Genomic DNA, 144,179 nt, shown 5'->3' on the forward strand with positions numbered 1-144,179 from the left:
AAGTATCAGCAGTGTTGATTTCTTGTGAGGCCTGTGAGAGAGAATATGTTCCATTTCTTGCCTGGCTCACTGCAGCCTCGACCTCCTGGGCTCAAGCGATCCGCCAAGCTCAGCCCCCTGAATAGCTGGGAACACAGGTGCATGCCACCATGCCCAGCTAATTTTTAAATTTTGGTTTTTTTTTTTGAGATGGAGTCTTGCTCTGTCGCCCAGGCTGGAGTGCAGTGGCGCCATCTCAGCTCACTGCAAGCTCCGTCTCCCAGGTTCACGCCATTCTTCTGCCTCAGCCTCCTGAGTAGCTGGGACTACAGGCGCCTGCCACCATGCTCGACTAATTTTTTTGTATTTTTTTAGTAGAGACGGGATTTCACCGTGTTAGCCAGGATGGTCTCGATCTCCTGACCTCGTGATCCGCCCGCCTCGGCCTCCCAAAGTGCTGGGGTTACAGGCGTGAGCCACTGTGCCTGGCCAATTTTTAAATTTTTTTTGGTAGAGATAAGGTTTCCCTAGGTTGCCCAGGCTCATCCCAAACTCCTGGGCTCAAGTGATCCTCCAGCCTCAGCCTCCCAAAGTGCTGTGATTACAGGCGTGAGCCACCATGCCTGGCCAGATTTTTTCCTCTTTTTCGTGTGTGTGTGTGATGGAGTCTTGCTCTGTTGCCCAGGCTGCAGTGCAGTGGCGTGATCTCGGCTCACTTCAACCTCTGCCTCCCGGGTTCAAGTGATTCTCCTGCCTCAGCCTCCTGAGTAGCTGGGAATAAAAGCGTGCACCACCATGCCTGGCTAATTTTTGTATTTTTAGTAGACATAGGTTTTCACCATGTTGGCCATGCTGTTCTCAAACTTCTGACCTCAGGTGATCAATCGGCCTCAGCCTCCCAAGGTGCTGGGATTATAGACGTGAACCACACCACCCAGCCCAGATTTCCTCTTCTCATAGGGACGCCAGTCATACTGGATTAAGGCCCATCCTGATGACCTCACTTTAACTTGATTACCTCTGTTGAGGGCCCTATCTCCAAACAAAGTCACATTCTGAGGTACTAGGGATTAGAACTCCCAATATCTTTTTGGGGGGGCAGGGGCACAATTCAGCTAATAACACATCTCCCTCTTTTCTTACTAACAGAACCCTGGTTTCTTTTTGCCTGGCCACATAGCCCACTAGATAACCAGTTCCCAGCCTCCTTTGCAGCTAGGTATGGCCACATGTCACAGTTCTGGCCAAAGAGATATGAGCAGGTGCTTGCCAGGGATTTCCAGGGAAACTTTGCTTTCCTGTAAAGAGGCCCACCCTTTCCTCTGGTTGCTTCCTCCTCCTCTGTCCATGGCTGGCATGTGGGAGGGAGGCTATAGCACTGGCATGGATGCCTTGGCATTCCAAATGCTCTGGAGAACAGTGTCCTGCAGCTACCACACCAGCTCAGGCTACTTACCTCATGACTTTGCTGAGAAAAATAATCCCCACTGTTCAGGGGATTTGGGTACCTGTAGATGAATGCAATTCTAACTGGAAGAACACTTGAGGTGAAATATGGAAGAGACTTGGGGACATTGGGACTAAAACTTTTGGATGACGATTGCACTATCCCTGTTTAGGGATTGCCCTTGTGGTCAGGGAGCGATTTGGGGCCCACTCACTGCCCCGGCACATCAGTCCTTCAAGGAGAACTTGCTGGGAGAGCCTGAGTTAGTGCCTTTCTACCAGCCTTTAAACCTGCCCCAGGGGACAACACCCTTTTAGGGACTTAGTGAAAAATGGGTGCACCATGCAGATGTCATTCCTAGGCAACACCCTAGGAGTGGCAGAGCAACCAAAGAGAAGGAACTGGGGTCCCAGATGCTGTGCTGCTACCATCACAGCCCCAGACAGTTATGCTTGGACCAGTAAGTGAGTCAAGTAGAAGACTTCCATCTTGTTTGAGCCAATGTTATTTGGGCTTAACTAATACCTCATCTAAGTTATCCTAGAAAAGTACATCTAGCTTCAAATTGTTAAAATTTGTCAGTCTGTGAGAAAATTGATGGTATACAATTTTACTACTGTATGAAAATATATGTGTTAAGTCTATTATGGAACTGGTATACGTTAGGGATCTCGTCTAGCTCATTTAAGAGGAAAGGGACTGGCCGGGCGCAGTGGCTCACGCCTGTAATCCCAGCACTTTGGGAGGCTGAGGCGGGCGGATCACGAGGTCAGGAGTTCGAGACCAGCCTGGCCAATATGGTGAAACTCCGTCTCTACTAAAAATACAAAAATTAGCTGGGCTAATTAGTGGTAGTGCACGCCTGTAGTCCTAGCTACTCGGGAGGCTGAGGCAGAAGAATCACTTGAACCTGGGAGGTGGAGGTTGCAGTGAGCCAAGACCCCACCACTGTACTCCAGCCTGGGTGACAGAGCGAGACTCTGTCTCAAAAAAAAAAAAAAAAAAAAAAAAAAGAAGAAGAAAGAGAGTTAGAGAATTTGGGGTAGCTTATGTTATTTTTAGGAGGACCTGGGCCCAAAATTTGGGTGCTACAAAGACAGGAACAATAGTAGCCAAGATAAATGCCCAGATGTTGTAGTAGAAAGTCCACTGTCACCACTATCTCTCCTTAGCACCTGTGACACTCAGGACTGGCCACAAAATGTCCCCAAAGCTGTCCCAGAAGTACTGAAATCTTCCAACATCACACTGGAAAGAAAGGCCATTCTCCCTGTGACCCTCTCGCTGCTCACTTCCTAGAACTGAAGCTGCAAATATATCTTGGGAATGACAGGTTTTATCATCCCAGGCTCTGCAGCAGGAAAGCACACTAGAAGAGGATGGAGAGGCGTCGAGTAAGCCAGTCAGCATCTGCTGCAGAAAGTGATACTACGCCTCTGAAGCTCTTCACTGGGAAACACAGCATACTGCTATTTTCATGCATTTCTGAAGTACTTCTAAAGTGTGAACTAAAAAATCCTTGCTAATTTGGTGATTTGTTATATTTTCATAAACTCCTTATGCAAATGTAAGATTAGTAATCGTTGCCTACTTCTGAGAGTGTATTCTTCCATTGTACATCCAAAGGCGCTATGGAGCACACATTTTTTAATTCTGAAAACATTGGGAACTTAATCACGTAGGATAAGGTGTATGACCAGCTAGACAGGGAGCCACTCCCTGAGCCTTTTTCTTCCATCCTCTTCTGGCTGAACACCCTTTCCTTTACGACGTTCTCACCTTCAGAGGCACTTGATTCCTGAACCCATGTTTAGAGCCTCAGCTTTACCTCTGAATTCCTGAATTGGCTGCTGCATGTGGGCCATTTTTCTTTTGCAGTATCTGTGGACCACTCAAACATGTAATTTAAAATGTATAAATGGTGGGGCACAGTGGCTCACACTTGTAATCCCAGCACTTTGGGAGGCTGAGGTGGGAGGATCACTTGAGCGCAGGAGTTTGAGACCAGCCCAGGCAATAAAGAGAGACACCATCTCTACAAAAAATTTAAAAATCAGCTGACTGTGGTGGTCTGTACCTGTGGTCCCAGCTACTCAGGAGGCTGAGGTGGGAGGATCGCTTGAGCCCAGGAGATTGAGGCTGCAGTGAGCCGTGATCATTCCACTGTACTCCAGCCTGGGCAACAGTGAGACTCAGTCTCAAAAAAATAAAAATAAAAAATAAAATAAAATGTATAAACTCAATCTTCCTCGTTAAATTTATTTTTCTTCCTGTGTTTCCTCAAAACCTCCAGCTTCTGTTGAGGCTTCCCTTTCCCCAACTCCCACATCTAGTCTCCTACCTGGATCTATCACTTCCGCTGCCTTTGACCCTTGCTTCTGTCCTCTCTTGCTGAGAGGCAGAGGACGCCGCGCTTAAACTGCGGAGTGAGACCACAAAGAAGCTGAATCCCAGATGTTCTTTTTTTTTTTTTTGAAATGGAGATTTGCCCAGGCTGGAGTGCAGTGGTGCAATCTTGGGTCACTGCAACCTCCACCTCCTGGGTTCAAGTGATTCTCCTGCCTCAGCCTCCTGAATAGCTGGGATTACAGGCATGTGCCACCACGTCCAGCTATTTTTTTGTATTTTTAGTAGAGACGGGGTTTCATCATGTTGGCCAGGCTAGTCTCGAACTCCTGACCTTAGGTGATCCGCCCTCCTTGGCCTCCCAAAGTGCAGGGATTACAGGCGTGAGCCACCGTGCCTGGCCCAGATGTTCTTTTTTAAACAAATTATTTTATTTTTTATTTTTTAAGAGACAGTCTTGCTCTGTTGCCCAGGCTTGAGTGCAGTGGCATGATCTTGGCTCGCTGCAACCTCTGCCTCCCAGGTTCAAGCAATTCTGCCTCAGCCTCCCAAGTAGCTGGGATTACAGGAGTGTACCACCACACCCAGCTGATTTTTGTATTTTTAGTAGAGATGGGTTTTTGCCATGTTGGCCAGGTTGGTCTTGAACTACTGATTTAATGTGATGCGCCTGTCTCAGCCTCCCAAAGTGCTGGGATTACAGGCATGAGTCACTGTGCCCAGCCTGAATCCTAGATGTTCTAACAGTCAAACCTCTCCATGCTTCAATTTCCTCATTTTAAAAAAGGGCTGACACTAACCCATGGGGTTATTGTGAGAATGAAATAATATGTGTAGTATCTAGTGTTGTGTAACAAGCTTCCCCAAAACTGAGTAGATAAGACCACAATTATTGGTTGTCTCGCTGCTGTGGCAAGGCAGGAGTGTGCAGGCAGTGCAGGCTGGAGGTCTCTCCTGAGGTTGCAGTCTTCCGAAGGCCAGGTGAGGACGCAGCAGCTGGGGCAGAGCAGCCGGCACTCCTCGGGCATCTCTCTCTCTCTCTTTCTCTGTGCTGCTCCGTATGGCAGCCTCAAGGTAGCAGGACTTCTTACATGGTGGCTGCAAGCACCCAGAGTAAGTGGCCCAAGATAAACCTGCAAAAGCCCTGGGACGTTTTCTAATTTAGCTCGAAGGTCACTCTGTATCCATGCAGAACAGCAATCGCAAAATCTTGCTTGGTTTTAAGGGGAGGAGATGTAAATTCTGTAAATGAGAAGCCCATCAGAAAACCTGTGGACCTTTCTACAAACTATCGGAGGTGACTATGAAGATGTTTTGTACTATTTGGATGGTCCACTGTTTATCTCATGATGGAGTAATTAAAAGACTTACTAAACTGAAAAAATGTGCTACACATTTTTTTCCCGCAGATAACCGATCCAAATTGTTGACCATTTCTTTCTTTCTTTTTTTTTTTTGAGGCAGAGTCTCGCTCTGTCTCCCAGGCTGGAGTGCAGTGGTGCAATCTCTGCTCACTGCAAGCTCTGCCTCCCGGGTTCACACCATTCTCCTGCCTCAGCCTCTCGAGTAGCTGGGACTACAGGCACCCACCACCACGCCCAACTAATTTTTTTGTATTTTTAGTAGAGACGGGGTTTCACCGTGTTAGCCAGGATGGCTAGTGTTTGAAATATATTTCATGCTAAGGAATATGCTACCTTAATAGTTATTTTTAGATAAACAATCTATCTCTTCCTAGTGGATGTTTGGAAATGTTTTCATCTGATGTGTTTTTTTTTTCTAGTCTGTGACACCTATAAAAATTCTCCTACTCAAGCATTTTAAGAGTTAGAATTTTCCATCCTGTTTAAAATTCTTCCAAACTAAGACTAGGCGTTGGATCTTTTTGTTAAAAATATAAATATAATGCTTAATTGGTTTGCAAGAGCAATTTGGGGAGATGGCAATCTAGCAAGTGAATTCCAGTATAAACTTCTGCATAACTTTATACTGAAGTTAAACTTCAGTATAAACATACCACCTTCTGCATAGCTGGTAGGTGGAATTGAAAACTCTGGATCAGAGTTTAACAAGCCTGGCTGATGATGCTTTTGTTCGTTTTGGATCTGAGGATCTTTGTAAGGTCATTTGTTTTCACCATTGATAGTTATTAAATGCAAGCATCAACATAAACTGCATTTAGAAACAACCTTCACCTTGCTTCATCATGAAGTAGTAAATCAGAACTTTCAAAATAATGAAGCATATTTAATTTCAAAAAATGACTTTGAAAAATATTATTGGATGGGTGCAGGTGTGCAGTGGCTCATGCCTGTCATCCCAGCACTGTGGGAGGCTGAGGTGGGAGGACCACCTGAGGTCTGGAGTTCAAGACCAGCCTGGCCAACATGGTGAAAACCCGTCTCTACTAAAAATACAAAAATTAGCCAGGCATGATGGCGCACGCCTGTAATTCCAGCTACTTGGGAGGCTGAGGCAGGAGAATCGCTTGAACCCGGGAAGCAGAGGTTGCAGTGAGCTGAGATAGTGCCACTGCACTCCAGCCTGGGCAACAGAGTGAGACTCTGTCTCAAAAAAAAAAGAAAAGAAAAAGAAAATATTATCAACAAAATAGGCTGGTGTATCTGTGAATAAACAGGTTTTTTTTTTGACTGGTAAGTGAAAAGAAATACAAATTATTTTAAAAATTTATTTCATCCTCATCCTTTTAAATTTCTATTTTGTAAATGTTTCTTAATCTACTAGCTCATACGGTTTGTGATTATAATTTTAGGTGAACCAATGAACATGCATTGGAAGTGCTTGCTGAAACACTTTTTCTGACAAGGGTGTGATCTAAAGAGTGTCAGTGGTCTGTACAACAGCCCTTTACAGAGGGACAGTTGTGTCTTCTTCAGCTTTGTGGCTCCATGGCTTCATGGCCTCTTTGCTGCGTGGGAAGAGGCTGAGACAGGAGCCACTGCTTGAGGATTTATATAATACTAAGCATCTTCCCTTTGCTCCAGTCCCCCTAGAGTATTCTTGTGGGGAAAAGGAGCACCTAGCCTTGTTAATTCTGCTTATAGTAGCCTTCATTAGGTTGAATAGTCTCCACATCTTTGTGGTCAGTATCTTGTAACTGAATGTCACTTGTTTCCTACACAATAATTCTCTTCCCCAAAGTGTTTTCCATCTGAAAATCACTCATATCCTGAAGTGTTCCTCTTGATTCTTTAACAACTTGGCTCCAAGAGGTTCACAAGAGGAAAATGTTCCTGATATGATGGGTGAGTCATGATTTGTGAAAATGAGCAATTTATGCCTAGCATAGTGCTATGGCCAAATTGCACTAAGACTTTGCCTAGAATATGTGTCTTCTGAGAGTTTTGTCATATGATAGTAAAAAATTAAAAGTCACTTTGGGCCAGGCGCGGTGGCTCACGCCTGTAATCCCAGCACTTTGGGAGGCCGAGGCAGGTGGATCACGAGGTCGGGAGATTGAGACCACGGTGAAACCCCGTCTCTACTAAAAATACAAAAAAATTAGCTGGGTGCAGTGGCGGGCGCCTGTAGTCCCAGCTACTTGGGAGGCTGAGGCAGGAGAATGGCGTGAACCCAGGAGGCGGAGCTTGCAGTGAGCCAAGATCGTGCCACTGCACTCCAGCCTGGGCGACAGAGTGAGACTCCGTCTCAAAAAAAAAAAAAAAAAAAAAAAAATTTAAAGTCACTTTGCTTGTAATGTCTCTGCTAAGCTTAAGAAAACAAAGCTGCATTTGAGAGGCTGAGGCAGGCGGATCACGAGGTCAGGAGATTGAGACCATCCTGGCCAACATGGTGAAACCTCATCTCTACTAAAAACACAAAAATTAGTTGGGTGTGGTGGTGCATGCCTGTAATCCCAGCTACTTGGGAGGCTGAGGCAGGAGAATAGCTTGAACCAGGGAGTCAGTCAGAGGTTGCAGTGAGCTGAGATTGTGCCTCTGCATTCCAGCCTGGGTGACAGAGTGAGACTCTGTCTCAAAAAAAAAAAAAAAAAAAAAAAAAAGAAAAAGAAAATAAATCTGCATTTCTGAATTTAAAAAATACAATGATCTTAAAATACTGAATTCCTCATCTCTTCTCTTGTATCATGATAGCAAACAAGATCCAGTTCTGCCAGCTGCATCTCAGCCAAGACTCCTACAAACAGCTGAAGCTCTCTCTCAGCCTCAGTTTTTCACCTGCAAAGTGGGGATGGTAACAAAACCTGCTCCCTTTTAAGCCTTAAGACACTTAACTTATTATCAGATTGACTTATACCAATTAAATCCTCTTAGAAACATAAGGAGGACTTCATTCTGCAACTGACAAACTAGTTTCTGATACAAACTTCTGTACTTCCTATTGTATTTTGTGTTATCTCTCATTATCCCCAATTTACTGCAGCCAGAACCTTATACGGCCTTGAATGATTTCTAATTAAATACCCTCAATTTCAGATATACTCCTTAGCAAAAACAAAATAAAAGTCAGCAGATTCTCCAAACGATGTGCCTCAATCTGGAGTTTCTGACCAGTTTTGCTCAGAAGATGTCCTGTTACCTTCTCAAAGATGATTTCCACCATGAGTGACACATTAAAAAGCTACACAGGCAGAAAAGCGATGTCTCCCAGAAACCGCTTTCACCTTTCTCTCTTTCTTCCCCTCTGAGCCTCAGGACTTCTCATTGCCGTCCAGTTTTTAGAACTTGAACCACAGAAGCTGCCTTAGTGGGGAGAAAGTGCTGGGCTTAAGTCAGTTTCTATTTCAGACGCCATGCACTGAAAGCTATCTCCTGTCCTCGGCAAGGCCTCTACAGGCAGCTTCTGTACCATGCCTAGGACAAAGGAGCTTTCAGATGGCCTATAAAAATTTTTGAGACCTGAAAAAAAAAAAAAGAATTGACCCCAAAATATGAAAATAAAAATGAATAAAACAGAATTAAAGAGCATTTAATTAAATGTCTGCAAACTAAAAATTAATGCTAACATTAGTAGTTGATAAAATGTTAGTATTCATAAAAATATAATGTAATTATATTTGAAAACAATTAGTGGATTATTTTCCTTCAAAAGAGTTCCCAAGCATGTACTATGCTTGCTAAGAAACTATAACTGATTGCAAATTAAGTGGTTTGATTGTAGCTAAATTATTTCAGAAGTAAAATTATCTTTTAAAAAATTTTCTGAAAAACCTTAGGGTACCATGGGTGCATTTCAATATAATTGATATGATTATGACCTCTAAAAGAAGGAGTACTTGGAAATTTGAATACTGGCTGCATGTTAGATGGTATTAGGGAATGATCGTCAATTGTCTTACTTGTGATAACAGTATTGAGGTTAAGTGGGAGAATCTTAGGAGATACATATGGAAGTATTTAGGGATGAAGTGTCCTGATGTCAACAATCTGCTTTTAGATGTTCTGCAAAATAACAGTAACTATACGGTGAGTGGGAACTAATTTCCTTAATTCTGCTCACAGTAGCCTTGAATATTTATAATAATCTCCACCTCTTCACAGTCAGTATGCTCTATTTGAATGTTATTTGTTTTCTACATAATCATCCTTTTCCCCAAAGAGTTCGCCATCTGAAAATCACTTAGTATGTCAGCTACCTACTTTCAAAAGGTTCTGCAAAATAATAATAACAAATGTGTGTGAATGCTTATGTGTACATATACTATACTACACACACACACACACACACACAGAGAGTAAATGTAGCAAAATGTTAACAAGTGCTTTGAAAATGATAATAAAGCAGGTAACAGGCTACAGAATGTTGGAGGCTGAAGGGCATTATTTGGATATTATGGTCAGAAAAAGCCTCTTAGTAGGGTAACAACTGAACCAGATCTGAATGAAGTGAAGGAACAAGCCCCACTAAGATTTAAAGGTAGAGTATTCCAGCTCAGGGAGGCAGCATGTGCAAAGGTCCTGAGGCAGGACTTCACAACACTTGATATTATCCAACTAAATGATGTTTTGTTAATCTGGTGTGAGTAAAATGGATTCTAATGATTTTAGTTTGTATTTTTCTGTTTACTAATGAGCAACTTTTCATTTATTTGTTAAATTCTGGTAATGTCTTTGTTTTCTTGAATTTCTTGTCAGGTCTTTTATTTTTCTGTTGGGTTCTTTGTCTTTTTCATACTGATTTGTAAAAGTTCTATATGTTCTGGATATGATGCCTTTGCCAATCATATGTGAGGCAAATATCTTCTCTCTGTTTATAGATTGTCTCTTCACTCTTTTTACAGTGTCTTTCAAAGAACAGATTTTTTTTTTTTTTTTTTTGAGATGGAGTCTCACTCTGTTGCTCAGGCTGAAGTGCAGTGATGTGATCTTGGCTCACTGCAACCTCCGCCTCCTGGGCTCAAGTGATTCTCCCGCCTCAGCCTCTCAAGTAGCTGGGATTACAGATGCCCACCACCATACCTACATAGTTTTTGTATTTTTAGTAGAGATGGGGTTTCTCCATGTTGGCCAGGCTGGTGTCGAACTCCTGACCTCAGGTGATCCACCTGCCTCGGCCTCCCAAAGTGCTGGGATTACAGGTGTGAGCCACCATAACTGGCCAGAACAGATGTTCTTAATTTTAATACAACTGAATTTATTGATAATTTCATTTATGGTGTGTGCTTTTGTGTCTTGTTTAATAACATTTTTCTTACTCTGAAGTAAAAAAACTGTTCCATCTATATGTTATTCTAAATGTTCTATGGCTGTATTTTTCACATTAAAAAATGAAGTCTTTAATCCACCTACAATTGATTTTTATATAGTATGAATTGAGGATCTAATTTTATATTTTTTACATGAATATCTAATTGTCCTGACACTATTTATTAAGTCACCCACTCTTTCCCTATTGAACGATAGTGACCACTCTATCATCAATGAAGGCTCCATATATGCCTGGGTCTGTTTCTGGGCTTTTTCATTTAATTGGCCTATTTGTCTGTTTCTGGGCCAGTACTACACGTCCTTAATTCCTAAAGCTTTCTATCTTGATATTTGATAGGTCAAGTCCCACATCTTGCTCTTCATCCACAGTTTTGGTAATTCTTGGGCCTTTGTTATTTACCTAAATTTTAGATTTAACTCATCAAATAAAAAACAATGTTGGGATTTTGACTGGAATGCTTTGAATTTATCAGTCCACTTAGGAGAATCAATATCTTAACAATGTTGAGTTTTCCTGGCCAAGAATATGGTAAATCTTTCCATTTATTTACATTTTCTTTAAGTCTTTCTTTCTTTTTGAGACAGGGTCTCACTCTGTCGAGTGCAGGGGCCTAATCATAGTTTATTGCAGACTTGAACTCCTGGGCTCAAGTAATCTTCCTGGCTTAGCATTCCAAGTAGCTGAGACTATCAGTACATCCCACCATGACTGGCTATTTTTTTTTTTTTTTACTTTTTGTAGAAACAGGGTCTTGGTATATTGCCCAGGCTGGCTGCAAACTCCTGGGCTCAAACAATCCTCCCACCTCTGCCTCCCAAAGTGTTGGGGTTAGAGGTATGAGCCACCATCCCCTGCCTCTTTAATGTCTTTCAGTGAAGTTTTATAATTTTCTTCTTAAAGGGTTTGATTGACTGAATTCTTTCTTTTTTGAGACAGTCTCGCTCTGTCGCCCAGGCTGGAGTACAGTGGTGTGATCTTATCTCATCTCACTACAACCTCTGCAGTGTTCAGGCGATTCTTGTGCCTCAGCCTCCCGAGTAGCTGAGATTACAGGTGTGTGCCAGCATGCCCGGCTGATTTTTGTGTTTTTAGTAGAGACAGGGTTTCACCATGTTGGCCAGGCTGGTCTGGAACTCCTGGCCTCAAGCGATTCTCTTGTCTTGTCTTCCCAAAGTGCTGGGATTACAGGTGTGAGCCACTGTGCCTGGCCAATTTTTATATATTAATTTTGTATTGAAGAACCAAGTGAAACATTTATTAATCCTAATTATTGGAGATTCTTTTTGGTGTTCTACAAAAATTATATCACCTTCAAATAAAAATAATTTTTTTCATTCTTTCCACCTCCTATAAAGTTTTTACATTTCTCTTGTTTTATTGCACTGGGCAAGATGTCCAGCATGTTATTAAACAAGAGAGGTGACAGCTGACATCCATGTCTTGTTCGTTATCTAAAGTAGAATGCTTTTGACATTTCACCATTAAATATGATGTCTCCTGTAGGTTTTTAACAAATACTGTTTTTTTCTGCTTTTTCTTATTAACCACCCCTCTCCTCCCCAGCCTCACCCTGCTTGTTTGGAAGTTATATAACTTTATTACTCTGCTCCATACTGGGGCAGGGGCTTAATATAGTATCTCATTTAATCTTCACAATAACCTTTATGAGACAGGTATTATTGCTTCTCTTAGAGAAGTTAACTTTACTAAAATAATATTGCTAAAAGAAATAGAACAATGGAATACAGCAAGAATTTAAAGCCAGGCTTGTCTGATTCTGCAGCCTCTGCTCCTCTCAGAAACCTTTGCTGCCTAATGCTTGGGTTAAAATTTATCCAATACAGGGAACCTCAAAGGAGATGAATTGTAGCAGGCGGAGGTGGAATAGAGAAGGTGGGTAAAGAAAGGAAGTGAAAAGAAATGGAAATTCATATGGACAATGAGAGCCACCTCACCCCTGGCATGTGATTTTGAATTTGCAGGAAGCAGGTATGTCACCTTGACTAGGCCGCCTTCTCCTCCACATGCCTTCTTCCAAGACCTCCTGAGGTGTCTGTAGCTGTGGCAATCCAAATTGCTATTGGTTGATAATGCAGACACAGCATTTTCCGCTACTTTCTGCTCTCATCCAATCACAATTGCCCCCTTCCCTCCCTCCCTCCCTCTTTCTTTCTTTCCTTCTTTCTCTTTCTTTCTTTCTTCTTTCTTTCTTTCTTTCTTTCTTTCTTTCTTTCTTTCTTTCTTTCTTTCTTTCTTTCTTTCTTTCTTCTTTCTTTCTTTCTTTCTTTTTCTTTCCTTCCTTCCTTCCTTCCTTTTTTCTTTCTTTTCTTTTTTACCACCAAATTGGCTCCTCTGATTGCTTTTTCCTGGAAGTCATCCACCCATCATGCAAATCCTGTGTTAACACTTGTTATTCCCATTATGCACTCATGTTTAGCCTTGCATTTCCTTTGATGAAGAGGAATAAATAGGAGATGGAGATTCATAGGGAAAGTTCATTCTATTTTATAAATATTAAACAAGCATCCCTTATGTTTCAGGCACTGTGTAAGGGACTAAGGATGTAGCAATAAACAAGACAGGCAAAGCTGTTCCCCAGTGATGCTTATATTACAGTGTTAGAAGACAGACGAATAACGAATACACAAAATAACTATGGATTAGGGATAACAATGAAACAATCTGGGTGGTAAGACAGCAGGTAAGTCAAGGAGGCCTTCTGAGACATGAGGGTCGAGGAGGGCAACTCTGATGAGGGCAGTGTGAATCAAGGGCTGAAGGGTGACAGAGAGAAGCTATGCAAAGAGCTAGAGGCAAACAGGCAGAGGAATCAGCAGGTATAAAGGCCTGGAGCCAGGAAAACACTTGGCAAGTTTGAGGAACAGAAGGTCTGGCTGGAGTACAGTGGGTTGGGGAGAACGGACTGAATGATACTGGAGAGGGAGCAGGAGACAGTCCATTGTAAATAGCTTGGCTTTTATTCTAGCTGCAATGGAAAGCCATTGAAGTGTTTCAGCAGGGTGATGGCAAGATGTGCTTTACTATTTTTTTTTGAGACAGGGTCTCACTCTGTTGCCTAAGGCTGGAATGCAGTGGCACAATCACAGCTCACTGCAGCCTTGCCTTTCTGTGCTTAAGTGATCCTCTCACCTCAGCATCCCGAGTAGCTGGGACTACCGGCATGTGCCACCAGGCCTGGCTACTTTTTGTATTTTTTGTAGAGACAGGATTTTGCTATGTTGCCCAGGCTGGTCTCGAACTCCTGGGCTCAAATGATCCACCCATCTTGGTCTCCCAGAGTGCTGAAATTACAGGTGTGAGCCACTGTGGCTGGCTGCTTTACTGTTTTACATTACTTTGGTTGCTTTGGGAAAAGTGACTTGGAGGGTAAGCAATGAAGGCAGCATGCCAATGGACTCTATTTCTTATACATAACTTTTCTGGAGGCTCACTCAGTGACTGCCTGCCTCCCTTGCCTGACCTCTCGTTGGCCAAAACTGAATCTGGTGGCCAGCCTTAGCTGCAAGAGATCCTTGGAATGTAACTATTTTAGGCACAGGAAGACAAGGGGAACATGGCTTGTGAATGTCTTTTGGGTAGGCAATCCACAGTATCTGCCACTAGGGTCATCTGCACTGTATCTGAAACAAGGCTGTGAAATAGACGAGGCAATTCTTATTTGATTAATTTATAAAGGGGGAAGATGATTAAAGAGCACAAAGATCATAGGTAATAGAGCAAGGGCTTGAGTCCAGATCTTTTCATCTCAAATTGAATGTACTCTCTCACTACCTTTCATTACTCTAGGCCCTGCGATGCCTGCAATGAACTGATCCTGGTCACACATGTCCTGCTGTGTCTACTGGTGAACCATTCTTTCAACTCTGTCTTCAATATCCAGCATACCTGAGCAATTATTATGACTAAACAGGCACTGGGAGGATGCTAGGTTATTGAACCTAACTTTAGAATAGACAGGAGCCTTCTAAAATATGGGAGGAAAAAATAAATCAATAAACAGTGTCTTTTGTTACACTAGGAAATATTGTTCCAACAAGCACAATGATAAAGTGTAGAGCATGTACCCCAGGGGATATGAAAGACACTCCACTGGAGTATGGGAAAAGTATTAGAATTCTGTGTTTGTAAGGCCAGAGATGATATCAACATAGACACAGAAGTTCAGTATTATTAATGTCTCATACATAAATTGATACTGGATGTTGGACAGGCACATGCCTTATGCCTATGGAATTCAGGAATTCTGATTCTACAGCATGGAGTGGTTAGCAGCATCCTCGAGGTTCACTCACTTTCATGGATTATGATGATATGAGTTTATAAAGAGCTTGGTTAAGTGGATTTACTATAATATTATCTTAAGTAGGAAACTATAATTCTTTTTAATGAGCTGGGGAATGCACATGAAATTCTACGTAGAAAAACAATGTTTAATCGTGAGAGATATATATGTAAACATTATATATAATGGCACTATAGCCAGAATATGACATTATAGATTACAAGCAGTAAGTATTTAAAGTGGACATATTTTTCCAGATTAATGCACAATCTCTTTTGTTCATTCTTTTGTACGTTTTTCCTTTAACCAGTTTGGATGGAAATCTCTCCAAGTAATATCATTTCTACTGTGAAAATTAAATGAATTAACTAATGAAAAGTACCCAGTTCAGTGCTTGCTGCAGAGTAAGTCATTCAATAAATTACAGCTATTGTTTCTCCAGAAATTCAAGGAAGGCAACCACAAGCTGATGGGGTGTTTATTCACCTGGCTGTCTTCTTTTAGAGGTTACATCAGAACACATTCGTTACCTTGGAAAATTTTCCTCGGCAATCAGAGAATTGCTTAGTGAGTAGGAAATCAGAACCAGGGGCAGTGTTAGTCCACTTCCACACTGCCTTAAAGATACTACCGGAGACTGAGTAATTTATAAAGGAAAGAGGCTTAATTGACTCACAGTTCTGCATGGCTGGGGAGGCCTCAGGAGACTTACAATCATGGCAAAAGGCAAAGAGGAAGCAGGCACCTTCTTCACAAGGCGGCAGGAGAAAGAGAGCAGGGGAAACTGCCACTTTTAAACTATCAGGTCTCATGAGAACTCCCTCACTATCATGAGAACAGCATGGGGGAAAACACCCCTATGACCCGGTTACCTCCCATCAGATCCCTCCCACCACATATGGGGATTACAATTCAAGATGAGATTTGGGTGGGGACACAGATCCAAACCATATCAGGGAGTTTTCAGTTATATAAATGTAATGTTTAATGATCTCTGATATATCCACTTTATAATAGGGATTAGTTGCCAGTGGGGCCAGAAAATTCAAGAAGGGTGATTGCTTGGGCAGAGTTAGGTAATGTTTGCCTCTGTGACACTGTTTTTTGGTACGTTTATACCTAATAACCTGGGTTTAAAGCTTTTTTGTAATTTTTTATTGTGGAGATTTCAAAAACATATAAAAACACACATATAAGATCATGAACTCGTACTCATCACCCAGCTGAAATCCTTACCAGCATGTGGCCAGCCTGGTTTTATCTACACCCACACTTCACTTCCCTTATCGCCCATATTAGCCTGAAGAAAATTCCTAATATCCTGATTGTTTTAAAAGATATTTTATCTAATCAAGTCCTGCTGGTTTGAGGGTCTTTTTCCCCGCTCTGGTGACTTTATTTATTGATTTCTCCCGCGGGACTTATTAGGTATCTCTTTTCAGATCTTAAAATGGCTCCCAGAGTGCGATTTTGAGTTCTTCAGGGAAGCCTATGTTCTGACAATTGCCATTATCGTTAGGCAAAGCACACTCCATTCGCTTTTATCTTTTCTTAATTACTCAGGAACATCATTATGAGCATCAGCCCTTGGGCTGCACTGTAAAGAGGAATGCCAGCTTTTCTGTGTTCTACCCAGGGCGCTTGATCCAGGTGTGGGATCTTTGGGAGTGGAGCCCCAAATCTGCATCTTTTACACATTCCCAGGTGATTCTTCTGGCCACTGAAATTGGAGAAGCAACAGGCTGAGAACGTTTTCAGAGATTATTAAGGCACATAGATCTCAAGCCATGGTGTTGAAAAGCCAGAAAGGAGACTTTTAGAAACTCAGCTGCATTTTTCTAAATCTTCTCCATCCTCTGTCTTTTGCTGGCTCTGACTTTTCACTGGGTCAGAGGCTCTAAGGCTGGAACCTGATGTTCCACAGGGACTGTGTTATGGTTGTTCTTCTACAGAGTAAAGTGCATGAACTGAAATAGCTATTGACTGCTCAGAAGTCACTCAGTCTCAGGTTTCTGGCTGTGTTCCACATAGCTGTAGGTTCTGTAAATCTTACCTAGATAAGTTGTGTTCCTGTACACACACACACACACACACACACACACGAGTCCGAGTGCTATAATAATTCTGATATGTAAAGAAATTTCAGAGGCCAAGCACAGTGGCTTACGCCTGTAATGCCCAGCCAGTACTAACGATCTTATAACCCATGTTTTACAGATAACTGTGCTCTAGGCAGAGAGAGATTTTAAAGAGCTGTATGACACAGAAATGTTTCTGTTTGTTTTAAAAGATAAATCAGTTTTGTTCAACTTTGTTTATTGTAGGTGCCAGAAGTGCTATTAGCCCTCTTGAAATTTGGGCTCATTTAAAAATAAAGTCCGGGTGCGGTGGCTCACGCCTGTAATCCCAGCACTTTGGGAGGCCGAGTGGGCGAATCACCCGAGGTTGGGAGTTCCAGACCAGCCTGACTAACATAGTGAAACCCTGTCTCTACTAAAAATACAAAAATTAGACGGGCATGGTGGCAGGCGCCTGTAATCCCAGCTACTCGGGAGGCTGAGGTAGGAGAATCGCTTAAACACGGGAGGCGGAGGTTGCAGTGAACCGAGATTGCGCCATTACTAAACTCCAGCATGGGCAACAAGAGCGCAACTCCGTCTCAAAAAAAAAATAAAATAAAATAAAAAATAAAAAATACAAAAAATTTAAAAAGCCCTGGAAGTGGTGTCTTAATTTAGCTAATCAAAGTTCAATCTGATGATAGGAAAGAACATCAACCGAGTTTTCATGGTTTTTTTTTTTTTTTAGATGAAGTCTCTCTCTTGTCTCCCAGGCTGGAGTGCAGTGGCGCAATCTTGGCTCACTGCAACCTGCAACCTCCGCCTCCCAGGTTCAAGCGATTCTCCTGCCTCAGCCTCCCGAGTAGCTGGGATTACAGGCGGCGCCTGCCACCACGCCCGGGTAATTTTTGTATTTTTAGTAGAGACGGGTTTTCACCATGTTGGCCAGGCTGGTCTTGAACTCCTGAGCTCAGGTGACCCACCCGCCTCGGCCTCCCAAAGTGCTGGGATTTTTAAAATGTGTTAAATCATCCTTTCCCTAGAGATGTTTGTTTTACAGCATGTCAGAAACAGTATGAGAATAAATCCTCACCACAAGAGGGAGCTGGACCATGAAGAAATTAATGGGTTGTTTTGGAAATAGAAATAAAAACTGGGGAAGTGCAGGAGATTTACGGTAAGACCATCAGTATCATCAGTGGTGACCGTTATTTGCACTAAGTGATTACTTCATTCTTTCAGTTGCTCAGATCAAAAACTGCGGAGTTCATCCCTGATTCCTTACTTCCTATTATATTAAAGCATGTCTTTTAATGCTGACGCTTTGACATCTAGGGCCTTGCGGGCTCTGGAGGGACTGCCCCTCCCAGGGCTAGCTGATTCCTAGAGATAGCAAAGGCCTGGCACCTTTCACATGCAACCCAACCAAATCAGCCTCTGTGCCTGCAACCACTTCCTTCCTAGGCCTCTTCCACTCCAAGCCACCATCACCCCAGGGTCAGGTACCAGACAACTAAAGACAGCCGGTACACCCCAGAATCTACTGAAGTTATTCAAGCTAGCCAATCCCAGGCCTGCTGACTGCCTCTCCATTTCTTCCGGCAGACACCACAATACAGGCTCTTGCCCACATTTTCTCTTCACTCCGTCTACCTCTTACTTGATCCTGGTGCTTCCCCATGTGGCCCCTGTAACATGGTGTGCCCCCTCCTCTTGGGAACTGTGAATAACAAACTATTGTTGGGGTTCAGAAAACAATATCCGAAAATGAAGGCCTCAGAGGCAGCCTCAGGAGCAAAGATTTTTCTCTGACTTTCTCCTGCCCTTCTGTCTCTGAGTCCCGTCCTTCCCAGAGGCTGCCTATAGACCCCAAGGCAGATCCTGGCAACCAGAACCATTTTTCCCCAAAGCCAGCCATAAAACCTAAAAATATCACTCTAACTTTCCCTCTGCCTTTCTGTGTAAAATCTGACCATAAAGAAATTATCTCATGCCTGTAATCCCAGCACTTTGGGAGGCCAAGGTGGGTGGATCTCTTGAGGCCAGGAGTTGGAGACCAGCATGGCCAACATGGTGAAATCCTGTCTCTACTACAAATACAAACATTAGGCATAAGAATTGTTTAAACCCAGGAGGCAGAGGTTGCAGTGAGCCGAGATTGCACCACTGCACCTCCGCCTGAGCAACAAAGCGAGACTCTGTCTCAAAAAGAAAAAGAAATTTTCTGACCTACCTTATTTGACTGTAGTCAGAAGACCCCCATTCCAGAAAGGGCCCTAAAGCTGCCTTTGCAAAATTATAGTCAGGGAAATCTGACATAACTGACTATCTTGCTCCTACCAGGCTAACTTGCTTTTCCTCATTCTTGTATGGAGGCCATAATAGTCCTTTCCTTGAACTGGTCCCCTCCTTGTTCAAAAATGGAAATCGAATTTGTAAAGACTAACAAGAGGACACGAGTTTAGAATTATGGTAGTGGCTTGAACTTTGCTAAAGAATAGGCTGAGTTAAACAATGACCTGCCATTGCCAAACTTGTTTTTCTGTAAGTTGCTTTCTGCCCCAGAGTCACAAGATTTATAACTTCCCCAACTACTCTTGTAGATAACATTACTACTGCGAAACCTGAAGAATCAGTCTTTGAGATATTTTTCAGATTTAGCATTTCAGCAGACCCAGAGATGACACCTGGTCCCAAGACCCCCCCTCCCAGGAACTGATTCAGCTGCATGAAGACAGTTTAGACACCCCTGTGATTTTATCCACAGCCAATCAATACTTTCAGTTTCCCAACCCCCTTCCCACCAAAGTACCCTTAAAAATCCCAGCCTCTAAATTCTCGGGAAGGCAGATTTGAGAAATTTCTCCTGTCCTCCTGCTTGGCTGGCCCTGTGATCATTAAATTCTTTCTTCGCTGCAACATCTGCTGTTCTCGGTGCACTGTTGTTTTTTTTTTCAGGGCAGTGGGCAAGAAGAACCCACTGGGTTCTGACAACCCTGCCCCGTGCCTGGAAGAAAGGAATTCATGCTCAGAGAGGCCAAGAAGAATCTAGACAGAGAGGTTTTGCTAGGTTTCCCCACTCAGCCTGTTAGCATTAGATCATGCCCTTTTTGTCCAAACATATTTCATACTACATTGAACCTAAGCATAAAAATGGCCAATTTCCCCTATATCTTTGGATCATCATTCTAAAGGCTCTTGCGTATACACATTAAATAAATGTATGTGCTTTTTCTCCAATTAATTTGCCTTTTGATTTTGAGTTGATTTTTCAGCAAATTTTTGAGAGTGGCATTTGTCTTCTGATCTGTTGGCCTCACCATTCCTGAATAATCAGTGAAATGCCTAATGCCATATCTCAGCACATTCTACTGTTTCTTCCTATGATGCACCCCAATTCAACCACTTCTCCTCACCATGGCCCCTCTGTCCTGCCCACCATCATCATGAACCCCCTGCTTCCACCTTGGTCCCTACTCCCACTCCAGCCTATTCTCAGTACAACAGCCTGAGTGATCCTTTTACACGTGGGAGGAAGATCTTGCCATTCTTCTGTTGAGATCCCTCCAATGAAAGGGCCAACAGCAATTACAATTTCAAAAGCATTTTCAGAACCTGTAGTAAACTAAGTTTAAGAAAGCTGGTGGTTTTTGTTTGTTTGTTTTGTTTTTTTTGAGATGGAGTCTTGCTCTGTCGTCCAGGCTGGAGTGCCGTGGTGCCATCTTGGCTCACTGCAACCTCCACCTCCTGGGTTCAAGTGATTCTCCTGCCTCAGCCTCCTGAGTAGATGGGATTACAGGCACGCACCACCACGCCCGGGTAATTTTTGTATTTTCAGTGGAGACGGGGTTTCGCCATGTTGGCAAGGTTGGGTCTCAAACTCCTGACCTCAGGTGATCTGCCCGCCTCGGCCTCCCAAAGTGCTGGGATTACAGGCGTGAGCCACCTGCCTGGCTGCACCACTGCACCTCACACTCTGAGTTTAAAACAAAGTCCTTAAAATGGTTTTCAGGGCCCCTGTAGAATTTGATTCTCTTCTCTCCCCACTGGCCGCTCCCCTGGCCTCCTGAGCTTCCCTGAGCATTCCCACCTCAGGTCGTGGCTCTCTGCGGCCCCCCTCAGCCTGAAATGTTTCCCCTGGGATCCCCATAATTTGTTCTCTCCCTCAGGAAATGAGGTCTTCCCTGACCTTCCCCCACAAAAAAATAGCACCCCTCTTGGACCTGCACACCTCCTCACCCTCTTTATTCCCCTCTCTTTGTCCCATACCACTTACCCAGGCACATACAGTCATTTACTTGCTTCTTATCAGTTTCCCTCACTAAAATGCAAGCTCCACAAAGGCAAGGATTTTGTTTTTATTCACTGCTGATTTGCTAATGGCCCAGAAGAGGGACTGCTATGCGGTAAAGCTTAAGAAATTCTTGCTGAACTTGGATAAAGCTGGAGGCCATTATTCTAAGTGAAGTAACCAAGGAATGAAAAACCAAAACCCATTATGTTTTCACTTATAAGTGGGAGCTAAGCTGTGAGTACACAGAGGCATTCAGAGTGACAAAACGGACTTCAGAGACTCAGAACGGGGAGGGTGGGAGGGAGCTAGGGATAAAAATCTACATATTAGGTACAATGTACATTACTCAGGTGATAGGTGCACTAAAATTTCAGAATTCACCACTGGATAATTCCTCCATGTAACAAAAAACCACTTGTACCTCAAAAGCTATTGAAATTTTTTTTTAAAAGGTACACAAAAAAACCCTAAATAAATAAATAAATAAAAGTACTCTAGCTCAATCATTCCCACATGTGCTTTGTGCACATCCAGGAAGATATGCCTAGTGATCCCCGCAAAGCCTGTCATCTAAGGGAGAGGCCAGCTAGAAGCTTCACTCATTAAACAATCGAGAACACACAATAATGGTCTGGCAGTGTCCATCCACGTGTGGCAGGGCAGCGGAGACAGGGCAGGTCCCGAAGAGTCAGGCCAGGCTTCCTGGGGCAGGGGCTCTTCACGGGGGACTGTTTGGAAGGAGGCAGGCTGTGGCTATGCCTGGAAAGGTGGCATCCCAGAGCAGGCGGAGCAAAGTTAGTGAGCTCAATCCATGGGTCAAAACTCAATCTTTTTTTCCCCCAGTTATCATTATAGTTTAATTTTACAAATAGAAAAAACTGAGGCACAAAGAAGTTATGTCATACAGCTAGAAATTGCAAGGCTGGGATTTCAACCTAAGACGATTACCTAATTCTCCTAATCATTACAATCTCTCATTCATGCATTCACTCTGCAAGTATTTACTGAGTGCTTACTGTGTATCAAATGTTAAGGATATGTTAGTGAATAAAACAAACTAAAATCCCTGTCTATTATAGAGGGAGGAGAAAGATAATAAACAATCAACATAATATAACTAAGTTCTACGGTATGCTAGAAGGTAATGAGAAGCATGGTGAAAAATAAAGGAGTGTAAACTGGCCTGGGAATGCTGGGGGAGGAGAATGTTGCAGTTTAAGTGGGGTGGTCAATGAAGTCCTCATGCAGCAAAGACTTGAAGGGCACAAGGGCAGAGCCTGTGGCTCTCTGGGAGAAAGACATGCCCAAGAGCGGGGCAAGCCCAGCTCTCCTGGACTGTAAGGGGGTGGGCGTGGTTGGAGTGCAGAAAGGAAGAGGGAGAGAGGATATGCAAACAGTCTTCTGAACCCCACAGCAAATCCTTATTTGCCAGAGAGTAGTCGAAAGCCCAACTTCACAGGGACAGTGGCAAAGCCAGGTGAAAACAGTCTGACTCCAGATCCCAAGTCCTTTCCACCACACAACCCTCCCTCTGCCACAGCAGAGAGGCAGGAAGAGAGAAGCAGAGGCGGGAAGAGGGAAACCCCATCACGGAGGATGCTTCACGTGGTAGAGGCAAAGAATGAGAACTAAGATGGGATGGAGAAGCTATGCTGGAAACCCAGGCAGAGGAGGTGGAAGTTCGGGATCAGCATAGAAATTAGCTGAGAATAAAATTATAAGAAGCTGGTCTTGCCGGGGGCGGTGGCTCACGCCTGTAATCCTAACATTTTGGGAGACCTAGGCGGGCAGATCGCATGAGCTCAGGAGTTCGAGACCAGCCTGGGCAACGTGGTGAAACCCCGTCTCTACCAAAATACGAAAAATTAGCCGGGCGTGGTGGCATGCTCCTGTAATCCCAGATGCTTGGGAGTCTGAGGCAGGAGAATTGCTTGAACCTGGAAGGTGGAGGTTGCAGTGAGCTGAGATCGTGCCACTGCACTCCAATCTGGGCGACAGAGTGAGATTCCGTCTCAGAAAAAAAAAAAAAAAAAAAAAGAAGAAGAAGCTGGTCTGTGTGTTGCATGGATTGGATCAAAGAGGGACCCAGTCAGAGAGATCAGTTGATTGGTAGGCTTAAGTTGATGATGATCAAGGGAAAGGAAGACACAGGATATTAAAGGTTGGCCTTAACCCATGGAGAGCAAGAGGAGAGAAGGGCAGGAGAGAGAGCTCCCATAAGTATGGTTAGGAGAGCAGCCAGGAGCCCAGCTGCCCAGCTTCAGACTCTGCCTCTATGGCTTTCTAGTTCTGCGACCATGTACCTTAACCTCTCTATGCCTCAGTTTTTCTTTCTGTAAAACGGTGTGGTAACACTACCTATATCATATGATTGTTGAAAAGATTAAATGAATAATCTAAAACACTTAAAACTGCCTGATAAACTCTAGATAAATATATCTTTGTAAACACTCCTCCACAGCCCCTGCTGAGAAATTCTCTAAATTGATTTGAATTATTTTTAAAAATCCGTGTATTTAATTTATTTGAAGAGACTAACCTCCCTTCTTCTCTGAGGAAAATAAGTAAACAAAACTCATGATGCAGATGAGGCAGACACTGTGAGTGGTCAACCCAACTATCATTTCCCTTTCCTACTTGCTGGGAGAGACCCAAACTGGTTCAGGCCACAGCCATATGCTTCACTCAGATAATCATAGTGCCCCTGTAGCCATTGCCAGTGATTGGCTTAGGTTTCCTCAGTGATAGAGGCCATAGAAGAGACTTTTCTTTTCATCTATTGGATGGGGCCAAATTGGCTGTGATGGCTGGAACCTGGGCAGCCATATTGTGGCTGTGAGGTGAGCTAGCCCCTGAAGGCAAAGCAGACAAGCTGAGAATGGCAGAGCAGAAAGATGGGAAGAACTTGGTGGAGCTGCTGAATTAACTGTAGGGCCACTCAGCACTTCTTGTTATGTGAGATAGTAAACCCTCTTTATTACTTAGGCCATATTGAGTTGGGCTTTGATGTTTCTTGAAGCTGGAAGCATTCTGATACTTACAGAAGTAAAAATTTGGTAGCAATCTAGATGGATCCATTAATCTTTTTCTATGTACATTATAAGAAGTGAAGCTCTAAATTCAAAACCCTGGCTTTTGGTTTTTGTAAATAAAACTTAAGGAAAAACACATTTACCAAGCATACCACTATGTTGTGGGGGAATTACCATGATCGATCAATCTATTATCTATCTATCTATCTATCTATCTATCTATCTATCTATCTATCTATCATCTATCTATCATCATCATCTATCTATCATCTATCTATCTATCTATCATCTATCTATCATCTATCATCTATCTATCTATCTAATCTATCTATCTATCATCATCATCTATCTCTGCAAGATAACAGTCATTTTCTGAAATACTTTTGGAGCAGAAACCCCTTTTCTGTTTTTTCTTTTTTTTTCAGCTTCAAGAAGAGGAACAGAATTTCTTCTTCTTCCTCTTATTTTTCAACTAGAGCCTTCTTATTGAACAATCCCAAATCAGTGAGATGCTGAGTTGAAACTAAATGAAACTACAGCATAAAGTCCTTCAATAGCTGTTACCTAGTTCTAGAGATGACTGCTGAAATAATTTCACATTTAATATAAACTGGTAGTCTGAATGATTCCGAACATTTAAACCCAAAGGCAGATATTGGTAACCATCCCATTAGTATAGATGGGATGGTTGCTAATTTGGTCTAACATAATTTTGTCTTTTCATATTACCTCATTCTACAACACTTGGGCCCAAATCAATCATCTTAACCCATGAAAGTTGCCCAATCTTTAACTTTCAAGGTTAGCTTCTTAAGCTTACCTCAGTTTGTATTAAATTTCTAATCCTGTATTCCCCTTTCCCACAAGGAGGAAGAATATTAATATTGTGATTTGACCCATGTGTGTTAGAGGGTGAAGCCCTGCCTGAAAGATCTAGCATGTGAACGTGTCTGTGTAGGTGGAAAAGCTGATCCAACATCAGTTTGGACCCAGTCATCTCACTTGTTTCTGTTTCCTTCTTTCCACGGATAAAATCAAGGATTGGGCAACTGGGGGAGGTAAAATAAAGCAGGAGATCTCACGGCCTGCTTCAGTTTGAGGCCTAACTGTGCCTCATGTAGCCCTGCCAAACTTCCTAGAATTCACTTCTTTGGGGTCCTGGGCAGAAGGCCCAGCTAATAATGAGGTACTATGTTGACTCCCTTTGTCACTGGCTTTTGTGCTTTAGAAATGTTGACTGGCTGGGATGGTGACTCATGCCGGTAATCCCAGCACTTTGGGAGGCCAAGGCAGGCAGATCACTTGAGGTCAGGAGTTCAAGACCAGCCTGGCCAACATGGTGAAACCCCGTCTTCACTAAATATACAAAAATGAGCTGAGTGTGGTGGTAAGCGCCTGTAATCCCAGCTACTTGGGAGGCTGAGGCAGGAGAATCGCTTGAATCCCGGAGGTGGAGGTTGCAGTGAGCCAAGATTGCACCACTACACTCCAGCCTGGGTGACAGAGTGAGACTTCATCTCAGATTAAAAAAAAAAGGAAATGTTGACTGTGATTAGGGCAGGAATAAGGGATTGCTAGGGTTCTCAGCTCAGACTCATCCTCAGAATGCCAAAATCTACCACAACGTCTAACAAAATTTCTATATTTTCTTTAAATAGTGAATTGAAGTTTCCTGTCTTTCAGCTATTTGCCCTGATCATCTCATTTGCATTCCATACCCTTACCATGTATATATTCAATCCGACACTTTCTGTTGGTGTGGCTAATCCTTCTGGATTTATGGGTGTATGTGGAATCATATCAAATCCTCAGCTCTTACTAGAATGCTCTGAAAATGATGAATGGCTAATAATATTTTAAAACAACTTAAAATGTAAAGTTCACTTAGTAATTTAAATATACAGGTAGACACATTATAAGAAAACCATTATTGCTTTTCTAACCTAGATGACCAAAGGAAGACAACGACAGATGATTGTATATTTTGTTTAATACTTGCATTGTTTCTATAGCGCAATTATAGCAATCTTTAAATTTACTTTCATTACAAATATTTGTCAAGTTTTGTTTCAGAAACATTTTTCCTACTCTCTTGCATCATGCACCCAGACACACTACAAAACACTCATTCATAACACAGTAAGGGCAAACATTATTCATGTAAACATCTTTCATTAATTTCCCATAATTTAAAAAAATCATAGAATTATAGATATTGAATAAGGCTCATAGATTTAGTTCAAATTCCACAAGAGACCAAAGATGCTCGTTAACTGGGATGGGGCTAACTTTTGGTTGCAATAAATGCTGAAAGCATACCCCTGGCTTCTACTTCTTAAACATACCTCACAACCTAATAAATGTATTTCAGGATAAAGAGAGAACATAGAAAACCCAGGAGGAAACTTTTGAAGAAGGGAGCTCAGAATCATGGACATAATTTTCCTATGTGATAAGCAGGCATTACATAGTCCCTGCAGTTTCCCAGTACATGAATCAAGGTTAATTATCGTAACTCAAAATGTAACCAAGTAGATATGTTGATACATTGGCATGTGTGTTCGTATTGCTACTATACACAGTGAAAATTTATCCTAATATGTATCATTTCATTATATCCAGGACCAAAGTGGAAAAAAAAAAACCCACTCAAGTTGAATATCATCATAAAGGAGTTTTTGTTTGTTTGTTTTTTCAATAACATAAGAGTCAGGAGAGTTGGGAGGTATGTCCTAGGGATGTGATTGGTCTTGATATTTAACAACTTTGAACAACTGTGTGTAAAGTGACAGACAGAGGAAGCAAGGATTTTTGTTATTGGAGGACGTCTCTCTCTCTGGTTGGAAGTTTGGTGCTTGGGTGCATAGTCTTCCAGAGCTGAGACAGGAAATGTACTGTGCTGAGAAATGGGCCCCTTGCCAGATGCTCCCTTCTCCTTCCTCTCTGCGAGGCGGAAGTCCGAAGGTAGAGATTGCTGGCAAAACTGTGAAGTCCCACCCTGGGGTCTGAACCCCAACTCCACTGAGGGCAGCCTCCCTGACGTGTGTGACTAGGCAGTAAGGGTGGCGGTTGATGGCGGCCGGGAAACCGAGTTTCGAGGTTCACATGGCCAAGTCTGGCTTCTGATTCTGCTGCCCTGCAAAGAAATTGTGCTCCAGATAACTGCACCGGTGTCTCTAATGCCTCTGATTCACTCTCAGGCCCCTCAAAGGCCTGCAGTGATATCACTAAAAGGTGAACACACCTCCATTAGCACCTAACTTCCACCAGGAAGCGGCTGAGGCACTGGGGAAGCCTACGAGCTCTCTCCACGTCAGGTGCAACAACGCCGAGGAAGTTGCTGAGAGTCAGAGTTATTGTAGGCTTTTGATTTTTAAAAATCAAAATTGATCTGCATTACATCTCAATAGACTCAGATAATTCTCACCAAAATTTTTGTAATGTGTTTAAGTAGCACTGGAATAATTCAACTTCATTTAAATATATTCATTCTATCATGAAAATATTTCATACAAACATCTATTTACATACAAACACATTAAAATTTGTGAAAAGGGTTCCCACCCCTGTGGTTGTATGGCTTGAAATAGTTTCATTGCTTTGAATATGTATGCACACATTTGGCAAAAGAAAACTATTACAATTTAGTATTTTTAAAATTAAAAAAAGTGACAACGAGTTTCCAAATTCCTGAAGGGAAAGATAAAAGAAAAACAATAATCATCTATCAAGGTACCCCAAGTAGATGTAAATTTGATATACTTTGTGAACCTTTGATCTGTGGCAAATAAACGTTACAACTGTCAGTCTTGCAACATAGTTTTGCTTGTTTTTCTAAAACAAAAAATATCTGGATTCTAAGTCACTACTCTTAGGACAGAAGCTTGAGGCAACTGTTTTAAAACAAAGCAAAACAGAAAATGATACCTCTACCTTCTTGGAAGATTTTAAATGCATGTTGCAGTGAGTGATTTAAATTTTTATATATTAAATGAAATTTACTAAAAGTGCCACATACTGTCTCCCGGAGAAGACAACCCTTTAATTCACTGTTCACAATTAATGCAATTTTAATAGTTATATTTAAATGTTAAAAATGGTTATTACATTTGGCCTCATTGGCCTTTCTGGGTGGGTCGTTGGTGATAAGGAAATAGTTTTTCGAGTGTGAAGAACCCCTGTAGGGCAGATAGGTTTAACTACAGTCCTAGACAGGTTCAAAGAGCTCTTGGAAAACTAATTTCCTTCTTAGTGTCTCAGGTAGATCAAGGATGAAGCAAGTTAAAATAAGAATAGGTACTACAAGACTCAAGAACTCCTCACTGCTTTCTTTTTGATCTCATCATTCCTTTGTGTCGGAAATTCAATCTTTCCAGTTGTTTTTGTTAGTCCATTCAAATGTCCATTTGGGGACATGCTCCTACAGGTTAGTTCCTATTCCTAACTCTAACACAAGATAATATTTCATCACAGAAAAGATGCTAAGGGAAGATCTGGTCATGCAGGAGTTGGACTGAGACAGCTCTGAGTGAATCTCCTTGAGATTACAGTGTCACACACACACACATAGGCTCCCGCTGTTTTTCAGGAGAGCATAAAGTTATTTCTTTATTCCCCACCACATGGAATCTTCCATGTCTGCTGTGATTCCGATGCTGATGAAATGACCAGATGCAGCGGCTTCCTGACATATTTCCTTCCCCAGCAGATGTAAAGTAGAAAAATACATTCTGAGTATTCTTTTCCACTTGCGTTTAGGTTCAAACAGGAAACAAACCCTTCCACCCTCAGCTGTTAATTCCTTATAGAACCTCCACTCCCTTGACTTCTTTCCCTACCTACAGAACTCAGTGAATCTCAAGCCCCACTCTGATTCCAACCTGCGACGGAGCCTTACATTTGGGAGTATGTGTGTGTGTGAGGGGAGGGGTGGGGAAGACAGAGCCAGAGACATAAGCAAACGGAGAGGCACACACAGAGGAAAAGCCAGACGAGGAGGGTCCCAAAGACATGCACAGAGCCAGAGAGACTCAAGAAAGAACAGTGCAGAGGACTCGGAACAGGGAACGGGAGAGGGCAGCTGGGGCTGCTGTTACCCAGGACGCCCAGGCGTTCTCACATATGCAGAGAGAAGAGGAAAGAGAACCGGCAGGAGAAAGAAGAGCTGGAAAACACAGAGAGTATGAAGACAGTTGGGAGGAAGACACAGTGAGGCTCAGCGTGGGTGCATTGCTTCCTCTGATTTGCGTGGAGGTCACAGACACTGCTGAGTTTTAAGCTCAGAGTGTTACCATTCAATATCTCATCTGAAGAACTGATTAGCAGACTAATCACTACTTACAACTCTTCAATTCCTTTTATCCAATTTTGAAAAAAATTCCATTTGAATGGGATAATTAGAGTAGCCCCCGCTTAGGACGTAAATTGTACCCCACTGCAGCCAGGACCAGAATGCTATCACTCTCAGGAATGAAATCATTCGGAGCATAGCTGCATCGGGGGCATGACCAGCACTATCCTCTCCCTGACCGCATTCCCTGACCTGGCTGCACAACCCACCTGAGCGAGGTTAATGCAAGCCATCTTTCTCCTGAAGACAGTCACTCCCTTTGGGCACATTTAAATTAAAGCACCTATCAGAATGCAAGTCCAGAGGCCCTGGCCCATCTGTCACAGTGTATAGAACGGTCTCTTTCTACAGAGTAAGAGTGACCCTATCCTGGTGCCTTTAAATCTAAAAACTCTATTCAGTTCCTTTGGTGGGCAATCTTCCTGGAAGCACTGAAAACTTCCTCTCATGGGTGAACCATTGGCTTAAGCTTTCAAGCAGGGATCCAACTGGATCTCCCTGAAACCACTGCCACCCAGCTGCAAAGCATGCAACCAGGTGCTCTAGGAAGCCTGGCCTTGCAAAGAAGGGAAGGGCAACTCTGTCAATGTGCCCAGGGGCCACCTGAAATAAAGTCATGAGCAGCCTGGGATTAAGCACTTTAGTTGTAGTCTTCATAAAGCAATGTGCAACTGACAAGAAATAGCAAACTTCCTTCTGCCTATGTCCTCACTCTTCTTCCACTGAAGCCTTCTCTCATCAGCTGGAGCTCACTATCTGCTACAGCTTGGAGGGCCTTAGCTTTCCAGACCAAACTGACTCAGGTGACAGGAATCACAGCTGACAGCTGCAGATCAGCACAACAGCTGCTCTCCAGTCCTTCCAGCCGCTGCATCGAGGTGTCTAAAAGAGACAGAGCTATGGCATGTGGTGAGGGTGCTTATAAAAAACAAAACTCTCAGAATTCATTCAGAGCAATCCCTGTGATGTTACAGATCTAATTAGCTAAACTAAAAAAAAAGGGGTTTTCTCCTTATTTCTGCAGTTGTGATTACACATGGCTGGCAAAATGGCTGAAATGCTATTGATAGTGTTGCTTTTAAACTATACAGGTGTTCAGTCTTAGTTTACAATGTTTTGAAGCAGGTAAATGCTTTGAAATTACAATGATGAAGAGTTTTAGCATCAAGGCTGGATTTGTACTTAGTAATCAGTATGTCTGCCTTAGTAGTACTGACTAAAAAAAATTTTTTTTTTGAATTCTGTTAGAATTCAAATTTGCTATTTGACTTTTGAATTCAATGCACTGTGCCACAAGCCTGACCGCGCTATGTTATGTACATTTAATGTGTACTCAAGGAGGAAAAAACTACTAGCACTATTGAAAATATTGCAAAATTGCCATAGTTACCGCTTAGAAATACTAGTTTTCTTCTCTTCTTTCTTAAAGTATATATTACAACTCTTCCATAACTTAATGCAAACAAAGTAAATTCATTTCTTCTCACATCTTAAAGCAAAGATATCTTTGTTTACATGCGAGAATAATATTCTATAATAATACCCTGGCCCTATGAGCCAGTACTTTATATTAGGACATAATAATAAAATGATGATATAGAAAGAACCAGAGAGACCTACACACTGCTATTGATGCAAAAATCCATTTGGAAGTTTTCTCTTGTAAAGGGTATCTAAGAAAGAGAATAGAGCTGAGGGGTGAAATGACTTTAGAAGTGGGCTTCTATTCACTAGGTAAAAAACAAAGCCATTCTATTGCAAGATACAGATCAAAGGTTAAAAGGCAAATTATACTATATTTAGAGAATAAAGATGTAGTAATTGTCAACCCTTAATACGGCACATATGCAAATGTGGTAACACAATTTGCACTGGCCATAGGAAAAAAGCACTATGGAAAAACCACTGACTAAAAACGACTGAAAAACCCCGTTTCCCTGTTTCAGTCTAATCATTTGGCATCTCTGAATGTGGTACAGATTTAGACTTGAACCACCAAAGAACATCACGCTGTCTTATGTCAAATGCTCGACAATACCTCTCAGTAGGACGTTGTTGCAAGGCTAGCTAATTTTAAATCTGGTATGAGTAATACAGTCAAACCTAGTTAGTATGCGAGAAAGTCGTTGCTAACGTATGGTGAGAGGATGTGACGTCACAGCATGAGCAGTCCCTGGTTGTCCCATTGTCAGATAAACGTAGTGCATAGATCCAAGTTTCTATTCCAGGTCTCTGAACCCCAAAGCCAGGCCTTTCACTTTTGCTGGGTGGCCTGGAAGGCCTTCAGCTCCACCTGGTACCACTCAGGGGCTTCAGGCCCACTCTTCCCGGGGGGGCTGTGGTCATAGCCATAGGCAACGGTGAGCTCTTCATCGGCCTCCACTGCTCTCAAGGTGCGGATGCATTTGATGGGCCCAAAACGGGGGTGGACAAACCTAAACATCAAGATGCACACAGTCATTCCCGGGCCAGACCAGGAGGTTGGAAGCAAAGGCTAGGGAGGGGCTGATACAGGAATCACCCCCAGGCGCTCTTCCCTGGGTACGCCTGGCATGTGCCCAAAGTATGGTCACCCAGCATCAGTTTCACCCGAGAGCTTATTAGACATGGAGCATCTTGGCCCCATCCCAAACCTGCTGGATTGGAATCTGCATTTTAGCGACACCCCCAGGTGATCCACTGGTGTATTAAAGTTTGAAAAGCACTGCTCTGTTTTTTAAAGCATATTTGGCACCTTGCATTTATAAACCAACAATCATGATTAACATCAAAAATCTGTCATTAATGAGAAATCAGATCCAGTGCAGCCCGCCAGCATTTGAGCTTGTCTGGCTAGCAGCATCAGATTACCTGGCTGTATCTCAGGGAGAAGGCTTCACCAGAGTGCTTTTGGAGTTGTAAGAAAGAGCCCTGTGGATTTTCAAAGGCAAAAACTCTGTATTCCACCCTATACATAGAGAGGAAATATTATTTTCTAGCATGAAAGTAGATGAAGATTTCTTCCCAAGAGGGAAGTCTAGACCTCTCTGCCAACTTGCTTATTTAGTACTTCCCTGTGAAGCATCCTATGAAGGGAGCAGTATCTCCTTCCTACAACAAGTCCTCTTGGGACCAGAAATGAGGTTAACACTATGGCTATGTTCATTTGCCAAAGGCTCCCAATCCTGTTCATCTGCACAGCTCCCTGCAGAACAGGCAGATAAATAAGCAATAAATAGACTTAGCTCACCTAACAGCTGCTGAAATGGATATATGTAAGGCATGGCCAGGAAGAAATCAGCTTTATTTTTATATGCATCTGGTCAAATCAATCTCATTCATTTTAAGTCTTTTTTTTTTCTTATTCTTTTTTTTTTTTTGAGACAGAGTCTTGCTCTGTTGCCCAGGCTGGAGTGCAGTGGCATGATCTCGGCTCACTGCAACCTCCACCTTCCAGGTTCCAGCAATTCTCATGTCTCAGCCTCCCGAGCAACTGGGATTACAGGTGTGCGCTACCATGGCCAGCTGATTTTTTGTATTTTTAGTACAGACAGGGTTTTGCTATGTTGGCCAGGATGGTCTTGAACTCCTGGCCTCAAATGATTGGCCCACCTTGGCCTCCTAAAGTGCTGGGATTACAGGTGTGAGCCACTGCACCCAGTTTATAGTCATATTTTGAACAAAGGGTTGGTGAGACAGCAAAGGAGAAGGTTCCAGGCCCTAAGTTAGATTGGTGCTTGGCAGCTGGACACAGTGGCTCACGTCTGTAATCTCAGCACTTTGGGAGGCTGAGGTGGGTGGATCACTCGAGGTCAGGAGTTGGAGACCAGCCTGGCCAACATGGGGAAACCCCGTCTCTACTAAAAATACAAAAATTAGCTGGGTGTGGTGGCCCACACCTGTAATCCCAGCTACTCAGGAGGCTTAGGCATGAGAATCACTTGGACCCAAGAGGTGGAGATTGCGGTGAGCTGAGATTGCTCCACTGCACTCCAGCCTGGATGACAGAGTGAGACTTTGTCTCAAAAAAAAAAAAAAAAAAAAAAAAAAAGATTGGTGCTTGGGGCATGATAGTAAGTACTTGGCTGGTTCCTTCTATCAGTGGTGGAGGAATGGGCATGTCTGTAGCTTTGGGACTTCTTTTATGTGGAGTAAAAAGGAACAACCTTTACCTCACACCAAAGGGGCCTCTATGTCCACCCTTTTGGGTATCATATCATGTTTTGTGGAATGGACACTTGGTGTCAGAAGACTTTGGTGTGAGTCCTGATTCAACACATTTTTACTGCGTCCTCTTGGAAAGTCCACCTCATATCTCTGAATCTCACTTTCCTCATCTGTAAAATCCTGATAATACTAGTAATACTTATCCCATAGGGTCTTTGTCATGACAAAAAGGGGTCACATATAGAAAGCACCTTATACAGTGCCTGGCACAAAGTAGGATTCAACTATTCAACTAATATTGGTTACTGCCTGCCTGTGAGCATGCATGTGTGAACACACAAGTGAACAGAATTATCAGCCTGTACTCCACCACAAAGGAGATGCCTAGACTGTGGATTCAGGAATTCCTTATGAAAATCACAACTCTTTGCTTAAATTAAAATATTTCACTTGGTTGGGTGCAGTGGCCCATGCCTGTAATCCCACCACTTTGGGAGGCTGAGGCGGGTAGATCACCTGAGCTCGGGAGTTCGAGACTAGCCTGGGCAACATGGTAAAACCCCACCTCTACTAAAAATACAAAAAATTAGCCAGAGGTGGTGGTGCACACCTATTGGTACCAGCTACTTGGGAGGCTGAGGTGGGAGGATCGCTTGAGACTGGGAGGCAGAGGTTGCAGTGAGCCGACATTATGCCACTGCACTCCAGCTTGGATGACAGAGACCCCATCTCTGAAAAAAAAATTAAAGTAAATTAACATATTTCACTAAAAAAAATGTTCCTGAAATAGAGGTTGGTTAACCTCTGGTACACTGAAAAAAACAAAAAACAGACCCTGTGTTGAATTTCCAGGCCTAGAGCTTCTCTTATAATCCTCTTTTATTTTCATTTTCCTGTTCATTATCGTCATCATTTTCAGAGTGTGGATAACGGACAGACTGAAAAGAAAGAATTCAATTTCAGGTGTTGATTGTTGAAGATGACCCGAAGGCACAGTGGTTAAGAGCCTTAACTGCTCTGCCTTGGAGACCTGCTTTTCCTTTCTGTAATCTTGAAGGTGATAGTAGTGGCCTCACTGAGTTACTGGGAGGACCGAATGAGACAACGTATGAAGAGCATCTAGCACAGCACCAGCCCGGAGTGCGTGGTCTATAAACATGAGCTACATGATTAGCAGTCAAACCAAACCTCTGTGCCAAGTGTCTTAGCCTCTTGTCTACAGGTTGTCTAGGAAAGCAGCTTTTATCTATTTGTCCACTTGGCATTTCAAACAGCTTATGGAAGTGTTTTGTTTAGGTTAAAGTGTACATATCAGGGCCAGGCGTGGTGGCTCAACCCTGTAATCCCAGTTCTTCGGGAGGCTGAGGCAGGTGGATCACCTGAGGTCAGGAGTTTGAGACTACCCTTACCAACATGGCAAAAACTCGTCTCTACTAAAAATACAAAAATTAGCCAGGCGTGGTGGCACATGCCTGTAATCCCAGCTACTTGGGAGGCTGAGGCAGGATAACCACTGGAACCTGGGAGGCAGAGGTTACAGTGAGCTGAGATCACACCATTGTACCTCTAGCCTGGGCAACAAGAGCGAAACTCCATCTCAAAAAAAAAAAAAAAAAAAAAAAAGAGTACATGTCAATACCAATGATTTTTGAAACAAATGAATACCATGAATTGGTACCTGAATTTCATATGTGGTTATTATTCAAGTAGTCTTCTCATTACCCCAAATAACTAAGATTTGGTCACCCTGGGCTTGCTTGCAAACAAACTAACAAACAACAATAAACAAAATGAAAACCTGCAGAGTACAGGGACTTGGTTTTGTACAAATGAAACCTCTTATCTCCTGTGCGTTCTTCCTTTTGGTGAGAAAAATCATGTCCTTGCAATGAAATCAACAACCTGGTTTGTTTTAAAGGAGTAGTCTTAAGTAGCATTTATGATTGTTTGTTACCACCCCTTTAAAGAGTTGTCGTTAAGCTGTGTGCAGCTTGAAATGACGCTTTGGCCTAATTCACCCTGGCCATGAAAGCCTTGGAGTTAATCATAGTGTCAGTTTCATTTCACATGACACATGTCCTTTGCCATTTCTACCCGTCCTTTAAACAGAAGTTGTAGCTTCAGTGCTTGTTACGGTCTGCCAAGGAGAGCAAGTCGTTGCCAGGAAAATTTTTAAGCCATTTCAAGGATGCAGGGATGGACATTCTTGAGGAACCTCCAAATCCTGGCAATTTTCCTACAGATTAAATACACATGATCTGATTCTGCTTATGCTAACAAGCAAGATGACTGAGGGACTGCAAGCTATAACTGAACAGTAAAGTTTGCAGGCAGCTCACTGGCTCCCAAGAAGAACTGGCATTCTCAGGCCAAGCTAAGGAGAGCAACGATGATGGCACAAAGAATCCCAATTATATCCTCTAGAGAACAGTCAGAGATGTTTGGCTTTGGGAAGAACACGTTCAGGGGTCATATAAAAACTACTAAAGTGTTTGTAGGGCTACCATGTAAAAGAGTCTGACATGGGACACAGGAAAAAAAGGGAGACAATTAGGACCAAGGGCTGAATATTTCAGGGAAACTCATTTGGGCTCATTATAAAGAACCTTCTAGGCCGGGGCAGTGGCTCACACCTGTAATCCTAGCACTTTGGGGGGCCGAGGCGGGCGGATCCCCTGAGGTCAGGAGTTCAAGATCAGCCTGGACAACATGGTGAAACTCCATCTCTACAAAAATACAACAATTAGTCATGCATGATGGCAGGTGCCTGTAATCCCAGCTATTCGGGAGGCTGAGGTGGGAGAATTGCTTGAACCTGGGAGGCAGAGGTTGCAGTGAGCCGAGATCTCGCCATTGCACTCCAGCTTGGGAGACTGAGCAAGACTCCGTCTCAAAAAAAAAAAAAAAAAAAAACAACGAAAAAGAACTTTCTAGTCATCGGAGCCCGGAAGCTAATTTTGTAATGTCTACTTCATTTGTCTATTTGTCTGGACCTTTGTGGATAATGTAAGCTCCACACCAATGGAGGTTTCCAAGAAGAGGTTCAATGAGCAGATGGAAGAGAAGGCTCAAACTCTAAGAGGATTATTTGATTTTTTTTTTAAAAAAACAGCTTTGTTAATATATAATTTATATACAGAGTGTAAATATATGTACTCCTTTATATATATTTACCTTTTGAAGTAGATAATTCAGTGGCCTTTCAACCACTGAATATCACAAATACACACAAAATTCAGCAACCATCTCCATCATCTAATTTTAGAACACCCGCCTTAGAACATTTTAATCAGCCCAAAATGAGACCGCAATGAGATCCCATACCTATTAGCACACACTCCTCATCCCCCTACCCCAGCCCTAGGGAACCACTAATCTACTTTCTATCTCTGTGGATTTCCTACATTTTGGATATTTCATATAAATGGAGTCATACATTCTTTCACTTAGCATATTGTCTACAATTCTCATCCATGTTGTAGCATATGTCAGTACTTCATTTCTTTTTATTATCAAATAATAGGGACTCTGATTTTATAGGTCTTTTCCAACGCCGAGATGTCATGCCCTAGGCTTAGGACTTTATTTGCCTTCTTCCTTTCACATCATAAAAGGGCTCCCGGCTGGGCGCGGTGGCTCACGCCTGTAATCCCAACACTTTGGGAGGCCGAGGCGGGTGGATCACCTGAGGTCAGAAGTTCGACATCAGCCTGACTGACATGGTGAAAACCCATCCTACTAAAAATACAAAAAAATGAGCCGGGTGTGGTGGCACATGCCTGTAATCTCAGCTACTTGGGAGGCTGAGGCAGAAGAATCGCTTGAACCCAGGAGGCAGGGGTTGAAGTGAGCTGAGATCTCGCCATTGCACTCCAGCCTGGGCATCAAGAGGGAAAATTCATCTCAAAAAGAAAAAAAAAAAAAAAAAAAGGGCTCCTTCATCTTCTCCACTGTGCAGAATAATTTAAATTTTTACTATTATTTCAAATAATGCTATCTTTAATTGTCCAGAACGAGAAACTGAAGGACGAAAAAAGGAGCTATAAAACAGCAACCCCGCCTGCCTGCCTGCCTGCCTGCCTGCCTGCCTGCCTTCCTTCCTTCCTTCCTTCCTTCCTTCCTTCCTTCCTTCCTTTCTTCCTTTCTTTCTTTCTTTTCTTCTCTGGCCCAGGCTACAATCTACTCCGCTTGCTGCTGCCCGCGCCGCGGACTGCCTGGGACTGCCGGCGCGCGCGACCACTCCCTGCCTTTTCTCCTTTCGCTGCACGCACGCGTTCGCCATCTTGGCCACGCTGGTCGCCAGCTCCTGATGCCGAGTGCTCTGCCCGCCTCAGCCTCCCGAGGTACTGGGACTACAGACGGAGTCTCGCTCACCCAGTGCTCGGTGTTGCCCAGGCTGGAGTGCGGTGGCGTGGTCTGGCCTCGCGGCAGCCTCTGCCCCCCAGCCGCCTGCCTTGGCCTACCAGGGTGCTGGGATTGCAGCCCCTGCCCGGCCGCCGCCCCATCTGGGAGGTGGGGAGCGCCTCTGCCCGGCCGCCCCGTCTGGGAAGTGAGGAGCGCCTCTGCCCGGCCACCCACCGTCTGGGAAGTGAGGAGCGCCTCTGCCCGGCCACCCACCGTCTGGGAAGTGAGGAGCGCCTCTGCCCGGCCACCCACCGTCTGGGAAGTGAGGAGCGCCTCTGCCCGGCCGCCCCGTCTGGGAAGTGAGGAGCACCTCTGCCCGGCCACCCATCGTCTGGGAAGTGAGGAGCGCCTCTGCCCGGCCACCCATCATCTGGGAAGGGAGGAGCGCCTCTGCCCGGCCACCCATCATCTGGGAAGGGAGGAGCGCCTCTGCCCAGCCGCCCCGTCTGGGAAGTGAGGAGCGCCTCTGCCCGGCCACCCATCGTCTGGGAAGTGAGGAGCGCCTCTGCCCGGCCTCCCATCGTCTGGGAGGTGAGGAGCGCCTCTGCCCGGCCGCCCCGTCCAGGAGAAAGTGAGGAGTGCCTCTGCCCGGCCGCCCCGTCCGGGAAGAAGTGAGGAGCGCCTCTGCCCGGCCGTCCCGTCTGGGAAGTGAGGAGCGCCTCTGCCCGGCCGCCCCGTCCGGGAAGAAGTGAGGAGCGCCTCTGCCCGGCCACCCATCGTCTGGGAAGTGAGGAGCGCCTCTGCCCGGCCACCTATCGTCTGGGAAGAAGTGAGGAGCGTCTCTGCCTGGCCGCCCCGTCTGGGAAGTGAGGAGCTCCTCTGCCTGGCCGCCCTGTGTCTGGGTAGAAGTGAGGAGCTCCTCTGCCTGGCCGCTCCGTCTGGGAGGTCTACCACGGAGGCCAGAAGCAATGTGGGGGCTGGACGTGGTGGCTCACGCCTGTGGTCCCGGCACTCTGGGGGGCGAGGCGGGTTGATCACTTCGGGCTAGGAGTTCAAGACCAGTCTGGCCAACTTGGCGAAACATGAAGAATACAACAGACAAACCAACCAACTAACTCAGTGACAACAAAACAGGTCTACCCTGGAGTCATACTCTAATTTTTTCTATTTTCCTCCCTTTCTGATCCTTTATCCCACTTTCTTTTTCTTCCTCTTCCTTCTCCCTCTTCTTTGTCAAATAGAGGATTGAGTTATTATCACTGATCCATATAAAGTCCCTCTCTCATTTATTTTAACTCCCACCCCCCATTTCTATTCCCCAACTTCCCATGTGCAACCTTCCTAATATGTTTGATACGCATCTTTTTGTTTGTATGTATTTTTAGAAAATGTTTATTGTTTTTGTATGCAAAAAAAAGTAATAAAAAAAAGAAAATAAATAAATAAATAAATAAATAAAACAGCAACCCCTCGGTATGGTATACTATTTCCATACCATTTCTCCTCTTCAAAGCACTTTCCATTTCTTAGACTGCCAAAGCCACAGAGTGAGGCTGTTTAGATTTTGAGTTTCAAGTCATAACCCTGAGGCCGATGGCAGAGGACCCATGGTCATTCGGATGAAGCAGCCTTTATCTGAGGCAGAATAACACCTTTTACTGCTCTCCTCCGTCCCAGGGCCCTGAGGCATAGATCTGCCCCAGCAGCTCCGGGTAATACTTACATATCGTAGATGCAGTTTGGAGTGAAGGAGTGATTTGCCTTGTGTCCCAAGGAGGCACAGTACTTGGATACGTGATTATAGGGCTCAGGCACATCAATGACCGTTTCTTCATCGAGGGAGAGGGTGTTCCCATTAAGGGCCCAGTCCCTGCTGTCAACCTGCAGAAAACAAGAAAGCGAGCCTTAGAGAGGACCTTTCTCCCCAAAGTTCAAAGGACATCAGAGATATTAACTCATTTATCTTATTATTATTTTTGTTTTTGAGACAGGGTCTCACTCTGTCACCTAGGCTGGAGTGCAAGCGGCGTGATCTTGGCTCACCACAACCTCTGCCTCCCAGGTTCAAGCAACTTTTGTGCCTCAGCCTCCTGAGTAGCTGGAATTACAGGTGTGCACCACGACACCTGGCTAGTTTTTGTATTTTTTGTAGAGACGGGGTTTCACTATGTTGGCCAGGCTGGTCTCAAACTCCTGACCTCAGGTGATTTGCCCACCTCAGCCTCCCAAAGTGTTGGGATTACAGGTGTGATCCACCACACTCAGCCAAAACTTCAAGGTTGGAGCACTACAAAATGAAATGAAATAAAACAAAACAAAAGGCATGTCTCCACATACTGAGAGTGCAAATGACATGTGTGGTCAGTGCCAGGCAGCTCAACTTATTATTTATTCATTTTTCCTTGTTCTATATGAAAAAAAAAGATTTAAAGTCCCTGATGAATACACACACAAATATAACTAGATAACTTGAATTAAAAGTAGATAAAGAAGAGGAGGCAAAAGAAAAAAAACAAAATAAGAACACAAATGGAACCAGAAAGGTAAGGGATGCAAGAATGTACTCTAGGAAAGTCCTCCACCTTTGTTACAGGTGGGAAATCATTGTGACCAGGAGGCAGCCATCGATTACCAGCATGCCTTCTTATCTACAGCAGTGTAACCATCAGGCTTCTCTTCTCCAAACCACTCCTGACCAACTCACCCCAGGAGCTGGTGATGACAGCAGCCCAGCCTTTTGAAGCCAACAGGATGACACTTTCATACAAAACTGTTGACTCTCAAGGTATACCATTTCCCCCACTGTTAAATTGTAATTGTGCTTTTATTCATATGTGATAGTCCCTCAACTGATGTTTACTAAGTGGTACCATGTGCCAGGCACTGTTCTAGGTGCAGGGGATACAGCAGTGATCAAAAGTGGAAAAAAAGCCTTATGGACCTTAATATTCAAAACCATTCATGTGATACCAATATGTGGCACTTGGTAACATCTACCTTATGCTGCCATTAGTTGTGTATTTTTCTTATCTCCCCACAGAATCTAAATTTCATCAGGGCAAGAAGGGCGTCACATTCATTTATACAATAGAGCATATTGAGGTTCAGCACAAAGCCAGATTCTGCAGTTTGAAATCCTACTTGAACTCTGCTATTTGCTGTATTTTTGACTTTAAGCAAGTTGTGTAATCTCTCTAGGCTCCCATTTCCCTATCTGTAAAATGGGTAAGTAAATAATATATCAATATCCCAAAGTCACCTTTTGTATGCTGAATTTCTCTGGATTGCTGACAGAAGTCTGGCCTTTGCATGGGACGTAGTCTGACAGACCACAGTGCAGTTTGAATACGTCGCCCTCTTTTGCCTGTGCAACTGCTTTGAAAGTGTAATAACTTTATTATTTCACAGCATTTTCTCTCTTACTGTTCCATAGGAATAAATGCAAAGGTGAACATAAATGTGGAATATTAGCCATAAGCTTAAGGTCCCATACATGTAATATAAGTCAGACAAGGAAGGAGCGCATAAGCTGTGCTAAAAACATCGAACTTTTGCCCTTAGGCAGACACTTAGGGAAATTAACTGTAAAGTGAAGAAACAAAAACAGAAAACATATATGAAGCCTTTGAAATATATCAAAGATTGTATCTTAAAGGCAAGAGGTGATTCAACTCTTTAACATTTTGTTTTTAATTTTTTTGACAAAAGAACTCTTCCTGACAAAATGTAGGCTATAGTATGGCATGGCTTTTGCACAAGAAGATGTAGGGGGCCTTCCTATAAAGCACCCCACCCAAGGTCTTTAGTTAGTTATTTACAGAGTCTGATTGGACCTCAATTTTTAAGACATTGGTATAGTCTAATATACCAATTACTGTCTTATTGACAGCATCACCTCAATCTCTATAAAATAGCTGTGGAACTTTAAAAAAAAATCGTATTAAGGCTTAAAATAAAGAGGAGGAAAATGTCCAATCAATTTTACAAAAAAGCCAATCTGTTTCTTTAACTTTCTAGTGAGTACTAAGGTAAAGGGATTTTGTTTGAAGCAAAGCCTTTTAACCAACAAAGTTGATTTTCCACTGTCAGCCCCACTCACCTCTTGGTGTGTAATTCGAACTCCATTATAAAAAGACATAACAGTATTAGGTCCCACAGCTACCTTTGAAAAAAGTCCTTCTCCAGCACTGGAAATGAGAGATTCAGCAACATAAACCCTAAATTGAAAAAAGAGTTCAACAGTGACCTTTTCAGCTTAATATGTCATTCCTTACATCAACTGCCAAAATATCATTAAGGCTACTGAATCCAAAATGTCAATTCATAACTCAACTAAGAAGGGAGGGAGGAAGAAAAAGTTAAACCACAATATTTTGGCACTGGAAATTAAACAAATGGTAGTTACGTCTCTTTTAAGAGTGGTGTTTAAAATTTGCTTTCTAATATAGAAATTATCATTATATTTTCATAAAGATGCTCAGTGCTTGATATGAGGTATTTTTTGGAAGAATTTTATGTTTTTAGTTGATGACAATTTTCACTGTCTTACTGGACAAGTAAACATTTTTTCAAAGTTAATTAAAGCTATATCTAAGTTTGTCAGTGTTAGATGGGAGGGAAAGGAGGCTGTTTTAGTTTAGCCTCAAGATGTATCTTCTTTATGAAACAGTGACAAACAATTAATAAGATATATCCAATAAGCATTTCCCAGCAAAAGGGTTCATAACAGGGGTCAGTTAACTATGGCCTGAGGGTCCAATCTGGCTGCTGCTCATTTTTGTAAGTAAAGTTTTACTGGGACACAGCCATACCCATTTGCTTAGTATTGCCTGTGACTGCTTTAGCTCTACAAAGGCAGAATTGAGTAGTTGCAACAGATATTATATGGCTTGCAAAGCCTAAAATATTTACTATGTGGCCCTTTACAGAAAAAGTTTGCCAACCACTGGTTTATAAGTAAACAGCTGGTTGGGCGTGGTAGCTCATGCCTGTAATGCCAGCACTTTGAGAGGCTGAGGCGGGTGGATCACCTGAGGTCAGGAGTTCAAGAGCACCATGGCCAACATGGTGAAACCCCATCTCTACTAAAAATACAAAAATTAGCTGGGTGTGGTGGCGGGTGCCTGTAATCCCAGTTACTCAGGAGGCTGAGGCAGGAGAATTGCTTGAACCCAGGCAGCGGAGATTGCAGTGAGCTGAAATCGCACCATCGCACTCCAGCCTGGACAAGAGCAAGACTCTGTCTTAAAAAAAAATAAAGAAAAAAGTGCTCATAATTATGGAACTGGATTTAATCAGACACTGGGATGGAATGACCCTACAGGAACTGATCATCTGTAATTTTAGTTACATGGCTCTTATGCTTATTCATGAACTGGAAAACTGATTTATTGCTTTCAACTCCTTACTTCTTCCCTGTGATAGAATTATATACATCCTGCCACTTTGCCACGTGACCTTGTAGTGCCTCCCTAAGGGTGGGTGGAGAATACATCCTGCCCCACTGACTTCTTGCTTGGCCATCTGATCTGTTTTGCTGGTAGAACATGGGCAGAAGTGGCTGCAGGCAAGTCTCAGGTGTGAAGGGCTGGGGCAAATTTCTGCTGGCCTCCTCCAGACTTTTCACTGTCTCCACTAGAAGAATATGCCCTAGGGGGCTGTTGCTCCCTGTTTCTCTTGTAAAGAAAACATGTGAAACAGACTTGAACCCAACTTGAAACCTGGAGTCCAGCCTAGGCCAGCTGAGCTTAGCTGATTCCAGTTAAAAGTGGCTGAACCTCAGCCAACCTACAGAACTATGGTGTAAAACAAAATGTTTGACTCTGTAAACCACTGAAAGTTCTGAGGGCATCATTATGCAGCCTCATCACAACAATAATAACAGATAAGACTAACACGTATGGCTACGGTCTTGTGTTTTGGAGCTAACAAAGAAGCTAAACCCCTCCCTTTGTAACTGGGCCAGAGCCTCATGTCAAAAAAGAGTCCATTCATCATTGTGACATTGTGGGGTCAGCCCTGTCAGTTGAATGGAGGAAGAGGCCTATTTCTCAGACGGGAACAGAAAGTGAATGGGAGGTAAGCCATGCTTACAAAACACAAGGCAAAGAGAAAATCAATTTCAGATAGTATGCTTATTCATAAACAGATCTGCTGCTAAGGAATAAGAAGAATCCCAGAGAGCGTACCAGAAAAAGCCATACTAAGACTCAAGAGCTAGAGTTTAGCCATCCTCACAAATAAGACATGAAGTGGAACAGGATGTGACCCTCTGGGAATGGGCTTACAAACCAGAAACTTGTCATTTATAAGCTAGAATGTTTTTATGCCTCTTATACTTTCTTTGTTTCACTCTTGTCTTCTGTTTGTGAAAAAAGAAATTGTCTTGTGTTCCAGAACACCTCAGCTGGACTAAGATGAAATGGAGGCATCCTGTGTGCACAGGCTAGAGCTTTAAAGAGCATGAAATGTTCCCCTAGAGGGCCAGCATGTGACTGCAGCACGGACCCTAAGAAAGGGAATGCTCAGCCACGACACAGCTGGCTGCCTGGCCCAGCTGCTCTTTTTTTTTCTTTTTAGATGGAGTCTCGCTCTGTTGCCCAGGCTGGAGTGCAGTGGTGTGATCTCGGCTCACCGTAACCTCTGCCTCCCAGATTGAAGCAATTCTTGTTCCTCAGCCTCCCGAGTAGCTGGGATTACAGGCATATGCCATGACACCCAGCTAATTTTTGTATTTTTAGTAGAGATGGGGTTTCACCACGTTGGCCAGGCTGGTCTTGAACTCCTGATCTCAAGTGATCCACCCGCCTTGGCCTCCCAAAGTGCTGGGATTACAGGCATGAGCCACCATGCCCGGCCTCAACTGCTCTTTCTACCTGGAGGTTTTACTCTAGGACAGACACACAAGCTGTTCTGTGATTTATGGGTGAGGAAACTCTCTTACAGGGTCAGATTCTATATAAGAATAAAAACAGTCTTCCTCAGAATATAGAAATATTTATTTGAGGGTTTGCAAAGGAAAATGACACTTTAATGAGGAGCTTGGTCTGAGCTGGAACCCAGCCTGGGCAGAGAGCCACAGAGGCACATAAGTTCCTACCACTAGTCTTATTTAACCTCACATAAACACTGCAATTAAAACCACAAGGAGGAAATTACCTTTCTGATTCATAAGGATCTGGAAGAAGAGCATTGGTAGAAATGCAAGATGAAGTCGACTTATCAAAGTGGTACACTGAATCTGAAAAGCAAACAAAAATATCAGTACAGGTGCAGAGTTAGGGAAGAGCATTTATAACATTTCTCTCTATTCATGGGACAACAAAGAGTTAAAAAACCAAAAATCATAATCAAGTTATACCAACTAGAATGAAGTTCTTCAATTTAAATGGATACATTTTAGATTTACTCTTCAGTTTTATTTTCAGGCCTTCATGAACAGCCATCAGATGCATCTCTTAACGTTCCAATTCACTCTTGAATTTTCCTTATTAAAATGACTTAAAGGATGCTTGGGAATCAATAAAATGCTTTGTCATGAAATTCTGAGATCTCTTGGCTCAGATCAAATTGGAGGATGGTTTTAAATTTTTCTGGTCGTTTTCTTCATTACAGATACAGTCTACAGAATCCAACAACTGAACCCTGGCAGTTGTCTCCTTCACTAAGAATAAAATTCTGCCTCACCAGAATTAAGGAGAACAGCACTGCTTTTGATAAAGCATTAACAAAATAATCTCCTTTCTATTACGGTGGTTCAGAAGCCAATTAGTAATTTAGTCTAGAAATCAAGGCACACAACCACCCTAGAATGAACACTGGCTCTCTGTGAAGGATTAGCCTTAGAGAATCCTCATAGAGAGCACTGAAGATAGATGCTCTGAAGACTGATAGGTAAAGAAACAAGATTTAGAATCAGAGGGCTTACTCCTGCAAAGCAAATGATTATATACACTAAGGGAAAACTCACAATCCCATTAAGCAATGCTTCAGTAGTTACCAATGGTTACTAGGTCCTCTTTCTGTTTGTTTGTTTGTGAGTGGCTTTTTTTGTACAACCAAAACCCCAATGAATACCTCAAACTAAAAGTCAGAAACCAATCCAAATCAGTCAGTGTCTGCAACAGAAACAGACCATTTGAGTGTTTCAAAGAGAATTCAGTTCAGGGAATTGGTCATACAGGGGATGGAATGCTGACAAGCCAGATGGAGCCGTGAAAAGCCCAGACACTGGCAAGAGCAGGAAGCTGCCACTGGAGGCCAGAGGGACAGAGGGCACAGTGGTACTCCTGGATCTCTGGAGCTGGGGTAGTTGGAACTAGCCTGGGCCTCCTTCATGGGAGATGGAATCAGGAGGTGATGGGGCCACTGCTGGAGATGCTGGTTGACACAAAGAGGGTGTCTTCCTGCTGCCTTCTCCTGCTTTGTCCCCAGCCAGCCAGTGGCCTCCCTTTGGCCAAACTCAGACAGAAGTCAGATGCACAGGAGCCTGAAAAATACAGGCCGCAAGGGGCAGCAGCCTCTTGCAATAATAGCAGGCAGTGAAAGAATGATGAATGGATTGGATATGAGAGCAAAGTGGTAACAGACCACCAAGCAATCCATGAAAAGAATTTAAACCACCCTCCCACTTTTTTTTTCCTTTGAGACAGTCTTGCTCTGTCACTCAGGCTGGAGGGCAATGGCGTGATCTCAGCTCACTGCAATCTCCGCCTCCCGGGTTCAAGTGATTCCCCTGCCTTAGCCTCCCAAGCAGCTGGGATTACAGGTGCCTGTCACCATGCCTGGCTAATTTTTGTATTTTCAGTAGAGATGGGGTTTCGCACTCTTGGCCAGGCTGGTCTCAAACTCCTGACCTCTAGTGATCCACCAGGCTCAGCCTCCCAAAGTGCGGGTATTATAGGCGTGAGCTGCTGTGCCCAGCTGCCACTTCCTATAAATAACCAAAATTGTGCATGGAATATATGTTCTATTGAGTGGAAATTTTCCTATGAACTTCCATCTAGCTCCTTAGACTAAAATTTTTATGACAAATTTACTGAGTGCCAACTACATGTACAACACTAGGGACTGTGTAGATACAAAAAGGATTAACCTCTGTTGCTGCTTTCAGGGAGTGCACACTATCTCTTCCGATGCCTACTGTCCCTTCTTCTGCTCCCTTAGACATGCCCAGGCTGCAGGCACATCCTTTACTTTTACAGATTTTACATATCCTTTACTTTCCCTCCTTTCCTCTATAGTATGCTATGCCCTTTGACTAGAATTCATTTATTCAATGGACAAACATTCATTATAAAAAGTGAGTTAAGCCTTAAAGATTGAGTAGGAATTAGCCAAGGAAAAGCAGTTACTATGTGGAGTAGGGCTGACCAGGTGAGAAGCAGTGGCATAGCTGAGAAACTCCACAGGAAGTAAGTAGAGAACTAGAAGTAGTTTGTGGTTACAAAAGCACACAGAGAAAGGGAGAAGCTGGTGAGGCGACAGGTCAAGGAGTGTTTTACGTGAGATATTTGCATTAATTTCTCTCCTTCCCCAACCACTGGACCCTACAGTCACAGGACCCTGTACCCCCTAACCCAGTGGCTAGTCAGCAGGTCAATAATTATAACTGGAAGGGGCAGAGGAGAGACACAAACATGGCAGAACATTAGACTAAAGATCTGTCCATGGGATCTTCAGAGTGCCAGAGCAGCCACAGTTCCTGGCCCTTTTGAGGCTCAAACTATTCAACATTTCAAAACACCTGAGGTCTGCAGGAATCTTGCCAATAAATCCCCCCTTTCTTTTCTGCCTTAAGTTAATTTGAAGTGAATGTTTATTTGCAACCAGAAGTTTTGTTGTTGTTGTTGTTGCTTTTTTTTTTTTTTTGAGACAGAGTCTCTGTGTCACCCAGGTTGGAGTGCAGTGGTGCTATCTTGGCTCACTGCAACCTCCACTTCCCGGGTTCAAGCGGTTCTTGTGCCTCAGCCTCCTGAGTAGCTGGGACTGCAGGCACACACCACCACACCCAGCTAAAGCAACCAGAAATTCTAAAAAAATAATAATTGCCTTTAGAATTCTCACTTTCAACAATTTTTTTTTTTTTTAAAGACACGGTCTCACTCCTGTTGCCCAGGCTGGAGTGCAGTGCACTCAACTCACTGCAGGTGATCCTCCCACCTCAGTCTCCCAAGTAGCTGAGATTACAGACACATGCTACCATGCCCAGCTAATTTTTTTTTTTTTTGTATTTTTAGTAGAGACAGGATCTCACCATGCTGCCTAGGCTGATCTTGAACTTCTGGGCTCAAGTGATCCACCTGGCTCAGCCACCCAAAGTGCTAGGATTACAGCTGTGAGCCATCAGGCCTGGCCTACTGTTTCTTATTTATAGCAAGAAGAATGTAATAACAACAACTTTCATTACGGTGTTTTATGGTAGGTGCTAATATCCACATTTGGTAATGAGGAAACAGGTTCTGAAAAAATAAATAACTTGCCCAAGGACAATATAGTAAATGTTAGAGATAGGTCTCAAATTAGGTGATTCTTAAGTTCAGGCACCTGCCACTAAAAATGCTACTACTTCTGAAGTTTTAAAATTGGCATCACCAATTGGGATCCTCCCTTGTTTTGAGCCTCCTCATTTCTAAATATTATGATAGTGTCTCCTTTCAGAACACAGATCAAGGGCATAGATATCAGAGTTTGTAGTTCAAAGATTACTGCTTCCTTTTTTTTTTAATAAACTTTTCATTTTGGAGTAATTTCAAATATACGACATGCATCACTTAATGAAGGGGATACATTCTGAGAAATGTGTCGTGAGGTGAGTTGGTCATTATGCAAACATCAGAGAGTGTACTCACACAAACCTAGAAGGTATAGCCAACTACACATCTAGGCTATTAATAAATGGTAGAGCCTATTGCTCCTAGGCTCCAAACCTGTACAGCATGTTACTGTGGGGAATACCATAGACAACAGTAACCTAATGGGAAGGATTTGTGTATCTAAACATATCTATACATAGAAAAGATGCAGTAAAAATATGATATAATCTTAGCTGGGTGCAGTAGTTTATGTCTGTAATCCCAGCACTATGAGAGTCTGAGGCAGGAAGATTGCTTGAGGCCAGGAGTTTGAGACCAGCCTGAGCAATAGAGCAAGACCCTGTTTCTACAAAAAATTTAAAAGTATTTAGCTGGGCATTGTGGTGCATGCCTGTAGTCTTAGCTACTGCGGAGGCTGAGGCAGGAGGATTGCTTGAGCCCAGGAGCTCAAGGCTGCAGTGGGCTATGATAACACCAGTCCACTCCAGTCTGGGCAAGAGTGAAATCCCGTCCTTTAAAAAATAAAATGAAATAAAAACAAAAATATGGCATAATCTTATGGTACCACAGTTGTTATGGGCCCATGACTGTATATAGAAAAGTCGCAAAGAAAGCACAGAGCATCTTCACTGTTTCTCCTAATGTTAACTTCTTACAGTGCATGGTACATTTGTCAAAATTAAGAAACCAACACAGATACATTACTATGTACAAAACTCTAGACTTTATTTAGATTTCACCAGTTTTTCCACTAATGTCCTTTTTCTCTTCCAGGATCCAATCCAGAATCCCACATTGCATTTAGACTGTCTCCATTTTTAACTTAAAAAAACAAAAAAGACATTTAAAGCAACCCAAATTGGACCTAAATATAAATGCTAAATTTTCCACTTTTGGACAAGCTTCCTTTGGAGACTCTTTTTCAGATCACAAATAACTAAATACTATTTAAGCCTATTAATGCCTAGATTTATTGTCTTTTCTATTTTTTTTTCTCCCTATAACCAAACCTGGATCAGAAATACATGCATATACTGTTTTCAGGGAATCAGACCAATTCAAATAGCTTTCTTAAGCTGTGCCACTCAAAATGCAATCTGGTAATCCAACACTTTGCCTCTTTCCTATACTCTTGATTTTTCTTTGTATATTTTCCAGATTTTCTACACTTAGTAATTTTATACTCAGAAAAAATGTTTAGTGTGACATGTGTACTTCTAAAAGGAAAATAATACTTTTTTCAAATATGGATTCCATTGGGTTCACTCATACATTGTGCTCCACGCAAGATGTTGGGCTCGAGATGCCAATATGCATTTATATTTTCCAGTCACAGCTCAGGCTCAATCACTTTACAGTTTAGAGATCTACTTGATTTGGTTCTTTATTACCATAGCACAGTTTTTTGGAGAGATAACCATTTGAAATCAATTGAATTACTGCTGTCGCCTGGGCGCGGTGGCTCACGCTTGTAATCCCAGCACTTTGGGAGGCCGAGGCAGGCGGATCACGAGGTCAGGAGATCGAGACCACGGTGAAACCCCGTCTCTACTAAAAATACAACAAATTAGCCGGGCGTGGTGGCGGGCGCCTGTAGTCCCAGCTACTCGGAGAGGCTGAGGCAGGAGAATGGCGTGAACCCGGGAGGCGGAGGTTGCAGTGAGCCGAGATCGCGCCACTGCACTCCAGCCTGGGTGACAGAGTGAGACTCCGTCTCAAAATAAAAAAAAAACAAACGAATTACTGCTGTCATTTCTTTATTCCCTCCCTATATGAGAATTATATACCTAGGCCCTTTGTCACATGACTTTTCAGTATCTCCCACTAATGTGTACGGTGTAATTTCCCTGTCTCACTGATGTCTAGCTTGGCCATGTGACTTGCTTTGACCAGTGAAAAGTGAGTGAAAGTGCCACCATGTCAGTTCCAAGGTGAGGTTTCAAAAGGCATCACAGGTATCTGCTTATGCTCTGACACTTCTGTGATCCACTGTGGGAAAATCTTGCCCCACACTGCCATTGTCCCTTCAGATTAGGCCCCAGAATTAAGACAAAGAGAGCTGACTCAAACCTGACCAGAAGCCTCAAGTCTGGCCTGGCCCCCTTAGCCCAGCCTCAGCCAGCTGGAGCACAGCTGCTCGGCAGAGCTGTGGTGGCTGTTGTAAACCACTGGGGAGGTGCAGTGTCTGTTACGCAATAAAACCTGACTAATACACGATTGAAGAGAACTACACAGAGAGGAAGAGAAAAGAAGCTTCTCTCAAATCAGCCCTAACAACCTGCTTTGGAATTGGAGCAACCCATCTGAAGCAGATTCAACTTACTTCCAGGCATCAGTTCAAAGTGAGGCCTCCCTTCTTCAGTGGACATAAGGGTGGCCAGTTTGCCTTCTATCATCTCTCCATCAATAAATTTCCCATAAAGTGCGGTCCTCTCATCAGGGTACACATAGGCTATCTTCTCTCCAGTCATCTCCCCATCTTCATTTACTTCTCCTACAAGGCTTCCTCCATCCTGATGGGAGAAACCAAAAACCAGAAAATATTATATATAGTATGTCTAGGACATGAGTTCCAAGAAATTTCTCCTCTGCACTCCCATTATTAATATAGCACCAGTAGGGATAATAACAGTTTAGGAACCCAGAGCTTTTCACCTGGGTAAGAAAAACATGATGCATAGCTCCTCATCCAGCTCCATACAAATACACTGCTAGAAAGTCATACACATTTGGGGCATGTATGCCTGATTTAGAGAGTGGGAGACTCCGTTGCAGTTTGTAATCCGGGACAAGTTACTCATACTCTATCTTGGTTTACTATCTAATAAATAAATAATGTTTCTTTGATATTTGTAACATCAATTACCAATATTTAAAGGAAATGTAACTAAGTGTTATTTTTGGCCAAAATCAAATATGATGACGATCTTTAGCAAGACACTCCTACCCACTATTCATATGATCTCCCTTCTCAGTATTAAAATTTGGATTTCTGGTGTGTTAGGAAAATATTCAGTTCAAACGTACTTAAGAATTAATTTAGTGTACACAAGTAAAGAGAGCTATCTTCACTTCTTCAGAGGCAAACAAAAGGATGTCTGGACACTGCCTTTCTGAGACTCCTATACCATCACCTTTTTTGGAATTAGAAGAAAAAGTGAAAAAAGATCAACTAAATTCTACTCCCATCTCAATTCTTTCTTCCCACTCTATTTCCTGCTCCCTCTTGCCTCCTTTTAGCAGAGGAGCCCACTTAGCTTCATGCTTAACTCTTTCATTTACTTCATTCCTAAGGGTCATTGAGTACTTTAGGGCAGAGGCTATCATATAATTCTATATCTTGATAAGTGGTAGGGACACAGTAGGTGATTCATAAATGCTTTTTAAATTGAACAGGGTTACCAAAAAGTAATGAATAATTTAAGCTAGGGTGCCAGAGATGTTTCTTGCTTTTTTTTTTTTTCCATCCAGAAGGTCCTCATAGTATAACTTTGAAAATTTAAGATCTTAGGGAGTTTGATTTAACAATAGTAATGCCATGACATCTTTTAAAAGCTTGGTTAATTTCTCCAACTTGAGGATCTAGGAACAGCTAGCTACTCAAAGTCAGTGATATAGGATGACTTTTGAGTGATCCCAAATGCTGCCTTTTTTTTTTTTTTTTTTTTTTTTTTGCCTTCTAGGAAAAGGGCTGTAAATTTAAAAATGAATCATGGCACTTACATAGAAAGAAAAATACTTAGAAGCATTTTTAATGGATAGAAAGTGCACTAGGGATATAGTCATTGCTCTTTCTTCTCTTCAAGTTAATTCTTAATAATTGAGCATAAATGGAGATGATACTTCCTGCAAATCTGCCTTCAGGCTTTTAGTGATGATTATTGAATGGAAGGGTATAAGAGCATTTGTGCTTCTTATACTCCATGACTAACGTAAGCCAACATTACTATTTATTTAAAACAGAAGTCTGTCTTTCCAGGGCCTCACACCTTTCCCCTTAAATGTTTAAATTTCTGGTTTCAGAGGGAGTGAATTTATTTGTCCAGAATGATAAAGTAGAACTTCTTTCATTTCCAAAAGGAGTTATACATTTTTAATTAAAAACCTTATATGAAAAACTTTTTCAAGGTAAATTTTTGAAAGAAATACTCTTTCCTTAGAGTGAGCTTACAAATATGGACTGTAGGGAAAATCACTTTTTTCTCCCCTTGTTCCTGCTTTGGCCCGTTACAGAAATTTCCTCCTCTGCTGTATCAGGTACCAGGGAGTGTGGGGGAAGAAACGGCTGCTTTCTCTCCTCTGCTCACTGGCTCCTCCTCGTGGGGGGAGAAATCGTTCATTTGACTGGTGAGCAGCCAGGGTCTGACACCTACTGACACCCATTTCTCTACTGGGTGGGGATTAAGAGGACAAAGGCTGCTTTTTTGCTCACCAACCCTCCTTCCTAAGGCAGAGTCTTCTTTGAGATTTAATAAGATAATTAAGGCTAAAGGTTAAAATGTAGCTATATTTTTGGTTTTCAAAACGCAACCACATTGAGCGAGGCCAATCCATTCACCAATCTTGGCGCATCTTTGATCCCATCTAGGGACTTTAATTGACAATGTCACAAGTAAAATGACAGGTTGTAGGAGAATCTGGTAATCCAATACTCATCTCTATGTAGAGAGTTCCACTTCCCCTGACTTCAAGATGCACTGTCACATCAGCAGCGCCCCAGCACTGGGCAGCAAGATGCCCACCCTGGCTATTCACGGGCCAGGTTTCAGTCCTCCTACCCTGGGCAGCACCTCCACCGCTTCTGATCTTTCTGCTTCTCTTCTCCTAAGCAGTACATGTTACAACTTTTGATCTATCACAGATCCTACCAAGAGGATATTTAAACGCTTTAGCAATTCTTAGAAAACGTTTTACAACATTCTTTTCTTATGCCCTATTCCTAGATTATAACTTATTTTTTAAGAACAATGATGTGTAAGTGGATTTAGCTGGGATTGCTTTTCTTGTTATATATGTAACTGATCATTTCTTTTTATTAGCACTTTTTAATCATAAGGTTTCAGAGTAAAAAATGTATTTTCAGCTTGGCGCAGTGGCTCACACCTGTAATCCCAGCACTTTGGGAGGCCGAGGCAAGGAAATCACCTGAGGTCGGGAGTTTGAGCCCAGTGCCTGGCCAACATGGTGAAACCCCATCTTTAGTAAAAATACAAAACATTAGCCGGGCGTGGTGGCGTGTGCCTGTAATCCCAGCTACTTGGGAGGCTGAGGCAGAAGAATCGCTTGAACTCAGGAGGCGGAGGTTGCAGTAAGCCGAGATGGCACCACTGCACTCCATCCTGGGCAACAGAGTGAGACTCTGTCTCAAAACAAAAAAAAAGTATTTTGACTTAAGTTATGAACAAAATAAAATATTAAGCAAAATATTTTCTGGCCAGGCACAGTGGTTCATGCCTGTAATTTCAGCATTTCAGGAGGCCAAGGCAGGTGGATTGCTTGAGCCCAGGAGTTCAAGAGTAGGTTTTAGAGAAACCCTGTCTCTAAAAAGAAAACATAAAAATATTAGCCAGATGTGGTGGCATATGCCTGTAATCCCAGCTACTAAGGAGGCTGAGGTGGGAAGATGACTTGAGTCTGGGAGGCGGAGGTTGTAGTGAGCCAAGATTGTGCCACTGCACTCCAGCCTGGGCAACAGAGCAAGACCCTGTCTCGATAAATAAAAAATAAAATAAAATAAAAATAGAGTGTTTTCTAAGGTGTATTCTCTGAAACATTTTCTGGAAATTCACTAACAACAGATGGGACATTTGAAATGCAAACAAAGATTAGAGCATTAATTTCCAACCATGGGTTCTGCCATATCTTTTTACTTTAATAGACTCCAGAAATATCATAAAATGCTATCAAATACTCAAAGGTAAGTTAATTTTAATCACCTTAATTTAAACAATATAAACCATAAAACACCTTAAAAAGCAGTTAGTGGAATTGTAAAATCAAGTAACAACAGTGCAGTAAGCTCCCCCAAATTAAAAATTGCTGGACTGGTTTTTACATATGAGAAACAGGGAATAAAACTAATAGCAACAATGAAATTTTCCACTATTTCCCTCTGAGTGCCAAAAGAATTAAAAGCAATATATTTTGCCTTTATTAGTGATACAATAAAACCAATTTGTCTCAATTTGTTTTAATCATGATTAATTACTCCTTTCCAAAACAACGCTGAAAAATAATTAATAATGGATTCAAGGGCCAACAATCTAAGCCAATAGTGAGTAACAGTGAGAGGGCATGCCTCATAAACTCTTGGCGTCAGCTGTGGTGACTCTCAGGTTTCACAGCTCCCAAGTTCTAACACAGAATACATTTTACTCTTCATTGTGAAGAGTCACAGTATGTTACTTTCCAGCAGAGTGAACAGTCACAGGGCTTACTGGGTAATATATCCAGCACACTCCATGCCGAATGTTATCTTTATACTGCCCCTTGAAGATCAGTCTCCCATCTGTGTCGTATTCCTGGGCTGGACCATTCAGCTCTCCGTCTACATACGTGCCCTGGAGAACTCCCCCATCTTCATAAGTGTAAACTCCCTGGCCCTGCAAGGCATCATCCACATAATACCCCTCCAGGGTGCTGTGAGGAAAGGAAAAACAAAAAGGAATAGTCAGACTCTCTTAGAAGAAAGGATCATATCCAAGGAACTGCATGCCCAGCTGTGTCAGCCCTGACATGGATTCAGCGCAGCCTCCTAAATTATCATCGACTGCTAGGAAGAGATGCTTCAGGGACGTGGGTAAGACTGAGAAGAAAGACGGAGAGTTAATACCTAATTTCATGGTTCCTGGGAATCCTTTTACTCTGCTGGAGAAAATGGAGAAGAAAAAAGCTACTGATGGAAACTGAGAACAAACTCACTTGAGTATGTTTCCAGGCGATAGAAATTCTGGTGTTACCTGTTCCACACGCAAACCATTCACGTCTAATTTCCCTCAAGAGTGCTCCAGAATTCACTGGTAGTTCTCAAGGGTCTTTCAGATGGCTTGTATATAGCAATCTCTAATGACACAAATGTGGCTTAAAGTGTGTCAATGTCTACACATTTGTTTCAAGTCACTAATGTATTATTTATCAGCGATAGCCATAATTGGTATCCAGTCAAATTAAATCCCTTCCATCTCCTTGGAAGACATATGGGGATTTATTTAAGTATATCTATATATCTATGTATGTATGTATATCTATGTATATACATGTGTATGTGTGTGTGTATACATATACATACATCCATGATCATGGCCAGTAGGGGCAAGTAAGGAAGACTGCAGGCTCCACCCTGCTAATATCATTAGCATCCTGATAGTTTGAGACCCATGGTCCTACACCAGAAGAAAGCTCACAGGGATGCTCATGCGATTTTACCAGCACTTCTCCATCTCTCTCCTTGTAATACATATTTGCAAGTTCAGGAACATGTTTTCATTGTTATCCTCTGAAAGGCCCTATGCAATGAAACTACCCAAAATTCCCTTTAAGTACTAAAATTTGAAATAGGGAAAGACCAACTCAAATTATTTTTAAAATTTAAAATGTAAGAAAATTTTGAAAGAAAGACAGCTTGATTATTTTAACATAGGCAGATAGCATTTATTCATTAATTCAACTAGTAAATTTTTTTTCGAGACAGGATCTTGCTCTATTGCCCAGGCTGGAGTGCAGTGGCATGATCATGGCTCACTGCAGCCTCGACCTCCTGGGGCTCAAGCCACCCTCCCACCTCAGCCTCCCAAGTAGCTGGGACCACAGGTATGTGCCACCACACTTGGTTAATTTTTGTATTTTTTGTAGAGATGAGGTTTTGTCATGTTACGTAGGCTGGTCTCGAACTCCTGGGCTCAAGGGATCCACCCAACTCGGCCTCTCAGCCACAACTAGTCAACATTTACAGTGTGTCTTCTCAGTAGTAAGCATTGTGTGAGGCTCTAGAGGGGATGAGGAACAAAACAAACACAATGGTATAGGAGAGACTGGCAAGACACACTGTGAACTGGAGCAGATGGGACGCAAAGCGGGCCATGAGGACTTAGGTGGCTGCACCTGACTCTGTCTGATGAAGTCTTGACTTATTTCAATGAACAACTGTGAATGGTCTATAATTATTAAACGAAAAGCACATTCTAAATAACGATAGCTTCTGGTTAAAAGGTAATTATACTATTTGTAGTCTCCCAAGGAGATAGTTTTCTTTCAGTTTTATTTGTACTATCAATGACAAATAGGCTTCCTAAATTCATGAAGAGAATAAAGTGCACTTTAGCATAGCTCTTGCATAAATAATCAAAATTCTAAAACAGTGAGGTTGGAAGTAATGAGATTCAACTGTCATTAGACTCTCAGAATTAAAAAAAAAATCCTTGGTGAAGGGTACTAATCAAGTGACATAATGATGTAATTTACGTAGTGCAAGAAACTATTTATTCATTTATCTTCATTTTTAGGATTGCCAGGTATAATACAGGATTCCCAGCTAAGTTTGAATTTCAGATAAACAACAAATAATTTTTTAGTTTATGAATGTCCCAAATAGTGAATGGGATATAATTATACTACATTTTTTTGTTGAGCAAATTCCAATTTAACTGGGTGTCCTGGATTTAACTAGATTTTTATTTGCTCATCCTGGCAACCCTATTGACTTTGGATTCTCAGCAGCATTCAAAATGTTCCTGTGTGAGTTTGGGTAGAATATTACTCCCTGACAGACTAGTCTGCCAATATTTCTCAGGGTTATGATCAAATCTACAAGACATAGGTCTTGCAAATCAGACAAAAAATAATATGGACTTGCAGACATTTCCCCCGACTGTATTCAGTGGCTTGTCCTAACCTCCCTTACCTGTGGAGCCCATCGTCCCATCTATCAGAGTACAAAGAACAAACTGCTATTTCCCTCCTAGCCCAACTGACTCAAGGTACACAAATGCAAATTCTTAAGGCATTGGAAAGCAAATCTTACTGAGTTATTTTTTCAGCCATCTGCTTGAGGCCACAGCTTAGCTTTCTTGGCAACTTTTAAGTTAGATGAAATCTGATGACAAAAGGGGGCATATTATACACATAAACTGGGTTCTCCAGGGTGATAAAAATGATGTTTTTAAAATCCTCTGTCATTGAAGAAATAAAATATACATTTCTTAGATTGGCATTCAAGGCACTACCCTTCTCTCTAACTGTTCTTTCCAGAGGAGGCTGGCAAACTATGGCCTGCCGACTGTTTTTGTAAATAAAGTTTTACTGGAAGAAAGCCATGCATGTTCCTTTCTACATCATCTATGGCTGCTTTCATACTACAACAGCAGTGTTGAATTGCTGCAGCAGAGACCGTATGTGGCCCACAGAGCCTCGATTTTACTCTCACCACATACAGAAAAAGTTTGCTAATCCCTGCTCTAAAAAGCTCTGCTCATATTGAAAGTTTACTCACTGACCTTTATTTAGCTTAGCTTCCACACTATATTTTTCCTTGCTTTCCATAAAACATATGTGAGCAAACTTTTAAAATCCTTAAGGCCAGCCGGGGGGAAAAAGAGTTATGACTTTTTTTTTCTTTTCTTTTTTCTTCATTGAAAACAAAAATAATCGTGGACTAATAATGAATATTCTGAAATCTCTGGCATTTTTCTATCAAAAAAGAAAGAAGCCACCGGGTACAGTGGCTCATGCCTGTAATCCCAGCACTTTGGGAGGCCGAGGTAGGTGGATCGCTTGAGGCCAGGAGTTTAAGACTAGCCTGGCCAACGTGGTGAAACCCCAGCTCTACTAAAAATACAAAAATTAGCCAGGGGTGGTAGCACATGCTTGTAATTGCAGCTACTCAGGAGGGTGAGGCACAAGAATCACTTGAACCCAGGAGGCGGAGGTTGCAGTGAGCTGAAATCGTGCCACTGCACTCCAGCCTGGGTGACAGCAAGACTCTGTCTTAAAAAAAAAAATAGACCGGGCATGGTGGTTCATGCCTGTAATCCTAGCCCTTTGGAGGCCAAGGCAGGAGGATCATCTGAGGTCAGGAGTTCGAAACCAGCCTGGCCAACATGGGGAAACCCTGTCTCTACTAAAAATAAAAAAATTAGCCGGACATGGTGGCAGGCACCTGTAACCACAGCTACTTGAAAGGCTGAGGCACGAGAATCGCTTGAGCCCAGGAGGCAGAGGTTGCAGTGAGCCGAGACTGCACCATTGCAATCTTTTTTATTTTTTATTTTTTTGAGATGGAGTTTCACTCTTGTTTCCCAGGCTGGAGTGCAATGGCGCAATCTTGGCTCACTGCAACCTCTGGCTCCCAGGTTCAAGTGATTCTCCTGCCTCAGCCTCCAAGTAGCTGGGATTACAGGCATGCGCCAACACGCCCGGCTAATTTTGTATTTTTAGTAGAGACGGAGTTTCTTCATGTTGGTCAGGCTGTTCTCGAACTCCTGACCTCAAGTGATCTGCCAGCCTCGGCCTCCCAAAATGCTGGGATTACAGGCGTGAGCCACCGCGCCTGGCTGCACCACTGCCCTCTAACCTGGGCAACAGAGCGAGACTTGTATCCATTAAAATGTTAATATCGGGTCATATTTGAAAAGGGGGTACATAGAAATAGCCTTCTAATGTTTCTTGGTGAAATTGGATTGAGAGCTGGGTTTCAGAGCAAGTCTGCTGGTCACTGTCTTAAACAGAGCCTACTCATTATCCACGGGGAACCTCGTTTTCCTACAAAGTAAATCTATCCTGATCTTGGCAGCCCTGCCATGCACATTACTCATCGGAGCCTAGGCATGTACTATTACAGAACACTCCATGTCTTTATCGATGTTAAATTTACGTGTCCTATTTCTCTAACTAGATTGTAAGCCCTTTATGGGAACAAATTAGGAAATATGCATCCACGTATCCCTCCCCTAACATATAAACTTCATGTTGATAATTCCTAAGCAAAAGAATAGAAATGGAAACTGGGATCATTTTGCATTGAGAAGAGAAGATTGAGAAGGAACATAACAGTGTTATTCAAGTGCAGGGAGCATCCTTATAATAATTCGATATGCATATAGGCTGTACGTGAGGAAAGTTTCTTAAACTTCCTATGCTTCATTTCTTCATTTGTAAACTGGACTACTCAGAGAGTTGTTATAACGGTTAAATGGGTTAATATATATCAAATGCTTAGAATATGGTCGGGCACATAGTGATTGCTTAAATAAAGAACAGCTATTATTATTAAACATGCATATTCATGTGTATGATGGCAAGCTTTCTACTAAAAAACTAGGTTTAAAAAGCATCATCAAAGAAACAGTTATGAAACACTGAAATAGATAAAGAAATTTACAAAACTGCATTAAATCTATTTTTAAAGAATAAGCAAGAAAAATTCCTATCTGCAATAATTTATGAGTGATCCAATTGACTGGAAGAAAATAAATGCCTCTAAAAAAAAGCAATATGTGTTCATTGTAAAACGAACACATAAAAAGCAATTCAGGTAATACTAAGATGCAGAAAGTAGAAATTCTCAGTCCTCTTCTCCAATTTCACCTACAGTATTTAAGACTTTTTCACTCCTTTTTTTTTAAGATGAAGTCTTGCTGTCACTTAGGCTGGAATACAGTGGTGCGATCTCGGCTTGCTGCAACCTCCACCTCCTGGGTTCAAGTGATTCTCTTGCCTCAGCCTCCTGAGTAGCTGGGATTACAGGTGTGTGCCACCAACCCTGGTTAATGTTTGTATTTTTAGTAAAGATGGGGTTTCACCATGTTGGCTAAGCTGGTCTCGAACTCCTGACCTCAAGTGATCCACCCGCCTCAGCCTGTGCTGGGATTACAGGTGTGAGCCACTGCTCCAGGCCACTCTTTTCATTTCTATACCATGCATTTTCCTACCTTCTGTTTTTGTTATTTTAATAAAAATGGGATCATACTATGCATAATGTTCTTAACATGCTTAACTTGTATTTTCTTAAAGTTCCTTTCAACATCTTGGCAAATTCTTTAGTATATTAAGAAATTACAAAAATGGTCTTGCAATTGTTTGATTTTTCTGGTACCATCATCTGAATCAAACAACTGGAACATGTTGAGGAAATTAAAACATAAATTTTAATTAAATTTCTTTTTCTGCACATAGACCAATTTTGCCTGTTTTATCCAACCTCTTGTACTTAAGAGTTAAATTTCGAGAAATCAGTTAAGAAATCTAAATCTAACTTACAAAGAAATGGACAAACTTTATAGTTGTTTTCCCAGACTTATATATCTGCATTTTATTCAGATATCGCTGTATTTTCATTAAAAATTCCTGTTAGTATTTGAATATAGAAAACTGTTCTTAGAGACTTAACAGTTTTGGCTTTTCTTCACGGTTCTGGGGTCTAGAAGGTTTCGGACTTTCTGCCTCCTGGGGCCTAAATTCTGTTCCCTTCCTTCCACTGTGTTCCCTTCCTTTTGTCAGCCATAGCAACACAATAACTGAGAGGAAATTTAAAAAATGAATCATCACTCCTTAAACTCCCATCTCTAACCAAATTGCATTGTGACCCTTAGTGTAAACATTATTTTAGGAATTATTTTATATGACAATATATATTATCTTTTGAAACACTGCAAAATGAGCAAAGAGCAGCAACAAGGAGATCCAACCCATCTGCTAGAACTATTTCCAGCCAGAAACTTCAACTTCTCCCAAGGTGTTGGAGCAAGTTTGATGGAGAGCTCTAATGCTTCCATATAATATAATGTACTGTCTATCTTTGAAGGTTTTCTTTTTTTATCCTTTAAGAGAAGATCTATGAGTCTACTATAGATCTAATTATTACAAAGCCTCAAAATAACAGTAAAATATTTGAAGAGTGAATAATGAAGTTTAGTTTTGCTTTCTAAAAACAAACCTCAAGAAAACTTTCTGCTACAGACTAAACGTTTGTGTCTCCCCAAATTCCTGTGTTGAACTCCTAACACCCAATATGATGGTATTAAGAGGTGGGGCCTTTGGGAGGTAATTTGGTCCCAAGGGCAGAGCCCTCTTGAATGGGATTAATGCCCTTATAAAAAGACATCAGAAAGCTTGTTTTCTCTCCCTTTACTCTCCACTATGTGAGGATATCAGGAGAAGATGGACATCTGCAAACCAGGAAGTGGGCCCTCGACAGACACAAAGTGTACCGGTGCCCTGATCTTGGACTTTCCAGCCTCCAGAACTGTGAGAAATAAATTTCTGTTGTCCAAGCCACCCAGTCTATGGAATTTGTTATAGCAGCCCAAACTAAGACACTCTCCTAATAATTATTAATTAATAATAATAGTAACAACAACAAAATAATCCATCCTTTCCCCTAAGCACCTTCTGAGTGTCCTACACTTTAAGGGTCTTTATAGGTTTTCTCATTCAATCACAGCAATCCTGAAGAGCAAGTATAATTATCTCCATTTTACAAATTAAATAAATGGAAGTTCAGGGAGGCCAAATAGCTAGAACAGAATTCTTCTGAATTGATTCCTCAGGAAAACCTTCTGTCAATCTTCCAAGCTCTTCCCAAGTTGTTAAGGCCCCTACAAGAACATAACTGAATTCACTCCAGGACTCCTTTTAACATTTCACAACTATGGCTGATGAGTAACTTCAAGGAAAATTAAAGAAGGGAAGAAAGGCAGTCAGGCCCACAGCTATTTCCCTGCTTCAAGTTGGAAGACGGTAGCAGATATAGTGAAAAAGAGGGTTGGCTCTAGAATTGAATTCGCCTTGGTGTGAGTCTCAGCTGCAATCATTTTTAACAAGGTCACCTGGGGCAAGTTATTTAGCCACTCTGTGCCTTAGTTTCTTCATATGTCAAATGGGACTATAAAACCCACCTCCCAGATTGTTATGAAGACCATATGTCCAGTGTTGAAGAAATGGTAGTTGTTCAATGTTATCCATTTCATTTGCACTCTCTTCTTGCATGTCACAAAAATTTTTGGCCTCAATCAGAACTGTTTGTTGGAATACAGATGAATGTATTTGCTGGGTCTGGTTCCAACAAAAGCTAGAGGACTGTCAGGAACACAAAAGAAACTTTTGCTGCTTGTGGGAGGTTGGAATGCATGAACTTCAGAAGTCCGATCCAACTCCAATTTCTCTGAATTGTGATCAAGCACTTTCTGAAAACTAAACACAAGAAATCCTGCATAGACTTGACACCTGGAGAATGCCATCCTTTCTCAGTGGCTCATCAGACGGGTGACCTTGCTTAGGTTATTTGGCCAGTGATAAATTACAAGGAGCCCTTTTGGCAAAGGTAGCCAAGCAACATCAGAAAAGGACTTGGGCACAGGAGAAAGAAGCCAAGGAGTAGTAAATCCTTTAAAATCAAATTGGCATGTGAAGGAGAGGCATCAACAATATAAACAAATAAAGTTGAATGAATGACCTAATCTCCACCTCATAATTAGGCTAAAAGCCACATGACCCTAATATTCCACAGCCCCCACAAAGCCAATCTGAAGAAATATCTCCTTCTTGTTCACCATTCTAGGATTGTGAAAAGTCTTGCCTTTAGGTTCATAAATCATGGTCAAAATAAGAACAATTAAAGAAAGATACATGAAAATAAACATCCAGAATCGAGGATTAGTATAAAAATTAGAGATGTGTGTATCAAAGTATTTTGAACACTACACATTTTCATCATACCCCATGGTACTCCAGCAAATCCACTGGTGCCAGACAGACTTCAGATTCACACCAACAAAGCCTCAAGATCCCTGTCACCGCACTGCATAAATTCCTTTATCTCGGGACCAGAGTGGATGTTAAGAAGTCCCAGTTACTGAATCTCAGGATAATTTCTTCTTCCCTTTTAATAGAGGAGGCGGGAATGGACACAATAGCTGCTTTAAAAACAATTTTAAAAATAAGGTTATGTTCTCATTCATTCCTTATTTGTAGGGCAAACCATCTGGTAAAGCATGAGTATTCTGATTTTAGGTTTCTGACTTAATAAGCTGGTTGTAACTTAGCTTTTCTGTTCCACATTATGTCACATAATGAAGAAAAGACTAAGTATTATAATCTCAAAACTAGCAAATATTCTGAATCTGAGACAGTTGTGAACAGGTAAACAATGTACCTTTGGCTGCTTAAACTTATTTAGAAATAGATAGCTATTTCTTCCATATGTTGAAGAAGTATCTGCACTCCCATTTTTATTGCACTATTCACAACAGCCAAGATATGAAATCAACCCAAGTTTCCATTAACAGATGAATGGATAGAGAAAATGTGGTATATACGTACACAATGGTATACTATTCAGCATAAAAACAAAATGAAATCCTGTCATTTGTGACAATATGAATGATCCTAGAGGGCATCATGTAAAGTGAAATAAGCCAAGCACAAAAGGACAAATACTGCATGATCTCATTTGTATGTGGGGAATCTGAAAAAGCTGATCTTACAGAAGTAGAGAATAGAACAGTGGTTAACAGAGGCTGGGGAGTAGAAGGCAGGAGGGAAGGATGGGGTGAGGTTGGTCAACAGGTACAAAGTTACAGTTAGATAGGAATAAGTTCTGGTGTTCTATTACATAATAGGGTGACTACAGTCAATAATAATACACTGTATACTTCAAAATAGCTAGAAGAGGGGATTTTGAATGTTCTCACCACAAAGAAATGATGAATCTTTGAGGTGATGGATATGCTAATTACCCTGACTGATCATTACACAATGTATTTATGTATCAAAAATCACACTTTACCCCAGGAAAATGTACAATTATGTGTCAATTAAAATAAAACTTTAAAAATAGCTATTTCTATATTTTACCTTGAATATGTTTAGTTAAGATGTGCAAATTCTCTGCCAATAGTAATTACTTCTATGGCATGGGTTGGAGTTAAAAAAAGCGGGGGAGCACTTTCACTTTTTACATTTCTGAATTTCCTGAAGTTTTGTTTTATTCAACTAAGCATTTGTTATGTTTGCAATTTAAAAATTAAATAAAATATTCTGCTTCTATTTACAAATTTGGTTTTAAAATTTCACAGGGCTATTTTTCCTAGTTATCTGGGTATTTGAAATTCTTATTCAGATTTATCTCATTCGATATCAAGGGAAACACTGATTCTAGAATTTTCTTGATATGTTCATGTTTGTTTGGATACTTCTCATAAATCATATTCTGGGGTTCAGTGTTCATATAAGATTAGAATATTTAGGCCAAGTCTTCTGTTACTACACTGTGATTTTCCCTGTCCCTTTCCTTGTGGGAACATGGGTCCCCACAACTGCAGACAAACTCTTTGATGGGGACATAAACCAGCATAACAGGTTTCAACAAGTTTCTTCAATACAAAGTTTTTGTCTCCTCACTTGTTATTTCAAAACCTAATGCCAGCATTTTTTAAGGAATTTTTCCAGACCAAAGGTTGATGACTGACAATAAAGGCAAAGCATTCCCATTTAATTTTACCCAACACATCAAGCCCTAAAAGCCAGGGGTGGGAACAGGGAGAAAAAGTAATAGACAAATATAAATAAAAACTGCTTCATGTAGAAACAACTGACTTATCCATAATCAAATCCCACATCTGCCTTAGAAAACCCTGGTAGATTCTCGGCCTTTTTTTCAGTTGTAAGACTCTCTTACTAATTTTTACAGCAAATCCTTTTAGCAGATGTCTCGTAACATGATCAGTATTTGGGCTTAAGAAGATGACGACGACCTTTTGAGATCTTGTCACCACACTGCTCCATCATGTGTAATAAAAGCAATGATACTGACATTTTCCCCTTGAGGTATTAACTCCCATCTATTTGAAGATAACCAAGATAGTCTCTTGAGGTCCTCGCTAACACTATTTTTCCTTGATTCTATTTAATCAACATCTCCACAGGTGTTTGAGTGGTAGATATAAAAATTAGTGAATTGGGTGGGCGTAGTGGCTCAGACCCGTAATCCCAGCACTTTGGAAGGCCAAGGCGGGTGGATCACGAGGTCAGGAGATCGAGACCATCCTGGCTAACAAGGTGAAACCTCGTCTCCACTAAAAAAAAAAAAAAAAAATTAGCAGGGCATGGTGGTGGGCGCCTGTAGTCCCAGCTACTCAGGAGGCTGAGGCAGGAGAATGGCATGAACCCAGGAGGCGGAGCTTGCAGTGAGCCGAGATTGCGCCACTGCACTCCAGCCTGGGAGACAGAGCGAGACTCCATCTCAAACAAACAAACAAACAAAAATTAGTGAATTGGTTAGGCTGGGCACAATGGCTCATGCCTGTAACCCCAGCACCTGAAAGGCTGAGGCGGGTGGATCGCTTGAGTTCAGGAGTTTGAGACCAGCCTGGGCAACATGGCAAAACTCCATCTCTATAAAAAATACAAAACAAATTAGCCTGGCGTGGTGGCATGCATCTATAGTCACAGCTACTCAGGAAGCTGAGGTGGGAGGATCACCTGAGTCCAGGGAGGTTGAGGCTGCAGTGAGCTGTGATCATGGCACCGCACTCCAGCCTGGGCAACGGAGTGAGAATCCATCTCAATAAAATAAAATAAAATAAAAAGAATAGTGAATTAGTGCCTCAAAAGGAAAAAAAAGGTCAATGAATGTATTTGTAGCCTATAGATAGTTACTGGGCTAGTGCTGCAACTTGGCCTGGTGCTTCAGCTTGTTCATATCATGACACACCTGCAAATTAATGCATTTGTCTGACACACTGCGGTAAGTGGATGAAGCTATTTGGGGCTAGAAGTTACTATCTGGATATGAGAAGACAGGTGCCCAGGAAGTCTCAGGCCCCACTTTGCTATCTTACCCTAGGGCTGAGGGGATCAGCATCTTGAAGCTAACAAGTAGCTCATTCTCGGCACACTGGTTCAGAATTTTAGTCTAGCCCATCAGTACTCTGTGTATCAGCCCCATAAAGCAAGCAGGTAACCAACACCAAATTCAAACAAATCTGCTGGACTGTTTTCCCAAAGAGTCAGTTACTGGCTATCATCATCATCAAACTACCAGATTTAAAGTGTGTGTGTGTGTGTGTGTTTGTGTTTGTGTTTGTGTGTGTGTGTGTGGTGGGTGAGGGGTGTTCTGGGTGAATTCTACCCTCTCTTTCAGCTCCCACTCTCACTTAGCAAGGACTTCTTTTTAGTATTAAATTAAGCGAAAGTGCTATGAGGCATAAAAGATGTAATAGACACAGATTCTGCCCTCAAGGAAACTTCTGTCCTTGGAGATGAAGGAGACGTTTACATGAATATGTACTTGTTGAATGAATAAAATAATTTGCAGAATCAGGTTAAAAGTGACACTTTTCAGAAAAAAGAGCTATAAAAAAATTGCAGTGGAAATGGGGCAGGAAAAGTTTCCCTCTGGATAGGTTAAAGGAGTCATAGGAGAGAAAAGCAGTGATACCAACTTTTTTTTTTTTGAAACAGGGTCTTGCTCTGTCACCCAGGCTGGCGTGCTCAAGCAATCTTCCTGCCTCAGCCTCCCCAGCAGCTGGGACCACAGGTCCCAGGGTCTCCACACCTGGTGGCAGAGACAGGGTCTCACTATGTTGCCCCGGTCAGTTCTCAAATTCCCGGGCTCAAACAATCCTCCTACCTCAGCCTCCCAAAGTGCTGGGATTACAGATGTAAGCCAGCATGCCCAGGCCAATACCAACGTATTGAAACAGGCCTCTATGGCACTTAAGTATCCACCCAAAAGAAAGGAATTAAAATATCTGACAATTTAAAATTTACAGTTTGTAAGCAAAACGCTGCTTTACAAAAAGGTGGGGTTGGGGGCAATGGGAAAATGAAGGTTGGAATTATAATTAAAATGAAATTTTACAAAAGTTATTTAGAGGGTTTTTATTGCTTTTCTCACCCCTCATTGCATCAGATCATTGACAGCCTGAGAAATGTTACCCCATTTCAAACAACCCACTTCGCCTACAGAAAAGGGATTCTGGGTCACATACCAGTCTCTGCCATCACCCTTCAGTTGTCAGCTTAGACATTTTCTTTCCCAAAGGAAGCTTTGGCCTATTATCAATGTCAAGAGTTTAGTAAGTGGTGCAGTATCCCACAGAATCGTATAACCTGCTTTGGTGAAGTCCGTTTCCGTTTTATCCAATCAACAGGTCTGAAAATAGGTAGCCCTTTTGCGGCTCTGAATTCCACTAAATGCTTGAGAAATTCACATGGTCACTCTTTGCTCCTGAAGCTGACAGGGCCTAAAAGTCACTGTTGGGAAGCTGGGCCAGGGCAACCCCATCTCTTCTTGAAAGAAAAATGTCCTATAGTCATTTCTATCTATCACAAGCGAGTAAGGAGCCTCTGCCTCTCAGCGTCCTCAGACAGGGGATGAGAGTAAAATAAAAGAAATCCTGTTGTGAAAAATACTGAAACTAGAGGTACACTGTGGAAAATCATAGTTCTGACATTACTATTAAATTATCACACAAAAAGACCAATTATCCCAAAGACAGGCATTTAAAAAATTGAAGTCTAGAGAGTTGCCCTCCTGTGTGTACCTGTTTATGTCTTATTACTGGGACTGCAATGATGTGGCTTTGAAGAACTTTGCCAAGCATTTTTTCATCAATCTCATGAGGAGAGGCAACAAGCTGAGAAACTGATGAAGCAGAAGAACCAACAAGGTGACAGAATCTTCCTTTGGGGTACTAAGATGCCAGACCGTGACATCTGAGAGAGTGTGCTGAACGCAATAGAGTGTGTGTGACCCTTGGAAAAAAGTGTGAATCTGACTCTACTGGAACTGTGCAAACTGGCCACTGACAAAAACGATCCCCACTTGTGTGACTTCAGGGAGATGCGCTACCGGAATGATCAAGTGAAATCCATCAAAGAATTGGGTGACCATGTAACCAACTTATGCAAGATGGGGGCCCCCAAATCTGGTATCTTTTGGCCAAGCACACTCTGGGAGACAGTGATGACAAGAGCTAAGCCTTAGGCTGGCTTCCCCATAACCACAGGGTGACTTCCCCAGTCACCAAAGCAGTGCCTACAGGTAGGGATTAATTTTACCCATTGAATAAATTGTAGAAAAACTTCCACTTGAATTCTTTCGTTTGTATTATTCCTTAACATAAAATAATTCGGTACCCCCAAAGAACAAAATAAAACTGTGAGTGCTACCTGCCATCAAAGAAGAAGAACTTCCCCCGTCCGTTCTTTTCTCCATGAACGAAGTTCCCCTCAAATCTGTCTGTGGAGGAGTAGGTGACTGTGCAGAACCCGTGCGGTAATCCGTCATCATCCAGGTGCCCTGGAGAAAGGGAACCACAAGGCAAACCTTAACATCTTCAGTGCTCCTCCCATCTGACGTCTGAGCATTCAGATGCTGCCAGACAAGTCCCCCACCCAACTCCCCTCCCGCTGCCAAAGGGTCCCCTCCCTGGCATGAAAGGATAGTCAGCGTGCAAAGGTTTCTCACCTCATTGGCACCAGCAGTACCAAATTGATTGTTATGTACACTTTGTGAACGGATAGGTCCAGAACAGACTTAGACACATTCCAGAATATGAACTTTAAATAAGCTTGCTTTTTACCTGGAACTGAGAGTCATTATCAGTAATATTCTCTGCAGGGCATGTCACAATTTACCAAGTACTCTCCCGAGAGTCCTCATATTTGGAATTGATGCCTCTAATCTCTCATGCTTAACTGAAGTGTGGTTGAGATTCCACTGTTTTATAGTCAATTGCCACATACACAGTCTTTGGAATAAATTATCTAATTCTAGAACATTAAGTATGCAATATGATTTTATATATCATTCTATAATATGATGTGGAGGACTGCTAGCCAGTCTGAAAATCTCACTGTTACTGTTATATTCACACGAGGAACATAGTCATATCTTTAAAACTGCCCTAAGATTTATACAGCTCATTGTAGAAACACAGAAACCCAGAGTCCTTCTCACCTTAAACTCAAGCTTAACCTTAAACCTACTGCTTTACTTTACAAAATCTTTCAGCTTTGAATGTTTAGTAATAACCTTATCATATACCATCCACCACTGTGTCTCAGAGGGCTTGTATTTTAAATGGAGCCAGAGTGTATACATGGTCATTTAAGCAATGATTGTGAACATCAGCAGAAGTTATCACATGGACGTTTAAGTCACTGGTTCTTCCTAGGTCAAAGATTGGTATAGTTTAATATTGACATTTACAGTCAATGTTTATGCTTTTTATTACTATCTACATGTTTTACAAAACCCAGGAATCACCTTATTGGTGTCTTCCCAATAATTCTGGTGAGCTAATTTTGCAGAGGTGGGTGAAAATGAAGGCAGTAGTTATTCTACTGGCTTCTTCTTGGGGTAACAACCTGGGTCATGGAGAGAAAAGGTATGAAAACATTAAACACTGTGTCTAATGCAGGGACATTAAACATTGAAATGTAGCTTCCAGATGGCTCACAGACATAAAAGGAAACACAAACCATACTACCACAATGAAAGCTTTAGTCTCCTAAAATAATTTATTCTAACATGATAAAAGAATATTAGCCCTTGGAAAAGATGGTAAGTACACACTCTTATAAAGAATAAATATGCGGCTGGGCGTGGTGGCTCACGCCTATAATCCCAGCACTTTGGGAGGCTGAGGTGGGTGGATCACCCAAGGTCCAGAGTTTGAGACCAGGCTGGCCAACACAGTGAAACCCTGTCTTTACTAAAAATACAAAAAATTAGCCAGGCATGGTGGCGGGTGTCTGTAATCCCAGCTACTCAGGAGGCTGAGGCAGGAGAATCGCTTGAACCCAGGAAGCAGAGGTTGCAGTGAGCCAAGATTGTGCCACTGCACTCCAGCCTGGGCAACAAAAGCGAAACTCCATCTCAACAACAACAACAAAAAGAATAAATATGCTCTTTATTTGTATTATTAATTACATAAACATAAAATAGCTGCAAACAAATACAGTGTTTTATTGCTACATCTGACTCTGTATACAGTGGGTTACCTAGAATATCTTACAATAAGACACATCTACTTAAATAAATCATAATCAGTATGGATCCCTTCCTCTTAACACAAAAGAGGAAAGGACCAGGAAATTAATGGTCAGAAGGGAACTAGGCCATAATTGCTTTCTTCTTGCTCAAAAACTAACTGTACATGACATAAATTCAGTGACATTTGAGTTATATGAAATCACTTGGACAATTATTTTCTAAATATCTGATGCCATTTCTCTCATTGAAATAAATTAAATTTGCTTTTTTCTTTTCATTAAAAAAAGTAACTCAGTGTATTGCTAAGAGCTTTTTTTAGTGAAATGTTGCGATCAAGTTAAATTTAGGCATATAAATTCAGTGTCCTACTTTTGATTTAGGTATTAATATCCAAATAATCAGTTTAGACTCATACTAGAGCATTTATTAACTTGTTGAAAATGCTTTCACCATAGAAAACAGTTCACATATTTCAGAGTTTTAAAAGCTTATGTTTGATAAAATTTGTTATTCCACTTTAGATTGAGAGAATTACAATAAATCTGAACACTAAGAAAAAAATTTCCAATATAAATTAATTTCCACCTTCCTTCAGCCCTGTCCTATTTCTGAATAAAACACTGAAGGTGCACCCTCAGCAATGGAATTTAGATATTAGGGAAAATTGAAAGCGTCATATAACATACTGTAAGCCCTTGGAGGATAGTACTGACCCCAGTTGAGATGACAACAAAAATGTCAACTCCACTCCATGAAGAATTTTCTTTCTTTCTTTCTTTCTTTCTTTCTTTCTTTCTTTCTTTCTTTCTTTCTTTCTTTCTCTTTCTTTCTTCCTTCCTTCCTTCCTTCTTTCCTTCCTCCTTGCCTCCCTCCCTCCTTCCCTCCTTTTCTTCCTTTCTTATCTCACTCCCTCCTTCCCTCTTTCTCTTCCTCCTTCCTTTATTTTTTAGAGACAGGGTCTCACCCTGTTACTCAGGCTGGAGTGCAGTGATGAGACCATAGTTCACTGTAACCTCAACTTGTAGGCTCAAGTGATCCTTCTGCCTCAGCCTCCCATGTAGCTGAGACTATAGGTAGACATCACCACAACCGGCTAATTTAAAAAAAATTTTTTTTTTTTTTTTTGAGACAGTGTTTTACTCTTTTTGCCCAGGCTGGAGTGCAATGGTGCGATCCTGGCTCACTGCAACCTCCGCCTCCCAGGTGCAAGCAATCGTCCTGCCTCAGCCTCCCTAGTAGCTGGGATTACAGGCACCTGCCACTACGCCCAGCTAATTTTTTTGTGTTTTTAGTAGAGACGAGGTTTCACTATATTGGCCAGGCTGGTCTCGAACTTCTGACCTCAGGCAATCTACCCACCACAGCCTCGCAAACGGCTAATTAAAAAAATTTTTTTATAGAGATAGGGTCTCACTGTGTTGCCCAGGCTGATCTCAAACTCCTGAGCTCAAGTGATCCACCCACTTTAGGTGCTGGGATTACAGGCAAGAGCCACCACACCTGGCCTCAATGCTTTTCAACAGGCAAATGAAGAGGAGCCCTATCATCACCTTAAGCTCTTGGGAGAGAAAAGGACAGGGGAGAGCTACCAAATGATGGCCATTACTCTGGGTGACCTTGCACATTAAGGAGGTACTTGGACATGTGACCACGCCCTGACATTCTAAAGGCTTTTAGATTGCTGGTTGTGAGAGAGTTCTGAAATCTATTAGATGACAGCAGGAGCCCCTTCCTGGATTGTTTTGTTTTCTTTACATCCTTAGGGTGTGATCAATTAAAGGAACTAGAGATTAAGGATTGTGATCATTTGAGACTTCCACTCTGAATATTTAATATCCCGGAGTAGTTTTCCTAGCAGTAGAACTTTATATCTAAAACAGCAGCCACAACCAAAACAATAACAGAGACTTTCCATGAGAAAGAGAAGAGACTGGGTTGCAGTGCTCTTACATCTTCTTTCAACATTAGTGCTAGAACAGAGTCTGACATAACTCTTTCAAATGCCAATAAGATCATGTAATATTTGGACAATAAGATCATGTAATATTTTGTCATGTCAGTAAGTCAATTTAATGCACAGGGGTACTGATAAACAGAGGAGAAAAAAAGTGTATGAATCTACTATGATCTGGCATTGGGTTATGTGCTTTCCTGTTATCAAATGTAAGCCTCAAAACAGTCTCCCATATTCTCATCTTACAGATGAAGACACCAATGCTTTATGAGACTTGCCCAAGAGACATTGCCACTCTGAGTGTGCTGATGAATACTGAAAGCCCCTTCTCCAAATCCTTTAATTCCCATTCTAGACACTGGCAAACTAGTTGAACACACTCTTCCTTGGTGATGGTAAGAAGGTACCTCTAAAATGGTAGGAACCCCTAGGTCCCTGGCAGGGAAGTGGAAGAAGGCTTTGTGGTTAAGATCATTCACATAGAACGACCAGGTTTCCAACAGCATATCCCGGTTGCAAAGTCCTATCTCTTCCAAGTGTTATCTAACTTGAAGGGAAACACCAGTCCTCCTTGCTCTGCATGAGGTCAATTTGTAAAATGCGCCAAGTCAGCCAACAGCCTTCCAGGCGAGTTCCCACTGAACAGAGGATGAATACCAGGCCCAAGCAACAGGGAAAATTAACTTGAATGACGGCTCTGTGTTTATAACGTCGTCCGAGCTAATGTTCTGTGTATCTGTCTGTAGCATGATTTTAAACATTTACAGAAGTTAGAGAAAGGAAAAAAGTATCAGTTCACAAGTCTACTTTTTCACTTTGTTCTATGGTCATTATCTATTGAACAGATAGAAAGTTACAATTTTTCCCTCTAGTTACTTCTGAGGGAGCTTCTTCTTGAATCTGATAAGAGCCAGGCCTATATTCTAAGTAGCAATGTACATCTCAATCTCAGCAAAGTAAACTCCCTCAGGATCAGACATCCAGCTGCTTAATGTCTCAGGCTTACTCACTAGAGATCTGAGAGTGGTGTGCGAGTATTTCCCTTAGAACCAGAGACCCTACACACACACTGTTGGTTTTGTAGACTAGAACATTGCTTTAAAAAACAATAATAGGCCAGGCGCGGTGGCTCACGCCTGTAATCCCAGCACTTTGGGAAGCCAAGGTGGATCTCTTGAGCTCAGGAGACCAGTCTGGGCAATACAGTGAGACCCCATCTCATTAAATAAATAAATAAATTGAAAAACAAAAAACAACAATAATAAAAGGCAACCTTATTCTGTTTAATGCAAAGAACATGCCCTCCTGGTTATGCATTCAATCACTGACTCCTAAAAACATAGCTTGATGTTTTGATCTTTTTAAAATTTTTTATCTTTTTAGGTTTTTAAAAAATTATTTCAACTTTTATTTTAGAACCGGGGGCACAAATGCAAGTTTGTTACCTGGATAATTTTATTTATAAGGGTAATTGTTGGCAAGGGTTCATGTATTAGTTGTGAGGGTCATAATTTTAATGTGTGGCCCACACAGAAAGGGTGCTACGAATACACTTCATATGTATTTTCCCTAGATACAGGGCATGAGCAGTCTTAGTAGAGACAGGTAGAATCTGATATTAGGGGGAGTGTTAATAAAAAATATTCTTAATATTTTGAAGGGGTTGTGGCAGTGGAACACTGAGCTGCTTATTTTCATTCTGGCCCCTTGTTCTGCTATTTCCCCTTTTTGATCATTCTTCCTCCATGTCTCCTACACACTTCCAGGCCCTTCTGTTTTTCCTGCCATCATAACTGTGCATCTGGACCACTGCAAAGAGACTTCAAGGTACCTCATCTGCTGTGTCAGCCCCTCTGACTGTCCTGCTGGCCACTGCCTGTTCATCTTCTCGGAGCGGAGCCTTGATCCTGTCATTCCCTTTTCTAAAGAGCCCCCACGGCTTCCCTGGCTTCCAGCACACAGTCCATGCTCTCAGCCTGCTACCCAGCCTCCCTTCCCTGTTTTCCCCTCCACTTTTCTCCTTGTAAGCTCCATGTTGCAGCAAAATCAAATGACTGTTCTCTGGGTGCACCCGCAGAATTCCATGCCTCCGTGTCTTCACTCACGAAGTTCCCCTCTCAACCTGACTCAGCTCTATGGCACCTCTTGTGGAAAATCTTTCCCCTTTGACTTCCCTAAGCTGGAACTAATTTTTACTTCCTCTCAACCGTCACAATTCATCTGTATAGATATATTTATTTGAAATTATATTAGAGACCACATCATATTCATCTTTGTATCTATGGGTAGAAAAATAAATAGATGCTGTAATAAATTTCTGTTTCCAGATGCCCAGAGGAATGACACTGGAAAACTAAACATCACTCTTCACTGAACCAGTGTGTCTCAAAGTGTTTTCCAAAAGCCACACCAGAGCTCAGGTGGAGCTCTGAGGCCCTCTGAGGCCCAGGGCTTGCTGCCTTCCCACAAGAGCACAGCCAACACAGTACACAGAACACTCTATCGACACAGCCTCCGCCACTCCCCTCACCTCAGGGATTTGTCCACCCTGAGTTCAGAACTTTCCCAGAGTTACAATCATACCCTGACAGAGAACCAAATGCACATGATATATAAGACGTTTAAACTCAATCCTGAAGAGACTAATTTCTTCCCCAGAGTAAATCTCTAATGAAGAAGGAAAAAGACAGCTACTGCAGAGGACACAGGTTTTTTTCCCCAAATACATTTTTCTGAAAGTCACTGAACTCTATCAGAACCAACCTCTACAGAGTTACACTGATAAAAAATGGCACTGACATAATATTTAACTGTTGCTTCCAACTCGGTTATCAAGTGTTTCATAAATTTGACTAACTCATTAAAAATAAAAAATGTAAGAAGACAGTTTGGTCTGGTGGAGGGCCGTTTTGGAAGTCCAAGCCAGTCTCTCCACCTCACTGAGTGTTCTTGGATTAGTCCTTAACTTCTGTATGCCTCAGTTCCCGCCTCTGTAAAATTACGATAATATTAGTACCCACCTCATAAGACTGAATAAGGCTGAATGGATAACGTCTGTGAAACACTTAGCACAGGGCCTGCACTTAATAGGAGCTAAACAATTATAGCAATGATAATAATAGCTATGACAATGAAACCACTGAGAACAGAGGCTCTGTTTATGGAAAGAGGTAGATTAGTTGGTACTTAAACACTAAGATATTCAGACTAGCTTCTCTTTGGGAAAGAGCAGAAGCAGTTTATACCAGTCCCCTATGTAAGTGTTAGATGTTATGTAAAGACTGTTGCAAACAGCACTAAAAAGGCCAAGAATGGCTGGACAAGAGCACACACACAGGTACAGTTTACTGCATGTGCACACACACATTCCAGGCACTGTGCAAGTTAGAGCCCGAGATGCTTCTAGGGGCTTTTAAAGATTCTGTGCTGCTCTAATTGTTTAGTTAGCTACAACTGAGTGACCATGTGTCCCAGATTGCCCCAGACATTCAAGGCTTAAGCTACTTGCCCCAGCATCATTATTAATAGTGTGCCCTCTCATTCTCAAGGGGGTTCTGATTTTGGACAATAATGTACATAATTACCCTATAAAACAAAACCATCCCTGCTTATATAAACTTCCCTGTTTTCAAATCCAGTGGATGGTCTCAAAAAACAATACTGTCATTTCTAAAGCTCTTGCTCACAGTCTGCAAAGGAGCCTGAGGACTACGGACAACTGGACATATGTTTGTAAACAGCTTCAAAGGGGAATGGATGTGGTTTAACATGGAGAACAGTACCAGCAATCAAGGGTTTGTATTTAATTTTTACAAGTAAAAGTAAACGTTGAAGAAAGAGAGCAAGCCCTAACAATCTGAGGTCATTTTTCCTTTATCTTTCACAACATGGAGGCACAAAAAGTCAACAACTTTTAACTTCTCAGAAGGCTCCCTGTGGATCAACTCAATCAATGTATCCGGGCCTTACTCCAGTAAGCCCCAACACTGGCTTTATTTATTAGAGAGATAAATAGCTCTGTGAGTTCACAACATGGTGAAAATTTTAACAAAAACCACACACTCTTTAATTGGCTTCGAAGTTAGAGAAAGAAATAAGTTTTAATATTGGCATTACATTGGATACTTTTCAAGAGTTCAGAAATATTAGTCTGCTTAATCTCCCCTTAAGATCTCAGAAGCACTGCAAAGGGAGTTATGTTTATGAAAACATTAAAACTGATTTTTCCCAGTGTAACAATAACCATGTATCCTTATGCATTTGTAGTGTCGCCACTTTTTTTCTTTATCTTTCGTCAGAACTTGCGTTTATACAAATCAGACAGAAACCTGATTCAACCAACAGCTAAAAATTATTTACTCACATACTTAGTTTAAAACATTCTGGTATCATACCACACCACACTGAAAAACATCACGACGTACTGTATGTAGTGGAACCAAATAAATACGCTAAAGAGTATTTTCCAGTATTCGCTGTTACAAAATCATAACATCCTATGATACAAACAACGAGATTGTATAACGTCCCCACATCGTTTTTTTAGAACTAGCAAAAAAAAAAAAAAAAAAAAAAGGTGGAGAAACTCAGCAAAACAAAGTGGCGAGAAAAGTCGGGGGAGGGGCGGTAGAAGAGAAGGGGCGGAGAAACACGACACCGAGGCGGTGATATCACCCACAGCCAACGGCATGGAATTCAGAAAGTTAAGTGTCACCCAGCAATTTCGGTGCGGACTCGCGGCGCGCCTGCACAGCGTGGCGGCTGCATCCCAGCCAAGCAGGAAGGGGGAGGGGGAGGCCTGACTGAGTTCGCTCGGGGGCAGCGGACGGGAGGGCTGCCCCCCTCCCGGACGGCGCACGTTCGAGTCCCGGGTCGGGAGACTTGTCCTTCGCCCGACAATGATTTCATCTTTTCGGAAGAGCTGCCGCCTGGGCCGCGGCTGCCACGTGCCTGGTCTGGCCCCGTGCGCTGCGCCGGGGGACCTACCCGGACGCGGCCGCGGCCGCCGCGGGGCGCAGAGGCAGCAGAAGGGAAGGGCTGGCGGCCGGGAGGGGATCGGGGTGGCCAAAACTGGGCTAGAGTATTGCTCCGCGGAGTCCGCCGGCCTCAAGGGGCTGCCCTGCGGAGTGCACCCACCCTCCGCGCCCGAAGGCGGAAAGGCCAGAGCGCGGGGCAGGTTTCGCAACTCCGAGGGTGGAAGCAGGCTGTGGCCGGGCGGGATGGAGCGGCCGTGCCTTTCCAGCGCCCCCGGCCTGGCGGAGCCCCATTCTCGGCCTGCGCCCCGCCGCGCAGTGCGCGCTCCCGGCGGCGTGACCGTGGCTGTCGGGCCCCCGCCCGAGCCGGGCAGCCGGCCACCCGTGTAGGGGACAGTGGCGGCCGCGCGGCCCGGCGCCGCGCTGCTCGCAGCCCGCCACTCCTTCCGCGCTCCGGGCCCCCTGCACCTCCTCCCCCGGACCCGGAGAAATGCTTGTACCTTCCACCGCCTCCTCCACCATCTCGTCGTCGCTATCCATGGCGGCTGGGGACCCTGCCCAGCTCGGGGCTGCGCGGCTGCCTCCCGTCCCTCTGGGTGCTCCCGGCGGCTGAGCGAGCTCTGAGGCTCGCGAGTTTGGAGGAGGAGGAGGAAGAGGAGGAGCAGTCAGGGCTGGCTCGCACTGCCTCCCCCTACAGCCCTTTCAATTCCTTGGCCTTCAGCTGCTGCGGCAGCAGCCGTCGTCCCCCCCTCCCTTCGCCCACTTTCCCCTCGCCTCAGAGGCTCCGGTGTGCCGCCTTGGCCGTCGCCGCTGCTGCAACTTTCTCCTGTAATACCCCCTCTTTGTTATCGAGCAGCTGATCCGCTGACATCACCCAGCGCCGGTGCGCTCCCTCCCTCGCTGATTGACAGTTCCCTGTCCCTTTCCAGAAGTAAGGCTCCTTAAAACGAAAGGCGCTCCGGGGCAGCGCGTATTCCGCGTCCCAGCCAACCCGCCTCCGGCCCGTCAGCGTTTCTCTTTTGCTTAGGTGCGGCTTGGCGCGCCCCGAGCGCTCAACGCGGTCCTGGGAGCTGCGGGCTTGTCGAGGACACTTGGATCGCCCGTGGGGGCTCCGAGCTCCCGACCTCCCGTTGTGCTGGGAGCAACTTGAAAGTCCGTGGTGCACTGTCCGTGTTCCCTCGAGACAACCTCCAAAGTGCCAGGGAAGCTAAGGAAGCGTTTCTGACGCTCTGGCGCCTGGACTTCCTCTCACCCTCGCCCCCACATCACCCCGTTCGCCGCCGGGAGCTGCACGAGTGCGACACGCAAGGGAGCGCAGGTGTCCTCGCGGTCCCGCATCACATCCGCAAGCCGATTTCCCGAGCTCGGGGGCTGTTATCTGGCCCGGATTCCGCAGGATGGCGGGGCCACCCCAGCGCCCCCACTCCCCGCCTTCCTTCGGGTCGCCAGGCCCTCGCGTGATTCAGAAATTCATCAAATCCAAATGGCAGCGGGCTCTCTGTCAGGCAGGAAACAAGCCTCACCGAAGGCTCGGCAGGTTCCTCCTCGCGGCTGTGGTAATGGAAAAGGAGCCGCCGAGTGGAGCTAACGAGGAAGGAAGGACCCTCCGTCTGGCGCGCCTCTTTCCCGCGCCTCCCGCCCTGTACGTGTGATGTCCCCAGCTGTTCCTCTGTTTCTCCAAGTGCCAACCACTTCACAGATACAGGCGTCCTCAAGTGGAGAAAACCACTGGGCACCCGGCTTCCGGCCCGGCCACTTAGTGTCGTTATGGCGCTGCCTCTTACAGGTGGCGGTAAAGGGCGACTGTAAATAGCCGATTAAACAGATGCAAATGTACACAATGTACCGTGGAATTACCGGGTGCCGCTCTGGGCACCTGCCAAGAACAGCTACTGCATGGAGGGGAGGAGGGAGCAAAAAAAAAAAAGTAGTTCCATTTTGTTTTCTGATCAATGAATGAGACTTTGGGGATTTCAAAATACTTCCAGCGCCCAGGAGACTACTCCTTGCTTTTGGCTCTGTGCTTAAATGGTAGATATTTTTGTCAAGTATTGCCGGCTTGTTTCTTAAAGTCAGCTTTTCCTCTGTGAAAAAGAGAACAATGCTAGGGACATTAGCCCCACACACTTCCAGGAATTTCAGCCCCTTTGACTGTTTTAGAAAGGGGAGGGCCCTGAACCAGAAGTTAGGAGACTTGAGTCCTGGTGCTGCTCACCTGCAGAGGTGTCTTGGGAGCCCAACCAGCCAGCCTGAATTCCTCCAGATTAGAGGCTTGGTCTACATTGACATAAGGCCCTTGGGGCTTAGGCTAGACCACTCTGAGGTTTTCTGGCTCAAGCAAGACACCCTCTAGCTTAGTCTAGACCTCTCTGAAGTCTCTTGGCTTAGGTTTGACCTCCTTAAAGTCCTCCAGTGCAGATACTGGGAGTCCAAGGCTAAACAGAGAAGGTGTACGTGCAGTGGAAGATGAAAGAGCCACTTTAGGTTACCTCATCTTCAAACATGAACCACAGAAACAGGATTTTATATCTGGTTTTTTAAAAGCCATCATTTACTGAGCTCGGTCACTCACTGGTTTTGAATTATATGATATTTTTTCTCATTTAACCTTTTTACATATCACCTCCTGTCTTGCATATTATACTGGTGCACTAGAACATACCAGATACTCGTCTTCCCCAGTTTCCAGTTGATTTTCAGGGGCAAAAACAATGCTGAAAGCTGAAGGGAGCAGCAAAAAGACTTTATTCTCTTACTCAAAGGGAGTGAGGCAGGGCTGGGAGGCTGGAAGAAATCTCCTCTCAAGACGCACAGAAGACACAGGTTCATGGTGGGTGCGTACGTGTGGGAGTGAAGGAGAGGGGAGGAATCATGTTGCAAGTGTCCAACTGTCCCGTTGGTGCTGTGAGGTTTTCCCAGCCTGTACTAAGCACCCAAACTGTCAAGTGCTCCCTTTCTACCTACTATCTTGAGAACACCTGAAACCCTGCCTACGCACCCCGCCCCACCTGCCCCCCGCCGTCGGTGAAGCAGGGGTCCTCCGGACCTACAAGAGGCAGGGACAGGAAGGGAGCAGGGTCTTTCTAGCAAAGTCATTAGTGATGCGGGGTGAAACTACAGAGAACCTTCACCAGATCTGCACATGAGGCAGGCAGCAGCAGGGACACAGTCCCATCCCTCTTCCCCCACCATTCATTCCTGCTGGCTCTGGGTCCAAAGCTGGGGCAAAATGTTTTTATGACTCTCTTAAGATCCACTTGTATCTTTACAAATCATGTTGTGTTATGTTTCGAGTCTCCTTCTCTAGACGGACTGATTCTTATTTATGGTCCTAGAACACAACACAGTGCCTGGTACAGAATGTGGGTTAAGCATTGTCAGCAATGATTTTGCAGATAGGAATATTCTGTTTTATATAAACAGTGCTGAGTCTTTCTCACAGACTGGATTCTCCTCCTATGTTTTGGCAAAGTGCTTTGTTTCAGTTCAAATCTGAAGAGCATTTATGAGTTGTTCTACTTTCCCACATCGACTAGCCCCAAATCTGCTTCCATCGCATTCTTTCCCACAGTTTTCTTCATTGAGAGCTCATTTCATAAACTCTCTTTCTACTTGGCTTTCCACCAGTTTCCCCTGTCGTACTCTGTCCCCACCAATGTGGTCATGGGCTAGAAAAATCAATAAAACTCTTAATCACAAACAATGTGCAGCAGCAGCAGCAGCAGCAGCGTGGCTCAGCTCCTAACTTGGCAGATCCCAGTGAGACAGAACAAGCTCTACCAGGGAGGAACGGGACTGCACAGGACATCCAACATCTAGGCTGGGTGAGACTTGCTTTCATGTTCACACCGAGAGTGACTTTTCTTTTCCTGTCTCTGGTCTTGAATCAGGAGGAGGGTGACTTTTCTAAGCTGCTCTGGCTTAGTTTCCATTGCCTCCAAGGCTATATTCCTTCTCTTCATACCCAGCTTGGGAAACATAAGTCCCTCTTCCACTGCAGCAAGCAGTCAAAATACTGAGTTAATTTTATTCATTCTACCACCCCTGTCTTTCCTTGGAGAAGGCTGGTGCTTACATACAAGACTGATATAACTTTTGCAATAAATATATTTTTACAAGCTTCTTGTATTTTATGCACCTTCCTACATTTAGGGGAAACAATTCTGTCAATTCGCTGCTATGCATGCTAAGCGAATTGTGAAACAAGTAGTGAATGTGGAACTTATGTGGGATTCACTACTGTTGGCTGTTACTGACTCCTCATCCTGCTGGCTGGCAGGGAGTGGAGGGGCCCAAGCAGTCTTCTGGGTCTCCATGTATTTGGGAGGGAGGAGCCTCTGAGACCTCAGCAGTAGGAAGTCGCATCAGAGCCTCTCCAGGTGCTCTGGTGGTTTTATGGTTGCTGGCCTGGCTCTGGTTTCCACCACTTGCTTACACCGCCAGCAGGAAGACAAAGATAGAATTAGTGAAAGAGCTTTTAAATAATCATCAAGTCTCGTTTTGGCACTGCTCACTCCTTCATAAGATTTTTTCCCACCAAATTAGCCAGTTTGATTGACTTTTTACTTTGTCTGTTTTGGTTCCACCAAGAACTAGCCAAGCAACTGGGCAATTCAGTTCTGGGGGGTCCTTCGTTTTGCCATCTGTAAATGAAGAGTTGAGCTACATAAATTCGAAGCTCAAACATTCTCTGTCCACCTTTTCTCCAGAAAAGAGAGCCTGAGGAGCCCCAGGAAAAGGCACATAAAAGGAAATGGGAAGAAGCCAGGGCAACTCTAACAAACTGAATACTCAAGTCCTCTCACCTTAATGGCTCTATCTGGGCAGGCAGGTGAGGGGAGAACCTTTATCTTGACTCTAGGGAGGGAAGCATGGAAGTTTTAGGAGAACCAAGGTTGCTGGGTTCTGAATCACTGAGTCACTAATCAAGTGGCTAACCGTGTTAGTGACAACTGCAGAATCTGGAGGGAGGGGCTGGGAGAGAAGCAGCGAAGAAACGGGTGGGGGAGGAGATGGGGATGAAAGGGAAGCGGTTGCAGCTTGTGGAGCACTGGGAAGAGCAGGGACATCAAGGACATCAAATAAAGGTCCAGGGAGCAAAGAAAGAAATGGAGAAAATTCATTCTGCTGGAAATAGACATGACTGCAGTCAGGAAGAAGACTTACAGATTCAGGGTGACCTGATTTGATTACAGCAACAGGAAGTGCAGGAGAGAGAGGGCAGAATAACCTGACCTAAGGAAGTGAATTAAATAATAGAGAAGACACCACAGTTGCCATGGTATTAAAATACCTCATGCCACATTAAGCTTCCTCTTTCTCTTTTGCTTGATTCTTGTTTTTGCAACGTATTAATGTCATTGCAGTGTATCCAGTAAACTAAATTTAGACTTTCTGGGGCGGTGGGGGAAGGGAAGATGCAGCCCAGATCTCCCTGTTTGGGTCGACTCTGGGCCAATATTGTTCCTTCACAGAGTTCTTGGGGTTTTTTTGCATTATGGGATATGAAAACTCTGATGTCAGGCTTGGGCCTGGTGAAGCTGCTGAGTGAAATGATTAAAAAAAAAAAAAAAATGAGGCCAGGCGTGGTGGCTCACGCCTGTAATTCCGGCGCTTTGGGAGACAGAGGCAGGTGGATCACCTGAGGTCAGGAGTTCAAGACCAGCCTGGCCAACATGGTGAAACCCTGTCTCTACTAAATACAAAACCCTGTCTCTACTAAATACAAAAATTACAAAAATACAAAAGTTGGTAGTGCATGCCTGTAGTCCTAGCTACTCAGGAGGCTGAGGAAGGAGAATCACTTGAACCTGGGAGGCGGAGGTTGCAATGAACTGAGATGGCACCACTACGCTGCACTCCAGCCTGGGCCATGGAGTGAGACTCCATCTCAAAAAAAAAAAAAAAAAAACAAACAAACTCTCACACACACAAAAAGAGAAAAACTGGAAATAGTTTTCAAAGGGGCATCTGTTTTAGAAATTACTTTAGAAAAACAATAGGATTGCAGAAATTTGAAAAATAAAGACAACCACCACCAAAACCAAATGTGTTTTCTTAGATATTATTTTCTCTAATTGCTTTTGAAAAATTACTTTACTAGGCTAAAATTAAGATTATTGGGTCCTGCAATTGGTCCTCTGCAAAAGTAGACATTGCAGAGGGCAGGTACATGGTATACTCTTTTGACACTACAATACCCAGGATGGGCACAGGAGTATTTCCAGCTGACCTATTTATCACAAATGTCATAACATTCATCGGGGTCAGCTCTTGACCTTCCTCAAGTGGACTCACACTAACTAGACCCTGAGAGACTGAGATGTGTGCCTGAATTATGATGGACAGATCAGAATACTCACATTGTCAGGGCAAAAGGTCTTTCTATATAAATAAATGTACTTGAGAAGACAAATTCCATCCAAAAGTTTGCTTAGCTATCTGGAGTAGAATGAAGGACGTTAGTTGTGTGGTCCACAAGACAAATACTCCTGATACAGTGTTCTGAAAGAATGAGGCTGCCTACCCATCCCACTCACCTCTGCTTAGATGGCCCTGTGGCTTCTGAGGCTTCAAGCTTCTTTCTCCGTGCTGTAGTTTCTTCAAACCTGTTTCTCCACACAGTGTCCTATACAGCCCACTAGGCAGATTTACACTTTCTAAGTCATAATGACATTCTCTATCTTCCTGGCATTACAGCCAAGTCACTTTAATGGGAATTTGAGGTAATCCTCAAACTCTTCAGTCACAAATTGAGTCACTCTCTTGGTTTATGCCCAAATCCTAGCCAAAACCATTGAGTGTGCAGATTTTGGTAGTCAAACTTTCTGAGAGCAACCTGGTTCTCAAGTTCTTGGGAAAGCACCTCATTTCTGCTTCACGAGCCATCAACAGTGAGCCAACCTTCTTAGACTACCATGATTTCTGAGAAAGAGACCAGAGACATATTAAGACCCATGTGGCCTGTCCTGTGATACAGTCATCCACGTGTTCCTGGGCACTCAGCTCAAAGATATTTCTATTCTGTGCAGGAGTGGAGAGGCTGGCCCTTTGCTCTGATGGCTTAGGCAACAGAATGCCACCTCAAGGATGCAGATTCCATCTACTATAACATAGATGGAGGGCAAAGTGTCCTCTTCATTTTCCAAATGGGACTCTCTGGCTTTGAATCCAATATCCAGAAATGAAAATATCCATGTGGTCCTCTTCATTCAGTCACAAACAAAGACAGGTTGATTAAAGTGTTTCTGGGACCTAGCATTGAAATGACAACCCTCGATCTACAGGCAGCCCTCACCCGGAGGGGCTTGATGCTAAGCCATCCCTTCCTGTATGTATTTGCTGGAGACCTGTCTTGCAGCCTCTTTGGATCTGGCATGTTCTTTCAGGTCATTTAAGGTCTTATTGATCCTCCTTGCTGAGTCCATAGATCAATTCTTGGGAAAAGATGCTGTGGCCAACTTTTGGAATGTCTTTCAGACAAATTTAAAGAGCCCTGCTCATATGCTCCTGTGCTCAAGATAGAGGATCAAAAAGAAAGCAGCCCTGCAGTAGGCCTTGTACTGTCTCCTTGGAGAAAAATGCCAGTGGAGAGTAGGTCTTCTGCAAGTTATAAGCATCACTTCCCAACCTGGCATCTGGGGAATGCCTTAAGTCTCAGGTAGTGTGAGTTCTTCAGCAGAGCAGGGAGCCTGGTCATTACTCAGCTGTAAAGTCTTTGCACCTCGACATCACCTGTGTCCCCTGCTCTGTGCTCTCCCCCAGGATGGTGTGGCAAATGTTGTGATTTGAACCAGGTCAGCTTCATTCTCAGTTGTAGACAAGATAAGAGAGAGGGGCAAGTCAGTGATCTCTCCCTTCTTGCCAATCCTATAGAATTTGGAGTATCTGCAACTAACTTTCCTTAATATTTCAAAATAATCCTTCTGAAAATGTGCATTGAGAATTGTGGGATTGGTTATATCCAAGTAGAGTCATCTTGTTTATAGGCTGATTTTCATCTAAGGGGCTATTTTTATTGCTGACATATACCTTTCAAGTATTTGGAAAGGTTTATCCTGAATGGAATGTATCCTGAATGGAATGTAGTTTGGCATCTCTGAGCTCATTTGCACCACACAATAATTCACCCCCAAGACCAGAGATGTTTAAGGACTCTCCCAGGATCCCACAACTGAAATGTGGCCAAATGAGGCTCAAATCAAGGCCCATTGGGTCTTCAGCCATACCTCACACTTCATGCAGAGTGACAAGACTCCTCAGCGGGTGGGCATCGGAGGGCAGGGGTGAAGCAACAAGAGATGGCATTTAGAGACAGTGTGCTGTTTCCCAGGAGACTGAGTCACATCATTTCATTTCATCCTGAAAATGATCTTACAGAATATGATCTCCATTTATAAATGAGGAAACCCGAGACTGTGAGTTCAAATAACTTGTCTGGAGTCACATAAGTAGTGAGAGTGGGATTGGAACCACAGCTGTGCAAACCATGAAAAGGCACAGATAGAGGAAATGGAAGTAACAGGACAGTTCTGGAGAAATAATTCTAGAAGATTGTTGAGTAAAGGAAAAGTTCTTAAAGAAGCTCTACATCAATTTTATGGTGCCATACAAGATGGACTTATGGAGTGTATTAATCTGTTCTCACATTGCTATGAAGAAATACCTGAGACCAGGTAATTTAGAAAGAAAAGAGATTTAATTGGCTCATGGCTCTGCAGGCTATACAGTAAGCATGATGGCATTTGCTCAGCTTCTGGGGAGGCCTCAGCAAACTTACAATCATGGCACAAGGTGAAGGGAGAGCAGCAGTCACATGGACACAGCAGGAGCAAGACAGAGAGGCGGAAGGTGCTACACACTTAAACGACCGCATCTCTTCAAAACTCACTCACTATCATGAGGACAGCACCAGAAGGATGGTGCTAAACCATTCACGAGAAATCCACTCCCATGATCCAACCACCTCCCACCAGGCCCCACCTCCAATATGGGGGATTACATTTCAACATGAGATTTGGGAGGGGACAACATCCAAACTGCATCATAGGGGAAATGACAAAATCACAAAAGCATATACATGGCTGGCCTTTAGTGGCAGAGGAGAGCTTTGGCCTTGTCTCTGGGGGTATGCTTTTGTGGAGGTGTCCCAAGTGACCCCCATCCCTTATTTGAGATGATATACTTATTGGGTTCAAGTTGTTCAGTTTGTTTTTCTGGTTCTGGTGGCTGAGTGGAGGGCAGAGATTCTCTCTGCAGCAGATGCGCCATCCTTCACAGTGCCTAGCATGCTGCTGGACGTACAGGTGTCCAGGAGGTTTGGCAAGCATATTGCCAGGAAAAACTGTTCTATCACTGAGGGTCCAATGCAAACAAGCCCACCATGAGCAGGCTGGCTGGCCATGGATAAGGATGACCATCTTAGGAGCAAGTTACAGCTGACAGATGGCTTTTGAGCTGTGGAAATGGAAGACAGAAAAATGCTTTTTGAAGAACTTCATTAATTTTTATTTACTTATTTATTTTTGAGATGGAGTTTGCTTGTTGCCCAGGCTGGAGTGCAATGGCACGGTCTCAGCTCAGTGCAACGTCCGCCTCCTGGGTTCAAGCGATTCTCCTGCCTCAGCCTCCCAAGTAGCTGGGATTACAGGTGCCCAATACCATGCCTGGCTAGTTTTTTTGTATTTTTAGTAGAGACGGGGTTTCACATGTTGGCCAGGCTGGTCTCGAACTCCTGAACTTAGGTGACCCGCCCCCTCGGCCTCCCAAAGTGCTGGAATTACAGGCGTGAGCCACCGAGCCCAGCCAAACTTCATTAATTTTTAAAAAATCCAGTCTTAATCTATAATTTTAAATCACCATTTACTTTATTAATTTTAGAAGAAAAACATTCATTGGAGAGATATTAAATAGAATATCAAAAAGAAAATGTAAAAATCTCTCAGAATCCTAACAACCAACAGTAACTACGATAAACAATCTGGTATATGCCGTTTCAGACAGTTTATAAAAATGTATAAGCATAGCTGGGCATGGTGGCTCACGCCTGTAATCCCAGCACTTTGGGAGGCTGAGGCAGGCTGATCACAAGGTCAGGAGTTCGAGACCAGCCTGACCAACATGGTGAAATGCTGTCTCTACTAAAAATACAAAAATTAGCTGGGCATGGTGGTGTGCACCTGTAGTCCCAGCTACTTGGGAGGCTGAGGCAGAGAATTGCTTGAACCTGGGAGGCAGAGGTTGCAGTGAGCCGAGATTGTGCCACTGCACTCCAGCCTGGGTGACACAGCGAGACTGTCTCAAAAAAAAAAAAAAAAAAAAAAAAAAAAAAATATATATATATATATATATATATATGCATAGATTAAATGTATCCTCTTAGTAGCTGGGACTACAGGCGTGCACCACTACACCTGGCTAATTTTTTAATTTTTTTATACAGATGGGGTTTCGCCATGTTGCCCAGGCTGGCCTTGAAATTCTAAGCCCAAGCGATCCACCCACCTCAGCCTCCCAAAGTGCTAGGATTACAGGCATGAGCCACTGCACCCAGCCACAGTTTTTTTGTTGTTTGTTTGTTTTTTAGACAGACTCTTGCTTGTAGCCCAGGCTGGAGTGCAGTGGCATGATCTCAGCTCACTGTAACCTCCGCCTCCCGGGTTCAAGCAATTCTCTGCCTCAGCCTCCCAAGTAGCTGGGATTATAGGTGCCCGCCACCACGCCTGGCTAATTTTTGTATATTTTTAGTAGAGACAGGGTTTCACCATCTTGGTCAGGCTGGTCTTGAACTCCTGACCTCGTGATCCACCCACTTTAGCCTCCCAAAGTGTTGGGATTACAGGTGTGAGCCACTGTTTTTTTATAGTTTCATTCAAGATGAACTTGTAGGCCAGGAGTGGTGGCTCATGCCTATAATACTAGCACTTTGGGAGGCCCAAGTGGGTGGATAACTTGAACCCAGGAGTTTGAGACCAGCCTGGGCAACATGGTGAAATCCTGTCTCTATTTAAAAGAAAAAAAAATGAACTTGTAGGCAGTGTTCTTAAAATTAATAATAAAATTGTAAACATTTGTAATCTAGAAATTATTTAATGTGTAGAAGCAAGCAATCATATGCTTTTGAGAACAGTAGATAATATACTTGCATGGAACAACATCTAGTAAAAATAAGCCAAAATGTTAATAGTACTTATCACAGGATGACGTGATCTCAAGTGATTTAATTTTTTCTTTTTGCTCATTAAAAAATGTTTCTTATGATGACTATTATTGACTTATATAATTATAAATAGAGGTTGTTAAAAAAAACACACACACCTTATCAGCTGGAGGCACATTACTTTTCTAGACTTTATTACACGTATGTGTAATATGGAAATTCTAGAAATTACTCTATAGAGAGGTTGTGTGGATTAATGGATAATGCAGATAAAGGGCTTTAAGGAGCTCCAGGCACACGGTTGAGTGTACACTACATGGTGGCCACCAGCATCCCAGCTGTCATCTGATTCATTTGTGCTTCTGCCTCTACTCTTGCCTGTTCTTCACGGGTAGGAGAGTGGCCTTTCAAGTCAGATCACATAAGGCTTTGCCCTGCTTAAAGCCTTCCAGTGTAGCCAGGAGCGGTGGCTCACGCCTGTAATCCTAGCACTTTGGGAGGCGGAGACTGCTTTGTTCTATCCTACCTCAGGGCCTTTGCATTCGCAGTTCCTCTTTACCTGGGATTCCCCTCCCCTTATCTTCTCTTAGCTGGTTTTTGGTCTTAGCATAAAAGTCACTTCCTCAAAGATGGCTTCCCTGGCCACCCAACCAAGGGTAGCTACCCAGCCACACTTCTATTGAATACTCCTCTGGTTTAATACTTCCCTTTGTTAATTTTCATCACAGCATTTGTCACCACCTTACACATTCTTGTTTATTCTGTTACCTAGTCTGCGTTTCTCCACAGACCTTGTTTGTCATGTCAGAGCTGTCACGGCATATGCAGAAGGGTGTCTAGCACATTGCAAATGCTCCAGACGTGGGTGTTAAATCCTTTCGTTAATTAATTAGATTATCTTTGTCAAGTGACTGAACGGTTTAATCACCTCCTTCTCAGAGGTCTGGTGTTTTCCTAAGGAGGCAGAGGGCAATTATGTCACTTTATTTCTACATCCCCCACCCTCCACCACTACCCCCAATTAGAAAGAGGATGATTTAAAAAAACAAAAAACGGTGGGCGTGGTGGCTCATGCCTGTAATCCCAGCATTTTGGGAGGCCGAGGCCGGTGGATTACCTGAAGTCAGGAATTCGAGACCACCCTGGCCAACGTGGTGAACCCTTGTCTCTACTAAAAATACAAAAATTAGCTGGGCATGGTGGCAGGCACCTGTAATCCCAGCTACTGGGGACGCTGGGGCAGGAGAATCACTTGAACCCAGGAGGAGGAGGTTGCAGTGAACCGAGATCGTGTCACTACACTCCAACCTGGGCGACAGAGCGAGACTCTGTCTCAAAACAAAACGAAACAAAACAAACAAACAAAAAAACACATCTGTTTCTCATGTTCTTTCAGATGTGGCTAGATTCCTACCTTTCCATCCCAGATTGGGTTTTTTGTTTGTTTGTTTGTTTTGTTTGTTTGTTTGTTTTGTTTTTAAAGCTGCCGAGATTTGTAAAGAGAACCTTTGCAGACTTTAATTCTGATATATGGGGCAGGACAGGCAGTCCCCACTCTACAAAGAGGTTGTGTTCCGAAAATTTCATTGTGTATGTTGTTTGTTTCCAACACAGAATGCATTTTTCATTGGAAACAATGTTCCCAGACTAGCCCACAAAAGCCTATTTAACCCACTATGCTAAGTAGAAAACAAAATGTGTTTAAATTCTAGGAAACACAACAGGGAAAATGAATAAGAAATACAACTTAAATGTTTATGTTGAATATTAGTGCTTGGGGAAAAGCAGCTTCCAACAAAGAAGAATGAAGCAGCAAGGGTCAGGGGTGTGGAAGATTCAGAGAGCGGAGTGGAAGCCCAGCTGTCATGGCCAGGCCACAGTCCTGCATCTGACAGGGCTGTGGACAAAAGCCGAGTCTGTCCTGGAGCAGCTGGGCCTGGGCAGGTCTGAGCCCGTGTGAGGAACATTCCTGCAGATGCACAGCATGCAGAGGGCAGGCAGGGCTGATGCAGACACTTCTCTCCAGTGAATTCTGGAGGCTGGAGTCAAGCTATAGGAAGTCTTCCATGAAGCCGAAATTGGAGTATGTGACGGGGGTGGCTCCCGGGTCTCATAGAGTTCCTCAGAGAGCTTCTGCCTGGGTTATGTGAGTATAAACATGATACTACATCTTAAAAAATAATGGGCTCAGTTTTAGTTTCGTTGGTGTTTACCACAAGGTAATTTCAGGCATTTTCCCCCTATATCTGATCTTTGTGCTGCTACTTTGAGGCAAAAGCTTTTTATCTCCTAAAAGTTAGGCCCCAAAAGCAGGGGCCATCTCCTTATAGAGGAGGTCTTCTAAAATTTCTCATGTTTTTCCAGAATTTGAAATTTCTCCTATTTTGAATAAGAAAGTGTTCTATTTGGGAAAGACCCATTATCCTGAAATCAACCCTAATTTTGGAAGCTTATAGAAAGAGTACCCCAGTAGAACTGGTAAAGAAGGAAGCAAAGAAATTGAAGACACAGTTAGGAATTATTCCTGCAAAGAGTACTTCATAATTATTAAGTGTTTTATGTCAAGTAAACGAACTCCTAAATATCACTTAAAAGCAATAGCAGTAAATAGTTATATTTTAGATGATGAATCTAAATTTAGAAGACAAATTACAAAACGGGGTAACATTTCCAACAAGAGTGTCTTATATGGAATGTTAAGTGCTTGGGCAGGAAAAAGAGTATGCTCTTGAAAATTATATGGGATGATTCTGAAAGGGGGTCTAGTGATGAAGACATTAGTGTCAAAGATGTATGTGAAGAGTTTGAATAAAATTGTTTCACGAAATGTGGGATTGAAGATAGCTATGTTTCTATTCATGTAGCAAAATTACATTTGTATCTCATAAGTTAATACAAATGTTTAAAAAGCTGTATTTCTTTCTTTCTTTTTTTTTTTTTTGATACGGTGCCTCACTGTCACCTAGGCTGGAGTGCAGTGGCATGATCTCAGCTCACTGCAACCTCCGCCTCCTGGGTTCAGGTGATTCTCCTGCCTCAGCCTCCCGAGTAGCTGATATTACAGGCACGTGTCACCACATCCAGCTAATTTTTGTATTTTTAGTAGAGACGGGGTTTTGCCATGTTGGCCAGGCTGGTCTGGAACTACTCACCTCGGGTGATCCACCCGCCTCGGTCTCCCAAAGTGCTGGGATTACAGGCGTGAGCCACCACGCCCGGCCTAAAAAGCTATATTTCTTAAGGTATTGTTTTATGTAATGTGTGATTTAAACATATGTGCAACCACAGAAGGATAAAGATCACATGCTCTCACTCTTATGTGGGAGCTAAAAACGTTGAGCTCACAGAAGCAGAGAGTAGAATAGTGGTAACTAGAAGTTGGGAAGGGTAGAGGGAGCGGGAGAATAGGGAGAGGTTGATTAACATACAAAATTACAACTAGAGGCTGGGTGAGGTGGCTTGCACATGTAATCCCAGCACTTTGGAAGGCAAAGGTGGGTGGATCACTTAAGGTCAGGAGTTCAAGACTAGCCTGGCCAACATGGTGAAACCCCATCTCTACTAGAAATACAAAAATTAGCCAAGTGTGGTGGCACACACTTGTAATACCAGCTACTTGGGAGGTTGAGGCAGGAGGATCACCCCAACCTGGGAGGCAGAGGTTGCTGTGAGCATAGATCATGCCACTGCACTCCAGCCTGAGCCACAGAGTGAGACCCTGCCTCAAAAAAAAAAAAAAAAAAAAAAATGGCCTGGCACGGTGGCTCACACCTGTAATCCCAGCTCTCAGGGAGGCAAGAGGTGGGAGGATAGCTTGAGCCCAGGAGTTCGAGACCTGCCTGGGCAATATAGCGAGACCCCGTTCTACAGAAAAAGGAAAAAAAAAAAAGACCAAAAAAAAAATTACAGCTAGAGAGGAGGAATAAGTTCTAGTTTTTTATAGCACTGTAGGATTATAGTTAACAGTAATTTACTACATATTTTCAAATAACTATCAGAGAGATTTTGAATGTCACCAACACAAATAAATGATAAATATTTGAGGTTATAGTATGCTAATTACCCTGAGTTGATTATTACACATGGTGTATGTGTATCAAAATATCATTCTGTCCCCCATAAATATATACAATTATGTGTCAATTAAAAAGTAATATATATGTGCAACCAAATTAATCTCTGAAATATCATAGACATTTGAATCTTGTCTACATCCTAATAGTTTATATATCCAATTAGGCTAATCTGGGGGAGGGAGAATCTCATTGGAAAAATAAGAATTGTATTACATATGTCCTCTGTTTGCATTCAGGCATATGTGGAATACATCAGTACAAGTTTGCTTCTAAAAGAGGCAGAGCATACTGGACTAAGACTATGATAAAGCCAGGCGCGGTGGCTCACACCTGTAATCCCAGCACTTTGGGAGGCTGAGGTTGGTGGATCACTTGAGGTCAGGAGTTCAAGACTGGCCTGGCCAACATGGTGAAACCCTGACTCTACTAAAAATACAGAAATTAGCCGGGTGACGTGGCGTGCGCCTGTAATCTCAGCTACTCAGAAGGCTGAGGCAGGAGAATCGCTTGAATCCAGGAGGCAGAGGTTGCAGTAAGCCAAGACTGTGCCACTGCATTCCAGGCTAGGTGACAGAGGGAGACTCCAACTGAAAAAAAAAAAAAAAAGTATGATAAAAAGATCTAGGCTCTAGTTCTGGATTTATTATTGCAGCCACGTCTTCTGGACAAGTCAGTTGTCTCTCTGTGTTTCAGTTTTATCAAATGGAAAAAATGAAAACAGTCACACTTCTTACATAACTTCTTTTATTATCTCTATTATAAATACAGAGACTCAATTATTGACTAATTTATACTAATAGTGGGAAGCAGTGTCTAGATAATCCCAGATTATTACTAATTTAAAACTACTTTACATTTTACTTAATAATGTGTTTGGAGCACTTACATTTTGCAGCTACTTACAATTTTACTTTAACTGAAATAATAAGACAAGGCCATAAATATTGGTCTCCCTGGCTGGGGAGTTGTGTGGGTTTCCTTTCCAGGCAGTTGGGGTTTTCCATGGAACCTGCTCTACAGTGTCAGCAGGAGTATAAAACATGGAAGGCTTCCAGGTCAGGTGGCCCAGAGTCAAATCAAAGCCCCATCCCTTTTTAGCAAATTTCTTAGCCTTACTTAGCTGTGCCGGCCTGCCTGTTTCTAAAATGGGAAAATAATAATACCTACTTCACTGGTTTATTGAGAGGATTAAATGAGGACATGTGTTATTGCACACCATTATTGCTTCTGTTGTTGTTGTTATTATTTTAAAATCTAGGTTGGTGATTGCATCAGTTTCTTAGGGCTGCTCTAAAGAAAGTACCACAAACTGAGTGACTTACATAGCGGAAAAGTATTATCTTACAGGTCAAGAGGCTGGAAGTCTGAAATCAAGGTGTCAGCAGGGCCATGCTCCCACTGAAACCCGTAGTGGGGAATCCTTTCTTGCTTCTTCTTTTTTTTTTTTTTTTTTTTTTTTTGAGACAGAGTCTTGCTCTGTCGCCCAGGCTGGAGTGCAGTGGCGCCATCTCGGCTCACTGCAAGCTCCGCCTCCCGGGTTCACGCCATTCTCCTGCCTCAGCCTCTCTGAGTAGCTGGGACTACAGGCGCCCGCCACCACGCCCGGCTAATTTTTTTTTTTTTGTATTTTTAGTAGAGACGGGGTTTTCCCGTGGTCTCGATCTCCTGACATCGTGATCCACCCACCTCGGCCTCCCAAAGTGCTGGGATTACAAGCGTGAGCCACCGCGCCCGGCCCTTTCTTGCTTCTTCTATGTTTCTAGTGTTTCCTTGGCTTGTAGATGCATCACTCCAGTCACACAGCCATCTTCTTTTTCTTCTTCTTCTTTTTTTTTTTTTTTTTTTGAGACGGAGTGGCTCTCTGTCACTAAGGCTGGAGTGCAATGGCATGATCTTGGCTCAGTGCAACCTCCGCCTCCTGAGTTCAAGTGATTCTCGTGCCTCAGCCTCCTGAGTAGCTGGGACTGCAGGTGTATGCCACCACGCCCAGCTAATTTTTGTATTTTTAATAGAGACGGGGTTTCACCATGTTGGCCAGGCTGGCCTCCAATTCCTGACCTCAAGTGATCAGCCCACCTTGGCCTCCCAAAGTGCTGGGATTACAGGCGTGAGCCACTGGTGGCACACGACCACATTCTTCTTGTGTCTTTACATTGCCTTCCCTGTGTGCACATCAGTCTTTGTGTCTAACTTTCTCCAATATGACACTAGTCATATCGGATTAAGGCTTGCCCTAATCATCTGATTTCAACTTGATTACGTCTCCCAAGCTCGCTTTCTTTCTCTTTCTTTCTTTCTCTTTCTTTCTTTTCTTTCTTTCTTCCTTTCTTTCTTCTCTTTCTTTCTTTCTTCCTTTCTTCCTTTCTTCCCTTTCTTTCTCTTTCTTTCTTTCTTTCTTTCTTTCTTTCTTTCTTTCTTTCTTTCTTTCTTTCTTCTCTCCCTTCCTTCTTCCTTCCTTCCTTCCTTTCCTTCCTTCCTCTCTCTCCCCTCCCTCCCTCCTTCCCTTCCTCCCTTCTTTCCTTCCTTCCTCCCTTCCTTCCTTCCTTCCTTCCTTCCTTCCTTCCTTCCTTCCTTCCTTCCTTCCTTCTTTCCTTCTGCAGTGGCACAATATTGGCTCACTGCAGCCTCAAACTCCTGGGCTCAAACAATCCTCCCAACTCAGCCTCTCAAGTAGCTGGGACTAGATGCATGTGCCACAATGCCTGGCTAATTTTTATTTCTTATTTTTTCTGGAGATGGGGTTTCACCATGTTGCCCAGGCCGGTCTCAAACTCCTGGCCTCAAGCAGTCCTCCCACCTGGAATTGCAGGCATGAGCCACTGTGCTTGGCCAAAGCCTGTATTTCTAAATGAGATCACATTTTGAAGTTCTGGGGGTTAGGGTTTGGACACAATTGAATCCATAACAGTAAAAGTTATTTTATATTTTGCTGTCTAAAGTCTCTTCCCTGCAAGATGTTATCACCAAAGAGTTTGTTGCTTATCAAGAATGTTTGGATACAAAAACTTAAGTTGGTTCTGTTTGTGAGTAAACTTGAAAACAAATTATTTGTTTTGTTTAAAGAGGGAAGCATTCTTTCAGGCAGGACTCTGTCAAGAACATGTTACAAACTGTCTCATTTCCAGTGAACTGTTCTCTGCCTTCCACCCAGACAAGCACAAGACAACACTCCTGTCCGCTCTTGCTGGCAGCAGAGCCTCTCACTGGGTCTTGATTTCAAATGGTCATCAGAATTTATCCTCATGGTCCCTGGTCTTCACTAGAGAGCAAAGTCCCTGTTTTACTCATTGAAGCCAAGAAGACCTGGGTCAGATTCAAGCTCTATCACCAACAGCCAGTTAGTATACTAATGTCTCTGAGCCTCAGTTTTCTCATCTGTAACACGAGGGTGATAACACCTCGTAGGCTGCTGGTGAGATTTGGAGTGCCTCATTCCTGGTAGACAGTCTGCAAATCATGGTGCTATTATCATGGAAGAATAATGTTTGGGGAACTTTGGGGGACCTTTTCTATCACTTCTTTGAGGCCTTCTGCACATACCCTTCCAAGGGCAGAACAGTGGGCCTGTAACTTACATCAGCAGAGGAAAAGGTATAATTTGAATCTGGCCTTTGGGGCTTGAACAGACAGAAATGTCACTTTGCTATCAAAGGAGGAGGTATTGTCTCTGTCCATCTACCCGCCTTTCTGATCTACCATAGGCAGACCTGAAATAGCAACACTTTACTGTGCACAAATGAAATCAACGCAGAAGAGAAGCACATTTCATTTGGGAGAGAAGGTTAAGTTTAGAGCCTGAGGTGCAAAGGCAGAGGTGGGTCTGGAGAGGACTATAGAGTCAGGCCAGGGGTGGTGGGGCCAGGGGGACACTGAGGTGTTAGGCAGGCATGAGGTTGAGGAGACACAGCCTCTGTGAAGGAAGCAAGGCAAGTATGAGCAGAGGAAGGGAGAGATGCTAAAGATAGGACAGCTTCTTGCCTCTTAGAATTCTGCCCAGGCTCACCCTGCTGGGTAGACTTCATTTTAAACTTTATTATTTTTAATTTTTGAGACAGAGACAGAGTCTCACTCTGTCGTCCAGGCTGGAGTGCAGTGGCGCAATCTCGGCTTACTGCAACCTCGGCCTTCCAAGTTCAAGTGATTCTCCTGCTTCAGCCTCCTGAGTAGCTGGGATTACAGGCACCAGCCACCATGCCCAGCTAATTTTTGTATTTTTAGTAGAGACGGAGTTTCACCATGTTGGCCAGGCAGGTCTCAAACTTTTGACCTCAGGTGATCTGCCCTCCTCGGCCTCCCAAAATGCTGGGATTACAGGCGTGAGCCACCGTGCACGGCCTGGACATTCATTTTAAATTTTGAATTATTTCCCTAATTATGATTCCTCTACTCGGGCAGAAAGCTCCTCTCCAAATGCCAGCTTCTTCAACACAAAGATGCTTAAAACCCAAGGCCTCCCTCATAAACTGATTGGCACAGTAAGCAATAGATCAAGAGCAACTATAAAAGTCTTGGTTGTGTTCCTTGAGGGACATATTAAGAAACCCTTGAGGGCACATTCCCTCTTGCCTGGAGCTTTGGGAGGTCTATAATCCTCGAAAGGACTCAGGCAGGTCTGTGGGAGCCAAATTGCATCAGCCCTAGTTTCAAAAGCGCTATCTTTTGCTCTTTGTGATTGTAGCTGAATTAGTTGATTGTAGTAACAAAGGAGTAAGTGCCGAATTGTGTGTAAGTATGCTCCTCATCCCTCAACGACAATATCCAGATGTCCTTTATATCCCAAATCCATTATTAGCTTCTGAAGATTTCCAAGTTTTTGATATAGCAATTGTCACTCAATAACTTAATGTATTAACAATGAATTTTCTAGACAAAGTATAGATCCGGGTCATTTCTTCTCTCCGAGCCTTGGTTTATCATGTGAAAGAAGGTTGTAGGAGCAATAGCTAAGGCTTCTGATTGTGATCGAATCCTACATCTTGAGAAGCAATGGCCCCAGGCATCTGTCGTGGAGATTAACACAGAGCAGTATGCAGCCATCTGTAACAAGCAGGTGAAAGTGGGCTAAAATGTGCATCAAGTACTCCCTCAAAGAGGAAGAATCCATCCAGACACTCTTATCTTTCATTCAACAAACACGCATTGAGCACCTAGAATGCATGAAGGAACAGCAAAGAAAAGGTTCGGGTTCTGAAAGTGCTCCCAAGGCGAGGCGGGTGGAGGCAGATCACAAGACCCCTTGGAAGGGCGAGTGCTGGGAGATTTTTCCAGGAGGTGAGAGGTTTGCAATCTATGTCCTTTGATTTTAAAAATCCTGCCTAGTTTCCCAATAGGTAGCCTCAATTTGTTAGGCTATGTGTCCCTATTTTGGGGTCAAAAATTTTGATCAGGGTGAACATAGGGTAAGATAATCATGAAAATGCACCCTATACCTCCCTCATACCCCTGAAGTCAGAGAGACAAGCCAAGGGCTGCGGTGGCCCAATTTGTCTTGATGGTGACTTTGGTGCTGGGTTAACGGCTCTTGTCATGCATGTGTGTGTATGAGTGAGGGAGTCTTTAAATTACTAGCCCTTCCCAATCTTTCCCTGAGTTTGGGAGAAGGTGGGTAGAGACTAGACCAAGGGCCAGCTCTGCCCGTGGCTCTTTTTAAAACCTGTTTTTCTAGATCATGTAATGAATCTAAATACTGGTCCATGAAAAAGGAAAAAGGGGTCATTATCTCTCATATTTCACATCCAGGAATATTAAACAATTAAAAGCTTAACTGATGTTCCCAAGGTCATATGGTGAATTAGGAACAGAGACAGAGAAAGGATTCTGGTTTCTGGTCCTTCTAGTTTTATTGCCTCAGCTTTGGATCTTGCTGCCTTTTTAAATCCCACATTTAGCTAGAATTGGGAACCGTAGCTGTGAATTGGCTCCATCACTTAAAAAAAGGGGGTGCGGAATACTTGCTTTACTATAAGGCAAAACTATCTTATAACTCTACTGAGCAAGGCCTAAGAGATTGTCAAATTTTCAGCACATGTGAATATCCTTGTTCTTTCAGCTATTGGTATTCTGCAGCAGCTGCCTCACAGAGCCTGGAGAGCTCCAGCAAGGATGGGCCGGAACTCCAGCTGCTGGTGAGCAAGTGTTCACTATTTATAGCGGGAGGGGGGCTGCAAAGGAATGGAATTTTTTCCTTCTGAGTAGGGTTGATGCAACCAACAGGAAGTGGGCTCTGATGGATACTAAAGGAGATCACATGAATATAGCTTATTACAGTACTTATCATACTCAAGCGTGCTTCAGAATCACCTGGGGGTGCTTGTTGAAAGACAGACTGTGAGGCTCCACCCCCAGAGTTCCTGATTCACCCTGTATCTTAGCCAGTTCGGGCTGCTATAAAAAAGTACCATAGATGGGGTGGCTTAAACAACAAACATTTATTTCGCACAGTTCTGGAGGTTGGGATATCCAGGGTCAAGGTGCTGGCAGATTTGGTGCCTGGTGAGGGCCTGTTTTCTGATTTATAGACAATGCCTTCTCACTATGCTTTCACATGGCAGAAGGGCTATGGGAGCTCCCTAGTGCCTCTTTTATAAGGGCACTGATCCTATTCTGAGAATTCTTCCCTCATGACCCAATCACCTCCCAAAGGCCCCACCTCCTAGTACCATTATCACCTTGAGGATTACGATTTTGTCATACGAATTTTGTGGGAGACACAGACATTCAGTCCATTACAGTAGCGAGTGGTCCAAAAATGTGCTGATGCTGCTTGTTCAGAGACCACACTTTGAGAACCACTGCTCTATTTTTTATTTTTATTTTTTGAGACAGTGTCTCACTGTGTCACCCAGGCTGTAGTGCAGTGGGGCGATCTCAGCTCACTGCAACCTCTGCCTCCTGAGTTCAAGCGATTCTCCTATCTCAGCCTCCCAAGTAGCTGGGATTACAGGCACATGCCACCATGCCTGGCTAATGTTTCTGTATTTTTAGTAGAGATGGGGTTTCACCATGTTGGACAAGCTGGTCTCAAACTCCTGACCTCAAATGATCCACCTGCCTCAGCCTCCCAAAGTGCTGGAATTGCAGGCATGAGCCACCACGCCCAGCCCACCGCTCTGTTTTAACAAGTGGATTGTACAGGGAAGAGTCGTTGTATATAGCAGCAGATTAAGCCAAAAGAATGCACTGACATGCACAAAAAGACTCTTTCTGGTGATCTTACTGACTGTCAAATCAAAATCGGTTGCTTCTGAGCCAGCATTTCCAGGGCAAAGGTATTATTTTATAAATAAAGAACGCTTCTCAAAAGGTAAAGGTTAGGACTCATAAGGACTATATATCAACATAATTTAATAAAAATTATTTTTTATTTCTCTTCTTGCTCCAGTGAAAAAATGCAGTTAGAAAGTTTGGTCATATGATGGCATTATAGTGTTTGGGATCAAGGCTGGGAAACTTGACCTCCATTTTCAACTCCGAGCACAGCCTAGCATGGGCCTGGGGGCTGATGAGGTTGTCTCAATCTTTGATTAAGAGCCAGGGGAAAGTGAGTGGGTGGGTCCTGGAAGAATGTGGCTTATCTGCTGAGTAGACCAAGACCTTAGCTTTGGCCTCTCAGTTTATTGGATGAGATTGGCCCGTTCAGGAAAACCTTTGGTTCAGGTTTTTCTTTTTGATTGAATTTTGATATTTTACGTTTTCCTCAAAATTATCCATTTCACTCTGATTTTTAAACTATCAGCATATAGTTGTGCAAATAATTATTTTGTAAGAATTATAGTTTCCTATATATGTGTTAATCTATTTGTATTTTCCCCTAGTTTTAAAAATTAGACTGTAACCAGCCAATAGGTTCACCTTGCTCACTGCCCAGACAGAGTTGATTTATCAAGACAGGGGGATTGCAAAAAAGAAAGAGGAATTAACACAGAACCGACTGTGTGGGAGACCAGAGTTGTTTTATTATTACTCAAATCAGTCTCCCCGAGTATTCGGAGATCAGAGTTTTTAAGGATAATTTGGTGGGTGGGGAATGGGGAGTGCTGATTGGTCAGGTCAGAGATGAAATCATGGGGAGTTGAAGCTGTCCTTTTGCGCTGTTCAAGACCAGTTAATGGATTATTTATTATTGTTTCTGGTTGTTTTTTTTCCCCTCAGTGAACCAGCTCTTGGATTTCTTTATCCATATGAAGAACTGCAAAGGACCTGAGATTTTTTTTTCTCCTACGTGCAAGCTAACAAATTAGTCTGCCAGTGGTCTCCTAGGTGAGAGATTTGTGCCAGTTCCCTAACCCCAGTTCCACCTAACATCATGAAAGTCTCATGATGTCTGCACACAGAGTGGGTTACAGGAGAGGAATCTAAGTCCTAAATTTAGGGAACCGGAATCTTTTATAAGGACAGTAAGCTGGGTGCTTGGCTCTGGGTAAAGACCCTCTCTTTGTCTTGCAAACCTGTTTGCTATACAAACCTCCCTGAAGAGATGGTCCACAAGAAAGGTAGCCAGTGCCTCTGCCTCTGCCCCTGTCCTGAGGTATTCAGAAACCAAGAGATGCTGAAGAACTGTCTCCCAACAATCAATCAATCAATCAATCCCACTGATTTTGTCTTTCTTCCTTTCTCTTTCTTCTTCTTTCATGCCCTTTCTTTCTCTTTTTTCTCTTTCTTTCTTTCTTTTTTCTTTCTTTCTTTTTCTTTCTCTCTCTTTCTCCTTCCTTCGTTTCTCCTTTCTTTCTTTCTCTCTCTTCTCTCTTTTTTTTTTTTTTTTTTTTTTTAATTGAGGTGGAGTCTTGCTCTGTCGCCCAGGCTGGAGTGCAGTGGCGCCATCTCGGCTCACTGCAAGCTCCACCTCCCGGGTTCACGCCATTCTCCTGCCTCAGCCTCTCCGAGTAGCTGGGACTACAGGCGCCCGCCACCACGCCCGGCTAATTTTTTTTTTGTATTTTTAGTAGAGACGGGGTTTCACCGTGGTCTCGATCTCCTGACCTCGTGATCCGCCTGCCTCGGCCTCCCAAAGTGCTGGGATTACAAGCGTGAGCCACTGCGCCCGGCTCTCTTCTCTCTCTCTCTTTCTTTCTTTCTTTCTTTCTTCTTTTCTTTCTCTCTCTTTCTCCTTCCTTCCTTCCTTCGTTTCTTCTTTCTTTCTTCCTTTCTTTCTTTCTTTCTTTCTTTCTTTCTTTCTTTCTTTCTTTCTTCTTTCTTTCTCTCTCTCTCTTTCTTTCTTTCTTTCTTTCTTTCTTTCTTTCTTTCTTTCTTCTTTCTTCTTTCTTTCTCTCTCTTCTTTCTTTCTTTCTTTCTTTCTTTCTTTCTTTCTTCTCTCTCTTCTTTCTTTCTTCCTTTCTTTCTCTCTTTCTCTCTTTTTCTTTCAGGATCTCATTCTGTTGCTCAGCCTGGGTGTGGTGCGACCCTAGCTCACTGCAGCCTTGAACTTCTGGGCTTCAGTAATACTCCTACCTCAGCCTCCTGAGTAGCTAGGGCTATGGGCACATGCCACCATACCTGGCTAATTTTTAAAATTTTTCTGTAGAAATGGGCGTCTCACCATGTTGCCTAGTCTGGTCTTGAACATTGTTTTCAAACTAATTATATTTTTTCATTTTTAGTTCCTTCCTTCTACTTTCCTTGTATTTTAAAAAATATTCTTTTTCTATTTTCTTGAGTTGAATAATTACTTCCTTCACCTTCATTGTTCTTAAGCTAAAATGATTTTAAGACTGTGACTTTTTCTTTGACCAAATATTGACTACATCTCATAAGCTTTAATAAATAGTGTTTTCCTTATCATTATTTGCTAAATTATCTTTCTTTTTTTTTTTTTTTGAGACGGAGTCTCGCTCTGTCGCCCAGGCTAGAGTGCAGTGGCGCAATCTCGGCTCACTGCAAGCTCCGCCTCCTGGGTTCACGCCATTCTCCTGCCTCAGCATCTCCGAGTAGCTGGGACTACAGGCGCCCGCCACCACTCCCGGCTAATTTTTTGTATTTTTAGTAGAGACGGGGTTTCACCGTGGTCTCGATCTCCTGACCTCGTGATCCGCCTGCCTCGGCCTCCCAAAGTGCTGGGATTACAAGCGTGAGCCACCGCGCCCGGCCTTATTTGCTAAATTATCTAGTTTTTCCTTCTTATTTATCAAGTCAAAGGTTTTATTTATTTATTTATTTATTTATTTATTTATTTATTTATTCGAGACAGAGTCACTCACTGTCACCTAGGCTGGAGTGCAGTGGTGTGATCTCAGCTCACTGCAACTTCCGCCTCCCGGGTTCAAGCGATTCTTGTGTCTCAGCCCCCTGAGTAGCTGGGCTCACAGGTGTGTGCCACTGCACCTGGCTAATTTTTGTATTTTTAGCAGAGATGGGGCTTCGCCATGTTGGCCAGGCTGCTCTTGAACTCCTGACCTCAACTGATCCGCTCGCCTCAGCCTCCCAAAGTGCTGGGATTACAGGGGCAAGCCACCGAGTCTGGCCAGCAGTCAAAGGTTTTAAACAAAATTAATCAATCATCTTTAGGTTCCCTTGCTCTCTTGGTTTTCTCTGGAAGCTACTTTCTTTTCCTCAGACGTTTTTAGATTAAAGCTATAAAGCCCTTTTAATAGGATCTCTGTGACTTGTGTGTTAAATTGCACTTCATTGCAATTTAGGAGGAAATGGAATTTGGAAGATAAAAGTTCAAGTCCTGACTCTGCCACTTTGTACTGGTAACCAAATAAATAACCCACTTTGAGTCTCACTTTTGTTTACAGATATAGGCTCGAATTTCATTATCTCTGAAGTCTTTTTCAATTTATGACTCTTAAGAGATTTTGAATTAATTTCAATTAAATTGGTTTAATGATTTCTAGCCTGACTCGTTAGTTGAGGCAGCATGGCTATAGAAACTGGCAAAGCTGAGTTCAACCCATTCCTTGGGTGAGCAAATGCTTCCATTTCCTCATGTTTTCTTCTGTGACTCTCACAGAGGAGAGAAAATCCACATGGCACTAGGGGCTCATTTCCTCCCCTTTGGTGGCGTCTTGCCTGGGTTAGCCAAAGGGACAAAGAGGCTGATGCCAGAGACTGAGCTCTGTAGCCTACCCTTTCTACCAAAGCTGTTTCCTGGCTCGAGAAGCTCCAACACTACAGTGTTATCTAGATGTTCCCCTGTGTATTAGTCAGTTCTCACACTGCTAATGAAGACATACCCTAGATTGGGTAATTTATAAAGGCAAGAGGTTTAATTGACTCACAGTTCCACATGGCTGGGGAGACCTCACAATCATGGCAGAAGATGAATGAGGAGCAAAGTCATGTCTTACATGGTGGCAGTCAAGAGAGCTTGTGCAGGGGAACTCCCATTTATAAAACCATCAGATCTTGTGAGACTTATTCACTACCACAAGAACAATATGGGGGAAACCACCCCCACGATTCAGTTATCTCCACCTGGCCTCACCCACGACACGTGGGGGTTATTACAATTCAAGGTGATTTGGGTGAGGACACAGCCAAACCATATCACCCTGCTTTTTTCTCTTTCTGTGTGTGCAGCACGATAGGGCCCAGCCCCTCTTGTAACAGTCCAGGGGGTTCACCCTGCTTGCTGTCCAGACAGAGCTGATTTATCAGGGCAGGAATTGCAATGGAGAAAGAGTAATTCATGAAGAGCCAGCTGTGTGGGAGACTGGAGTTTTATTACTACTCAAACCAGTCTCCCTGAGCATTCCAGGATCAGAGTTTTTAAAGATAATTTGGTGGGCAGGGCCTCAGGAATGGGGAGTGCTGATTGGTCAGGTTGGAGATGGAATCATAGGGGGGTTGAAGTGAGGTTTTCTTGCATCTTCTGTTCCTGAGTGGGATCGCAGAACTGGTTGAGCCAGATTACCAGTCTGGGTGGTGTCAGCTGACCCATCAAGTGAAGGGGCTGCGAAATCTCTCAAGCACTGATCCAAGGTTTTACGATGGTGATGTTATTCCCAGGAACAATTTGGGGAGGTTCAGACTCTTGCAGCCAGAAGCTGCCTGACCCCTAAACTGTAATTTGTAATCTTGTAGCTAATTTGTTAGTCCTACAAAGGCAGGCGGGTCCCCAGGCTAGAAGGGAGTCTTATGGGGAAAGGGCTATTAACAATTTTGTTTCAGAGTCAAACCATAAACTAAATTCCTTCCCAAGGTTAGTTCCGCCTATGCCCAGGAATGAGCAAGGACAGCTTAAAGGTTAGAAGCAAGATGGAGCTGGTTAGGTCTGGTCTCTTTCACTATCATAATTTCCTCAGATACAATTTTTGCAAAGGTGGTTTGCCTCTCTTGGGATCTTTCCATGGTGTGTCTGTCCCCTGTGCTGGGGGATCTCTCAAGGGATAATGGGACCTCAGAGCCTAATGAACACCCTGCTAATTCTATGCTCATTTTCACTATTTTTAATGTACATCATGAGCACTGCTAATGTGTATGTTTCTGTCCTTTCTCCACCACCCATAGTATTTGATGAGCATAATGCTAAATGCTTTACATCATCTCATTTAATCCTGATGACAAGCTTGATAATTACATATATTATTCCCATTTTACCAACAGGGAAACCTGGAGCTCAGAAAACTTAAGCAATTTGCCCAAGGTCAGCTGCTGGAAGATGCAGAGCTAGAGGCTGAATCCAAATTGTTTGGTTTTGAAGCCACGTGATTTTAACTCTAACAGAGCCCTGTTCACGTCTTAGACATCACAGGTGATTTTCCTGCAGATGGTGCTAAAGGGTCTTATTCAAACAGAATCAGTATATTATGACAATTTTTCAACAGATGAAGGTAAAGCATAAGGGCCACCTCTTCCAATTTGTCCAAAAGTCCCATGTGGACTGGCAGCAGCCCTGAAGTAATATGATTCTCTCAGAGGAGGTAACTAATATTGCTAAAAGAAAAACTTCGGCCGGGTGCGGTGGCTCATGCCTGTAATCCCAGCACTTGGGAGGCCAAGGCAGGTGGATCATCTGAGGTAAGGAATTCGTGACCAGCCTGGCCAACATGGCGAATCCCTGTCTCTACTAAGAATACAAAAAATTAGCCGGGTGTGGTGGTGGGTGCCTGTAATCCCAGCTACTCGGGAGGTTGAGGCAGGAGAATTTCTTGAACCCAGGAGGCAGAGGCTGCAGTGAGCTGAAATCACACTATTGCACTCCAGCCTGGGCGACAAAGCAAAACTCTTGTCTCAAAAAAAAAAAAAAAAAAAAAGAGAGAGAAAAAATTCAGTCGAATTAAATTTAAAGGGGTTTAATTAAGCAATGAATGATTTGCTAATCGGGCAGCCCCCAGAATAACAGCAGATTCAGAGACTCCATTGCAGCCACATGGTGGAAGATTTATAGACAGCAAAAGGAAAGTGAGGTATAGGAAACGGAAGTGAGGTACAGAAAGAGCTGAACTGGTTACAGCTCTGTGTTTGCCTTATTTGAACATGGTTTGAACAGTTGGCTGCATTTGATTGGCCAAAACTCAGTGAGTGGCACAGGTGTAGGCTACAGTTGGTTTACACCTCCAATTGTTATAGTTCACGATGTACAAAAAAACCTTTAGGCTGAACTTACATATGTAAGAAGGAAGCTTTAGGCTAAACTTGATTTAATCATACATCATGAGGAATGTGCATTTTAAAAAAATGAAATGTTAGATTTAAGATAATTCAGCACTCATGAGAAGGCAAAGCCCAATCCCAGAGGGAAGAGGAGGCAGGTGCAAGGCCACAGGGGGCAGTTCAGAGAGGCTGACATATTGACCTTGGAGGTCTTAGGGTGAACCTTTTCTTTTTATTTTTCTTTCTTTTCTTTTCTTTTCTTTCTTTTCTTTCTTTTTTTTTTTTTTTTTTTTTTTGAGATAGAGTCTGGCTCTGTTGCCCAGGCTGGAATGCAGTGATGTGATCTCAGCGCACTGCAATCTCTGCCTCCCAGGTTCAAGTTCAAGCGATTCTCCTGCCTCAGGCCCTTGAGTAGCTGGGATTACAGGTGCATGCCACCATGCCTGACTAATTTTTATAGTTTCAGTAGAGACAAGGTTTCACCATGTTGGCCAAGCTGGTCTCAAACTCCTGACCTCAAGTGATCTGCCCCCTTTGACTTCCCAAAGTGCTGGGATTACACGTGTGAGCCACTGCGCCGGGCCTTAGGGTGGACCATTTGAGACAACCACAACTTCTTACTCTTTCCTTACTGCTCTGTTGATACTTGCTTCCCAGATCTAGTGGGGGAAATTATAGAGAACTAGGTGTCCATAAGAGTTCCACAGCATTGCTGCTTGAAGGAAATAATTTGTTGTTCTATTGTTGATATGGAAGTTGATGATTAGTAACATTTTTTTTCTTTTTTTTTAAGGCAGATGGGGGAAATCTTCATTTTTAAGAAATTAGCTTTATTATGTTTCATGAGCTAAAAATGACCCTTCAGATCCAGAGTGCATAGATCAAGATGGGGCTGTAGAGATCCCCTACCTTCCTAACAGCATTTGGTTACAAAATATCATTTAATTCTTTTCCATACGGCTCAAATGTCCTACTTCCACAGGCTATTTTCAGTTTTAGTGAGCAAAATACTCTTCTGAGATCTGCCAGCACTCACATTAACTCATTCTCTTCTTTTCTCCATGCTCAGCAAATGATGGATTCTCTGGAGTCCAACTGGAGCCCAGCCTTCTAGATTCTCTCTTGACTTGGCTTTCATTTGGTTTAAACAGAGTATCACTTAAGGAGAGCCAGCAGCCTTCAAAGTGCCTTGGAGGACCTGTGATAGTAAATCCGTGTATGCACACTTTCCACACCCTGACATGTACTGCATGTATCCACCACTGGGCAGTGTGCCTCACAAGTGAGACTGATGCTCATGTGGGCTTGTGAAGTCAGGGGCAAAACACTGCGATCAGACTCTAAACCCATACGTTTAAACGCCCATTCATGCAGATGTTGAGAGAGCCACACAGAAACAACACACACATCCATAGAGAAACAGACACATTACCCAGAGAAAGCAGATGGATACATGGGGGTCTTCCTGTAAGAGGCACATGAAAGCCCTCATGGATCTTGAGTTAAAAGAATGCCAGGCCGGGTGCGGTGGCTCACACCTGTAATGCCAGCTTTGGGAGGTCAAAGCGGGCAGATCACGAGGTCGGGAGTTCGAGACCAGCCTGGCCAACAGGGTGAAACCCCGTCTCTACTAAAAACACAAAAAATTAGCCAGGCGTGGTGGCACTTGCCTGTAATCCCAGTTACTCGGGAGGCTGAGGCAGGAGAATCACTTCAACCCAGGAGGCGGAGGTTGCAGTAAGCCGAGATCGCAGCATTGCACTCCAGCCTGGGTGACAGAGCAAGACTCCATCTCAAGGAAGAAAAAAAAAAAAGAATGCCAGGAACCAGGAGAAAGGTAAAATAGGCACAAGCTCAAGAAGGAGAAAACTGCCTTGCCCTGATGAGAATAAGTCATGGACAGTCAAAAGCAAAATAATAGGGCCCTGGCATTTCATATAAATGCAGTTCCTCACTCGTAATCTAGGACAAGGTGATTCCCCAGCACAACCCAAAGACAGGTGAGCTGTGATGATGACTCAGGAATGCCCCGAAATGCCCGGAGTGGGAAAGTGGTTTCATGTCAGTTGTATAAATGACTTGTATGAATATCTCTTTAATCTGTTTATTTACCATTTTACTAATTCCAACTTCTTCTAAATTAGTGTTCTGATAATTAATTGGGCTCCCTGAGAGGTCTCTAAGTACTGCTCAACTCTTCAAAATTTCAATAATACCAAAGATAGTTCCCCTTGGCATTTTAGGGAGGATATTCTCTAGAGAAATATTAAATCAGATATATCTTCCACTACGAAATAATAAGTGTTTCCTATTGTATAAATTAGTCCTCTGAGAGTTTGGTTAATATAAATTTATCTAGTAGAATTTGAACTAAGAAATTTTTTTTTCTCTTTAACATCAGCCAAAATAACACTTCCTCAGGAATTCATCCCCAACCTCTCAGAAGTAATCTCATAGATTTCATGCATTTATTTATTCATTCATTCAACAAATACTTATTTAGCACTTAATATGTGTGAGGCCCCATTCTAGGTACATCAATGAACAAAATAAAGAAAACCACTGTGGTTCTTATATTCTTGTGGAGATAGCACCGTGGCCCTCCTTTCGTGGAGCATTGCATACTGTGTAGTTAATCATTTGTGTGATCATTTGGTTGTCAGTTTTTTCCTGTTATGCAAGATCCATGAGGACTGTGTCAGATTTGCTAACCACTGTAGAGCCAAGTGTAGCACTGACACAGTGCCAACTTGCAAAAGACCCTGAAATATTCAACGAATGAATAAATTAGTAAATTCCTCAGCTTCATAATGGAACTCTGGACCTCAAGCAACTGTTCCTAAGCCCTCAGAACCTATAACATGTGTGCATGCTTGGAAATTACTAATGGGCATTTCTCTCCTGGTACAAGATCTCTGTCCCATTCAGTCTTTTACACAGCCATAGCAGAGTACAGTAGTATGGTAAGGAGAAGGAAGGCCCTGAGTTAGGTTTCCTGAGCTGTCCTAAGTTCCCACATTGTGCGGAAGCTGAATCAAGAGCTGGTGGCCTTACCATGGGGCCCTCTGTTAGCCCTGGATGAGTGGCCCCACAGTAGGGCTTAGAGTAGACCAGCTAGCCAGATGGAGAAAGTGGTGAGAAGCCCAAGCTTCTGAAGCAAAAACTGAAATGAGGCAGGGTTGGGAAGAGAGGACTTCCCCATCCCCACCCTGCCATGTTTCTGCATTGCCTGACTTGGAGTTGCTGAACTAGCAGTTGCCAGTTTCAGCACTGGAAGCCAGTAGCACCAGAGAGAAGGGGAACATTGTCTAGAGACCAGCAGATTGCATCCAGAGACAAGAACCAAGCCAGAGTCACACACTTCACCCAGCACCATGAGAACAGTCAAGCACAGACACATACACCAATCAACACATCAGAAGGATGCCAAGCAAGTCTCTAAACTGGCTGGTTACCCTGCCGTGGTACAGGTGAAAATGGTCATCAATAAGGGAATGAATGATCACAAAGAAAGAACTCCGGACCACAGCTACATTGGGACCCAGGGGAAAAGTGCCCTATTTTGCTACTCAGATCACACCAAGCTGGAAAACCCTACATCTTTCCTCCTGGGTAGGCAAACACGGATCTCACCGATTTCTTTGTCTTGCTGGATTCTTCATTCCTCTTCTGTTGGAGAACTAGCTAGACTCCCCATTCCAGACAAGCCAGGGACACAGGGGCCCATTTTCCCAAACACCAGGAGCCATTTTAGAAGAGACACAGGTATGGGAAAGGCTACCTGAAAGAGTGAGTTTGTTTTTTGGTTTTTATAATCACATCACTGAGATATTTACATACAATAAAATCTCAGATTTTAAGTGTATAGTTTGAATTTTGGCAAACATACTTGTGTAACCACCACCGCAATCAAGATGTAGAACATTTCTACTACTACAACAGTTGTCAGTCTGAAGGAGTGTGCATTTTTATCCAAGAAAGATTGAGCCCTAAAATGACCCACATAAATGATTAGATTGAAACAGACTTAAACATGGTAGGACTCAAGTAAATTTTCTTCTGACATACCCAGTGTCAGAGCCCAGGAAGAAGATCAAACTAATTATAGACAAAACAAAGTGGCTACATTTTGTCTGTACGTCCCAATTCAAGCTTGAGCTTCTCACCACTTTGTCCATCTGGCTAGCTGGTCTACTCCAAGCTCTACTGTGGGGCCACTCATCCAGGGCTCACTGAGGGCCCCATGGAAAGGCCACCAGCTCTTGATGGCTGTGAGCTAACTTTGTGTCCTTGCTGTATTTGAGAAGTTGAAGGCTTTGGTGAGGGAAATTAAGAGAACTGGGACAGAGAGACTGGAACTGGGGAGAAGAGAACATTTAGGTAGAGGTAGGTAACAAAAAGGTCGATGATCAGAGAAGTACTGTCTGACTCCAAAGCCAGTGCTTTACCGTGATGCGTACAGCCTCTCACAGGCTAAAGGGGTACAGACACACTCTACCTTCTCCCAGTCATAGGCAACAGCAGAGAGCCACAAGGCCTTTCTACTGGGCATTTGTGTAGCATGCAAGCACATGCTTATGCACTCCTGTGGAGCACACAGCTCTAACATTCTCCTCAATGCAACTCAAGGTGGTGACTTGGGTGGACTTGTGGCAGACAGCCAGACAATAAGCCCAGATTGTGCAATCTTTGTGATCCACACTAAACTGAGCTCAGTAGAAAATGTTCATACATTTGCACTCATAGATTTGCTAAATGACTGCAATGCCTAAGACGTGGAGCTAGGAGTTGTGTATGTGTGTGTTTGTGGAGAGGGGGACAGGTGGTGGGACCGAAAGTGGAAGGGCCAGCTGATGCCCTTAAGGAGATTATGCTCTAGTAAGGAAGGTTAGACTTATGTGTAAATAACTTTAAGACTCTGCTACAGCAGAGTCAAAGATAGAATGCTGGGGGTGGGGAAGCCGGAAAGGGAAACTGATTTGTACTCATCCTTGCCCTGCAGGTAGGTTTACAGAAATAGCTTCATGCAATTCTCCAAACAACCTTGAGATAGATATTTATAATAAAGGACACTGAAGTTTAGGGATAGCAAGTGACATCCCATTCCAGATCACATAAGCAGGAAGTGACAGAGCCAGGATTCCAATCCAGTATTTCTAACTCAAAAGCCAGTGTTTTAGGCCAGGTGTGGTGGCTCATGCCTGTAATCCCAGCACTTTGGGAGGTCAAGGTGGGCGGATGACCTGAGGTTAGGAGTTTGAGACCAGCCTGGCCAACATGGCAAAACTTCATCTCTACTAAAAATACAAAACAAAACAAAACAAAACAAAAATTAGCCAGGCATGGTGGCACACGCCTGTAATTCCAGCTACTCAGGAGGCTGAGGTAGAAGAATCGCTTAAACCAGGGAGGTGGAGGTTGCAGTGAACCGAGATCACGCCATTGCACTTCAGCCTGGGCAACAGAGTAAGACTCCGTCTCGAAAAAAAAAAAAAAAAAAAAAGCCAATGTTTTATTCCCTGTACCAATGGTCTCATACTGGAGAATCTAATCCAGATGTATTCAAAGGTATTTCAAAGGGTATGTGGGCACAGGTAGTTTTAAGGATATGATCCAAACATGGCTTAAACAATATTTCCCATCTACTTGCTTTTGCTTTTCTGGTGTCTTGCCTCACTCCTTGGAAGGAGGAATGTGTGTCTCTTCCCCTTGATGCTGGGTGAGCCTCTGTGAAACATCTCAACTAAGAGTTGGCAGAGTGATGCTGCCTGGCTTCTGAGGTGTGGACGTAACAGGTCATAACATAACCTTGCACCTGGCTCTCTCTCAGGATGCTTACTTACTTTTGGAGCCCAGTCACCATGCAGTTAGGAAGCCCAGACCTCATGGGGAGGCATGAGACACTGTGGGGACCACATGAAGGCACTGTGTTGGGGGCCCACAAGACCACACCAGGTTTGATGATTCACTAGGAGGACTCACAGGACTCTGTGTGGTTGTGGTTTATTTATTACAGTGCAATTATATAAGACAAAATCAGCAAACGGAAAAGGCACACAGGGCAAAGTCAGGAAGAAACAAGGCACAAGCTTTCAACAGTCCTTTCACAGGCAGTCCCACAGGACACACTTAATCTCTCCAGCAGCCAGTTGTAACCATGTATTAGTCCATTTTCATGCTGCTGATAAAGACATACCCGAGACTGAGTAATTTACAAAGAAAAAGGGGTGAACTCACAGTTTCACGTAGCTGGGGAGGCCTCACAAGAGAGACTGAGAACCAAGTGAAAGGGGTTTCCCCTTATAAAGCCATCAGATCTCATGAGACTTATTCACTACTATGAGAACAGTATGGGGGAAACTGCCCCCATGATTTTCACCAGGTCCCTTTCACAACATGTGGGAATTATGGGAGCTACAATTCAAGATGAGATTTGGGTGGGGACAGAGCCAAACCATATCAAATCATATGTGTGAACTGTCAGCTATCAGGAAAGGGCTTAGTGGCACAGTGCCCAAGGTTCTTATCATGAGCTAGTCATGTAGGCGCTCCTTGCCTAGCACATTTTTGGTAGAAGTAGTTTAAACACAGGGTGGTGATAGGGTGGTGGGAACCCTCCCCAAATTCCAATTCCCAAATGCCAGCTAAAGACCAATTTTGCAAATAGGTCTTTCTAAGGATAGCAGTCAGACTTGCTATTTCATTCTTCTCTGCACAGGGCCCAGAGTCTCTGGCCTCCATCCTGACTGAGATCCCAGTTGGCAGCAGGTAACAATGTGCTATCTGTGAGATGGAGCCACCTCTGAGTCAGACTCCCCATCCTTGGTCAAGCCTTGCCTCCTGACGCCACATGGAGCAGGGACAAGCTTTGCTCACTGAGCCCTGCCCAAATTATAGAATTGTGAGCACAGTAAACGATAGTGATGATTTTAGGCTAAGTTTGGGGTTGTTTGCTATGCAGCAATAGATAGGGGGTTGTTTTCTAGATTCTAATCCTCTATAGATACTCTTCTAAAATTGATCTTGACGGAAAGCTGGGATCAAGACAGTGCCTTTTATAAAGCCTATTTTTTCATTTTTCAAAGTAAAGGTGTGTCCCCACCTCTCCTGACTCCTGCCAGGCTTCCGTGTCCTAGATCAGGGGTCAGAAAACTTTACTTGGAAAGGACCAGATAGTACATATTTTAGAATTTGTGGGCTACCTGCTGTCTCCTGTGTGTGTTGGGGAGGTGGGTGAGCATGCATGTTTTACAATCTTTTAAAAAATATGAAAACCTAGACCGGGCGCAGTGGCTCACGCCTGTAATCCCAGCACTTTGGGAGGCCGAGGCGGGCGGATCACAAGGTCAGGAGATCGAGACCATCCTGGCTAACACGGTGAAACCCCGTCTCTACTAAAAATACAAAAAAACTAGTCGGGGGTGGTGGCGGGCGCCTGTAGTCCCAGCTACTCGGGAGGCTGAGGCAGGAAATGGCGTGAACCCGGGAGGCGGAGCTTGCATCGAGCTGAGATCACGCCACTGCACTACAGCCTGGGCCACAGAGTGAGACTACATCTCAAAAAAAAAAAAAGAAGATATAATTTTGACATCATCCCTGAGTTTAGAGTATATGCCAAAGCAGGCCTTATCTTGGTGGTGAATTGAGACCTAACTATACACACAGGAGGGCCAGTCTAAGAACTCCTTACATGTGGTCAAGAAGTTGGCACTTTACCTCTCCCAACTCTGTTTTTATTTAGTCTTTAAGTAGCTTTCCTTGAGCAAATACAAAATAATGATAATAAGAAAGCAGAATTTATTTGATCAATAAGAAGTAGTACTTCCTTTAAAAAAAAAAAAACCAAAAATATGAAAACCATTCTTAACCTGAGGGCTGCGCGAAAGCAGGCTAGGCAGGATTTGATCAGCACACACTGGCCTTAGTTTGCCAACCCTTGTCTTATATAGTTAAAAAGGCAGACAACAACAACAACAACAAAAACCCCAAACCAGCAAACAAATAAAGCAAAACCTCCAGTGCAGCAACCAAAGGAGAATTTGAAATAATGATATTAATAGTGAAATAGAGGATGACTCAAATGTTTGGGTAACAGACAAGCCAGGTGGTTTCTAATTCTCTGCTTTCAACTGTATTAAAGAAGAACCTCATCAAGTTTTTAGCTGGTAGTATCAACATTTTAAAAATAATTTTGGATGTCAGATCACTGTGACTGTTGATTGAGAACTTGGAAGGCATTCAGAAAGTTAAGTAAAATTGCAATTACAAAATTCATTTCTACTTATGTCAACAATATTCCTTGCTTGTGTCTATAAAAAATAAAAGTAGGAATAGAATTCATATAGAAACCTGTTTCATTCTAGTAATTAGCAATATTAACCAAAAAAGCAAACAAACAAAAAAACACACCAAGAAGTATTTGGAAGAAAAACTAGTCCTATCTTATTAAGATATATTTTCAATAAAACTTTACTTTTTAAAATAATGATTTCACAAAATTTATATATACTTATGTTAGTTTTTCCAATGATCTACTACTACTAATTGTCATGATAACTTAATCCAGAGTAAAATTTTTAAACACTCAGAGCCTAATAGTCACAGGAGATTTAAACAAATTTCCATTTCAATTTCTATACATATTTGCAGTAGAGATATGTGGGAGAGCAATCGATAAAATTGTGAGTAAAATATCTTATATTAGCATAAAATTTTGCTGGAGAAATAGAATAGAAATAAAAGTTCAAAAAGAAAAAAATATAAAATTTCCTATTGTCAAGAAGAGCTTATTTTAATTAATTAATTAATTTATTTATTTTGAGACAGAGTCTCACTCTTATCACCCAGGCCGGAGTGCAGTGGCACAATCACGGCTCACTGCAACTTCTGCCTCCCAGGTTCAAGTGATTCTCCTGCCTCAGCCTCCTGAGTAGCTGGGATTACAGGCATGCCCCACCATGCCGGACTAGTTTTTGTATTTTTAGTAGAGACGGGGTTTCACCATGTTGGCCAGGCTGGTCTCAAACTCCTGACCTCAGGTGATCTACCCGTTTTGGCCTCCCAAAGTACTTGGATTACAGGTGTGAGCCACCACGCCCAGCCAATTTTTGTATTATTAAAAATAAATCATGGTGGCTCTCAAATTCCTATGGTTTTTAAATTCCACTGGATACATTCAAAGGAGTGATACGACATTTTTAAAATGTCGGTATTTATGATACACCAGACAAGCATTTCTCAAAGTGTGGTCCCTGAGCCAGCAGCCTTGACATCACTTGGGAACTTTATAGAAATCCAGATTCTCAGGCCCTACCCAGACCCACTGAATCAGAAACTCTGAGAACTGGTGGGCTTTAACAAGCCCTCTAGGTGATTCTGATACATGTTCAAGTTTGAAAACTACTGCATCAAAAATTACGTATTTTGCAGCTATTTAAACTGATAATGAAAATATTTTTATGTTAATTTAAAATGTGTAAGGAGACATATTTTGGTCTCCTTACACATTTCTGGTCTTACAAGAAAATTATTTGAGGAATATACAAGCAAAAATATTTGAACACCATTACACCATATCCTGCACCTTTTTACATCTTTAAAGAGAGGTTTTTTTCCCTTGGAGGAAAAAGTGGATGGGGACACACATTAAAGATGGTGTCACATGGAAACTGGATAGGACTTGGTATACACATGAGACAGAAGAGCACTGCAGGCAGAGAGAACAGTGTGAAAAAGGCTCAGAGGTGGGAAAGCGCAGGTGTGAGTGAGGGAATAGTTGGGCTGGACTGGAGCAGGAGTGTGGGTAGAGAATAGCTGGTACTAAATTTGCAAAGACAAGATTGCAGCGATGATGCCAGAACTGTATTTGTAGCAGGAGAGAGATGTGGTCAGTGTTGTGCTTTGTCGGAGCTAGGCTGGAATGGCTCAAGTGGGAGAGACTGGAGGCAGTGAAACTAGATGCTAGAGCCGTGCCCTGGAGCCCATCTTCACTCTTGGAGGGTCACCACCATCTCTGTTAGCTGGAGTGGTCCTTGCCCACCATCACTGAAAAATGCAGGTGGTGTCACTCATCCCAGGGAGACTGGCATACCCTAGGGACAGAGAGAGTCGTGTTGCTGTTCTGAGGCAGCTATGGCCCATCTGTCGTTTTGGGCTTTCGCCTGTTGCCACGTCTTAAAGCCTTACCGTTCTCTAAATAGTGATCATGCTCACCACCTGAGATCAATGAGATGACTGCAAAGTGCTAGGAGTTGCTCAGGCAGAAGGAATTCACAAACTCTTGGAGCACATTACTGTTATCTTTGTTTCTATTTAACCAAGGACACACCAGGGAGAAAAGGCATGACATCACCAAAGCAATCTCCCATTGGCTATCCATTTCCCCAGGGGCGGGTTTTCTTTCCAGTTTTTTACTTCTTCTAAGTATTACATGCAGCACAGAGGCAAGTCCTGTCACTTCAGGGTTTCCAGATTCAGTGCCTCTGATGTCATTAGGTTATGGCAAGAGAGTGAAATGACACAACGATGGAAAATTTTAGTTGACAGAATTGATGTACCTTAGAGTAAGATGCTCTGAGCTTCATGTTTACTCCTTTCAGGCTGATTTCAATGCTGCATTACTACATTAATTCATAATGCAGAATGCATGAGGGACAAGGATAATAAAATTATGACACTAGCTTTTCTACTTAGTATCCTATAAAATGCGATGCAAATGAATTGGTTCTGTCTGTGCATTTTATCACAAAGCTTCAACATACAGTTCCTGCAAGGATTCCATGTGCTTGTGAGTCTTGGTTGCCATCCTAGTTTTTAACATTTGCCTCATTTCTTGAAGGTTAATAACTGAACTGATTTATTTAAAAGTCTTATACAATTATGTTGAAGAAAAGGAAGAAATCGTCACAATTGCTTTTCTCTGGACTTGAATTTGATGTTCCTTTTGGATGAGAAGCAGAGCTAAAAACGAATACCTCATTTTTTTGGCAGTTAAAAAGCAACATAATTCGAAAGTGGAGTTTCATTTAATCCATCAAACAATCCCAACCATTTGATGGAAAAAATGTAAATAATAAAATTTCAAAGGGATTTTATTTTAAAATAGCCACTGGGCATGTACAGTAATAAAATTTTTAATGGCCATTTTATTTATCATTTCTGAGTTCATTTTTAGTGAAATTACTTGGTGGTGAACAGAAGCAGAGTGATAGCCTGAGAGACAAAACTCATTGGTTTCTGAAATAATAAAAAGCATCATCCTCTGGTGATATAGAGCCTTTCTCTCAGCAGCCTCGCCCAATCTCCTGCACATTCCCTCAGGGCGGGCGGTGGGAGCATTACCTCGCCTGCTGCCTCAGCCTGGTCTTCTAGGTATGGGGTGAGGAAGCCCTGGGAGGCACCAACACTTTTCTGAGGACACACAGCCACTGAATCAAGTAAAACCAGAGCCTCCAGACTTTTGGGAAGAGCTCTGCCCCATACATGGCTCTCTCTAGAGAGTTGTACGCCAAGCGACTTCACATTCTTGTCATTGGAGATGTGGAGGCTTCAGGGAAATGAGATCTCCTAAGGCCTCCTAGCATCACAACTTGCAAGGATCTGCCCCAGGATGTGTGTTTTTCTCACTCACACTAGTCTTCATGGAACACAGACCAAACTGCAATAGTGTCCACAGGAACTCCTCAATAAAATTGTGTTTTATGCATAGGCTCAGTGACATGTGCTTGCAATCCTTTGGGAGGCCAAGGCGGGAGGAGCCCAGGAGTTCGAGACCAGCCTGGGCAACATAGTGAGACCCTATCTAAAAAAAAATTTTTTTTTTGTAATAAAATAGTGTTTTGTGAAGGGCTTTTCTTTTTCCAGTCGGAGTTTGAATTGATATTTACATCTGAATGTGAAGAGCTAATAGGGTATTGTGTTAAAAGCCCAGGCTTTGGAGTTCTACTGGGTTGGGCTTCTCGAGTCAACACTTATCAGCTGTGTGGTCTTGACGATAAAAATTCTCTGAACTTCAATTTACTTTCCTGCAAAATTGGGATAATAAATCTACTTCATAATCTTGGTGTGTGGATTAAATGAGAGAGAGATGTGTGTGTGTGTGTGTGTGTGTGTGTGTGTGTGTGTGTGTGTGTGTGTGAGATGTTTAGCACAGTGCCTGGCACATAGTAAATATTGAAAGAAATTAAATTGCTTCTTATTAACGCTATTGTAAATTTGACCGATTATTGAAAAGCTCTGGATTGCTGAATCCTTTCCTCTCTGCAAAATAACCCAAATAATGTGTATCTGAGGGAGCTGGGGGTGAAGAAAGAAATACTTCTGGTCTCCACTTAAGGAGTCCCTCTCTTTACTTGGGTTCTTGGAGACTGGGTGAAGGCTGGAATAATCCCACTGGCATCCCCAGCTCTGCTCTAAGCAAGCCATGGGTTTTCCCTCAGGTGGAGAGCGTGGAGGCCTGCAGAGGAACAGGAACAGAGGATCTCTTCCAAAAGGTTTTCACTGCTGCTCCTATTTCCCGGCAATTTCTGTCTTTTGCTAGAATTGAAAATAGTCTCCTGGGCTATCATTATAGACAGAACATTTTCAATCCTTAATACAATTTTTTCTTGCACAGTAGGATGGCTAGAATGAACAATAATGTATTGTATATTTCAAAATAGCTACAAGAGAGGTTTTTGAATGTTCTCATAACATAGAAATGATAAATGTTTAAAGTTACGGATATGCTAATTACCCTGATTTGGCCACTACATAATTTATACATGTATTGAAACATCATGTTGTACCCCATAAATATGTACAATGATTACATATCAATGAAAATTTTTAAAAAAGACAAAAGATTTTCTAAAAACAGTATCCCAGCTGGAGACAGTGGAGACTCAGAGATTCTGGGAAGTAAAGTTAGGTGGTAGCCTCCTCCCATCAATCTATTCACAACTACTGATATATCTGAGAGGTAAGAAGCCTTCTGAGGAAGAGAGGAACCTGCTGTCAGTGAGGCAGACTCAAGTAGAACGGCTGCAAGAGGGCTGTTTCCAGAACTGCTTCCCACCCAGGCAGCACGACTTCATGCCTGGGGGAGAAAAAAAAAAGGGCTTTGTGCCTAAATTGAAAGAGCTTGTGACTAAGGCTTGTGACATTTGAGGCTCAAGAGACCTTTCGTTGTCAACCCTCCAACTGGGAGTAGCCAGGGAGTGTTCTTACTTCACAAGGGAGCTGAGGCTTGTCTCCTAGGTGGAGTTTCAGAGTAGTCCCAGCTCCACAGGCGTCAGATGTGAGACACAGCCCTGTGGGCACCCAGGTGGGCAAGTGACTCCAGGTGGGCAGAGAGGCCACTAGAGGCCATCAGCTTGGACAGGCTTCTCTGGGGTGGGGTCTGAGTCCCTTCTTGGCCAAGCATGCAAGTTTAGGGACACTATAAATACAGTACACACCCTGAGGATTCCCAAATACACTTAAGGGAGGGGGATTTTGAAGTCAAGCTGGTGGAGGCTGTGAGTCATAGAGATTAGGATATTAATATTGATGCAATCGCATTTGTGGTCACAGATGAGTGAAGCCTGAGATATTTTGGCTGCAGAGACACAAAAACAATTTCCACAAGACATATTTATTCTTCAGGATTTAGCACTCAGTTCTCTAATTTAACCATTCATTATCATCCACTAAAAACCTCCCAAACAGCTCAAGATTTAAGTTGTCTCTTCTGGATGTCTATTTGGTGGAAAACCCACCCAGTCATCTCATGCTGCTTCTCCCTCACTCAGTGACAAAGCACTCTGTTTGGATGTTTAAGCTAGATTGACTGATTTGTCAGATGTTTGTTTTTTTGTAACAGGCTCTCAGGCAAGCCAGTGGAATTTGGGGAGTTTTTCACTTGTCAAATTATTGTCTTGGTTCCTGAAGTGATTATACTATGCTCTGGTAATCATTTAAAACCTTTTAAAACAGTTTCCCTGATTGATTTTCCTCACACAGCCACCACTGCTGTTAAGGACAAGACTTTTACCGCAGGAACTAAGAATTAGGAAAATGGCGCGACTCCAGGCAACAGTGGCTCAGGACTCAGTCTCGAGAGTCTCTCCTGACCCCGTGTGGGGCTGAGGCGTGTGCCTTTCATTCCCTGCTGAGTTGTAGACATAGAACATGGAACCAAAGGAAAAGCTATGCTGATAAAAACGGTAACAACATGCCTTGAAAATATGCTTCATTATAACATGAGTGTATTAGTGATGATTTTAAGCAGATGTCACTGCCTTTCCCACATCATAAGAGGGGAGTGACATGAAACGTGCACAATCTTGTTACAGGAAACTGCAGAGGAAATTTCAACTTTTACTTGAACACCCAGGTCTGAAAATTTGCTACTGTGAGTTGATCACTCCTTCCTCCTTAAAGCAGTTCCCTCACTTGCCTTCTAGGACCTCATAGTCTCCCGTTTTGCCTCCTCTCTCCCTGGCTGCTCCTTCTCAGTCTCTTGGCTGGGTCATCTGAATCCTGGTGTGCCCCCGGGCTCAGTGCCTGATGCTTTTCTCCTCTGTCCACACTCCTCCCCTGGCTGAGATCATGGGTCTGTGGCTTTAGATGCTATCCACATCTGGGAACCTTCATACTTCCATCTCCAACCCATACCTCCGTCCCAAGCTTCAGGCTTATTCACCAGCTGCCCACTCATCAGCTCCACTGGATGTCAGACAAGCGTCTCAACCCTGACATATCCAGCACCGAGCTCCTGGACTCCTCTCCCAAACTGGCATTCTTCTCCATCTCAGTTAATGGCAAGTTCATCTTTACAGTTGCTCAGATTAAAATAAGTTAGAGTCATTGTAGTGAGTTGAATCGTGGCTCACAAAAAGGTATGTCCACATCCTAACCCCAGGCCCTGAGAATGTGACCTGATTTGGAAAAAGGATCTTTTTTTTTTTTTTTTTTTTTGGAGACGGAGTCTCACTGTCACCTAGGCTGGAGTGCAATGGCGCGATCTCAGCTCACTGCAACCTCTGCCTCCCAGGTTCAAGCAATTCTCCTGCCTCAGCCTCCCAAGTAGCTGGGATCATAGGCAACCGCCACCACATCTGGCTAATTTTTGTATTTTTAGTAGAGACTGGCTTTCACCATGTTGGCCATAGCTGGTCTTGAACTCCTGATCTCAGGTGACCCGCTTGCCTCAGCCTCCCAAAGTGCTGGGATTTCAGGCATGAGCCACCGCTCCCAGCCTTTATTTTTAAATAATCCCAAATTTCAAGAGGGCTAATTGCACTTCTAGTGCTTGCAGTAAACAAAGTTAAACAAAACTGGTTTATCTTTTAAAACAAACAGAAGCATTTTTGTGTTAGCCAGAAAAAGGGTCTTTGCAGATTTAATGAAGTTAAGGATTTCATGGTGGAATCATCCTGGATTATTTGGGTGGGTCCTAAATCCAATGATGGTTGTCCTTACAAGGGACAGGTGACACAGAAAAGAGGAGAAGGCAGAGACTAGAGTCATGTAACCCCAAGCCAAGGAACGCCTGGATCCACCAGAAGCTGGAAGAGACAAGGAATAGAATATCCTCTACAGCAGGGGTCTGCAACCTCTCTGCTGCGATGGTACTGGTCCATGGCCTGTTGGGAACTGGGCTGCACAGCAGGAGGTGAGTGGCCCCATGAGCATTGCCACCTGAGCTTCACCTCCTGTCAGATCAGTGCCATTAGATTCTCATGGGAACGCAAACCCTATTGTGAACCACACACGTGAGGGATCTAGGTTGAGTGCTCTTATGAGAATCTAACTAATGCCTGATGATCTGAGGTGGAGCAGTTTCATCCCGAAACCATCCACACACACACCCACCACCCTGCTGCCTCTCTCCCCCAGCACTCCTGCCCCTGTCCTTGGAAACGTTGTCTTTCACAAAACTGGCTCCTGGAAGGATGAGGAGGGCTGCTCTAGAGCCCCTGGAAGCAAGAACTCCTTAATCTCAGACTTCCTGGCCTTAGAACTGTGAGAGAATAAATTTCTGTTGTTTTAAGCTGCCAAGTTTGTAGTGATGTGTTACAGCAGCCCCAGGAAACTGATACAGTCATCTTTAATGTTCCTCTTCTTTCTCTTTCTGTGGAGCATTACCTCCAGTCTCTCAGTAAACCCTGTTGGCCCTATCTTCAAAATATACCCAGAATCTGCCCACATCTTACCACCTCCACAGCTACCTGCTTGGGCTGAGCTCTCAGCATCTCTTGCCTGGAGTATTGCAATCCTACTAATCTTCCTGATCCTGCCCTTGACAACCCCGGCTCCAACCCCCAGTGATCCTTTTAACATGGAAGTTGGATCATATCATTCCTCTAGTTACTATCTCAGAGTAGGAGTCAAAGTCTGACAAATAATGGGGCCAGGCACGGTGGCTCACGCGTTTAATCCCAGCACTTTCGAAGGCTGAGGCGGGTGGATCACTTGAGGTTAGGAGTTTGAGACCAGCCTGGCCAACATGGTGAAACGCTGCCTCTACTACTACTACTAATAATAATAATAAAACCTAGCTGGGCATGGTGGCAGGCACCTGTAGTCCCAGTTACTCGGGAGGTATAGCGGAAGAATCACTGGAACCCGGGAGGCAGAAGTTGCAGTGAGCCGAGATTGTGCCACTGCACTCCAGCCTAGGTGACAGAGCGAGACTCCGTCTCAACCTTCATGATCTGGGCTGCCTCTGTGATGTTTCTAACCTCTTCTTAGACTGTCTCCCTGCTGCTGCTTACATTTCCAGCCACAATGGCCCCTTTGCTTTTCCTTAAACACACCATTCATGTTTCTGCCTCAGGGCCTTTGCACTGACTTTTTATTTTGTCTGAAACACTCTTCCTGCAGATACCTAAATAGCTAACTCCCTAATCTCATTCAAGTCTTACTCAAATACCATCCTCTCAGTGAGGTCTCCCCTGACCACCTTATTTAAAAATACAACCCTAAAACACTCTTCTTCTTCCTCCTTCTTTGCTTTATTTTTCTCCATAGCTTTTATTGCCATATAAATATCATATATCTTACTTGCTTATTTATTTATTGTTTTTCTCCACCTGCTAGAAGGCGAGATCCCTGTGGCTAGGGAACTGGGGAGATCTTTTTCTGTTCACTGCTGTAACTCCAGCCTCTAGAACAATGCTTGGCATGTAGTAAGTACTCAACTCAGTAAATATTTGTTTAATGAATAATTGAAGGTCAGACAGCCTCAATGCATGGTCTACAGAAATAAATGCAATAAGATGACGCATCCTGTCTGCTGTCTCATGCTCCCTCTCATCTTCTGGAGACAAAGAAGAGGGAGAGATATGTGTGCCATCAAAAGCTGCACTTAAAAAAATCAATTAACAATTGTGGAAAAGTATACATAACATTAAATTTGCCATCCTAACTTTTTTTTTTTTTTTTTGGAAACAGAGTCTAGGTCTGTTACCCAGGCTGGAGTGCAGTGGCGTGATCTCGGCTCACTGTAACCTCTGCCTCCTGGGTTCAAGCGATTCTCGTGCCTCAGCCTCCCGTGTAGCTGGGATTACAGGCATGCGCCACCACGTGTGGCTAATTTTTTTGTATTTTTAGTAGAGATAGGTTTCACCATGTTGGCCAGGCTGGTCTTGAACTCCTGACATCAAGTGATCTGCCCACCTTGGCCTCCCAAAGTGTTGGGATTATAGGTGTGAGCCACCACACCTGGCCCATACTAACCATTTTTCAGTCTGCAACTCAGTAGTAAGTACATTCACATTGTTGTACAACTAATCTCCAGAACTTTTTCATCTAGCAAAACTGAAATATACCCATTACACACTAACTCCTCATTCCCTCTTTCCCCTAGCCCTTGGCAACCACCCTCCCCTCTACTTTCAGCTTCTATAAATGTGACTACTCTAAGTACCTCATATAAACGGAATCATACAATATTTGTCGTTTTGTGACTGGCTTATTTCACTTAGCATCATGCCTTCAATGTTCATCCACGTAGCAAGTATCAGAATTTCCTTCCTTTTTAAGTTGAAAGCCGTACTTTTGAGTAACACCTATTATTCCACCTGGGCTTCCCTGGAGTGATCCAGTTCCCTCATTACTTTCATGGCTGGTCCAGCACAGCACAGGTAACTAAACTTGACTTCAGGGGGAAGCAATGAGGTTGAAAACTTCGTGTCACGGGGTGTCCCACGAGCTCTGTTTCCTGTGATGTCAGTTGGCTTTGCTGGCCTTAATGAACTCGGGCCCCCTGCTTGGGGGTGCAGAGGGGACCTTGCAGGCTTCTAGGTTAGAGCAAGCCTTTTCCCTGCCACACAGCCTTTCCAGTACCCACACAGTCTTTGCCATGATCTTTTGAAGGAGATTTGCCCCTGTTTTAGTGGGTGCAAGTCAACTCATCATTCCATGAGATGATCTCGATAAGCCTTGAGGATGCACTCCGATGTCAAGCAGTCTGTCAGACCAGAATTAAAGTCCTTTCATAATGAATCTGTCTCCAGGAGAAGTGATTGTTCTGGCTTAGGCAGAAGGAGAGAAATGGGGCAAAGAAGAGTAATTCTCATTGCTGATAGTCAGGTCCAGGGAAGGCTGTTTAGTAACTGAGGGAGAAGGATTTTATATATATATATATATAAACATTTTTTTGAGACATAGCCTCGCTCTGTCTCCCAGGCTGGAGTGCAGTGGCACAATCTCAGCTCACTGCAACCTCTGCCTCCCAGGCTCAAGCGATTCTCATGCTTCAGCCTCCTGAGTAGTAGCTGGGATCACAGGCGTGTGCCATGATGCCCGGCTAATTTTTGTATTTTTAGTAGAGATGGAGTTTCACCATGTTGGCCAGGCTGGTTTGGAACTTCTGACCTCAGATGATCCACCCGCCTCAGCCTCTCAAATTGCTAGGATTACAGGCATAAGCCACCACGCCAGCCCATATACATATTTGTATATAATTTACATAAACATATATACACATAAAAATTATGTTATATATAAATGTGATATATTGTATATAATTATATATGTATATATTTATAATAAAATATATAAATATATACATTTTAAGTATATATATACATATATTTATAAATATATACATATAAGTATATATAAATACATATATATTTATATAAATATATACATATAAGTCTATATACATATATATTTATGAATATAATTTATGAATACATATGAATATACGTATAATAAACATATAAAATAAATATGTACATATAATTATTCTATGTATATATCTATTATATATTTTATATATAATTATCATATTACATGTATGTATATGTTTATATATTTATTATATATGTACATATTATATATATATATTTTTATAGGTACTGTATCTGTATTTCTATGTGCCAGACACTATTCGAGGGTCTTTACAACACTGAGTCACTCAATTCTCACAACTTTAAAAGATAGCTACTGTCTTTACCGCCATTTTACAAATAAGGAATGTGAGGTGCAGGGGCTTAAGTGACTTTCCTAAGGGCACGGAACTAGCAAATAGCAATGTTTGCTTTCAAACCCAGGCAGTCTAACTCTAGAAGCTATACTCAACTATTATACTCTATTCCCTCCCAAGTCTTTAAAATAATCACCTCACCTTCCCGCCCCATTCCAATATCTTTATTTCCTTAACCCATTTCTCTCTAGAAAAAATTTTAAAAGAAACCTGTAATATCTCACCAGCTGAAGATTCACCACGCGCGCAGTTGCATTTTCCAGAAGCAGTTGCATCGTGAGGCCTGCATAACCCTGCCTCTTTATAAGAAGCAGATTGGGGACATCAGTGTCTTGTGGGTAGGTACAGATGTATAAATAGGAAAGTGAAACTCGGAATATACAAACAAAATGAGAGGGTGGTTGTTTACATTATATAAAGGATTCTTCAGTTTAGTAAGGAAACCAATGTTGAATTCCTGGAAATAGCAGCTTATTTATTTGACTAAGTGGTTGGAGTCAGAAAACCCTCAATCTGAAATATTTACAAACCCATTTGTCCCTCTGAAGCTCAATGAGAAATGATGATAAATTATTGCTAAGAGGATTATGTCATCTGTGAGGAAAGAAAATTGTGTTTACTGCCTCCTCTCAAATCGTCTTGAAATGACACATTGAGAAACACGTCTTTGGTGTGAAGCTGAGCACACTTGTGCGTGCAGTTGCCATGTGGAACAGTCTGGATCACAACTCACAGAATTAAAATCAGAAGACTGTGGAGCTGTCAGCATTTGCACGAGCTCAGGCGATAAAGCAAGTCTGTTTACGGACAGGCAGCCAGACCCATAACTTCTCATTTACAAACAGCACACACACAATCTTCTAACAACTTGCTTTTCAATCACAATAAAGGGTTAGAGGCATTGGAAAGTACTGTAAGCCTCCAGTGATTATAAGCAACCACTTAACTACAATGTTGGTTTTCCAAATGGTAATTAAATTTACATTACAAACCCAGCTATTTGAGGAGAAAAGTGTGGTAGCAAACGTAACCTGAAATGTTGTGTTTCATCAGAAAATCTTCATATTCAAAAGGAAACACTCGAATGGGCATCTGTAAGGTCTTTGGAGGTTATGTGCTTTATGAAACTTTTACAGACTGGTTAATCACACAATTCTAGCAGATTTCTTGTAACTGCACAGACAAAATTCAATTTCTCCATAATGAGAAAATTCTATACAGCAACAGGTAACTAGATTTGTGTCAATCTTGACAGATGTAGAACAAGAGACCAAGAGATAAGTAATTTCTGTCACCAGAGGGCACCAAAGCTCAAGTTGCTAGGAAAACTGAAAACCACAGGGTCACAGTATCAGGGACTAGAAAACTCCCTGAAAGGTCATTCCTGTGGTCTGCAGACAAGACCTCTCCTAATTATTTCAAAGGACTGAGAATGTCTCCTACAGGAAAGAACTTCCCTAGCTTGTTTTCATAGGCTAGTTGGTTATTTACTCTCCCAGCCAAGAGCTCCTCAATATCAGCTCATGAATTCATCCATCTCACATGTATTTATTGAGCACCTACTATGTACCAAGCCCTGGGGAAGAAGTGGTGTGCAAGAAAGGCAAAGTCCCTGTCCTCATGACTTTAACGTCTAGAGGTCGAGATTGACTTTAAACATCGAATGTGATGGGGATTACGGAAAGTACAGTACTGGGACCCTGGGAACAGCTGGCAGGGCACCTAATCTTATCCATGAGGTCATGGAAGTATGTTGGCTTCCTGTGGCTTCTGTAACAAATTATCACAAACTGGAGGGCTAAAAACAACAAAAAGTTACTCTCTCACAGTTCTGGAGGCCAGAAGTCTGAAGTAAGGTGTTGCACTCCCCTGGAAGGCCCTAGGAGAGAATCGGTTCCTTCCTTCTCCCTTACCGGGCAGCTCCAAGCATTCTCACCTTGCGGCTGCATCATGCCAGTCTCTGCCTCTGTGGTCACATCACTGCCTCTTTCTCTCTGTGTGTTTTCTCCTCCGTGTGTCTACATGATAAGGATACACGGGATTGTATCTAGGACTTGTGGACTGGATCGTGCCCCCCTCAAATCCATATGTTGAAGCCCTAACCCCCAGTGTGACTGTGGTTGGAGACAAGGCCTTCAAGGAGGTAAATGTGGTCAAAAGGGCGAGGCCTTAATCCAATAGGACTGGTGCCCTTATAAGAAGAGGAAGACACCAGAGACCTCCCTCTCCCCCTGCACTAGCACCGAGGAAAGACACAGAGACACAGAGAAAAGGCAAGCCAGGAAGCAGGGCCTCACCTGAAACCAGTCCCGGCAACTCCCTGATGTTGGACCTCCAGACTCCAGAAGCAAGAGGAAAAACATTTCTGTTGTTTAAGGCACGCTATCTGTGGTATTTTGTATAGCAGCTTGAGCAGACTGAGACAGGGCCCACCCAGACACTCCAGGAAAAGCTTTTCCTCTCAAGATCTTTAGTTTAATCACGTCTTTTACCTTATCAGATGATAGTCACAGGTTCCAGGGATTAGGATGTGGAATAGCATTTTGTTTTTTGTTTTTTGAGATAGAGTCTCACTCTGTCACCCAGGCTGGAGTGCAGTGGCTCGATCTCAGCTCACTGCAAACTCCGCCTCCCAGGTTCAAGCAATTCTCCTGCCTCAGCCTCCCGAGTGCCTGGGACTAGAGGCGCCCACCACCGTGCCTGGCTAATTTTTGTATTTTAGTAGAGATGGGGTTTCACCACGTTGGCCAGGCTGGTCTCAAACTCTTGACATCAAGCGATCCACCCACTTCAGCCTCCCAGAGTGCTAGGATTACAGGTGTGAGCTACCCGGCCTGGATGTGGAATAGCCTTTGTGGAGGGGAGGCGTAAGAGGGCATCATTCCACTCACTAGAGAGGACTTCACGTGGAAGTAACATTTAAGCTGAGACTTGAAGCCTGAGTCAGGGTTAGCCTAGTTGGGAGAAGGAGAGGAGTACTGGAGGACTGTCCAGAGAGAGCGGGGAGCACAACGAGGCCCCGGAGTGAGGTGTGGAGTGCAGCAGAGAGTGCAGAGGAGTGAGGTCGGTGCTTGGGTAAGGGGGCCAAATTGTGCAGAGCCCTGGGAGTCTTCTGAGCCCTCTTTGGGAGGCTGCATTTTCCCTTAAGGGCCACGAGAAGTCTTAAGAGGGTTTCAGATGAAGGGGAGGGAATGCAGGACACAATTGGATTAACATTTTATAGATTCAAAGCTGTGTGCAAGAGCCAGGCAGGAACCAGGGAGACCAGTTAGGAGGGTTTTGCTATACTTAAGCAAGGCTGGTGGGGATTAGAAATAGCTAGCTAGATATCTAGAGCGGAGAACTGAAGACTTAATGATTGATTGGATCTCAGGAGTCAAGAGAGGGAGGCTTTAGGAGTAACTCCTAACTTTGTGGCTTGAGCAACAGGGTAAACAGTGGCGTTATTACTAGGAGCAAGGGAACCTGCAGGGTGAGTTGGGAGAAAGGAAGGGCTAAGGATGATTTTGTTGGGGACAGGATGAGTTGAGCGGTTTGAAGGAGCTGGCTCCAAGAAGCAGTGTCCAGTTGTTAGTTAGCTACATGGAGCTCTGGAGAAAAGTCTACCCTAGGGAAAAAGGACTGAAGGTTGTCACACATCAGATTGTAAATGAAGCCTGGAGAGGAAACAAGTGCAGCCAGTGAGAGCTGGAAGAGCGGGAAGAGAAAAGAATGCAGGACACAGCCCTAAGAAAACACACAAAACACATTATTCCAGGGTGGAGGAGTCTAGGAGGGAGACTGAACATGAGACCTAGAGAGCACTTGGATTACAGAAAGGAAGAGAGCAGGGAGTAGTCTGTAGCAACAAATGTTGCCTGGAGGTAAAACAGATACAAACCCAAGAGTGTTCACTGCATTGAGCTTTATCGGGGTCAGCGCGTGGCTCTGGGTGCAGTGGAGAGATGAAGACCCAGCTGCTGTGGGACTTGGGAGGGCTGCAGAGGGAGAGAAGAGATGACTCTCCATGGAGAGGAAAAAGACAGTTTAGGATTTGGAAGGGGGTTTGACAAGGGGCTTTGATTTTACTTTCAAGATTGGGAAAAAACGAATGTGTTTAAATGCTCCCTGGTTCCTGCCTTTCTGTAGAGAAAGGTAGAGACTGAACATAACACGAGGAGCTAGTCTCCCCCTGAGCAGGGAGTTGAGGAGCGGTCTAGCGTCCAGGAGCTAGGACGGATGAGCGACTTTCTCCGTCATAACGGAAGGGAAGGAAGAAGGCGGAAGCAGTGTAGAGATGTGATGGCATGTGTTCCACATCTTCTCTTCTGGAGCATCTGTTTTCTTCTGATGGGGTGGGGTGATCTGCTGAGAGGGTGAGGTGGGGGTGACAGAATTGAAGGGTGGAGATTTGAAGCAGGAGATCAGGAGAGTTGACTCAAGAAACAAGGTGGGGCTGCAGGGGCCAAGGAGATGGTGTCTGGGAAGTAACTGAGTCTCCTGGTTGGAAGGGTGAGAAGTTTCAGTTTTCTGATTTCAGAGGAGGAGCGGATCTGGGACAACAAGGTCAAGGTGTGTCCATTGGATGCCCTTTTTTTTTTTTTCATTTTTCTTGCTGAACTCCCCTGGCTGGAACCTACAGTACCACACTGAATAGAAGTGGCAAGAAGGGGGTAGTGCAGGCAGCAGGACAGGGTAGTGTGATGTGGTAAAGGGCAGCAGGGATTAACTGAGTGAGTCAGCACTATTTCTTTTTAAGCTATAAAAACAATAGTATTCCCAAAGGCTCCATTCAGCAGATTTGTACTTTTAACTCATTGGCGGCTGAAGGGGAGAAGAAAGGCAAAGAAGCGAGGAACTCAGGTGTGATGGGTCCTTGAGGTATGCTTCAGGTCACCTAAGATGCTGATGGTACTTGAGGAGGAGACAGTTCAAAGCCAGAGCCCAAATCCTCACTGAAAGACAGGAGCCTGGATGAAGCAGTTTATAGGCGAGTGGAGAAGTCCTGGTCCCAGGAGGCTGGGATGAGTATGGGAATGTGCCCCTTGGCTGACCGTGGTCTGCAAACCAATCTAAGAATGGGCTGCTTCTTTCTTTCTTTCTTCTTCTTTTTTTTAATCATGATAAAACCTAATTAACTAGATGCCTTAGCATGAAAAATTACCAAGAATCATCTACTGAGTGATCTAATCAGTTGCGCAACTAGTGAATGCAACTGCAACAGCAAAAAAACAATCTTCAAGACAATCAATATGGTTGTTTTCATAAAGACATTCCCTGAATAAATGTCAGTGACTTCACTTTAAGGCCAAACACAGTTTTACATTATAAAATGGTCCTCATTATCCGTTCCTTGACTCCCTTTTCTAAGCGTGTATAATCCAGACTTGACTAACTCTCTACTTTAAATGCCACAGTTAAGCCTCATACTTCATCTCTGTTTTAGTGGAAATGGAACAGAACTGACCACTGTACTCTTCATAATAGGTTGTTAAATCCTTATTGAAGACCATTATTAATTTCACATATCCTGCCTTCTTTCTTCCAAGCCATATCCTGCTCCTATTATCTCTTTCACAGAGTATCTATTGCTCTATCCCTTAATAATTTTATATGTAAGCCAAAAAGTCTCCTTATTAAGAAACAACAAATTTGGGCTGGGCATGGTGGCTCATGCCTATAATTCCAGCACTTTGGGAGGCCAAGGCAGGTGGATCATGAGGTCAGGAGATTGAGGCCATCCTGGCTAACATGGTGAAACCCCATCTGTATGAAAAATACAAAAATTAGCCGGGCATGGTGGCATGTACCTGTAATCCCAGCTACTTGGGAGGCTGAGGCAGGAGAATCATTTGAACCCAGGAGGCAGAGGTTGCAGTGAGCTGAGATCGCGCCACTGCACTCCAGCCTGGGCAACAAGAGCAGGACTCCATCTAAAAAAAAAAAAAGAAAAAAGAAACAACAGATTTGATAGAACCGTGTATTTACTAAGAGCATCTAAAGACAGGTCAGTACTTTAACAGTGGAGTATTACATCTAGGAAAATTTCCACTGGAACAAGGAATTATTATTATTATTATTATTTACAGATATAATTCTTGCCATCCCATGGGTAAGCCATGGTCTCTTCTTCTCTGATCTTCAGCAGAATGAAATCAGTCCAGGATGAGTTTTTTGTTTTGTTTTGTTTTGTTTTTACAAACATCTCTGGTGGTTAGCAAGCTGCGGCAGTCACAGCTACTATACACCATTAGGTGAGAACACACAGTGTGCCAGGTTCTGGGCTAAACATCTTATATACATCTAATTTAAACATCACAAAACCCCCATGAGTTAGGTATTTTTATTATCCCCTTTCTATGGACAAGGAAACAGCTTAGAGAGCTTAGGTACATGCTTCATGGACACAAGCAAACAAAAAGCGAAACTTGGATTAAAAGTTAGATCAGTCCAAATCCAAATCCATGTTTTCGTTAAACTGCTGCTGTGATACAAATTGAGTGTGTGTGTGTGTGTGTGTGTAAAGCAGGGAAAGTAGAGGGCTGGGAGGCTAAGGAGTAGGGGTTGGGATAGGCAGAGAGAGTAAAGGGAGTGGTGAGAATTTTGGAAACAAGTAAAGCAGAAGCATTCTTTTTGATGCTATTGTTAATGGATTTGTTTTCATTTGGGAGTTATTTATTGTTAGTGTATAGAAATATAATTGATTTTTATATATTCATATTGTATCCTGCAACCTTGCCAAATTCATTTATTAGCTGCAATCAATTTTTTCGCAGATTATTTAGGATTTTCTGTAGACAAGAGTATGTCGTCTGCAAATAGAGATAACTATTTCTTCCTTTCCTTTTTTGTCTTTGGTTTTTTTTTTTTTTTTTGAGACAGAGTTTTGCTCCTGTCGTCCAGGTTGGAGTGCAATCGCGCTATCTCAGCTCACTGCTACCTCCACCTCCTGGGTTCAAGTGATTCTCCTGCCTCAGCCTCCTGAGTAGCTGGGATTACAGGCGTGTGCCACCACACCCGGCTAATTTTTGTATTTTTAGTAGAGACAGGGTTTCACCACGTTGGCCAGGCTGGTTTTGAACTCCTGACCTCAGGTGATCTGCCAGCCTCGGCCTCCCAAAGTGCTGGGATTACAGGCATGAGCCACCATGCCCGGCCAACTATTTCTTCCTTTCTAACTGGACGCTTTTTTTTTTTTTTTTTTTTTCGTTTTTCTTGCTGAACTCCCCTGGCTGGAACCTACAGTACCACATTGAATAGAAGTGGCAAGAAGGAGGTAGTGCAGGCAGCAGGACAGGGTAGTGTGATGTGGTAAAGGGCAGCAGGGATTAACTGAGTGAGTCAGCACTATTTCTTTTTAAGCTATAAAAACAATAGTATTCCCAGAGGCTCCATTCAGCAGATTTCTGCTTTTAACTCATCGATCCAATGAGTCACAGAGCCATCTCTAGTTGTAAGCAAGGCTGGAGAGATGAATATTAACTGGGCATATTGCTACCTGGTTAAAAATTGAGGTTGCATTGGTAAGAAAGAAGGGGAAAATGGATACTGATTAAGCTATTAGCTATGCCTGCCAATATTATTGAAAATAAAAAAAAAAGATGTCTAAGTCAAGAAAAAGGGCACCGTTTAGCCAAAAACAATCCTGATTATGTTTTGAAAATTTAGATTTTCTTCTAATGCTAGATATGTTTTTGAGGTTTTTCATAGTTAATTACAGGTAAGTGTTTCCAATGAGGACTGGCTTAGAGGGGAGCTCTTGTGGGTTTACATGGCAGAGCAGTTCTTTCTACAGGCCATGTGTTGCTGCTCTGATGTGTCAGCCTCAAGGTCTAAGGTAGGGGTCAGCAAACATTTTTGTAGAGAGCCAGATAGTAAATGTTTTAGGCTTTGTGGGTTATAGGGTATGGCAGGCTGAAAAATGGGCCCTCCAAAAAATGTTCCCATTCTAATCACTGGAACCTGAGAATGTATTACTTCATATGGCAAAAGAGAATTTGTAGATGTGAGTAAATTAGGGATCTTGAGATGAGAGTTTATCCTGGATTATCGGGGTGGGCGCAGTGTAATCGCGAGGGTCCTTATAAGAGGAACACAGAGGGATTAGAGAGACAAATTGTAAGATTCTGTGCTACTTCCTTTGAAGATAGAGGATGGGGCCCAGAGCCAAGGAATGCAGGTGATCTCTAGTTGCTATAATAGATAAGACAAAACGGATTTTCCCCTAGAGCCTCCAGGACGAGTGCTGCCCTGTCAACACCTTGATTTTTGGATATCTGACTTCCAGAACTTTAGGAGAATAAATCTGTATTATTTAAGCCACTAAGTTTGTTGTAATTTGTTATGGCAGCAATAGGAAACAAATAGATGTGATTTCTATTACAACTACTTAATTCAGCTATTGTACCAAAAGCAGCTATAGGCAATACATAAGTGAATGGGTGGGCCTGTGTTCCAATAAAAGTTTATTTACAAAACCGGTAGGCAGGCTGGATTTGGTCCATGGACTGTAGTTTTCTGACTCCTGATCTATGTAATCTCCAATTCTGCAACATCAGTTTGTCTCTCTCTCTCTGTTTTTTTTTTTTTTTCAGACAGGGTCTCACTCTTTGGCCCAGGCTGGAGTGCAATGGCATGATCTCAGCTTATTGCAGCTTTGATCTCCCAGGCTCAAACGATCCTCCTGCCTCAGCCTCCTGAGTAGCCGGGACTACAGGTGGGTGCCACCGGGCCCAGATAATTTTTATTTTTTGTAGAGATAGAGTTTTGCCATGTTGCCTAGGCTGGTTTCAAACTCCTGCACTGAAGTTATCTGCCCACCTTGGCCTCCCAAGGTGCTGGGATTACAGACGTGAGCCACTGCACCCAGGTCTCTCCATTTTTTAAGTTAAAATACACAATGTTCTAGTAAATATTATTGTGGGCAATTCATTGGACCTATCTTAGATTACATGTCCAGTAAATTCTAGAAATGAAATTCCTGGTTTTCTCTGAAGAGGGAATTGAGTGGGGAAAAAAAGAAAATGAAAAAAGAAACACAAGATATTCTTGGTCAAAGTGTGTCTACCCTTTCTCCTCCAGTGAGCTCTGATGAAGCCACAGTAATCCACATTCCCAGGGGAACACAGGTGGTCTGCCTCTCCACGTGCTCAGAGCGCCAATTCTTGGTAAGGAGATACAGGGACTGGAGTGAAACATCGGAATAATGACTCATATTCATGTTTTATCAACAAATTTAAAATATTGGAGCAGGTTGTTTATCTGGAAACCCTGCAGTTTGGCTGTTTAATGTGCTATTTTAAATATAGGCAACAGAAAACAAAATACAAAGTCTTATTTCTGACACTTTAAAATGTTGGCAAAGTGTCTTCCTTGTTAGTATGGTGGTGAGTATCCCCACCTGTCATAAAATGGCAAATAGGCTGGGTGCGGTGGCTCATGCCTGTAATCCCAGCACTTTGGGAGGCCAAGTTGGGAGGATCACTCGAGTCCAGGAGTTTGAGATCAGCCTGGACAACATAGAGAGACTTTGTCTCTCCAAAAAAATTTTAAAAATTAGCCAGTCATAGTGGCATGTGCCTGTAGTCCCAGCTACTTGGGAGGCTGAGGTGGAGGGTGACTTGAGCCCAGGAGGTGGAGGCTGCAGTCAGTGAGTCAAGATCTCATCACTGTACTCTGGCCTGGGCGACAGAGTGAGACCCTCATCTCAAAAAAAAAAAAAAAATTGGCAAATGATTACAGCCTTTCCATTTCACTCAGCCCCTACACTGAGCATGTTCATAGCTGGGACAGTATTAGCATTTGGTTCTCTTAGTATTGGCCCATTGTCAACGGAAAATGGCTGGTTACATGTGATTTTCTCATCAATTGTCTAGAGTTGAAAGGACAATATTTCTGGAATGTGCTCTTCACCAACTTATTTTTACTATAAGAGAACCTATCCTTGTATTCACAACCTTATTCTTGCTGACCTTTACAGGAGTTTCACTTTGGAGCCCCTATTTGGGGAAGTTAGTGTGTAGGAGAAATGATTGGTGAATTCATGCTTTGCTATTTGGAGGAAAGAAAAGTCAGTACCTCCTACTGTCCCATAAAATTCCATGTGATTCTAAGATCATTCTTTAATTATTCTGGTTTTACCAAGGATCCCCAAATTGAGGGTTCTATTCACATCAGCCTAGAGTCCTTATAAAATTCTTCGGGGCACTCCACTGGCACAGTGTTGGGATCCTGCATTAAATAAGGTGTGTGAAGATACCAGGCACACACTTAATTACAGCTAATATTTGTTGAGAATTTAGTATGTGCTGCATCAGGAAAATTATTCTAATTAACTCTTACAACATCTTTGAGAGCTAGGTATCATTTTGTGCTTATTTTATTGTTAAGATAACTGGGGCGTTGGGGCATTATAATAAATAGAATTACTGGGAGTTGAACAGAGGCAGTTTGATTCCAAAGCCCTTACTTTGCACTGTGGATTATACTAGAAAGTCAATAGATGCAGTCTTCCTTTATTTATCCAATCAATCAATCAATCAATCAGGGTGTTCATTTATTGGGCTTGGTATACATCAATAAGCAAAACAGATAAACTTCCTGTTCTATTGGAGATTTACTTTCCAGTGGGGATGAAGTGGGGGGCCAAGATAATAAGCAACCAATAATCAACATATTAATCATATTAATATAGTAAACATAATAACATATAAACATATTAAGTTAATCATAAAGTATGTTAGAAGGTGTTAAGTACAATGGGAAAAAAAAGGAAGAGAGCAGGGGAAAGGGGATTGGGAGTGGGTCTACATAGACAGGCTTCATTGAGAGCCTGGCATTTGGACAACAATTGAAGGAGGAGAACGAGTTTTTTGGACTCATATCCAATTCCTCTTTTTCTATAGTTGTAAAAATTTCTCAGTGAAATTTACACCAGCATAATATCTGCTACCTACTATTTATAGGGTGATGTTGTACTTACAGTACCATCTGTAGGCTCCTTGGAATTTTTATTAAGCAGAGGACCCAAACTTAAATTATCAAGTTACTGAAAACGGTAACCAATAATATACAGCTTGGTCTCAATTATTTGGACATTAGGTGAAAACAGAGATGTCCCTCCCCGCTGCCTCCAGTATGTCTGATTTATGTAGGTATGTGGACTCAATCCAAAGGATATCTATAAAACTCAAGGACAAGATAAACAATCAGGGCTGAGCGTGGTGGCTTATACCTGTAATCCCAGTGTTTTGGGAGACTGAGGTGGGAGGATCACTTGAGGCCAGGAGTTCAAGACCAGCTTGGGCAACATAGTGAGACCCCCCATCTCTACCAAAAAAGAAAAAAAAAAGATAAAAAAAAATCATAGGTAACTGACCTAGGGGACTAGAAGAGAAGTTACTTTAAAGCCAAATATGTATTTCTTCTCTGGTCTTGATTATTGTGCAAAACTCTTCCAGTGAAAAAGCATAATAATACATGAGAAGTACTGGGTTTTGTATTTGTTTTCACTTTAGATGCCTGGTGTCTTAAGATAAAATACGTATTGAACTGCTTCATACATACATATATATATATATATATTTTTTTTTTTTTTTTTTTTTTTTTTTTTGAGATGGAGTCTCACTCTGTCACCCAGGCTGGAGTGCGGTGGTGCCATCTCAGCTTACTGCAAACTCCGCCTCCTGGGTTCAAGTGATTCTCCTGCCTCAGCCTCCCGAGTAGCTGGGATTACAGACGTGCGCCACCACGCCTGACTGATTTTTATATTTTTAGTAGAGATGGGGTTTCACCATGTTGGCCAGGCTGGTCTCAAACTCCTGACCTCAAGTGATCTGCCCACTTCGGCCCCCCAATGTGCTGGGATTACAGGCGTGAGCCACCATGCCCGACCTAGAGATATTTTGATGTGTCAATTATTATAAAAAAGAGGGAATTAAACTAGCATCTACATCTAAATATCTAAAAAATAAAATAAAATAAAGGCTGGGTGTTGGTGGCTCATGCCTGTAATCCTAGCACTTTAAGAGGCCAAGGCAGGTAGATCACTTTAGGTCAGGAGTTCGAGACCAGCCTTGCCAGCCTGGTGAAACTCCATATTTGCTAAAAATACAAAAATTAGCCAGGTGTGGCAGTGCACGCCTGTAATCCCAGCTACCCAGGAGGCTGAGGCAGGAGAATCGCTTGAACCTGGGAGGCGGAGTTTGCAATGAGCCAAGATTGCACCACTGCACTCGAGCCTCGGTGACAGAGTGAGACTGTATCTCAAAACAAAAACAAAATACATAAATATCTAAGCTAATGGCCTACTTTGTTTTATTCTTTCATTGGAATTGTAAGCTCTATGTGGGCAGAGAATGTGCCTGTCTTGGTGATGATGCTCAATACTTGTTGAATTCAAGGGTGAAAAAAAAGAAAGAAATTTTATCTGTTATAGTTGCAGTGAAAAAAAAAAAGAAAGGAAAGAAGAAAGGAAAATAGAAAAAAGGGAAAAATAGAAGAAAAGAAATTTTAAAAGCCAAAAATAAATGAAGAAAAAAGAAAGAAAAGAAAGCGGCCAGGTATGGGGGCTCACACCTGTAATCCCAGCAGTTTGGGAGGCTGAGGAGGGCGGATCACGAGGTCAGGAGATCATGACCATCCTGGCCAACATGTTGAAACCCCGTTTCTACTAAAATATAAAAAAAAATTTAGCCAGGCATGGTGGCATGTGACTAGTCCCAGCTACTCAGGAGGCTGAGGCAGGGGAATCGCTTGAACCTGGGAGGCGGAGGTTGCAGTGAGCTGAGATCACGCTACTGCACTCCAGTTTGGTGACAGAGCAAGATTCCATCTCAAAAAAAAAAAAAAAAAAAAAGTGAATTTCTTTTATTTAGCTGACTTAAGTTAGATATATTGAATGGTATTTGAATAGAGGACAGTAAATGTGACATTTTGCTGCAAGGACAGAACTTTGGTGCTGTATGTATACTAATTGTTTTTTGACTATGACAATTGTGAAAGAGGTATTTGTGCTTGCAGAGAGTGACATGAATTCACTATTTTGCTAGTATGCTAATGCCTATCTTTGGGAGGTAAAAATCAGGCGATAGTGATAATTCTTATGGAGGTTTTTTTTCTGTACATCATGTCAATCAATGTTTGACCCATATATCCATTTGGGCTGAGAAAAAAATTCTTTTATTAGGGATTTTCAAATTACAGAAATTAATTTAATTATTTGTGACAAGGTTGAAAAAAAGGTACAGAATAGGAAAGAATAGAAAATGCCTGTGCATTGCATATTGTGAAGGTGAGTATTGTATTGTGTATTTTGTGTACTGGATTATGAGGAAAATGCATTTCTTACTATAAAAATGTTTTAAAGATTGAAATTCAAGCTTTAAATCAATTGAATTAGGGTTAATGTGATCCCCAGATCACGAGTAAGCCATTGAAATCCTTCTGAAGCTCAAATTATATTGAGTTTAGTAGAGAAGCATTGAGTGAGTATCTGTCCTGATTCAAATCTAACCTCCACCACTTCTTAATAGTATGACTCTGAGCCTTTCTTTCCTTACCTATAAGATGGTAGAGTCCCCTTCATAAAGTTGTTTTGAGTATCAAAAAAGAGTTAATATATGTAAAGTGCTTAGAAGAGTGCCTGGGACGTAGTAGGACTGCATGAGTGTTGGTGGTTATTACTGTTGTTGTTATGTGATGATGAGCACTGTGAGAGATTTCATATGCAATGTCTCATTTAACCCAAGACCATGTGTGAGTCTTAGTGCACACCATGTTCTACACATTATCTGAAGTAGAGCCTGGCTAGTTGAGTTTTAAGCAGAAATACCCAAGACCTTAAAAAGCAGCCATCTTCCAGTCCAGCAGTGATGCACACCTGTAATCCTAGCTACTTGGAAGGCTGGGGTGGAAGGAACACTGGAGCCCAAGAGTTTAAGGCTGCAGTCTGTGATTATTTCTCTTGTGAAAAGCCCCATACTCCATCCTGGGCAACATAATGAGACACACCATCTCTAATAAAAACAGACAACAAAAACCTCAACCTCTCCTAGCTATTCTTTTACACTAGATCATGTTTGGTAACTTGATAATTTATAAAGAATAGAAATTTATTGTTTACAGTTCTGGGGCTGGGAAGTCCAAGATCAAGGTGCCAGCAGGTCTGGTGTCTGGTGAGGGCTTGCTCTCTGCTTCCAAGATTATACTTTGTTGCTGCATCCTCACATAGTGGAAGGTGGAAGGGCAAAAGGCCTAGCTAGTTCCCTCAAGCCTTCTTAGAAGGGTACTAATCTCATTCACGAGGATGAGGCCTTCATGACTTAATCACCTGCTAAAGGCCCCACCTCATTTTTGGTGGTGTTGTTGAGATGGAGTCTCGCTCTGTTGTTCAGGCTGGAGTGCAGTGGCAGGATCTTGGTTCACTACAACCTTCACCTCCTGGGTTGAAGCAATTCTCCTGCCTTAGCCTCCTGAGTAGCTGGGACTACAGGCATGCGCCACCATGCCTGGTTAATTTTTGCATTTTTAGTAGAGATGGAGTTTCGTCATGTTGGCCAGGCTGGTCTTGAACTCCTGACCTCAAATGTTCCGCCTGCCTTGGCCTCCCAATTTGTTGGGATTACAGCTGTGAGCCATCATGCTGGCCAAAGGCCTCCACCTCTTAACACTATCACTTTAAGGTTTAAGCTCTAACAATTTTAAAGAGACACATACATTCAAACCATGGAAATTACATACACTGGATCTAATTCATCATCACATTATTCTTTTAGGTGGGTGGTATATGATCTGGGGAAGTAGCTACCAAATGGTTGCTCACATTAAAAACATCTAAGCTTGGCTGGGTGTGGTGGCTCACGCCTATAATCCTAGCACTTTGGGAGGCTGAGGCAGGTGGATCACCTGAGGTCAGGAGTTCGAGATCAGCTTGGCCAACATGATGAAACCCCGTCTCTAATGAAAATACAAAAAATTAGCTAGGTGTGATGGCAGGTGCCTGTAATCCCAGCTACTCGGGAGGCTGAAGCAGGAGAATCGCTTGAACTCAGGAGGCAAAGGTTGCAGTGAGCCGAGATTGCACCATCGCATTCCAGCATGGACAACAAGAGTGAAACACCATCTCAAAAATAAATAAATAAATAAATAAATAAAATCTAAGGTTGTATAAATGGAAAAGGATGAGTGTTGTCTATTTCATGCTAAAAGCACAGAGGAGGTCTAGCTTTTCTAGTTAATCTGATGGAGATAGGTAGCTCAGAACCATACAATTTGGCCATCTCGTGGGTAACATTTACCATTTCACTCATTTCACTTAGGGTTGTATAATCTTCCAATGTCTGCAATTCCCTTAATGGCCATTAGAGTCACGGATGAGAAAAAACTCTTCAGAAAACAGTGTGAATAATGGGAGCAAGAGAAGAAGTTCCTGGTTATAGCCCACTCATATATTTTTGAAATATAGGTCAGATCTAGAGGAAATGAAAGAAACTTCCTGTTGAATTTTCATTTATAGTATGTGTCTGGAAATCTCTAAATGTAATTTCTTGGTGTAAAATAAACTGCAGAAATCTGGGATGTGTCAGTCTGCTTTATGTTTATTGAAGCCATTCTATTTGAAGCTGAAATGTTGTAAAATTATATAGTGGAGTGAACAGCTACAATTAGTTTAACAGACACGAACGTGTTCCTCAATTGAAAGGCTGTCAAGACTTCGACAATCAGACACAAAAAAGATCCAGGAGTTCCATAAATCCTGTCTCCTAGGAAGGATAAAATTTCCCTTTGATTGCTACACATCCCTTTGCATATGTTATTACCTTCTACCCTGTTTTTTGTGATTAACAAAAAGCACTGTCCAAAGAGAAACAGTCACAAATAATGTTTTAAAAGATTTTAACAGGTTAGGACAACCTGGAAGTTTCAGTGACCCCAACCAAGCACTAAAAATAAAAACTGGTTTGGGCAAAACTATGAAAACCTCACCACTAGTGTGGCAAACATCACCGTTTACCTTATCTTCAGTCTACTTTGATTTTGGATTTTTCTTCTAAACTGAGATAAGGAATCCTATTGTTAATATTTGTTAAAGTAATGCCACTTGATAGATGCTACTTGATGTCACTTGTAGCAGACACTGTCGACTGCCTCTGCAACCAATGGTGGGAGCCCCGATTTTGTGATTGTGTTTATGCTCCTTCACATGTCCATATGCTCTTTGAATGTGACCCTGATTCCTATCCAGGGGTAAATCATGATTTTGCTGAGCCTCATGGCAATTCCATTTTCCTTTTTAGTGATTGGTTTAAGGAGGGGCTTTGATCTAATAAGCCATGAGTGAAGGTCCCCTGGGAGGCTTCTGGAGAAGTCTTCTCTTCTTTTGGGGTATGTTGTTATATATGCATATAATGCCTGGAGGAGTGTAGCCATCTTGTGACTCTGGCACAAAGCTGACACGTTGAGGAATGCAGAGCAGAGAGATGGAATGAATCTGGGTCCTTCATGATGTCATTAAAGCATCAAACCTTGCAGCAACCTACATTGAGACTTTGTAAAAATGTGAGATAATTAATTTTTCTTAATGTGTAAGTTAGGACTTTCTGTTACTTGCTTCCCTAGAGACCCTAACTTATACTGCCAGAAGAAAAATATCCATATTAAGGTTCTTGGGGTTAGAGACTTCTGCTTCACAGGCTGAGCTAAGATGCGGCCTCTAGACTAAAAAGGCAGCATACTCCTGAGCAAAGAGCCCTGGACTTACGGTCAGAAAAACTAGCTCTGAATCACACCTGCCATTTATTATTTGTGTGATCTCAGGCAGGTAATTTAATCCGTCCGAGCCAGCTGGGTGTGGTGGCTCACACCTATAATCCCAGCACTTTGGGAGGCTGAGGTGGGTGGATCACCTGAGGTCAGGAGTTCGAGACCAGCCTGACCAATCTGGTGAAACCACGTCTCTACTAAAAGTACAAATAATGATAATAATAATAATGATAATTTAGTCGAGCTGTAACCCCAGCTACTTGGGAGGTTGACCCAGGAGAATAGCTTGAACCAGAGAGGCGGAGGTTGCAGTGAGCCAAGATAGTGCCATTGCACTCCATCCTGGGCAACAAGAGCTAAACTCTGCCTCAAAAAAAAAAAAAAATCTGTCTGAACCTCAGATTAACAATGTTAACTCAGTCTGGCAGTGAAGGTTCAGTGAAGTAGTGTGTGTGAAAGGCCACCAAGTGGAGTCTCCTTGAGGGCAAAATTTGTGTTGTGCTCGTCTTTGTATCCTTAACAGACACTAGCTAGCATATAACCACAAATACTTTTACAGCACCTACTCTGTGTCAGTATTTTCCACATTGTAAGCATTTATCATGTTTTGTTTTGTTTTTGAGATGGAGTCTCACTCTGTTGCCCAGGCTGGGCATGATCTTGGCTCATTGCAACCTCTGTCTCCTGGGTTCAAGCGATTCTTGTGCCTCAGCCTCCTGAGTAGCTGGGATTACAGGTATGCACCATCACACTTGGCTAATTTTTGTATTTTTGGTAGAGGCGGGGTTTCACCATGTTGGCCAGGCTGGTCTTAAACTCCTGACCTCAAGTGATCTGCCCCCCTCAGCCTCCCAAAGTGCTGGGATTACAGGCGTGGGGCACCGCACTTGGCCTATTATGTATTTTAAAGTATTTTTTATGTATTAACTCATTTAAATCTCAGAACAACACTGTATTAATTATTTCCCCTCTTTACAGATAAAGAAAGGCTCAGAGAGATTAAGTAATTTTCCATGGTCACCCAGACAGGAAATAGTAGAGCCAAAATTTGAATTCAGGATCTTTCAGAGTCTAGGGTCTCATTTACACTATATGCTACATACTAGGGGCTCAGTACTTGTTAAATGGATGAATGGTGCCCACTAGCAGTTCAATTAATGTTTATTGGGAAAATGGGACATAGTAGTTGAATAACAATTTTTTTTCTTAAGAAGAAGTATATCATGTTTTGTTTTGTTTTGTTTTTGTCTGTTTGGAAACAAAGAGGTTTTTCCAAGTTCAACAGGTTTCCATCTGGGGGGCAATTTTCCGTGGTAAAGAGAGTGGCCGCCAAGGCAGCCACCTGAGGGATTAGGCCTGAATACAGTTACTGTTCTCTCTCACGTCCAGAGAGTCTCTGAGATGAATAATGTGCCTAGTTTCTCCATTTCATCCTCTCCAAAATGGCCTCTAAGAGCACATGCTGGGACTCTCCTAGCCACTAGAACATA

General features: G+C 42.9%; 1 protein-coding gene across 3 annotated transcripts; it reads right to left on the bottom strand.

Moving 5' to 3' along the window:
- Positions 1-12,728: 12,728 nt before the first annotated feature.
- Positions 12,729-78,931, bottom strand: SETD7 (SET domain containing 7, histone lysine methyltransferase). 3 transcript variants are annotated; one of them, XM_055275955.2, is made up of 8 exons: positions 78,227-78,931; positions 68,972-69,101; positions 55,243-55,444; positions 51,129-51,318; positions 45,150-45,231; positions 42,091-42,208; positions 39,715-39,872; positions 12,729-16,485 (listed from the first exon to the last, which is right to left on the bottom strand). In XM_055275955.2, exons 1-8 carry the CDS (start codon positions 78,264-78,266, stop codon positions 16,317-16,319), a joined length of 1,089 nt encoding a protein of 362 aa, XP_055131930.1. In that variant the 5' UTR covers positions 78,267-78,931; the 3' UTR covers positions 12,729-16,316. The 3 variants fall into 3 exon arrangements, with proteins under 3 accessions (XP_055131930.1, XP_055131929.1, XP_063494277.1); XM_055275954.2 differs by lacking the exon at positions 12,729-16,485 and adding an exon at positions 26,124-31,936; XM_063638207.1 differs by lacking the exon at positions 12,729-16,485 and adding an exon at positions 35,322-36,373.
- Positions 78,932-144,179: the final 65,248 nt, after the last annotated feature.

The sequence above is a fragment of the Symphalangus syndactylus genome, chromosome 4 (genome assembly GCF_028878055.3).
Source record: "Symphalangus syndactylus isolate Jambi chromosome 4, NHGRI_mSymSyn1-v2.1_pri, whole genome shotgun sequence".
NCBI lineage: Eukaryota > Metazoa > Chordata > Mammalia > Primates > Hylobatidae > Symphalangus > Symphalangus syndactylus.

What these genes read in the sequence shown, in the direction of transcription:
- SETD7 (XM_055275954.2), bottom strand. Translation starts at nt 78,266, where the DNA reads ATGGATAGCGACGACGAGATGGTGGAGGAGGCGGTGGAAG. An exon ending in CTTTGAACTGATGCCTGGAA is followed by an intron (nt 45,232 to 51,128) that starts GTAAGTTGAATC and finishes TTTGCTTTTCAG; the next exon opens with ATTCAGTGTACCACTTTGAT. An exon ending in CCAAACTGCATCTACGATAT is followed by an intron (nt 31,937 to 39,714) that starts GTAAGTATTACC and finishes CTTGATGTTTAG; the next exon opens with GTTTGTCCACCCCCGTTTTG.